This window comes from Agelaius tricolor, unplaced genomic scaffold (genome assembly GCF_023055355.1).
Source record: "Agelaius tricolor isolate 1412-34295 unplaced genomic scaffold, bAgeTri1.0.p SCAF_17, whole genome shotgun sequence".
Classification (NCBI taxonomy): domain Eukaryota; kingdom Metazoa; phylum Chordata; class Aves; order Passeriformes; family Icteridae; genus Agelaius; species Agelaius tricolor.
Window position 1 is genome coordinate 6,679,641 of NW_027269277.1, and position 133,537 is coordinate 6,813,177.

The 133,537-nt window shown below is 46.2% G+C and overlaps 4 protein-coding genes across 8 annotated transcripts; 2 read left to right on the forward strand and 2 right to left on the reverse strand.

Moving 5' to 3' along the window:
• The first annotated feature begins 8,621 nt into the window (after positions 1–8,621).
• On the forward strand, positions 8,622–51,469 carry MAP7D3 (MAP7 domain containing 3). Its single transcript, XM_071442277.1, has 20 exons — positions 8,622–8,827; positions 21,641–21,736; positions 22,538–22,618; positions 24,037–24,200; positions 26,219–26,333; positions 27,286–27,318; positions 31,698–31,802; positions 33,502–33,600; positions 33,981–34,079; positions 35,147–35,269; positions 37,137–37,282; positions 37,674–37,804; positions 38,457–38,701; positions 42,977–43,112; positions 44,187–44,367; positions 45,480–45,584; positions 45,820–45,873; positions 46,644–46,737; positions 47,137–47,335; positions 48,437–51,469. The coding sequence occupies exons 1-20, from the start codon at positions 8,749–8,751 to the stop codon at positions 48,744–48,746; spliced, it is 2,595 nt and encodes an 864-aa protein (XP_071298378.1). The 5' UTR covers positions 8,622–8,748; the 3' UTR covers positions 48,747–51,469.
• Positions 51,470–52,196: 727 nt separating this feature from the next.
• FHL1 (four and a half LIM domains 1) lies at positions 52,197–81,663 on the reverse strand. 5 transcript variants are annotated; one of them, XM_071442282.1, is made up of 6 exons: positions 81,505–81,663; positions 56,520–56,701; positions 55,379–55,556; positions 54,726–54,895; positions 53,939–54,125; positions 52,197–53,177 (listed from the first exon to the last, which is right to left on the reverse strand). In XM_071442282.1, exons 2-6 carry the CDS (start codon positions 56,673–56,675, stop codon positions 53,020–53,022), a joined length of 849 nt encoding a protein of 282 aa, XP_071298383.1. In that variant the 5' UTR covers positions 56,676–56,701; positions 81,505–81,663; the 3' UTR covers positions 52,197–53,019. The 5 variants fall into 5 exon arrangements, with proteins under 5 accessions (XP_071298383.1, XP_071298382.1, XP_071298379.1 ...); XM_071442281.1 differs by having other exon boundaries at positions 52,197–53,174; positions 81,505–81,627; XM_071442278.1 differs by lacking the exon at positions 81,505–81,663 and adding an exon at positions 81,359–81,464.
• A 13,581-nt stretch (positions 81,664–95,244) lies between these two features.
• On the reverse strand, positions 95,245–118,462 carry SLC9A6 (solute carrier family 9 member A6). The gene is made up of 16 exons (XM_071442284.1): positions 118,186–118,462; positions 112,158–112,357; positions 111,721–111,798; positions 111,000–111,076; positions 109,976–110,088; positions 108,304–108,409; positions 105,377–105,518; positions 105,044–105,149; positions 104,729–104,817; positions 104,399–104,512; positions 102,716–102,827; positions 101,657–101,810; positions 100,998–101,028; positions 99,747–99,826; positions 99,035–99,140; positions 95,245–98,553 (listed from the first exon to the last, which is right to left on the reverse strand). Exons 1-16 carry the CDS (start codon positions 118,445–118,447, stop codon positions 98,278–98,280), a joined length of 2,046 nt encoding a protein of 681 aa, XP_071298385.1. The 5' UTR covers positions 118,448–118,462; the 3' UTR covers positions 95,245–98,277.
• A 1,027-nt stretch (positions 118,463–119,489) lies between these two features.
• Positions 119,490–124,299, forward strand: MMGT1 (membrane magnesium transporter 1). The gene is made up of 4 exons (XM_071442285.1): positions 119,490–119,631; positions 120,225–120,277; positions 121,076–121,179; positions 122,155–124,299. Exons 1-4 carry the CDS (start codon positions 119,550–119,552, stop codon positions 122,315–122,317), a joined length of 402 nt encoding a protein of 133 aa, XP_071298386.1. The 5' UTR covers positions 119,490–119,549; the 3' UTR covers positions 122,318–124,299.
• The last annotated feature ends 9,238 nt before the right edge of the window (positions 124,300–133,537 follow it).

Here is a 133,537-nt window from a genome sequence, read left to right on the forward strand (position 1 = left end):
TTGGAGGGGCTGGGTAACAATTGGCTCTGCAGGCAGAGTGCCACTGCCAGACTGTTAGCATCTGCAGGATTTGTGTCTCTGACTTCCAAAACTCCAGATACCACAGAAAGGACTCACACAGACAAACAGACAGACAGCCTCACATCAATCACCTTCACACAGTCCATGCAGGGACCCCTTGTTACCTGCCCATTAAAAGCTGATAATTTTATAATGGTAATTTTAAATTAACTAATTTTCTTTTTCTTAAATGTAAAACATGTCTTTTTTCTCTGGTGTAAAGCCTAATTCTTTTGCACAGCCACATTTTGAAATGTGTTCTGCTAGAAAAGCTAGAAAATGCTTTCTTAGGTTTTATTCTTGAAGACTTCAAAACTGATATTAAATAAAAACATGAAGCCAAAGGAACCATGGAATGGCTAACTTCTGAGGAAGACACAATCAGAAAATGCTCAAGGAGAAACATCTGGCCTTTCTCTTTCTGCTCCATGCCACCAGTCAAAGCTTTTTATGAAGAGTAACCCAAATGGAAAACCTGCTTGTTGCAGACACAAGCAATTTATTAGGGCTGTCCCTGCAATGCAACCCACAGTGTCAAGAATAAATGGCACTGCTGTGATTCTGGAGTAACAACTTCACAAAACAGCCCCACCAGGCAGGGAAACGGGCCACAGATGGGCTGGTGCTTGTGTTTAAGGCTCTCAGCTCCAAATCTGGCCAGTTATCTCTCCTCCTGGAGTCTGAGGTCCTCAGTAGCACAGCTCTTGTTGGGCTAGTGTTTACAAGGAGCTGCCTAGTGCGTCCCAAATTGGTTTGTGGGTGAAATTCAGAAAATAAAAAAGTGAAAAAAGAGAGTTTTGTGTGTGTAAAATGAGCAGAAGTCTGCTCAGAATCTGACCCTGCATCTCTCACTGTGTGTGCATGGATGTGTAGGAGCAGGAAGGCAGAGGAAATATGTGAGAGAAGCCATAAAAGCTCCCAGATAATGCCTCCAAAGTATTTCTAAGCCATTGCACAAGGAACAATATACAGAGACTTAAATTCACACAATTTAATTTAGACACAAGGGATCTATTTACGTGGCTAGAAGAATCCTCATGTGGAATACGCTTACAAAGAACCTTCTTTAGGCAAAACAAACAAACAAACACTGCAGTCATTTATCTCCTTGCCCTCTTCCTGTGCTGGAATACAGGAGCTTCACAGTGCTACAGTCCCAAAGCATGGCAGGGGCCTCCCCCTGTCCCTGCAGAATCCCACTTCAGTTCATTCAGCTGGGCAGGAGCAGAGGGCCCATTTCATGGGAGGACAAGGTAGGGTCTATGGTGAAGCAGCCTGTGAGACCAGGGTCTTTCCAAGCCATGTAAGCAGCCAGTGGGAGTTGCCAAGGCAGCAAAGTCCAAGCCAAAACAGGAAGGAACACCATAGAGTTCAGTAGCAACCACATTGCTAAAGCTCTTCTCCAAATACATTTTCTTACAGAAAGAAACATTGCTGTTTGCCTAAAGATTGTTTCAGTATGAAATTGGTCTTCTAAAACTGATTAAGTAATCCAAGAGCTGAAATTTTTTTCTTGATGCTGCTGAATAAGACCTATAGACTTTACTCCATATTGAACTTGGTAATTGAAGGGGGAAGAGGCAAATTCAGCAGCAGAATTAACAGGTTGTTACTTCCAGAAAGAAATGGAGAAATGGAACCACAGCTTCTCAGCAGGGTGAATGCAGCCAGCACTTCCCTGTGCCAGATTCACAAATGGGCATTTATGGTGCAGCCCCAACAGCATCCATCCCACACCAAGAGCATCTTTGACCCTGGGGAGAGAGGAAAGCAAACTGGAGGAAGTCATCCTAAAACACAGCTTGTTAGTGCCCACTCCCCTTACAAGCTGCTTTGAACAGCAGCTAGAAGGTATTGGGATAAAGGAGGGATTTTCAGGTAGGTAAATGCCAAAATACTGCAGAAAGTTAAAATTTGGATTAAATTAGCTCCAAATATCAAGTGTGGTCATGAAATCAATATTAGATTTTTGGTGAATTTTTGCTGCTGCTGCTGAAAAGCCATTTCTTTGTTCTCTCTAACTTTGTGAGTGGGACAGTGTAACCATCATTTGCAGGATTCTCCTTGGAGTTCCCTCTCCTTCAGAATGGGAATGGCTGGCCAAAGGCAGCACACTGCCTGCACCAAACCTCTGCAGGGAATCCAGACAATGCAACAGGGCTGTTAAATCCAGGCCTGCCAGGAAATGTGGGGAGAGCAGGTGGCAGTCTGAGCAAAAAGTCTGCACAGAGTCTGGGAAATGGGAACTATTCCTCACAAATCTTGTTTTTACTGCAGGGAGAGCCACTCTTCAAACCCCAAGCAAATATCTTACATCACCTTAGGGAAGCAAATCCTTCAGACCAAGTTTCTGTCCTTGCACTAAGAATCTTCCCCATCATCTCTACAACCTGCTCTTTATTCTTGCTTTTTCCAAAGGCAGTGAGGCAGTTACCAGGGACTCTCCTCTTCTCTGCCAAGGAGCTCTGCACAGAATAAAATTTGCATGACTGGCTTTTCTTCTTTTTGTCCAAGAAGACTTCCTGGACAACTGATCTTTCAAAAGCAGTGACCTTCAAACTGTTACAAAGAAAAAACATCTAAGCAGTGCTAAGTTACTTAGAAATATTTTCATGCTCAAACAACTGAAAAATTATTCTGTATTTTCATAGTTCCCATAAGTGCTCACTTCTAGGCAGGGATCAATCAGTCAGAGTTTTAGATCATTACATAGATTTGAGAAGTCTTTTAAGAGTCTTCAAAAAATGTCCTTTCAGTCAGATGCACAGCACTGCTAACAAAATACTGTAACTCACATCAGTGATTTATCTCAACACCACTTGGAATAATCAAATATTCATAAAAAGCCCTACTGAAATATATTATCTCATTAGCACATGGTGATAAGATTAAATTGTTTGGCATTAGAAGTGATAAGGATTACCATATCAGTGTTTAGCTTGTTGAAATCATATTACCTAGTGCCATTGATGGTAATCACATTGAAATTCTGGATAATTTCAAATGATTCAGTAATAATTACCACACTGTGCTGTAGGCAAAGGGAGATGCTGGAATTTGCACAGCCAGTGCTGAACATTGTACAATGACTCAGTGTGATGGGATTTATACCTTAAGAAAACTGACTGAGCTGATTCCCCTTAGTCTTTCCTTTGGGGAATGCCCTGCTCCAAATCAGAGCAGGGCAGGAGGGAAACAGTATGGAAATTATTTTAAAAACTATCCAGCTGCTCTACAGCTCCTTAGGAAATTCAGGGCAAGGTTTGGGCTCTTTGGGGTAGGGAGCAGCCTACTGTGGTCTGTGTTTATGCATTATTCTTGCAGGCTCCCAGACCATGTGGCAACACAAGTAAATAGCCAGTGATGACACATGCAGTGAGAACTTGAGCACAGAGCATCTCAGTTTGGCTGAACAGATGCAGCTTTGACACACACTGTTAGGCAGCCACTGTCACAAGAAGTGGCCTAAGAGCTTAACTTTTATAACCTACTATTATTTTTTTACTGTCTTCAGTGTGCTCAACCTCCCAGACACACCCATACACAATACAGCAACTGCCAGCCTCAGAGAGAGCTTATGCTTGATGGAAAGCTACAGAATAAATAAGTAGGTACATAAACACTGAAAAGATGAGAGATGGTGAGAACAGACTTACTTCTCCCATTTTTGACCCCTGCAAGCACTTAAGTTTGTATGGGAATATGTTTTCTAAGACAACACATAAGTATAATTCTATGAAGTGAGAACTGGTGGGCAGGCACAGGATGGCACATAGGAAAGGAGAGGATCTGTTTCCATATGTTACATGTGCATGTTCTTTCTCAATTCCTTCATGTGTAAATTGCTCTCCTGCCCTTACTAAACTATTATACAGAAAGGCTGATCTTAGAGACAGAATTGGTGTCAGGCACTGAAGCATCAAACCCTTTCAGCCAGCCAACCAAGCAGCCACATGACTACCATGTCTTCCCTTGAACTCATTTATCTTTTGTCACTGCTTAGAACACTGTCTAATTTTAGAAGGCAGTTCTGCAACCCTTGCAGTGAATAATACTTGTTCTGGCCAATAGTCCCAAAAGGCACAAGTAGGAATGCCAGAATCACAGAAACACAGAGCTGAGACAGCGCTCAAGAGGTCATGGGGTCCCTCTGATCAGACCTGTCTTTCTGGGCTGACACTCACCCAGACACAGATACCCCATGCTGGAGCTTTACAGCTCCCCCAGCAATCCATCCCACTACTATTTTCCCACCCCTACCTGATAATATTTTCCTTGAAATCAAATAATCTTCCCTGATTAAAATAATTTCAATCATATTTTACTATCTCTGTTTCAAAGAAAGCAGATTATCACCCTTCATTTACCTCTTCATTAGACTGGAAAAAAAATTCGAATTCTTTAACTTTCCTCTCGTTATTTCTTCTCACTTGCTCTAGATGTTCCCCAGCTGGCTTGCATCTTGCTGGGCACACCCCCAGAGTGGTCCTGCTGCTCCCCAGTAGTGCTGATGAGCAGAGGGGGGCTGTGTGTCCCAGAGTCTCTGTCCCTGCTCTGGGCCACTTCCCTTTTCACAACACCAGGCCACTGTTGACTCATGCTCAGCTTGTGACACCCCAGATTATTTTCTGCTCTATCTGCTATTAGCAAGCTCTCCTCTGTCATGCCTTTCCACACTGAATTGTTCTTGCCTAAATGTTTTCTTTTGCATCACTCCCTATTTACCCTCATCTTACCTTCCTGGACTGTATCTCTAACTTTCAGGATCATTCTGAATTCTATGCTTGTACTCTACCATATCAGCAGTGCATACAAATGATATAGAAATGCTTCCCCTTCTGTCATCCAGGTAACTAATAAACATACTGGGACAAGGGAAAACTAACAGCTGAATTCTGTATCTCTTCTACTAAGCAATACTGCCTAATAACTTCACATCTAAGGAATTATTCACCCAGATAAATACAAGTGAACTTGAGCCAGAGCTGAGAAATGAGGTCCTAAGCATACAGATGTATTAGTAACACCAAGGTTTGCAGGTATTTATCCCAGCAGGAGAGCAATAAACAAGAATGTGCAGTTAAAACCCATTTGGAAAGAATATTGGGCAGCTACAGTAATTTTCATGCCATCAATTTTCTTTCCATCAGCTACGACAGTTACATTCACCACAGGAAACCCACTCTAATCTGTCACAATACAGGCCTTACACTTTTGGACTTAAAACATTTTGAAATACTTGTTCACAATTTTTCAAAATCCTACACATGGATATAAAGATACATTTATTTTCCCTGGTTTCTTTTTTTAGCTCTTACTCAGCAAGACTCTGACACAAATAAAGTTGAATACACACGAACATTTTAGTGTTGGATACTTCAATGACCAAAGGAATGAAGAGCTGCAGTCTCAAAGAAAATAAAATCTGGGGGCTGTTTGTTTTAACCATTATATCAGATTTCAGACTGAGTCCAGACAAGCACAACATATAATACTGTGTAACAATGGATACTTTGGGAAACAGGGTAAGGAATAAATTAATAGGTGGGTGCTTCTTCCCCTGGCACCCTCCCCAGATCTATCAGTGGCTTAGGTATTTTCTGAGCATTTCTTTTTGCATCTGGGTCATCACATGTGGAAGCTTCTACCTGACTAATTTCAGCCACTATTATTCCAACAACTTTCAGTATTCCTTAAACTGAAAACAATACTATAACTCCCTGGAATCTCACATTGCACGCAGTGCCAGGGCTCTATTGATTCTGAGCTCACAATGCCAATATGCACCCATCAGTGATTTGGCCTGAAACAGCTTTGAAGATTTGTCAGAAACTATCACATGAAAACTAAAAGGATGGAAAAAGTTATTGTAAAATTAAATTATTCATTTTTCCACAGGGACATGGAAAAAAGGACAGTCTTTCAAGGATTAGGATAAATCAGCTCCTATAATCAAATCTGCAAATGCTGCAAAATTGAAAGGCAATTGAAAGTCCCGCTGAAGCCATGTGAGGTCAAAATTTTAATGAAGTTCCACCAAAAATGCAAAAGCAGTAATTGCATAACTGAACTGAAAATCTGAGAAACAAGGTCTAACAGGAAATAACATTATTATAACAAATGTTACATGTACAATTGCTGCAACATTAGCTCAAACATTCCTAAACTGCTCATCAAAGACAAAGATAACACATTTTCCGCATTGGGGCAGATTTTCTCAGCTCAGTTCCTGTGTGCTTAAAGATAAAAGATATGCTTGTCAAGCAGTTTGTAGATACATGGAGAGCAGGGAGGGACAATGCCCCATTTCTACCTCAAGAGTCCTTTTATCTCTCATGAATTTATATGTGCTTCGCCTTTATATTTTAACTTTACAGCCTCCACTGCACCACCACAAACATCCTGAGTGTGCAACACTTGGTTTATTTCCTTTCCTGTAATTCATACCTTCTACTCTGAGGCTTTGCACGTGCAGAATATCAGGCGTGGCAAATTGCAAGCAGTGAGACCACTCGTGTGTGTTGGTTGAAATGGAAAGAAAAGAAAATGCCATCTCATTTGAAAGTGAATTTTAGTTGCCCATTCTGTTTGCAAGCATCCCCTTCAGTGTGATTGCTCCCATGCCAGTTGTCTCATCTTTCTCAGAGGAACAAAAATGTATAAATAGACTCTGACCCCTTTTATTGCACAGTGTGTTAAATGGGAAAGTTAAGGAAAATAACTGTAACCTAATAAAAATTCAGAGACACCTCAAAACATTAATGAACACTTTATTATTACAGATATGGAAAGTGCAGTCCCATAACTACACATTGTTTTTGGGGCTTGCAAAACATAAAAATTACATTCTCTCAGGTAGTTTGACCATTTTTTCATACCACACCTATTGTACTTTATGCTGTTGAGAACGAATACAAGCCATTTTGGTGATATTTTCTGATAGTTGCTGTTTAAAGGAAGATGGAAAAATACATGGACACAGAACAAGGAATCAAGAAACCTGGGCTGGGCTTTTTTGCTGTGCTCCTTTGTTCATGACATAACCAGAGACTTTGATTTCAATGACTCAGTCTTCTCATCTGTAAAATGAGGATAACATCTGAATGTCTCTCAGTGGAATGGTGAAATTTGATTTCAGCATGTGTAAAAAGGACATGGAGACTGCTAAGTGGCAAGGTGTTATTACCATATATTATAAATATAAACCTAGCAAATTTGGCATTGAATGTGTAGGGGTTTTTTCCCATTTAGCTGCCCTTTAGTTTTAAATATTACTAGTAATAATTGAAATTCTATTAACACTGAGAGGAAACAACAGACAAAGGATTCTGTGCACACACATATAGCCAACATTAAAAAAAGAAACAAAGAACAGGGCAAGTCTGTGGTCTGAATATTCAAGCTAAAATGGAGCTCTACTTGGGAATATTTAAAAGGTTCCTTTTTCATTCTCTTGAAATACCACCTGATCTTACTGCTACTTCTTCTGCATTCATCACAATTAGAGGTTGATTTTTTGATCCACTGGCAGGCAAACTTTCTGTTCATGATTGCAAAGGAAGTTTCCTGCACAAGGCCCAAAGAGCCTGCCCTTTGGAATGGCCATGGATGCTGCTTTACCTTCACTCTTCTCAGAGTGCAAACTCAGAGGCAAAACAAGATTATTCCCAAATTTATTGATAACCGACTAGAGCAGCATCTCTCTTTGAGAGCTCTCTAATGGGAGGCAACTCATCATGGTTAATAACACATTAGTTTAGGTTGGAAGGCACCTTAAAGACCATCCAGTTCTAAGTTCCTTGCAGTGTTGGGATGACACAGTTTTGCAGTTGTTGTGGGGACACAAACTGCCCCTGCCCTGTGGGGTACCTGGGGAGCTGTGCCGTGCCCTGCCAGGTTCCCCTCAGCACCGGCCACCGGGGACCACGATGGCTCCCGTGGGGCGGCCAATGCCACTGGCCCCTTTGGCAGATATTCACAGAATATTCACAATATTCAACTCCTAAACCATTAAACCAAAGGCGTATTTAAGAGGTTTCTGGATCTGGCACTGGGTGATGTGGTTTTGGGGTTGCAGTGCCAGCGCTGAGCGGACTTGATGATCGTGAAGGTCTCTTCCAGCCTTGACAATTCCATGATCCTAAACCACATCACTCAGCGCCCAGATCCACACACCCCTTAAACACCTCCAGGGACGGTGACTCCATCTCCTCCTTGTGCAGCCTATTCCAACACCTGACCACTGGATTCCTTTTTTCTAATCTGCATCTCTGCTGTCGCCGTTTGAGGCCGTTTCCTCTGCTCCTCTCCGTGCAGAGCCGGCAGACGGGACCGGCCCCAGCTCACTGCACGCTCCCGTCAAGGGTGATGAGCTCCCCCCGGAGCCTCCTGGAGCCCCCAGCTCCCTCAGCCGCTGCCCATCAGACTCCCAGTCCTTCCCAGTTCCCCAGTTTTGGTCTCTCTCAGTTCCCCAGTCCTTGCAGGAGGTTCCTTGCCCACGGCCGGACCCTCTCCAGCAGCCCCGTCCCTGAGGAAGCGCAGCCCGAGGCAGCGCCCGGCGCTCGCCGCGGCCGCCCCGGATGGACGCGGGAGCGCTCCCGGTGCCGGCGGGGCGGGAGCGGGCGGAGCCTGCGCACTGCGCCCCGCGCCCCGCGGCCCGCCCGGCACTCCCGCGGCCCGGCGCTGAAGATGGCGGAGGGCGGTGCGGCGCCTCCGTCCTGCGCTTCCTCCTCCTCCTCCTCCTTGAAGGGGCTGCGGGAGCAGATGGGTGAGAGCGGGCAGGGAGGGGTAGCACGGGGGGTGCGTGGGGGGTCCGGCGGCCCAAGGGCGCGGCTGGCGCCGGCCGCCCCCCCGCCGGCCGCCCCGCTGGACGTCCGGCCCCGTCCCGGGGCGGGGAAGGGGCACCGCGAGCGGAGGCCGCCGGGGCTGGCCGGGCCCGGCCCGCTGCCCGCCCGGTCCGTGCTTCCCGCAGCTCCGGGCGGTGATTGCTGGCTCGGGACCTCCCGCAGCTGGTGGGCTCAGCACAGGCGGTGCGGGGAGGCTGCGTTACACGAGCCGCCCGTTTTTCACCGGTTCTCCAACTCGGCGGTGTCTGTGCTGGCTCTTGGCTTTCAGAGGGTTTGCCCCAGCGATGTGTTCGGTCCCGAGTGCAGAAGGCAGAGACAGCCCCTGGCATTGATTTCTAATCAAAGATTGAATAGTTCCCGATTTTACTTTTCACTTTTTTTTTTTTTAACTGGTGTTATAAGAGGGCTGAAGAAGCTCTGCTTTTGTCTTTGGCTGTGCTTATGTGCCTATTTATTCTTAAGGTCCTTAATAATATACTCTGCAACGAGTATTGTGCATGCACGATATGTGTTTGCAGCAACGTTTCGTGGTACATCTCCATGCGAAAGCTTTGTGGGTGAGCAATAGAAAAGATAAACATTTACTTATCCCAGTCACAAAAACAAGTAAAGAGACTTGTGGTTTGATCTAAACTAACTAGGACTAGGTGCAGCAACTACTCTTGAGAGCCTATTGCATTGTTTTCAGTGTATCTGTGTAATTACATAAAGAGGAGTGCTGGCAAAGGGTCTTGAATGCACAATTCTCATCTGGCATTCTTCTTCAGTGTGTTGGGTGTTGGAAATACTATTTAATTACTTTTTGTTTCTGTTTCAAAATTAAGACAGTTTAGTGCTCCAGAAGGATAAAGATCTACCAAAAGATAGCACTTCTCACCTGCAAAGGCTATGTCTGTTTGAACCTTATTCTTCCTGCTAGAACTGCTGAATTTTACTTTGCATATGGGATGCACTTACATGGTGGCTGCTAGGTTTTTCCAAGGATGGGCACCCATATTTGGTTACAGCTGTCATGACCTAGATTTAGTCCCAAAATCACAGAGGAAATGCTCCATGGGCCAGGCAGCTCCGTCTCCTTTCAGATATGCACATGTTGTAATATGCACATCATGTTGAAAAAACAACCCCCCTCCCTAGATCCTGGAAAGGCTAGACCTTGATTTTTTTTCCCTGAGGGGGTAGAAGTCACTGAACCAGAATCTGAACTTCAGTGTACATAGAATGCATTTGTAGCAGTTATGTGCTCAAAGATAAACTCGGTGCTAATGTGCAGTGAATCAATGCTGTCTGTGAGCTCTCAGGCTGCTGCAGCTCTGCTCCCGACTTCTACTCAGTAGCACTCCCTGGAGAGAGCAAATGATGTTTAGAAATCATCCTTGCAATCCAGTGGTTGACGGTGGAATTTGCAGGATGATTTGCCACAGTATTTGCTGCTCTTTGGAGAAGTTGTGAGCAGCAGCCAAGTCTGATATCGCAGCTGTTTGGAGAAGATGTACAAAAAAAAAGAAAAAAAGACACCCGTTCAGTCCCACGCTCCCCTTGGGCGTGTTTGGGGAGGGATAGAACTTCCTGCCTGTCTGAGCTCACTTGGCTGCGTGGGGGGACTCCTCACTTCCAAAATACCTGCTAACAAGAATGCTTGGAGCCACATTCTGCTGCTCTGGGGGCAGTTGTGTACTTTGCCGTCTTAATCAGTGTGGAGAACAAACATCTATGCAAAATAAATACAGTGTTGTGTGCCTTCAGAAGTTTGTCAGTGAACTTGTGTCTGGGAATCTCACGTTTAAAGACAATAAATAAAGAGAATCTTGCTGAGAAGCCACAGCTCTTTGTGGCAGCCTGGCTAAGAGGTGTGTGCACATACTGTTTGTATAGTCACCTTCTGCATAGGTACCTTTGTGGGTCCTTATTAAAGGACACTTCTGGGTTCTTGTTCTGTTCACTTCTGCTCTCTCTGACCAGCCTCTTGATGGTGCTTGTTGATTTTTAGGCCTTGCACACGTAGAATCCCACGCTGCCACTTGTAACTAACTTCCAATTTGGTATGTTTAGCAAGAAAAATATTCTCTCTAATTCAGTCTGGTGTTGAGGTAAGGAAAAGGTGTTTCTCCTTCTTTGAGAGAGTATCAACTGTGATTAAGATTCTGCAGGCCAACTCATGCCTGCAGTGCCAGTTCTGCAGTTCCTTTGTAATAATTTTCTGCCCTGACACACTTGTCCAATCTTATTTCCTTTATGTGGATGACAAAAAGCAGAATCTGCTACCACAACTAGAAGGCAGTTAAGGTTTCTGAACATCACTTAACATTAGAAATGAATTGTAGTTGTACACTGAACCAGCAGTGCATAGATGGCAGTTGCTTACCCCATTTTTGTTATCCATGCTTGCTGCTGTCATCCCTCAGGGATGAAGAGGAATTTTTGATCCTATTCTAATGCCATAAGTACTGCTGAGCTTGTTAAGATGTGAGAAGAGGGGAATAGTCAGGTACTTGTGGTTTATCCAGTAAGTGAGGTTTTCCTTGAGTAGTGTGGGTAATCAGAGGAAAAATACCTGTAATTTATGCTGCTGTAGCCTACATTTATTGTCTTCATTTTCACTGGAATACTGAAAAGTCCTGTCTTTCACAGTATGGGTGGTAGAGAATGTTTGGATTTTTTTACTAGAGCTTGGTATTCCTGTGCTGTTGCCAGGATTTCCACTCACATATTGAATTGCTGTTGCAAAGGTTGTTCAAAACAGTATATTTAAATGCTGTTCATACGTATTTTCCTTTCCAGGACTTGCATCATCTTTTGGGAAACCTGTCTCAGGTTTGGGGAAAAAAATAAAGTGCCTTTTTCAACAAATCTAGCTGCAGGCATAAATTCCATGACCTGCAGGTCCCTGTTTGGTTGGAAGTTTTCTAATAAAACAACAACTTCATTCCATGTAATCAGTTTTTTGTCCCTATGCAAGTGGCACTGTCTGGCTCTGTCCATTTTGCCCAGACCACAGTTCTTAGCAACAGCTTTATCAAGTGCATGTACACAGAATTGGCATGAAAAGGATGGATGGGTAACTAATAGTGCATCTTCATTGCTCAGGCAAGGAGTCAGGAACATGCACAGATTTTTCTGGTCTCTAGATAACACTTATAAAACATAAGAACACAAGGTTGCACCAACACCTGTAGGAGTACTGGAGAGCTCTTGGGTACAGTCTTGGTCCCATAACAGAAGATGGTCAGAGGAAATTATTTGGGATCCAGAAGGATCTGTCAGACAATTGATGAGTTCACCTGTGTGTCAGAGCTGCTTGCTGGAAGATGGAAAGAATGAATTTACTTAGGAATTTGGATCCTTTAAAGCCTCTGGGATTTGCACTGTGGCTGTCAGTAGAGGTGGGCTTCAGGTCTTGCCTGGGAAGCAGCAAGACAAGGAAACCATTTCTTTGCCAGGTTTCTCACAATGTGGGAGTGCTGCATGAAAAGCATCTTGAGCATTCAGTTGTTGTCTTATTTGGTGATGTTTGAATGAGTGACTGGTACAGGTCCCATCTGCAGAGCAAAGGCAGCTCATCACTGGGGCATTCAGCTCGTGATCACTGGGGCTGGCTTCAATTTCTTGATTTGTCAAACTCCTCAGAACTTTGGACAAAGTTCTAAGGGGTTTTTGTGCTTCATCCTTTTTCCCTGCATGAAAGTAGTAAGACTGCTTTGCAGAGTGCCAAGGCAATAAGTGCAAAGAACTGCACAGAAATTGGATTTCATGTAGATCTCAGTGGTGAGAGAACATTCCCAAATCAGGCTGAGAACTTAATGTAATTGTGATGGCTATGAGCTCTAATTTCATTTTCTTTTTGTTCAGGGAAATACAATCATCTAGGGTAGGGATAATTTCATGCTGATTCAGAAAGATGAATGCTATGTATTGAGGTGCTTAGCATTCTGAAGATTACTTACAGTTGTAAGTGGTTTATAAAAGGTTTTATTAGAATTTAAAACTTTAAATTCTTGAGATTTCTCCAAATATATTCAGGAGAGATATGCTCCTTGCTGTAAGGAGAAAAAGGCAAACAAACAAAAAAACCACCCAAACCATGTGCATATACAGCATTTTTCTTTTCAGTTTCTTGTGTTGAGTGTTCCATTCTCTACATATTTCTTCATGTGTTGAAATTGCAGAATATAAATTTGGCTTCCATGCTTCAATTCAGATGAAACTATTTAGCAAATAATTACTTGCAAGGGTCATAACTCCAGTGGTGAGAGCCCAGAGATGCTGTGGCTTACACTCTCCCCAACTGTGCATAGTCTTAATATGTGACTGCAATTAAGGACTGCTGCTTCTTCATACAGTTGTGTTTTTTAAAAAGAAAATGGGAATACTGATATGCTATTATTAATTTTCAGTTCTTAAAGGTGATAAGAGAATAAAGAAGGGTTACTATGGGTTACTGTAAGATAAATGTAAAAAATAATCTAGGTTAGTCATAATAATAGGGGTATCAAAAGCTGCTGATTGTCTTTAAATTTGATTAAATAATTGGAGATGCTTGCAGTCCTCTTGTGAAAGGACACCCTGACAAATAAAATTCTGAGCATGCAATTTTAATGACTTCTGTGAATATGACTTATCGGATTACTTGTGGTACTTGAAAATCCAACTGGGACTGCAAATTTCTTGTCTGCCACAAATAAATTAGTGCCATTTAGCTTCCAATTATGCAGCTTACAACCAGGTTAATCTTAATTGATGATATGCTTTCAGTGTGTTTGCATATGTCTGTCCAATAATCAAAACCTTTCTACATGCTGGTGATTTAAGTTTTTTGGAGGGTGGCATTTGTGGAAGAAAAAAGTGTTGCTCAGAGTTGGTTTTGTTTGAAAGAGACAGAAACCTCCACTGTGCTGCATAATGCTGTGCATAAAGGGACACAAGCCTTTGCTTTTAAGGAAGGCTGACATGGTTGCTTGACATTTGTTTTCATCTAAATTATTTTTATATTCCAGTCAGTTTGGAAGTTCTGCTTTCTAGGTGAAGGATCCCCAGCTGATGTTGCCTTTGAGGAAAGCAGTTACCACTGGCCATGCTCAGAATACCTCTGTCTTTTCTCATAGTGGTTTTTTTCCCTTCATAATTCACAGGGAACTTCTAAAATACTCCTTTATGAGTACTTAACTGACTCTTAATTTACAGACACTCTCTGTTGTTTAAATGCACTGACCTGAATCTTGGGAGGGAGAATAGATATTGTAGTGCCTTGTTCTCTGGGCAAGTGTTTCAAAGCTTCCAAGTGTTAGAATTCCTCTCCCAAGCCGAAGAGGGCTTGGCTACAAGAATATGGAAATACAGTAGGGATCTTTGTACTTAAAGAACATAATTTAATAGAATTTATTAAGTTGTTAATTTCAGACCTTATCCTCTGTTTAATTTTGCCAAGAGAACTTCTTGGAGGAACATTTTTGCAGCACAGAGTTGATCAATATTATTGTATGTTGTGTTCTGGATATTAAAACCAAGGACACTCATCTCCAGACCAGGTCAGTGAGTGTCACCTTACATTCAGATTTCTTTAAAAGACTTTGTGCCACTGGGTAATGAATTTAGAAAGAAACATGGTCTCTTTATTTTCTCTTTAGCTCTTTTTTCCTGCTTGCTTTTTTTACACCCATTTGCCACTTTTCACTTATCCTTCATGCTCTTTGGGGCTGGGACTGATTCATGGTTACTTTGCTGGGGTCTTACATTGCATGTATTGGAGTGTCCCAGAGCCTTCATTTTTTAATTAGCTGGGTGAACTGTACAGCTTTAAGAAAATTTGCAGTTTATTTCCTTTTACGTTTTGCATTCCCCTTTTCTGCTTTAGACAGAGGGTTTGCTGCATTAAACACACTGTGGACCTGTCAGTGTCCTGCAGCACTTTCTGTACTGAGTGATTTGATTTGAGCTTGGCCTCTTGGGGGTAAATGCCAACACCAGTCTCTCCTTCTGAAACACACAGGCAGTGTTTGAATGAGCTCTAAATTTTCCATGAGAAATTCATCGAGTGTAAAAAGCAAAAGCAGTAGTTTTCACTGCTGTCTTGGAAAGGAACTGCTGTCCTTGCACCTAAAGAAAGCTCAAAATGGAGTTTTCCCAGGGTTTGTCTGAGTCTGTTGTGACTTGCAGTGCTAGGCTGTGGTGTGGGCTGGCATTGTTTGGCCTGGGTGAATTAAACAATAGGGACAGCCTGCAAACAAGAGCACAAAAGCGTTTTCAAGGCCATGCTTCTAGCAAGCAAAAAAACCCCAGAGTGTTCAGGAAAGAGGGAAGTCATGGAGAGAAGTTAGTTATTGCCAGTGTTAGGGATAGTGCACGGCGGGGGAAGAAACAATACAATGAAAAAAACAGATGTGAAATAAGAGAAGAGAGCAAGGGCTTGTCTTGAAGTTACTTTTTGCCATGGCTTGCAGGAGTGTGAAGAGGAGTCAGTGTTAGGCAGCCCAAAGCAGAGAGCTGATTTCTGTCTGTAGCTTTTGTCAATGCTTGAGCTGGAATTCCAGTGGGAACTGAGCTGTGCAGAGGAGGTTAAAGGGACTGCTCTGGCATCTGTGAAGCCACTTCAGCATTGAGGGACAATGTATGTACTCCTGAGGCACTGGGCAGTGCTATTAAATAGAGAAAATTATTCGTACAGCAGACTGGTTATTGATAATCTTCCATTTTACCTTTTGGGTCCTTCTGTAGCTGTTAAACCTGTATCTAATTCTGTCCAGTTGAGAGTGTTAAATCTGTTTACCCCTATATATAAACATTGATGTCACATAACTAGTAAATTTCACAATGAATCTGCTTGAAATTATCTATGGGCATGTTAATCGTGTAGACTGCTTTCATTTTAGTCCTGTGTATTAGGATACTTTGGAATTTCCAGTATGCAGAAATAGGTAAATATTTCAGCTAAACTTGAGAAGGTTCACAAGGGTCTTTGTGAGAGTGGAGTTTCTGCTGTCATTCCACTTAATTGCTTTCAGGAGGTGAATAATAATACACCTCACTAATAAAGAACCCCAAATTGTGGAAGCCAGGTGTCTTTTCCAGAGAAGGAGATAGATTTAGCTTGTCAGCTCTGTGTGCAAAACACAGACAGTGCTTCTTACTAACCTTATGATGGCTTCTGCAAGAGTTGGTGACATGTCTTTGTCCTTTCTAAGCATTGTGCTGGCAGTTGCTTTTTCCATTAAGTAGCAAGAAGCATAACTCATGGCTGAGCAGTATAAAGTGAGGTTAAAATAAGAGAATAAGTGACAGTGGGAGTCAGTGGGACTCCACAGGTGTGTTTTCAGTAGCGTTCAGACAACTGAAGGTAGTGAGGATGGTGTGGCTGTTGAGCAATGGTGTAACATCTCTGACTGTAGAAAGTTTCTGGAGATGGCTGCTAATTCTGTTGAGGACAAATTTCAATGCCTTTGTCTGTGCTTATATTACAGTCAAGTTTGGTTTAGATTTTGTGCTTCCTTCCCCTAGGGCAAAGTGTGCAGAGATCAATGCAAAAATTAACTAGCAACCTTCCTGGTCCCTTTCTGGTCATGCCCTAGGCTGAGTACATAGTAAGAGTATCATACATCTTTGAGATTGCTTCAGCTGTATCTTTGCAGGTTTCCTTATAAGAAATAGGTAATTTTGTTAGTTATGTGATTTAAAAAATATTTCTAGGTCTTAATCTCAATATGAATGTTTGAAGATAAGTAAAAAATTAGATTCTTGCAAGTATGTCTCAAATACTTACTTGTGGAGCTGCTAATTCATATACTGCAAAGGAATGCTTGTGTCAGTGGGTTCAAAACTTGTGATGAACTCAAGAAATCACCCTTAACTGCCTTGAGCTTTGGGAGCAAAACCAGATTGTTGTACAGAATTAGCTGAGGAAATGGTCTTAAAGGGAGGAAAGCACATAAAGGTAGTAAAATAGGTATCCCATGTAAGGAATAAATATAGGACAAAGTTTGCAAATGGAGTCTGGGATAGGGATAAGACAACAGGAAGCTCTTGTAGCCTGCTGAAGCTGAGAGTGTGCACTGCTTTCTGGAGATCTCTGTGCTTCCCATCTGGTGGCTGCCCAGACAAAACAGGAGAACCATCTGCCTCCCAGCTGGTCCCTCAGAAGGTGCCTACAGGGAAGCTCACGTGTTTGTTTGTTTGTGGAGCTGTCAGTCCTTGCAGCCCCAAGATGGGATGTGAGGATCAATGGGGAAAACAGGGAAGAGAGGAATGCACACAGAGAGGGCTTTCCCTTCATCATTAGAAACTTTCTGTGTTGTCCACCTGTTTGTGTGAAGGTGCATCCTTCCTCTGGTGTCATCTGAACAAGGAGTAGTGGTGTAAAAACCAATACCTAATTTTTCTTAAAGCTTCAAACTTATGATCTTGCATCTGTTTCTTAACCTATGTTAATTAATGATTGGAAATCATCTTAAAAGGCAGTGCATGGAAATCTCAAGCTTGAATGCTGACTTTCCTCATCTTTCCTGAAAGTATGTAGAAAACTTTTAAAGGATCTGAACACTTACTGGCAAACAGCATCTCCCTGTAGTGGAACAAGACAAGAACGAAGGCTTGCAGATTTGGCACAGTTTGCTATAAAATCAGAGATGTTTTGCTGGAAGGTTCACTTTTGATTCATGGGTTGCTTATTGGCTTCTTGTTACCTGCTTTAAACTTTTATGAGCACACTTAGAATCATAACAATGCTTAACATTCAGGAGCCCTCCTAACACCCCCCGTTTCAGAAGCTTAGCCTGTGATTTTTTTGTTTGCTTTGCATAGCAAGTCATTAAATCATAAGAAGCAGAAGGGTTGCTGTGAAAGTCAGCACATTCTGCTCTCCTCTGTAGTTCAACAAGGGAAGGGAAGGGAAGGGAAGGGAAGGGAAGGGAAGGGAAGGGAAGGGAAGGGAAGGGAAGGGAAGGGAAGGGAAGGGAAGGGAAGGGAAGGGAAGGGAAGGGAAGGGAGAGTGGGGCAGGGGATGGGATGGAAGGCCTGGAGCTCGCTGGGTGAAGGGATGGAGCTGCTTCAGTCCCTAATGAGGTTTACTAAGAACAGCAGTGGGTTCTTTGCCATCTTGGCAGGGGCCAAGGGTATTAGCCGTGTGCAGGGGTTGAAATAGAAATCAAGGTTTATTTTTAGCGCCGGTCCCTTCAGGGCATATTGGAAACCTGATCAGGGAAGGGAAGTGCTGTCATGCTCAGTGTGAGGGAGGCACCTCAGCACCTGCACTGTCAGGGGATCGTGAGCTGGAAGTGGAATTGGGAGAGTTGGATTTATTTAGAATGTCACCTCCTGGTGCTTCTGTGGGTTTGGTTTTTCTCCGATTTGCTTGGCCAGACCTGGGGTGCTAAATGGTGATGAGGGCACAGAAGGAAAACTGCTTCCCAAATGACCTAATCATTTCATGATTCAAATAGCTCTATTTTATTATGCATGAATGCAGATATTATTATTAGCCTCATGCATGGCTTATATTTTTATTGATTTTACCTGGAGCACTTAAAGGTAGACTACTGTAAAATAAACACACAAATTATGATGATCACAAAATATTGTTGTGAAAGACTACTGTGGGAGGGCAAGCTCAGAATAGAAATGAGATATAATTTGACTCTAAGAGAATTTTTCCTCTCCAGGGAGTTTGCTGAATATGTCCATGTAGGCACCCCCCCCATTAATGCAACATGTGACACAGATTCTAGTGAAATGGTTGTTAACTGGTTTCCTGTTCTGGGGTATTCTGATTCATTACACAGATATTAGGCTCTGTATTTTACAGAGATATATTTTGTGGAAAATTCTTTTCCATGAAGCTTCACTCCATAGCAGACTGCTACATTCATTATGGAAAACTAGGCAGAGAAATTATAGGTATTTGTGCAAAAAACATTAAAATATATTAATTATTAATGTTTCTTTTATAATATCAAAGCAAAATAAGATAGGTATTTCTTAAAGATTGCATAGTGCAACAATATGCAATGCATTTTCTTTTGCTGTAGTAAAATGTGGACTTTGAAAATCACAGTTTTGTATTGTAAATTTACCATGAAATTGTCAAGGGCCATAAAACCTGTCTGTTGACTAGGAACTTGGTGAAATTGAGCTCACATATCTCAGGAATGTATCTAATGTGATGTCTGTTCCCCTTTTATCAATCTTCTGTTCGGATCCCCAGTTCACATTTGATTCTGGCTTTCTGTTGGTGAAATGAATCACATCCGTGTGACAGGAAGGTGCACACCTTGTACCTTAAATCTGCTACTTTCAAATGTGGAAGCACATTGTTTCTATGCAAATAATGAAGCATTAAAGGAGTGAACATAACATATTTTATCTGACATACATACAAAAAACCTTGATGTGCAGAGTCCTCTGGCTGGGTATTTCTAGAGTTTTTTCACCTCTGTGTCCTCTGCAAGCTGAACTGTTTTTGTAACCCACTTTCCTGCCTTACAGAATCTCAAGCAATCTTTTGCAACCTGAATTAATTAAAGTAAACTGACTAATTGCTTTGCAAATGTAACACATTTTTAAATCAGTGCCTTCTAATCATGAACATTATTCCAACTGTGCGTTTATTTTTGATTGAGTAAATAAATACATAATCCCCCATATCCATTATGGCTGCTTTATTCAGCAAGATTTCTAATAGTAAAATACTTCTGTAAGTAAAATAAAGTTAATATTGTACCTGTTTAATTGCAGGTTGCTTCTTACTATAACTTTGTTATGGAAATTTGGATGTTTAAACTTTGAGAATTGAGGCAAAATTCCAGTGTTGGTCTTAACTGAAGCTGGTTTAGGTGGAGAGTGACTTTGTTCTGTTGGGATAATTTCCTACCTGAGTTAGCTCAGGCTTCCTGGGCACCTCTGTCTCCTCCCTTGAGGAAAGATGTACCTGGATTTCTGGATTTGTCTGAAATCTAAGTGGTATTTCAAGAAGCTTATGTTCCTTCAGCCTTTGTGATGTACAGAGGTGTCATTGGATATGAATGCCCTGGTTGTACATTTCTGCTCTCAGAACACCTGCAGTGGGCTGCTTTTCCTCTGGCTGTTTTCACTTCTATTTATGTTAGAATAGATAATTCTGTTGTTGTCACTTGGTGTTTTTTTGGGCTGGATTCCCATCCATGTGACATGCAACAGTGTACAAAAATCAGAATTTTGTCTGACTTGTCTGATCTAGAGAGTGAAAAAAACAGTGAGCCTTTTTTAAGCTATTTTTTTTGCTAGTTGGTAATCTCATCATGTTGTAGTATATCTGGTCTGTGACTTGTGTGAAAAGAGCCTCAGAGATGTATAGGATGGCCTTGAGGAAGACTTTTGTTTGCTGCTGCAATGAGAAATTAATTCAAGACATGGCAACAGCTGCGGGTGACAATTTAGAGTTGCTGAATAAGTATTGTAATCAGCATTTATCACTGAAATCACATGGGATTAAACACTTTGAGGTGATTGTTCTTGGGCACAGCCTTAGGGAGGGTTATTACCATGACACAACTAGTTGTCATGGCAATGCATGGAGAAGAGGGAGACTCTTCCTTCCTCTTTTGCATTTTGCACTCCTCTTATTAAAGGGAAGTCAGATCATTGGCAAAGTTGTAGTGTCCATTCTTAAAATATAACAGCAATTTGTACTATTGGTCCTTCACCTTCTGGGTGAGATCACAGCACGTTACGCGTTCCTTTTGTGGATTTGCCTTTTCTGTGTAAAACTGGCCTCAACTTTCCCATGTGTGGGTGTGTTCCCTTCTTCCCCTGAAGCTGGGTTTTCCCATGGAAGCCAGCTGAGCTCCCAGTGCCTGTCAGGCAAGGTGACAGCAGGGTGGCAGTGTGTGGGGACACTTCTGTGGAGCTGTGCAGGGCGCTGGGGTAATGCTGCCTTACAGGTTGCCCTGCCTGCTTTCCCTGTAACTCTTCACGCCCTGCAAAGTGATTAGTGAAGGTTGATATCAAAACAAAGAAAATCTGGGGAGAGTGATACAGTAAATTAGTCTCCCAGACTTGTTAATGGTTTTTTTATTTAGCAAAATTAATATTGGTAGCATTTCCTTTCTCTGTGTTTATCTGTGAGTTGTAGCCCTGCATTTTGCTGAAGTTACTTTGGTGAAACTCAGATAAGGTGAATGGGTCTCTGCACAAATGCTCAATTTACTGTTTTGGAGTCTAATTTATAATTTAAATTTATTTTTTAAGCTCTTGTTTCAGAAGTATGTTGTAAGCATCCTTCAGTGGTTTACTTTATGCAGCTAATCCCCTTTCTCTTTCATGTAATGAAGTAATGACAGGTCTTCATAGACCTCTCCCTGCTTGGGTCTCATCAGAATATGATTCTAGCAGTGCTAATGGGTTATTACATACATGTGTGCAGCCCACAATTGCTCATGTGGTAGCAAAGAGTTTCTTTTATTAAGTGTAAGTCACATATAACTTTGCAAAATAATGGAGTTTGTTTTAGAAGTGTTATTAAATAAATTTCATCTTTGAAACTCTGTAGTCTTAAAACATAAGGTTTGATAAATGTTTTTATAACAAAATGCTCTGCCAGGTCTCAAGTCTCATATGACAAGTTTTTCCTTACAAGTTGAGCAGCCCCCAGTTAGTTAATTAATAAAAGCATCAGCGACCTCAAGTGGAATTTTATGTATTTATGTTGGATATTTATTTCATGAGTTTCAGTTGTAGAGCTGTTCTTAATGTGGATTGATTTTTTCTCACAGTTGCTGCAGCCCAAGCCATAGCAGAAGAAAGAAGAAGCCAAAGTGGCATTAGCCCTCTTACAGTCCAGACCTCAATAAAGACAGTGACTAAACCAGGTATAATTACAGGTCATTGCTCTTAATGAAGTGCTGGGCTCACAAGGGAGGGTTAGTAGGGGTTGAAAAGAACATATTTAGAGGAAAGTTTGGTGCTCTTTCTTCAGGAGGCATCAGAGCACGTGGTAGATGGTTTGTAGGTCTGGTTTTGATGACAGATTTCTGGTTTTGACTGACTCAGAGTTCAGTTGCCTGTCATGTAAGCAGGGCGTGAGAGCAAAGATAAATGATGGTAACTGGGCAAGTTACCAGCTCACTTCCTGCTGAAATTCAAGCTTTTATACCTGCAAAGACTGCTTAAGTCTTGATTCTGCTTAGTCTGCAAATGAGCTGGTAATTTCCTACCTGAGTTAGCACTGTCCTACAGTGCTCTGAATTTGTAATGACAGGTGAACTATCTGGTCCCAGATGACACTTTCCTAAATTCCTGTCATTCTTGTTCATGGGAGTCAATATGTACCAGAATGAGGATCAGGGCTGAATTTGCAATAGGGGATGTTCTCACACGTCTTCCTTTGACTGTACTTATTGAGCCTTTAATGTAATGTTTGCTTTCTCTTGCACCTGTTAAAAATAGTGTTGTGAGGGAATGGAGAAGGGGAAGAGGAGGATGTTCAGCTTTCTATGAATTTTTCAGATGGTGTCTTTACTCTCGCTATAGAGTGTGCACTGATTTGGTGGTATGTGCATCTCTCAGGAAGTTTCATTCTCCTTTTGATAGTAAAGACTTTTGACATTTTATTTAAATTTGAATGTTCAAAGTCACTGACAATTATGTGTCTTCAATTTTTGTTTTGACAGTGATAGATGGTTCCATGCTAAGAACAGAAGAAAGGCAAAGACTGGCCAGGGAGCGTAGAGAAGAGCGAGAAAAGCAACATGGTATTTTCATGTTTCACTTAAAATATCATTTTCTAAAATGTTTCTCTTAAAGGAATTACTGTCCCCCTTAGTCCATGTTTTGTCACTTTTTGTCAGCTTGCTGGGGACAAGAGACAAGGTCTGCTCTTGGTCTTGCATCAGTGTCCATCTTTGAATCTGAAAGAAGAAGGTTTTGATTTGAGAGGAAAACACTGTAGAGAGTTGTAGCTTGTTGAAGCTCTGTGTCACTTCTGACCTTCCATTTCTTAGTGACCACCCAGCAAATTTAGCTAATCCCTTACTGAAAGCCTTAACAAAAACACTTTGGAAAATAGAACTTTTAGCTTAGAAGTCCTTCCTATAGCCCTGAAGACTGACGTTTGGAGAATGCTGATTCAGAGAAAACCAAAAAAGATTTAGCTACTTGAATGGCTTGTTTGCCTTGAACACTGCTTCCCTTGTTTCCCAGCACACTGAAATGATTTCTGCATTGAAGTGTCAGCAGTATAGACTTTATCTTAGCAGGGAATCTGAACTAGATAACAGCAGAAAACTCTTACCCAGCTTTATGCTGTTTGTGATGTGAATCAGTGCATGTGTGTGTAGCAGGAGATGAAAGGGTCCCAGTGTGCCCTGCAGTGCTGGGTCTTGGGCTCCTAGCTTGTGAGAAGAGATGTCTCTCTGAGCTGTGTGTTTGTTTCTCAACATAAAAGCAAACACTCACAACAACAGGAATTACTGTGTTATCCTAATATGGGAACAGGGTAGTATTATGATGCGTATAAAACTCAGAAATATTTTGGAGGCCCTATGTGTAGATGCTCCCTGTGCATTGTTGGTGTGATTATCTGGTCTCTTGGTTCATTTCATCTGTCTGGCCATGGAAAATACTCTGTGCATTCTAGCTTTGTGTCACAGGACCTGAGGCTTCCTGTTGAACTGCACACAGCTGTTCCTTGCTGGAGGCTGCAGAGAATGGTGATAGAACTATTTTGAACTCTGATGCAGGAACTGTAGGGTCTTCCCATCTTGTCATTCAGTGCTTTAAATATTACTATATTTTGTTCTTAAAAAAAAAAAAAAGCTACAGCATTGAAAATTCTACTTTTTGATTTTTAATTTACAGCTTCCTTACAGAGACATCACTATTATGTTGATAAGAAAAGTGTATGCTTAATTTAGGGAATATACATATCCTGATATTCCTGTCTAGACAGTAAAGCCTAGTAGCAGGCAAAGTTCTAATTCCACTTCCAGCCTGGGGACAGAATTAAAGATGAGTCTGTTGTTTGTTGTCACCTCTGCAAGCTCATCTTCCTGTACATTTTCACTTCAGGTAGTAAGAATTCTGCTTGAATATCTCTTGCTTATAAGTTGTATTGCAATATCAATGAATGGCTAAGTTTGATTTTAATTTTTTCTTTAAAATATTCTTACAGCTGCCAAAGAGACACAAATCCTTGAAAAGGAGAGAAAAGCAAAACTCCAGTATGAAAAACAGTTAGAAGAAAGGCAGAGAAAGCTGAAAGAAATGAAGCAAAAAGAGGAACAACGGAGGGCAGCAGTAGAAGAAAAGAGGAAACAAAAAATAGAGGAGGAAAAGGTAACACACATCAAAGTTCCATAGTTTAAAAGAACTATGTTGTTTTCCTACATTACCATGCAGTTTAAAAGGACTACATTGTTTTCCTACATTACCATGCTCTGAAGTGCTGTGAAGGAGAAACTTAGGAAAATGATGAATGTGTTAGAACATAAAAGTATTTTCCACATCTACAGTGGGCTACGTAGGCACATGTCCACCTTCCCCATAGAGCTTTGGCTGTAGCTGAGGCACTCAGGACTTCAGGAGCTGTGGCTGTTTGACCACTGGCTTTTTCTCACATGAGCAAAACCCCCACCCCATATTCCCAGATTTCCAGATACCTTCAGAGCACCTTCAGAGTCTGTCTGTAAATCAGTGTGGGTGACAGGTCTTAGACTTCTCTAATTTCTGTGTCTTGTTTCGTTGGAGCCCTGCTGTGGCCTGAGACTCACATTCTCTTAATTCTTCTAAACCAGAATTCATTCCTGTATGATGAAAGGTGCTGATGTTATCTGTGTATTTTTCATTTGCTGCTTTGAACTGTGTGGTGTCTGTTCTCACTGGCCTTTTCTCTGACTGCACATGGACAGGCAGAGCAGAGTTTGAGTTTGGGACTCACTCAATGGGTAGAAGCTGACAGCAGAAAGAAATACATGAAGTTATTCCATCCTTTTGACAAGTAGCTCTGTTACTGCATATTAAATGTGCAAGTTCTTATTGTTAACTTATTATTACCTTTTTCAGACAGGTCTCGTTTAGTTAATCTTCTAATAAGAGAGGAGCAGTAGCACAGTAGCAAATACTGTGGAAAAGGGAGTGGTTCTAAAAATCTTGAAGACCACTAGCTGTGGTGAGGATTCACATACCTGTCTCCCCCCTGCTCCTCAGGTATTCTGCATATCTCTGAGCTCACTATATTGAGGTCTTGAGCTCATTTCTGTCTTTTGTAAAGTGAAGCCTATATCTTTAACTCTGACTGAAGAATTGCTGCACTGCAGATACCTCCATGGAAATACAATCTACAGATTACATAATGTCTGGGTACTTTGGCACCTTAGGTAAACTCTAGTTCAGGTTTCTCCAACAGAGGGGAAACTAAGCTCTATATTTCAAACAAAAACTTCTGGTTTTATCTTTTGTTAGTGAGCAGAATCCTCCCTTCCAGGTTTACATTGTGTGTTTTGCACGGTGACTTCTTTAGTTTGTGTTGTGAAATGGTGTTGAAAGGAGGTGAAAGTCTAGTGTCCCCAAGTGGGAGAAATGACTGTATAATGAGTTCCCTTGACATCTTACTGCAGTGTATCTGCAGAAAATACTGCTTCAAAAGATCACTTGGGATATAACTAATCCAGAAGAGAAATGTGTTGTTGACATGTGTGGAAACCTGGCTGGCAAGAGAGTCCAGCATGGTTCATCTTTATGCACAAGAGCTAAAGCTCCCCTGCTGGCAGTTACTGGTTCTGGAGACAGCAGCAAAAGCTTCTTTCAGCCCCCTTTGTCCTGTCAGCAATGGTTGCTGAGGCCTGAAGTTGATTGGTCTTCTTTTGTAGCTTTGCCTTTATGTCTTGCTCTTCCTGGTTTCATCACATCTCTCATTCTGTCAGTGTCTGTTAAGACCTGGGTCATTATTTTTACAGTTCCTTGAAAATACAAATAACTTTATACTTGGTATTTTATAATGGAGAATTTTTATCACCTTTAGAAATAACTTGGTGATATAAATAATTTCAATTGCTCAGTTTGGGGTTCATCCCTATTTAGAAAATAAGTAGTGCTGTTTACTGAATAGGAAATCTGTTTGGTGGCTATTTTAAGTAAAGAGTAGAATAGATTATCTGTGCTTTAGCTCAACCTAATCATGTTTGCAGTGTTTTGAAGCCATTAATTACCTCCAGCATTCTTTGCATGATAATTTTTGTAACAACAGCCTGGTAAAACAGATTATAAATCATACTGAGGGGGGTGGGGTGTCTGTATTTTGTTTCCTGGCATGGCTGTGGTGAACAGTTAAGCTTCACGGAGGTGTTGTTTGGTAGGAGCGCTATGAAGCAGTTCTGCATCGCACCTTGGAGCGGAGTCAGCGCCTGGAAACACGACAGAAGAGATGGTCATGGGGGGGGTCTGTGACTCCAGACTCAGAAGGCAAAACAGGTAAGCAGCACTGGTTTTAGTAGGGCTGAATCATGGAATGTTCTGTGTGAACACTGGCAGATGGAGCACTATTCATAGGGACCTGGGCATCATTTCCTATCTGGGATCTTAAAGCAGGATCTGTGGGTAGCTCCTGGGAAAATGTCATATCTGTGCTTGCCCTGAAATGCTGCTCACACTCAGAGCTATTTCTGACCTTGGGAAGAGCTGGAGAGAAGCTCCATGGGAAATATAGCATGTGACAGCACTGCCAGCCCTTAAACATCAGCTAAGGGGAATCATGATCTGTAATATTAAGATAATTCAGAGTCCTTTAAATGCAGTTCATGTAATGGAGTGCTAAGACTAGCACTCCATTACATGAACCAAACTCCATTTTGGTGATGAAAATCAAAAGTACCCAGTTGTACTCTAATATCACATCTAAAATGTTTTAAACACACCCTTGGAGTTATGGAATGCTGACTGATTATTTGAATGCCCAGTAGTGGGTAAGGAGATGCAGTGGACACTCCAAGCTTCTTGGATCATGGATTCTATTCTGGATTAGGTGATGCATTTTAACAGTCTTTAATTTGAACTCAGATAATTTCCTGTTTCACAGTTAACTGTTTCTGCTTGTAAACATTCTGAAATCAGACTAGCAAATAAAGATTGCAGTAGAAGGGATCTTTTCATGCACTACCTAACCACCAATAAATAACATAAATTATTGGCCAGGAATGAAATAAATCAAAAAATGCTTCAGTTCAGCCTATCCTCTGTATTGGTGGAATTGTACTGAATGTGATACTGTCATTTTCTGTCAGCTTGAGTGTGTGTTTGTAACATGTTTGAAAGTGCTTTGATATTAGTTGTCATTATGATATGCAGCATCCCATTTTTTGGTTAACTTGCATTTTTTTTGCTATTTGACCTCATGACTTAGCTTACAAACCTTCTTCTTCTACAGAACAACACAGCACTGATGAAGGTGGAACTGGTGGTACAGATTTCTAAAATTTTCTTTTTCTGTTATTTTACATTCACTACTAACCTTTTAAGCTTGAGTTCTTCTCACACTAAGGAAAACCATCTTCTTTAGATCTTTTCCTGGATCTTGGCCAGCTGTGCAACAAATGTGATCCCTAAGTAGAAAGCAGCCCCCCTCATTTTGGCTATCCCTCCCAGCTAATTCAACTACAGCTTAAGTCATGGCATGCTGAGGGAATTTTCAGGGAAAGGCTATGTGCATTTGGGTTTTTAAAGAGGTCTGGATACAGCACAGGGAGAAGAGAAATTTCTATGGGCAAGTATTTGAATAAGGTTTGGAGGGTTTAAGGGCAGTTTCAGACTCTTTCATTGCTTTGCAAAAAGTACATGGTTGGTCTTGGTTTGTTTCCTTCTTGCTTTGGTTTACCAGCAGTTGAAGTAACGTTTGCAAAATCAAGGATATTTTAGTGAAACTTTGTGAAAGGGAATGGGTCTCTTGAGCAGTTTGATACTTTTTTCATGAAGGGTATTGCAAAATCAGAGCTGTCCCAATTACCTAAAGATAATTCTATACATGAAATATATTTTCATTGGATTTCTGGCACTTTCCAGTGCACAGACTGAGCCATTCATGGAAATGCTTTGGACCACTGATACAAATGTTTAATAAGCAAAATTATTTCCTGTAGCTAGATTGAGGTGAAAACTCTCAGCTGAGACCCAGCTGAGTCTGAATCCTGGCAGCCTGTGCGTGCCCACAACATTACTAATGCAGTGCAGCTGTCTGTGACACACACAAGTGAGACTTGAAAATGCAGTGAGGTCTGACTGAGTATGGTTTAACTATTCTGACAATACAGCAGAAGCATGTGTATTTTAGTTAACTTTTCTCCTCCCTTGCCCTGCACATCATGAGCCCCTAATTTTCTCCAAAATCAGCCAGTTTGGCTGGGTTGGTTTATCTGCTTTACATGTGTTCCTTGGATACATAGATAAATCCATTCACTGTATCTCACACTACCAAATATCATTTAACCTTGAAACTGGGAAATCACATTTGCCTCACATGTTTAAGAAAGCACTGGGTTTTATTCTACTAACAAACACAAAACAATGCTCTTTGCTCTCTCCTGATTTGTGTGAGGAAATGAGCCCTGTCTGTCCTTTCCGTTGTGGAGGAAGATCTTCAGTGCTGTTGAAGTACATTTAAGATAAAATATCTTCCAACACAAATGCTCCTGATATAATAATAAGTGCTTAAACTGTGATTTATGCATCATAAAATAACTATGCAGATAGTTCACTGGCAGTAGATCAATTTGGTAACTTGGCACCAATCTGGAAAAAAAATTGCTATGGACATAAGCAGGTAATGCAATGTCCTAGTCAAACCCTTGTGCACCCACATTGTTTTAAAATTGTGTTTGATTTTATGTTAATGTTTCAAACATGAAGCTATGATGTGTGGGGTGGATAATGTGGAACCATGACTGGTTTTACATTTCTCATATTTATTCCTGTTTCAGAGTAGTTCTTTTTATCTTTGAGAACTCATTACTTTATTATTAGAAATCTACCTAAGCCATGTGGGATATTTCAGTCCGGCTGGCTTTCTAAAAAATCCTTATATGGTCCATTTTGCTTTATATTTGTATATTTTCTGGAAGGACAACAATTACCTTTTCTTTTTACTCTGAAAAATGACACCATATGAGCTTTCGTCCATGACATCATTGTGGCTGAATAGTGCATCTTCTCTAACTGCATATCGGGAGGAGTTTCAATGCAATATTATATTTCCACATTATATTTCAAATTCTGTGGCAGATTTGGGATTAAAGCCCCATTTCTTGAAATGAGAACCGTTTGGGGAACTGATTTCAAATATTCTTTAAATATTTTAGGACAAAAGGCATTCTTGTCTATTGTAGTGCTATGCAAAAAAAATGCAGAATCAGATATGTCTTCCATGAACAGGGTGTGTCAACAGTAATATTTCGGAACATTGAGTGGCAGAGCAGAGGTTTTGGGTGATAGTGTGCTCTGGAAAGTGAAGCCCATGTAATGGAACATTTCCCCAGCCATCAGCAGTTCTGTGGGATGCTGAGTGTGATTCATGAGACCACAGCAGGGATCCCGCTGATGGAGAAATGTAAAAATGGATGAAAGCCCCAGAGTCAAGTGTTACATTAATGGCATTGCTGTCAGTGCTGAGATGAAGCAGGCAGGGTGTGGGTCTGCCAGGAGAAATGGCCAGGCTGTGCAATAAAGCATCCTTGATGACAGTCCTGCTAAAGGGGGTGTTTTAGTGGTGCCTGCTGAGCAGAACAAGAGGTTCAGGTGCATCAGGACTGGAGACATGCAATTAGAATAGAAATGGGGCTGCCAGAGCCTCTCCTTGCTAAATAAAGAGCTTCCTTGTCCTAGTAGAAATTTGGAAGGAAGTGAGAGAGAGCTGATCTTATTTCATGTAGCCTAATGTTATCCAGCCTCAGGCAATGCTGCAGCACCCTCTCTCAGTGAAATCCTGTGAGGATTGAAAGCTCCTCACTCTGAGTGATTTTCTTAAGATCCCATGTTTCCCAGCTCCTTGCCCAGTTCCAAGTCCTGCTGCGTGGCAGACATGTGCTTTCTTAGCTGTGCTGCTGCAGTTTGCTTTCCCCCTTCCATTAGAAAAATAGAGAAGTTGGTGTCACGTGGGCTCTGTGCTTCCTGCATTTCAAACCCTTTGATTGAGGCAGGAATATCCTGCCTGTCTTCTAAAGCTTTTTTTTTTCCTAGAGAAAGGAACTTTTAAGTCTTCAGAATTTGTTCTGTGAATGAGGTAGGGAAGAAGTTGAGGCCATCTGATCATGCAAATGTATTGGTTGAAAAAGCATTAACCTCTGTACCTGGGTCCCAGTAGGTGATAGACCAAATCTCAGATTTCATACAAATGCTGAAGTGCTAAATTGAACCAAGAGAGATTTGTGTGAAGTGTCTCTGTGATGTTTGGAGGCCTTGGACTCAGTTGAGTTCAGTCAGGAGCCAGGATTTCCTTTAAAGAGCAGACACTAGAGGGAAGCCTTTCCCTTCAAAAGCACCCGAATACATGAATTATGAGCTTCCTCATTTTCGTATATAAAACCTCTTAAGGCTGTTTAGTTATCCCACTTCTCAGACTCCATTCATTAAATGGCCCCCTTTTTTTCTTTCTTCTTCTTTTTATTATGTTGGGGAAGCATGCACTAAGTTCAGATCTTAATTTCTAAACTAGATTCAGTAGATCTCCCTCTTACCCCATGGGGACTTTGCTCTTGTTCACTGTCCCAAGAGCTTCCCATAGGGCTGTCCATAGGAATCCTCATGTCCTGGCTCTGGCTATAAGGGGCTGTTGTAGCATGCTGGCAAAGGGAAAAGATGTTGCCTCTGTGGTGAGTAGTGCTGCTGTGTCCTTTGGTATTTATGCACTAATGAGTTCAGATTAATCACCTTTGCTGTGCAGTGTGTCAGTAATCAATTTTACTGACACATCAATGTATTAGATGTTTAGAATTTTGTCTGTTTGTTGTGATGGTCTGCACCACTCTGTGTACATTAATGTTTTCTGCTTACTGAGTTTCTGTGGCAACAGGTACATGCTTTTTCCAAGGCTTTCACACTCTGGAGTAGTGTTCATCCTGAAAGTACATTATTTGAAATTAAAAAGCAGGTATTTATCTGCCTTGTAATAAACTTTCAGTTCTGCCACACGAGATGTCATTTTTATCCATGTATATGTATCTGTATACACATACAAAAAAATATTAATGCCTCATGTGGCAGGTTTTTTTCTGAAAAATTGCAGCTTTGATAGGAAACATTAACTGAAGAGTAACTTTTAGAGAAAAAATGGCAGTTTCTAAAATACAGCAACCTTTGTGAAGCAGTCAGAAATAGGAATGCTTTCTTGCCTTTCCTTAGGACTTGGTTTTATTCCTCCAAAATAATTTGTTTTGGTTTGGATTTATTAATAGTGATTAAAAAACTGTTTTGACATACCCATGTGGCAGGAATGAAGAAAGAAAATAACAACAAAATCTGGAAAATTTCTGGGTCTTGCGAGTCTGATAACAGCAGACAACCTCAGTAACTTTTGTCTTTACATGTTAGGGGCACAGGGTTTAAAAATCCCTCTTTTGCACACAAATGCATAAATGCTGGCATGACTCCACTAAACTTTACCTGCTCTGTGCCTGTCCCGGCTGGTGCTAATGGTATCAAACCTGTTCAAAGGAAAACAAAATTTTGTGTTTGTCATCAAACAAAAGCAGAAATAGCTTTCAGGATGTAATACTTGGAGAGTGAGCTCTCAGCAAGGTGTGAAAGGCTCAGAATGAGGGCAGGTTCTGAAGTTTTCACTTCTCTCCGCAGCCAGCAAACGCTCACCCTCCACAGCCAACCTCAAACAGGCAGAGGCTGCCGTGAGCAAGGGCCTGTCCTCGTCATCTGCAGCTCTGTTAAATGCCTCAGATCGAGGTAAGTGGGGGTGTGGGGCTGCTCAGAGCAGGGCACTGCTCAGCTGTGCCTGGGGAGGAGACAGGAGGTGGAATAAAAACTCCTCCCTCCTCCCCTGCTGTGTGACTCACTTCGTATTTTGATCTCAGATGCATTTCATGCAATTTGTTAATCCAGCCTGACTGGTCAGGGCTTTGACCCAGTTGGTGTGATCTCTGTTAGAGGAGAAGAGCAATGGTAAACATGGTAAAAACTGCTGGGTTTTTTATTTTTTATTTCTGTAATTCTGTTACTAAAGTCAAATCTTGGTGAATGATTCACAGATAATTTCCCATCATCTCTATGGATTTGCATGCCTTAATTTACACCCATAAATTTCAGCAAAATAGAAACAGTATGAAAATAAAGTTTGCCTTGTTCTGTTAGACAGCTTCATTCATTTGATTGCCAATGGGACAGAAAAAATCAATTTTGACAAGGAATTGTCCTAATATACTTGTTAAGATTAATAAAAACTATTTGTAGGAGCACATATTTTGGCTTGTTTTAGCATGAGATTTTGTTATTTGGAATCTTCCCAGAGTTTCATATGAACCTGCCTATATCGCAAAAAATGGAAGATTCTGGTTTTGCTTTTTTGTTTGTCTAAAATGATGAATAAGCTAAAAGCTGTTTAATACAAAAGCAGATTCAGCTAGGTCTGTGCTGCAGTGTTCTGCCAATCTGCAGTCTCTGATCAAGCAAACTGAGCTAAAAGAATCCCTGACACAGACACAGCTAAAGGTGATTTTGCTGGTTCGTGTTGGAAGGTGATGCAGCAGAAAAATTTGTGCTCATCCATTCTTTGCCTGGTGGGGAAATCAGTGACTATATTTATACTGGCAGGGGCTCTGAGTCACTGGAGGCTGCTTGTGATTTTAAATTATATTTATATATTATGTGTCTGCAGGGTTCAGCTCTGGATATGAGTCAGAAGCAGGGTTGTAAAGTACAAATTAAACCTCTTACAAAGGAAGTCACTAATTATCAACTAATTAGGATTGCTTTCAAACTGTTGTCATACTCTGAAATCCTTTGTGAATCCTTAGTCACTTTGGAGAAAATATTCTCAGGTGGCCTAAAATACAACAGATTTGGACTCCAAGTGATCTGTGTGGTCAGGATGTAGGGGGTGACTTAGAGTGATCCTGTGCTCTCAATCTGACACTCAGGGAGAACTGTCAGTTTGATAAAAAATGGTAAATTCACAGGACATTAAATACAGCCACAAAATGAACCAGATTGCTGCTGTTGTGCATGTGTGCCTGGGAGGGTGAAGGAGCAGAATGTGGAAATGAGAAAATGATGCTTGTCCTGGATCAGTGGAGTATCTCCACGTACCACTGTGTTCTGTGTTAATTCTAGGCTCACTCACAGAGAATGTGAACAATTGTCTTTTAAAATTCTCATGTATTCTAAAGGTGTACAAAGATGGCCTCAGTAGGTCAAACAAGAATCTATTGTGGATGACATCCTGCTGCTGTGATTGGAAACATGCAGAAATAAAATAAGTAATGCTTCACATAAAGTGGTTCTTCCCTGATCCAGTTTTTCTGCTTCTGAAGAATTCAATATCATAAAGCAACTGAATCATTCCTTTCTCTCTTAGGGAAGTGGGGCAGGTGTTGGAGGGGACCTCTGGGCTTTTCAGCATAATTAATCCATGCACTTTCACTTCCAGGTACCACAAAGAGAAGTGCCTCATTAAACAGACTGAGTAACAAAGTCCCTCCACATTCCCAGCAGTCAGCACCCAAAGGTTCACAGGTGGAACAGAAAGGTGCTAGAAACCAGTTTGTTTTGAGAACTGGGAGGCAGTAAATGGGATATTCAAAGATGACTTTAAACCATGTCCCAGTTCCTTTATAAATGTTTTCACTCAGGCATTGATGCAGTCTGTGCACTGTGGCATAAATATCATTATGCACATTGCAGTGCCAGATATTGGGTAACTGTCTCTAAACCAGCCTTATTCCTCTGAAAAGTGGAAGGGTGGGGGGAAAGTAGACAAATGGTAGCCAAACCATTTAACTAATGAGAAAATAGTGCTTCATAATGATACATTGATGATTTTAGCTGATTAGTGAAAGCAAAGCATGGGATGGCAATTTAGAAAATCATATCTTGTTAAAAATAATCTTCCTTACGCTTGGTCTCTAGGAGGAACAGAAAAGAAGAGGAGCACATCTTTGAGTAGAATCAGTAGTAAACCCCAATCTTCTCCAGAGCTAGAAAAAGTGAAAAAGGAAGAAAAACCAGGTGGTTGTTTCATAAAACTGAATATTTCTTTAAAGCCTTTAAAGTTTGGATAGGCTTGATTTCACTAATTTCCTAGGTTCTTAAATTTCTAGGATTTTTAATGGCTTTTTTGTTACCCAGTGTTAGAGATAAAATGGTAAAAGTTAAGTTAAATTTTTATTTCTGGACAGAAAAAAAAATCCTCTAAGAAGGCCTTTCTCTTTATTAAATGGCAGTGCAAGCAGATAGCAACATGTGTCTGCTTAAGAAAGCAATCTATTTGAGATCTGGTAGATTGAAAGGTCAGAAATTCTAAAAATGCCATTGATCTGTTCACTTCTTAGTTAAATCTTACTTTTGCTTTTTAAAGTTCCGTTTCATTATTCAGTTTAAAAGCAACTTCTCTGTTCCTGCTGCTGGAGTAAACCATGTGCATGCAGAAGGAAGAAAGCTGTTCTCACTTCAGTCTCTTTTGATCCATGTATTTCCCACTAGGTTACAAATAACCTCTTTCCTGGGAACTCCTCCTAAACCTGAGGAATAGCACCTTGTCTAACATGTTTTTCCCTCTGAGTTAACAATTCTGAAACTTTCCTTTATAGCAGCTGTTACCAACAGTTGAAATTATTTCTGCTTCAGAATCTTTCCTGTATGAGAGAATGTTGGGTGCTGTCCATGTGAATCTGTGTGCAGGCAATGCTTGACCATAACTGCTGGCTTTGACTCGCAAGCCTTCTGTTTATTACGCCAAAACAGCCTTTCCTGCAATCTAGAGAATGTAGCTCTGAAGAGCTCAGTCAAAAACATCTCATACTTTGACTGGATTCAGCATTCATCTCTGTTGTACATGTGCCAGTCTCTGCACATTAAAATGACTTGTACTAAGCAAGGCAAGAAGTGCAACATAAGAGATTGCAGTGTTTAACCCTTCTGTGCTTTTCCTTTGGAATTCCCCCTCCATGACTTCAGTATTGATCTTCCAAAAACTGTGATTTGCAACAATGCTCAGTCTTCCTTTGCTTTGTACTGCTTGTTTTCCATGATATGATTTCATGTTGGATCCTTTTTGGTTTGTTCCTGTCATCCAGCTCGCCGCTCCCAGCTCAGTCCCCTGGACAGTGGCGTAATCAGCCGCCTCCTCGCCCCCACACAGGCCTCCCTAGCTAGGAGTAAAAGTGCTGCTACCTTGGCTGATGGACAGGACCCCTCAGGTAACAGGAGGGCACCAAAGCCTCAAAGTCTTACACAGTTGCTCTTCAAGCAAGAGCTTAGATGGTAGCTGCTAACTGTGCTACTCTGGATCAGACAGTTAAACGTGGTTGTGTGTAATTTTACTTACCCAGTATTTTCTGTGGTCATTAATACCCAATTCATATGCTATGTTGCATGTTTACTTTACAAAACCATATAATATTGGCTTTTAAACTCCAGTGCTGGTTTACTTGCTTTGCAGAGAACCAGATGCTGGTGTTCATTTTGGGGCTTTTGTGTGTGGCTTTTTTAACTGACAGAGATCTGCATTTGTACCTCAACTCAGTCTGAGACATTCTGGTTAGAACAGTACTAGGTAATGAAAGGAAAAAGGAACTAAAACAAGCAAACCTGTAATTTCAAAGTGCAAAATTAAATTTCCTTAGGGGAAGAAACTCTTGCAGGAACATGACAGTAGGGTTACCTGGAGATAAGTACAGGGGACCCTGAGCTGGCTTTGTTCAGCTGATAGGAGAAGTCAAGGTATAATAGAAGAGAGAAACCCTGGCTAACTCAAGCAGTTTTGTGTTGATCCAGACTGACCTGATATGTCCACACCAGGGCTCAGTTTACTAGAGCAGGAATTTGCAGGAATTAACCCCCCTAGCTGCATCCCACATGTCCTGGAATTGTTACTGGTTAATTAATAATTCCCCAGTAAATGCATCTGTGGAACCAATGTGGAGTCCTTTCTCTTCTTTTACCTTACAACTTGTGTTCCCAGTTTTGCTTGTTTCTTCTTTAGTATGAAATCACATCTTTATTTTTTATCTTACACCATTTCACTTGGTCCTTGTCAGTAACGGTGACATTTCCACACTGTTCCCCTTGTCTAATAATCAGTATTTATTTTTTGGCTTGTAGTCAGTAGTCATATTTTTACACACCTGTTGTATGTGCTGCTTTTATTTTACCATGAATATTTCAGTTCATGTCATGTGGGGAAATGCCATCTTTTTTTCTGTTACTGTTAGCACATGACACTCCCTTATTGCTGAATTAAAGATACATTTTTATAAGTTGATTTAGAGGTACTTTTTTCATTTCAGTAGAAAAGTACCTGTGCTTTAACACAACCTATGCACAAACAGAATGCAGGTCTCCATTTACAAATGCTGTAAATACAAAAATAAAATGTATTTTCCATAAAGTTACAAAAGTAAGTGCTGCATTTGTCACAATGTATTTGAATTATAGAAGAATCCAATATCTAGCTTTAGAATATTTTTGCATCTATATGTGCTTATCTGTCTGTGATCATGTTAGTAAAAAAATAATAAGATAAAATTTCTTCCAATATCTTATGTGTGAAGAGATTGACACTTGAGGTAGGAAAGGTATCATAGTTAAATAGTTGACCTATTTCTCTTGATAGATTTCTTTTACACCACCTTTGAAAGAAAGTAGGTTTCCTCCTTGAGTATAGAGGAAACATGTTTAAAATCTGAACCTCTCATGAAAAAATTGTCAGGAAAGATGCTAAGTCATTAAAACTGAAGTGTTTGTGATCGAATGCAACTTGACTAAAATTAAAGTAATGCTGGTGTACTGCAAATTTGGTTCATTTTTGGAAAAGCATTTTATTTTTATCTACTCCAGACTGCTGCTTTCAGAGTGTTTATTCTTGGTGCTGTTGCTTCCCAAGTACTAATTGTGTGGTGGTGTCTGTCTGTGACCCGTTGCACTGTGCACTGCCTGCGGTGTTTCCCTGTATGGTTTCTAACACACACAATCTCTCTTTCTCTTTTTCTCCCTCTTCCTTCTCTCCTGTTCTTATGCTGTGCACTTGGTTCTTGTTTTGTCTTGTCAAATTCCTAACTTTTATAGAATCTCACCTCTGTCCTCGTTCAGCTTCAGCCAGTTCCATCAGTTCCCCAGTCCCAGCTCCCAAAGTGCCGGTGCGCAGCCGTAGCATCGACAGGTTGAAGTCCTCTGTGTCTTCATCTGATGCGAGTTCACCTGATTCAACCCAGGTTTGTTGAAAACCCACAGGAATTAAGTTTCTATTAATCTGGGGGGTTGGAACAGCTCAGGATGAGATCCTGTTTCCCTTCTTTGCTGCTGCTTTCAGTAAGCATTAATGAAATGTACAATAGCATTTTCCTAAAAAATAGAGGATTAAAATCAAATTGGAATTTTATGGTACTTGATCTCTCTTGTATCTTGAATGCGTACTGTTTGCTGCTTATGGTTCCCAAAGTTTAACTTACGTAAAAATTAAGCACAGACCAGGTCTGTGTTCTGGAACATAGAGGAAATTCAAAGTGTGTCATGTTGACCACTTGCTTGTTTGTTGAAATAGCAGTTCTTCTGTCTGCAATGTATTCTAGAGTCAGCAATATTTTGGTTTTGTTTATCTTCTAGAAATCAGAGACAGAAAAACCATCCCCAGGCTCTGGCTTGAGGCGCCCTCCCTCACCATCCGTGTCTGCCCGTAGAAGATCCCCCTCTCCTGCTAATTTGGTGAAGCGTCCTCCATCCCCTTCTGCAGTCAGGTACGTGCCCAGGCTCAACCCTTTCTGCAGTCAGGTATGTGTAAATACCTTTTATTCAGCACAAAATGAAGACTTCTTCCTCTCTCAAGACAGCTGAGCTGTTAGAGTTTGGATGACCTATGCTATGCCATGTTTGTACAGAAATGTCTTCATTTTGGGTCCAATTTCCCTTTCCCAAAGTAGGGATGCAGCTTTTCTTCAACCTTTGTTGTGCAGACAAAACACACCCTAATCTTCTGTGCAGTCTGTGCACTAAAACCAGCGAAAGTCTGCAAGCTTTTGAATAAAGTGTTCCACCTGTATTAGCACAGGAAGTTTCTTGGGTTGGAATCATGAGGTTCATCCTAGATGTGAATTAAATGGAGATCTGGGCCAGCAATCCTGTTCTGATGTTAGCCCCAGGTAGCAAGGCCGGGTGCCCAAGGTGTCTTGGAATCCTGGTTTGAGTTTTATAGGGAAGGCACCAGTAATTTGTGGGTGGATTTACTTTTAAAAGTGAGGTATGTAATATAAACTAAACAAAGGAGACTGCTCTTCTGAGGTGCGTGGTTGAGGTTTTCATTGTTAGCTCTGAAAAGTACTCTTTATTTCAACAGGCAGAATACTCTTTATTTCAACAGGCAGCTCTGAAAAATACTCTTTATTTCAACAGGCAGAAGACTCGCCCACCTTCACCTGGTGTGTCTAAACAAAGGCCACCATCTCCTACTCCAGTCTCTAAACCAGCACCCATCCAGCGTCCATCTCTCACACCAAGTGTTATAAACATTACCAAAAAGAAAACTGAAGCAGAGAGCAAACCAAAGGATAAGAGCACAGAAGGAATAGGACAAGAGCAAGGTGCTTCCCTAGCCTTGGAGAGGGATGCAGGAGCAGCTAGCACAAAGACCAAAGAAGGTGGGTGTTCCTCAGTGTCTGACTCACTCCTGCTCCAGGCCTCTCCAGTGTGTGCTAGGAGTGGGGAAACAACTGGCTGGTGAGGCAGAGCCCTGGAGGGTAGGATGCTCTAAGACAGAACATGTTCATTGCTCATTATATATTAGTTTTTATGTTATGACTTTGGGATGTGAATTTTAATGCAGTAGTTGGTTTATTTGACTAGGAGATTTAAGTCAGGAGCTTTCAATATTACTACTTGTATTGTAATTTTAAGAAAAGCAGAAATCCTCTTTGCCTTTTGGGTTTCAGCTGCTCTAGCTGAGGGATCTGCTAGCTTAGGTTTATAAAGTCAGTAGTTAAACTACACAAAGGTCTTTCAGTTCAGTTGGTGGTTCTTAAAGTGCTCCTGTAGAGACCTTCTTGGAGGACAAAATCAGCTCCTGTTCGTCACAGGATGAGAGAAAGTTTTCACAATGCTTGAAGGCTGCCTTGGCCTAAGTTCCAGTGAGTGTGCAGTCATTGCTGCCTTGTGATCAGTTCACAAGTCACACTGAGAAGTTTTCCTGGTAGATTCAGGAAAGTCATGTACCACATAAGTAATTAGTGTTCTAGTGCTCTTCATTGTGCCCAGGGCCTCTGTCCCTGGGGAAAATGCCAGCTGCCATCTCCAGCAGAATCTGGGAGAGCCTTCTGATAAGGTCTGGCAGGCAAGTTCACTGTGCAGAAGGACTTAGGGGACCCTTGACAGGAAAAGGAGGGATCTTTAGAATGTAAGTTAGAGCCAGTGGGCAGTGCTGGGGGTGAGTCCCTCACACAGCAGGTAAGTGGGAACATGTGCTTGCTGCACGTTACTGCATGTTCCTGTGTGCTTCCCTGGGCTGCTCCTACTCTCTGCCACTTCTGAGGCTCCTCCTGACATGGCTTCTGTTGGATGTGAAGAAGTGTCATTCACCTGAAGAACTCGTGGTAGAGCTCTCTGGGCATGTGTTCCTGTGCAAGGAAGCCTGGCTGTCAGAGGTGGATGTTTGTACAAAGTCCCACATCCGAATTGCTGTCACATCCTTTGTCTTTGCAGTCAGAATGTCCATCCCTGAGTGTGCTGCCATACTGTGGATAAATGTCTTGTGTGCCTCAGAGCATCATCACTTCTGGTCAATGTCATCAGCTGGTTGAAGCCTCCATAATGATGTGTCCTAGTCCTGTATCTTCCAGTTGTTCTGGAACAAGAAGCTCTGTCCTTGTTCCTTGGATGCCTGATCTGTCTCCTCTCTATACTGACTTCTGAAACTGTACTAACCCAGTTTATCTGTTTTCCTATTAGTTTATTTCTAATCTCAAAATAGTCATCTTTGTTGTGATTCCTACTGGGGCTGGGCAAAGCTCTTCTTTGTTTGACACATAGAACAAAAGGAAATAGTGGGCATGTTCTTCAAAATAAGAGATTATTTCATTTCTCTCTTTGAATGTTTAGGTACACTGCAATATTGCTATATGAGGCAAAAATATTTTTTCTTAAGAAGTTCCTTTCAGTTTTCAAGGCAATTTTCATTTTACAGGTCTGTGTTAGCAGTTCACCCATGGGTTGGTGCAATTCCCTGTCCCAGACAGCTTCTGAAGTCAGAGCACACCAGTGAATGGCATGTGGCAAATCAGTCTCTAGGTCTTGTAGGTTTAGCCTACTTTCAGCTTTGTGCAATTGTATCTTCATATCCCATCTCTTCTCCTTCAAACTGAACTTGTTTGCCTGTTGCCGACAGCAATCAAGTTTTTGTCTTGTTTTTTGTCTTCCTCCTGCAATATACTGTTCCACAGTAAAACACTTTTTATTTTTCAGTGACTGGAGCAGTTGTCATTTCTGGCAGCAGCCTCTCGCAGCTTCTCTGAGAATTAAAAGGCTTGTTCAACTTAAAGCATAAGAAGTGCTCCTTCATGAGCTCTCACCTTATGCATGATGATAGGTAATAAACTATCATGGAGCCTCACATTTTGTGTATCTGGGTATTGAAGGCTTTGAAATATGATTCCTAGATTAATTGTGAATTAACTACTTACCTTGAAATCTGTTGGAATCTTCCCTCCATCCAGCTAGTACTACATTTTGCAAGTGTTCAGAGATTGTTTCTCTTGCATCTTTCTCTCTTTCCCCTTTCCTTACAAAGAGGGAAGTCCTTTGATAAAAAGAATGACTAGGAGTACAAGGAAAAGGAAGCTGAGTGCAAAAGACAGTCAGAATTTTCTTATGGCATGTTAGCAATCATGTTGGAAAATCTCATGTCCTGCCCTATGGAAACAGGCTGTACAGGGATACATGGAGATGAAAACAGTATTGAAGTACCCATATGGAAATCATCAGTAAAACTGCAGAAGTGAGAATGCAGTGGGAAGGTCCCCAACCCTTTCTTCTTTTTTCCGCCTGTTCTTTCCATATCTGCAGTGTTCTGAACTGTTGTGACTAATTTTCTTCTGTCAATACCAGATATCATTCTTAAACTGTCGTCATGCTGTAACCCTAGAACTTAAGTCTAAAACCTTTAGGCTTCTTGCTGAGCATTAGGTTGTCTTATTTAGGTTCAGTTTTGAGGGGAAATAGGTTAAACCTGACATTAAGTGTCAACCAAATTTGATACAACTGGGACAGATGGCAAACCTGCAACAAAAAAAATGGCCTCTGCTGTGAAAAGTGAGTAGTCTGAACAGAAAGTACACTCATATGGCAGAGGAAGAGAGAGACATTCTTCATGGCTGTACACTGGCAACAGTAAATGAAACCTAGGAAGTTTCAGAATATTGGAAAAAAAGCATCTGCCTGTCTTGAATAGGCAGATCTGCTAATGGTTTTGTAAATGCAAAATGGTCTTTCTTGCTCAGAAGGAGGAGGACCCCTTTTGACTGAGTTCAAATTTGGAACACTCATGGCTGATTTTTGTTAGTACCAACATGACTGCAACTTTTCCCACATCAGAAGCAGTGTGTTGTCTGGGGAGGTGGTGTTTTCTCAGCTTTGGGTAAATCTAAATGTTAGAACACTGTCTATGCCTGCACTACATCAGTGCTGAAATGCTTTTCTTAGGACTGCAAGGACAATTTTTATGCACAAAAGACAGCCATGATTCAGCTGCTGAGAGTTTGCTGTGTGTAATTATATCCTGCAGCTGCAGGTAGTGATTGTGTGTCCGTGGGGCCTAAGCAGCTTTTCAGGTATTAAAGTTCCTAATGATGACATTGTGTTTTGAATGATTTGTCTTCAGGTCAGAAGTAAAACAAGTGGTCAAACCCTGATGTCATAGTTCATTAAAAGTACCTTGACTTTAATGCTTTATAAATGTTAAGCAAACATACATGTGCTGATTTGTGAAATGTTAGGAGAAAGGCAGGTCCTCACCAACATTATGATGCTGCTGCTCTACTGACATCAGGAACTGATTCTCTGAATATTCAGATGATGAGCTCTTAAATCTCATTCAAACCAAAATACTTCTAGGGAATACCTGATAGAAATCAGAGTTCTTTCAGTTTAAATATTGAGAGCAGCTGGATGGCAAGATGGTTCTGTTTTGACTTTTTTCCTGATGTTAATTTGTAATAGCGCCTCTGATGTTCAGACACCTGAACACCAGGCAGGTCATGAAGAAGCATAAACAGCAGGACCTGCAAAGATTTACTCACCTGGTGATGAAGCTGTTTTGATCTCCATGTAAATTGGAAATTGATTGGTTGCTGATGTATAGAAATATGGTATTACTGAAGTCATTAGTATGTGCCTTCAGGGCCAGATAAAATGATGAGCATTTGCACACCAAGATACTCAGTAAATATAAATGAATGTTAATGTTATGAAACAAGAAAAATAGAAGAACGATAATTTCTTCTTTAGGGTCCCGTGTGTTCAGTTTTATTAGAAGGAAGTGAAAGGTATTTCCTAAAGCAGATTTTTTCCAGTTTTCTTATCAGTGTTCAAACATTACAGAAATGAGAGTGTCTTGTCAGAGACATGTTTTTAAATGCTGTGATAAATGGAGAGTATCTTGAAGTGTATGATCTGGAATATGGCTGGATCAGTGTTGAAATGAGCTGTTACTATTTCAGTGTCAGATATCGTGGCTCTGCATCTCCAGGGCTCCCCTCTGGCTCTTGCAGGCCTGTTACAGATAAGGATGCAATCACTGTGTGATGAGCACTGATGGAAAAGATACTGAATCAGTTGGCCATAAGATCTCACCTCACAGAGATAACATCTTTCATAGTTTTAAGTTCCTGGAACTTTCTAACAGCAGATTCTTTTAACCTTTGCAGAATCAGGTAGCAAAACAGTAGCAGGGACCACCACAGCTGAAGAAGCTGCTAAAATCCTGACAGAGAAGCGACGTCTGGCACGGGAGCAAAGAGAGCGTGAAGACCAAGAAAGAATTCAGAGGCAAGAAGAGGAAAGGTAACAATTGAGGGGAAGAAAGGGATGCTCTCAGTGGTGGGGTGTGGTTGGAAAGGACACTCCAGCTGTATATGTTTTCTTAGTTTTAATTTAACTTCCTGCATATGTTAATACAGTTCCTGAAGCTGAGAGGCACTGGCACCAACCTGGGACAAGTTATTGTGTGTAACATCAGTTTATTTCTCAGTACATATGTAATGCACAGTCCCTGTGAAATCACTGCTTTTTCCTTCCAGATACCAGTGGGGCTTTTGTTTCACAACTAGAATATGCTCTTTGTAGCGCTTGTGTTTGGTTTGAAAGAGTCAAACTCTCTGTATTAAACTTTCCTTTCATCAACTTAGGCAGTGGTTTGATGGTACATTAAATCTCACTTTAGTGATATGAAATATGAATCAGAAATGTTGCAGGCAAGTAATTAAAAGTGTTAAATCAGTGTGCATTTGGTTCACTGCATAGAAGTTGTTGAATTAAATGGCTAAGTTAGTGCTGACTAAACTTGTTCCAGATCAGGGGTCACCTGTCTGCTTCTATAAACAGGGTGGAGTGTCAGATTTTGTCGCTTTCCCAGTTGTGGTTATGAAGCTGTCAGAAATTTGCATATAATCTGCTCTAGAAATATGTCATCAGATCTGCTCTGTATGTCTGCAAGAGCTGGCAGTGTACACCTTCAGAGTATCTCTGAATTCAGGGTATAGAAGAAACAGTCTTTTAGGGAATCCCACTAAATTTATGTTTGACAGTGATGATAAGCTTCATTCATGTCATGGTTGCAGATGGTTTTTATTAGATGGTCATTGCTTAATCCAGTTCTCAATCAAACATTCCATTATTGGAGCAACCTGCCTTGACTTAATCAGCAAAGAGCATTTATTCACAGATAATTTCTTCCAAGTTATTCCAATTTTCACTTTGACAAGTCTGGATAGTGGCTTTCGTAAATCCACACCAGAAAGTGTCTTTATCCAGTTGTTTCTGACTGCCTAGAACTTTCTTGCTTTCCTACTCTGTCTCTTGTGCATGCACACTTTTAAAGAAATAAATACCCAGTAATCTGTACCTTGGAAATTGTAGAATCAGAGAAGAAGAAGTGGCCAGGAGAGCAGCTGAGGAGAAGGCGCGGCGGGAGGAGGAGCTGCGGAAGCAGGAGGAGGAAAGGAGGCAGACTCAGGAGGAGCAGCAGAGACAGGCTGAGGAGGAGAGGCTCCGCCGGGAGCAGGAGGAGCAGGAGAAACTTGCAGAGCTTCAACAGCAGGTCTGTGCCTCCAGCTGGGTTCCTGGAAGAAGCTGCTGCTGTGGTTTCAAGAGGGTTGTCTTTGATTTTTCTTTCACAGAATGGTTTTGACAAATCTGTCAGGCATGATGTGAGGCTGAGTTCATCCTGTCTGAGATGGATTTGAGACTGTCTGTAGGTCTTTTCCTTGCCCTGGTCTCTGTGATTTTTAATTTTTTCCCCTAGCATTTAGTAAATTCAAGTGTGGGCAGAAGCAGCTATTTTGGAATATTTTTTTTTAGTCATCAGGGATGCTGTTTTGCATATGTAAAATATTTGTACTGAGCCCACTTTACAAGCAGACAGCTATGAGTTACAAGAAGATGGTCTGTCTGGAAAGTAATCTGGTTTATTCTGATTCCTCTCAAAGAAAGATTGGTAGTGTTTCCAAGTCTGCTTTTCCTGTTGCTGAATAGTCTTCCACAGCAAGTACCTTTACAAAGGCATCCTTTGAACTGAAGGGAGCAGTTCTGCAGAAAGCAGGCTTTCCTTAAGTTAGATTAATTCTGAAAACTAAAACAGTTTTACATTGAAATTCTTCGTGTTCAAAGAGCTGTGAATGGTTTTGCCATGTGTCTGGATATTTCTTTAAATGTTTGTTAACAGCAATTACTCAGAGTGTTAACTATGTTTCTGTCTTCTTGGCAGTTATACTGGAAAAGATTTTCCAGTGTAGAAGGAGTAGAAGATGTTCAGCACCAAGTGTCTTGGTGGCAATACCCAACTGCCAAGATTTTTAAGTTAACCTTGACACATTCAGAATTTAATGGCTGTCTTGTTACTTTATAGATTGTCCTCATTAGCCAAATGTTCATCCCAAAGCATAGTCTGAACAGCAACATTCAGTATCTCAGCAACATTCAGAACATTTGCATTACCTCAATATAGTTGGTTTCAGTTTTTTAATATCATAGTAATATATATTTCATGTCAGTAACTAGGTAATTGACATTTAATTGTAGTGTGTGGTCATATTGAATAGTGATTGTCTGATGTTCCTGTCTGTGTTGAACTAGATTCTATAACTCCTTTTGCTTTTTACTGTTGGAATAAGTTATGCACTGGGTGCTCTCTTCTTTTTGTTTTATTTTCAGAAAGAAGAAGCTGAAGCAAAAGCTCAAGAAGAGGCTGAAAGACAGCGACTGGAAAGGGAGAGGATTATGCAGCAAAATATGCAGGAAAGGCTTGAAAGGAAAAAGGTAGCCTGTTTTGAATTCTCAGCCTAAAATGAACAGGCAAATGGTCACAGATGCAATTAAATAGAAGTGTGGTTTTTTTTCAAGGCTGCCAGCTCTGATTTGTGAGATTTAAAAACAGTGATGAAAATAGTACACTCATGAAATATGAAAATATATTATGATTGATGAATTTTAACCAGAATGCTGAAATATAAAGTTCTGTAAGTCATTGTAAATGTTCTCCATGTTTTAACAGAGAATCGAAGAAATAATGAAAAGAACACGGAAATCGGATCAAAACGAGTCCAAGGTACTTTGATCTGTATAATGACAGAAAAGGACTTTTTGCCTTGTATCCTGTCTTCCTCTGTTATCTTTACACAAAATGGCTTCCACAGGAAGTGCAGAGTTCTGGTGCACCAGAATAATTTCCAGTAGCTTGCCATTGCACACATTCTTCTGCTTTGCTTGCTGTGTGAAGAGTCTTTGTTACATTTTTGTTCTAGGCCTGTAGACACAATGTTATCTGGTGTTATCACTTCCAGACTGGTTTTTAAAACACTGTTTTAACCAAACACTCCTTAGTAATGGATTTTTTTTTCAGCTGTATGCATTCTGCCAGAAAACTTAGAATTCTGGCATCATTTGTTTGCTTAAAGCAAAAGAATTGTTTAGAGCAGTTCTCTTTGGATTGATATTGCTACAGTAAACTGGATGTATTTTTGTTAATGCAGTGACCTAAGTTTTTTGGAAAATTGTACATATTGAGGAATAGTTGTTCCTCTTTGAACATTCAAATATTCAAGTCTTCCAGTCGCTGAAAATCAATAAAAATTTAGCACACACCTTGGAGAAATGAGGGGAAAAGGATCTCATGAATAATAGGTGGGAGGTGGAAGTGGGTCCCACAGGCTCTGGCTCTGCAGAGCACATGTTCCTGGGTGACCTGGTTGTCTGTGAGCCTTTGAATTCATGTGGCCTCACTTCTGGACCCAGAATGGTCTTGTGTGGGAGCTGTGACTGAATATGTGAAACTGTGGAGGACAGGGAGTTGTTCCAAATAACACTGTGGCAATTCAGTTGCAGAATGAAGGGAAGTCTGTCTCGGAGGTGATGGAGGGAGAGGATATTGAAGAGGAGGAGGAGTTGGGTCTTGAGAAGACTGGTCAGCCAGGTAAGGAAGCTGAGGGAGTCAGGCCTGGGTGGCAGTGAGTTCCAGTGATGTTTAAGCTCTGTTGCAGTCCTAACAGCACTGGGATGGCCTGAGACACCAGTCCCAGAGATGCCGGGGGACTCCCTTGAACAGAGAATCAGTCAAAATTATTTGAGAGTGAAATTCAGGCAGCATGCTTTCATTTTACAAGTGGATTTTTGAAGATGAAAAACAAATTTCATGTTGATATAGGCAGCTTGTCTGTAGACAAATCTATTGAAGCCAAGTGCCTCGGGGTTTGGCTGGAAATATTATTTTGGCACTTGTATTTTATTCATCTAGAATAACAATTCTGCTACTCACGTTCTTTTCTCTCTTGCATTTAATTTTCTCTCCTCCCCCCCTCCCCACAATGTGCAGGAAAGCTAAATGGTGTTGACTTGCTCCAGGACATCAAGGGGGAGGCAGAAGATTGTTTAGAGACTGCACAAAGCATGATCTCTGCAGAATCTGAGGCACAAGATGAGTCAGAGTTGAAGGCCAGTGAAGTGTTCATGAATGGAAGTGACTTGAAAAGTGACGAGGGGTCTCTGTGTGTTTCTGAGCTAAAGGATTCCAGGTGAGTCTGCTGTACTGTGGGAGCACTGAGCTCTCCCACAAGAGAGTTCTTGTCTGTGTTTAAATGAATCAGTGCTGTCTGCAGCACCTTGCTGGCTCCGTGGGGTCTGTGTGCCTTTCTCCAGCCATGTGGTGTGTGCTGTCAGCTCACAGCCTCACACAGGGCAGGTAGCTCAGCATCATTGTTTGTTTAGATGGCACCTTGTTAACAGTGCTGCCTTTGCTGAGGAGTGAGACACACAGCCAGCAACATGGCAATGTTGATTATAAAAACTGAAATTGCCTTGAAACCTTTTTCATTTAAATGCCTTGCAGTTCTTCTCATTAACAAAACATGAAACAAGAGGGAGGAAGATAACACTGAAAAGGAAGAATAACCTGCAGAAAGCTCTAGAACACTGTCAGTTGTGCCAAAGCACAAGATACAATGCAGAAGCCTCCCTTAGTGAAGAATTTGGGTTTTTTACTGTTTCAATTTTTTTTTTTTTTAACATAAAGCTTTTTCATCTACTACTGGAAAATTTGTCCTCTGATGCTTGTTCCATTTGCTCATCTAAATGCTAATGATTTAGAAATGACATTATGAACACTTTTTTAAAGTGATGATAAATTAATGTCATTCCTCCAGTGATGGAATATAAAGACATTTCCATGATTTTCTAAGAATGAGTGAAAATTCATCCATAATTTGGGTTTAGCTTTTGAATCTGTTTTAAATATTGCTGGTCTTCTGAGACTAAGTTTTGTGTTCAAAAAATCTTAGCTGGAGAAAAAAAATTAAAAATGCACCCTACAAAAATCAAGACTTTATAATCAAAGCTTTAAACTTGTTACTTTCTTATATCAAATTTCTAGAGGCAGAAACCTTACCTGAGGGCTGTCAGTATAGTAAAAAATGAGTATATATTGCTGAGTTCTTCCCCATTGGCTCTTGGAGGGGAGACTCTGTGGCAGCTGAAGCTTGTCAGGGAACCCTGTGGGATATTCAGTGCTTTGCAGAGTATGCAGACTGTTAATTATCTGTCCTGGAATCAATGTAAAGGTTAAACATGTGGAAACTGCAACACAAGCTTTTTATTTTTCCATTCTCTGTTTTTTGTAGTCATCCTGCAAAAGAAGCGGTTATTGATGACTCGGGGAAGTTGGGTGTTCATGGAGCTGATCATACAATTGGACTTATTCAGAATCTTAATGGAAAATCTGGGTCCTGGACTTTTGAGGAGTTCATTGATGTTGGAGTACATTCCAAGTCAACCAAACTGAGCTCGGACAGCATCTCTGCTGGTAACTGTAATCAAAACTTGAATGATGCTGCTACACTACCTTCTAGTCCCAAATTGGCTTTTGAGGAAGATGGTGCAGTGAATTCATTGACCAAACCTATAGATGCTTCATCAGGTAATCCAAGCTGACTTCCCTGTCTTTCTCTTCCCCTGGCTAGGCAATTCACCTCCTTGTGTTTTGCTCTCCTTGCCTTAACTACAGCTTCTTATTTTCAAGGCACTTTTTCCAGTGTGTAGACTGGAGGGAAGGCTCTTTCTTTAGTGCTTTTAACTTGAATTCTGTCAAAAGGAGTCACCAACTGATGCCTTTTTAGGGACTTGATAAGGCCCAACATTAAGGCTCTTCCAAAGACACAGCTGAGCCCATGTGAAGTTCCAAACAGCATTGAAGCTCATATGTTGTATTTAAGGTTTTTCTAAGACATGTTAAATGGCACATGTTACTTTTGAAGATACAAAATAGTTTAAAAGGTGTCTGATGTAACTCTACACACCAGATCTTTTCACTCCTAGGCATGTTCTGTTTTTGATGCTGACCTGTGTGGTCTTACAGGGTCTCCTCAGTCTCTTAGCAGTGTATTAGCTGTCCTCTCTACTTATTGTAGAACAGTCTTTCACTACACTGAGGCAGGTAACACCAACCTGAAATTCCACAGATGGTTGTGTTACGTTTTGGGAGGAGTAGTAAAGCTGTACACAAAATATTCTGAATTTTCTGCAAGAGGCAGGGCTGCATCTCAAGCCTCATGTACTTGAGAAGCCAAGCCCTGATGCAGTACAGTGCATAGTGTGTCAGAGAAGCTTCAGAAAGCCAGTTTATGTAAGAATGGACTTCTCTGGTGTTGGAGCCAAACCCCAAAGGGCTGTTTTCACAGGAGATCTCTTTCCATGGGATAAATGACTGTGTGATCAGTTGAAGTGAATGCTAGTGGAAGAACAAGCCTTGCTATCCACATTTCCTTCCAGTGATGTGTAGCACTTTCCTTGATTAAAGTGTAGCACTTTCCTAGACTGAGCTGTTTCCTGAGTCTCCTCTGTCACTCTGCGTCCGGTGAATTTGAGTTCCATGGGCACACCCTGATGAGGGCATCCCTTGAGGCCACACCAAACAGGGCCATGGGACAGACACATTTATTGTGGTTCTGCTGTTCACTTTTTCTTGTGAGCAGACTCATTACCTTTTTAGTGAAGGAAGTGTGGCCTTTTAATTTTGAGCTTGAAAATTTTTAAATGTAATACAGTTTAAGAATTCTGTACATAACTTTGAAATTCCTGTAATATTCCTAATATTCCTGTAAAAAGAAAGAAAGTCTACTGTGCTGGTTTTGGACTGTAAGTGACCAAGTGGTTCTGTGCTCACTCCTGGATGTAGACTGACAGTGATGATGGATGCATGTGGCATACACACAGTTATGATGGTTAAATGTTTTCTTTTCTTTGCTCTTTGGACAGAACTGTGAACACTAGAGACCTGGAAATAATCTGATTGCACTTCAGTAATCCAGTGTTTTCTCAAGTACCGAAGGCCTTGTTTTGAAAAGCTGCTTGTTTACCTTTATCCATCTTCAAGTTTGCAAAAAACAACAGGGGAGGGATGACAAACTTCTAATTTGCACCTTGAAACATTTCAGGGAAACTGTTGTGCTAATGTTCTTTTTTTGTTCGTTTAGCTAATTGTTAGATAAAGTTTCCAAGTTCAAGTTATTCCTTGTTTCCCCTTTACAGACTTTACAGTAACCTGATTGAGTCTTTTTTTTTTATTATTATTTTCATATCAGTATCATGTAGAACATGCCACTGGAGGCTCCCCACTTAGCTGCAGACTTTGCATATTTCTAAAATGATCTTGATGAAATAAAAGACTCACTCAGTGTATGTTAAAGCTGAACTCCCTTTTTAATGTCTAGAAAAATGTTGTTGCTTGTTGGTTCATGTGCTATTTAAAAATGCAAAATTGAGTATTTTCAATTTTGAATGGAGAAGAAAAATTCCTTATCTAATGTGAAAATATTGGCAGTTTCAAAATGCAAGTGTTGTACCATCACTAATATGTTTTAATCTATTGGCAAACATCAAAACATTTTTCAGCATGTGCTCTAATACATTGCAAAAATGTTGAGTCCCTAGATTTGTCTGTTGATGCAGTTTAAGGTGTTAGCTTTTAAAAAATGTTTTCCTTTTGAATTACTTATTTATCTACACTTATGGAAGTATTATTTTATTGTGTACATAACAGTATTAGACCATTGAAGTCATGTTTTGTTCATGTTAATTATTCCAAGTGTTCCAGTTCCAGCTCTATAACAGTGGCTGCAAACTGCATATATATTTCCCTTCCCCTAAAGCCTGCATTAAATAATCTATTTAACCTGAATTTGCCTGCTTTTTTCAGCATGAAGAGTTTAACGAAGCATCTTCTGAAAATTGCTACTAAAAGTAATAATGCAGCCTTGTTGTCTCCTGTAACAGATAGACTGGATAGGTCATTACTTTAAAAGTAGCTGTCTCAAAACCTGCTCCAAGCCACTGGCTGCTCCCTCGGTGGCAGTGGTGCAGGCCAGCAGCAGCTGTGTGTGCACTGGGGTTGCTGGAAGCACACCTGTGCTGCAACAGGAGCCCTCAGCCTTCCCCTCTTGCTGTTCAGAGATCCTGTAGAACTGTTTTAGACTTTAGAGCAGTGCCTTAGGTGAAAGGAGAACTGTATTTTTGTATGATAGCTGTTTGTTCTGGCAGAGACAATCATTCTAACAAAGATGCCGATATTTTTTCTGTGCTGAGATTTGTTGGCTGGCCTGCTCCAGCCCTGTGTAAATACGTGTGCACAGTTAAATAAACTTTGCAGTTGAACAATGCTTTATTTCTGTAATGTTAAATGTGACCTTACTAGGCCTCTCCACCCCTTGCCATGCTGACCTGCCTTGGGATGCACTCTGGTGCTGCTCTAACTGCTCCAGATTGCCACAGTAGCTGCCTGTGTGGTTGGGAGGGGATTTGCACTAACACCTTCAGCTCTTGCTGTGTTTGTCCGTGCTGATGGCGTGTTCTGAACTGAGGGATTCTTTAACCTGCTCTTCCCTGCCAGCTTTGCCTTTCCCCTGCAGCAGCAGCATCTCTGTGTTGTGAGGGTGAGTCCAGCAGTGGAGCAGTGACCAGCAAGATGCTGCCTTTCATTTTCTTGCAAGGGTTCTTTATCAGTTGTTGAAAGGGAATGGCTGGAGCAGATCCAGTTGATAAAGTATTTCACTACTGTGGAACAAAACTTCCTTAAACCAGCATTCAGGTTGCTGAAGCGTGGTGGATCTGTGCATGAATGGTGGCTGTACATATGCTCTCCAAAGGGCTTTTTCACACAGGCTGTTTCTGGCAGATGGTCCAGTGTCAGTTATATATTAAAAAAAAATAATTAGTTTATGGAAATTGTTGCTTTAGTCCTCAGATACTTAAGGGTTCAATGACAGCACAGCTGACTCTTACTTTGCCAGTATCAATGTAGTAGACTTGGTTTCAGTAGCTTAGCCCTAAGACATGTCAATCAGATAAGATGTGCAAAATGAAAAAAAATAATTTCCAGACTATGGATTCCAAGCAGGCACTAGTCTCACTTTTATTCAGTCACTAAACATACACTGACATGATAGGAGAGCTAGCCTTGAATGAGCTATTTTTAAGGCACTTGTAAATGCATGTGCATGTTGTAGGTGAAAGATTTACTACTTGTTAATGGATTAATAATTATACATAGACAGCCTTGTTTAAACAATAATATAAAAAAAGCTGATGAGGAAAACTTGCAGGCAAACCACACGGAAATCAAGACTAAAACAAGGTTATGGAAACTTAACTAAGCTAAATGTCACTGCCAAAACATTGCTATCTGTAAGATGAAGCCATTCCTTACATGTGCTGCAATGTGGTGTTGTAGAGTAAGCTAAGGTATTTATTACTTATTAATGGTGCAGTGTTTGTTGTGTATCTGTACTTGTAGAAGCATAATAATGGATCCCTCTGATCCCACATGCAATCTTTGCATCTCTTTGTTGGAGGTGCATGCCTTGTCAAACCCACTTCAGTTAAGTGCCAAGCTTAATCATATACCAGATAAGTTTAAAACTAGATTTGTTTTAGTTTAAGCCACACACAGATGATGCAGTGTGTGGATCTCTAAATCTAACAGCATTTCAAGCCTTTATACTAGGAGTTACTTGGAAACAGGGTTAGATTTTTGCAAGGCTACATGCTTTTGTACTGCACGATCTTCAAAAGTCAAACCCAGTATATTGAGGCTAATTTAGTTCTTACACTAAAATGGAAAAAGTTAAAACTCTCAGCATGCAAAAACCTGCTCTTTTACCAGGGCTGTTTGGGAAAGCAGGGCTTTAAAATCCATCTTACATCTGCTCATTTACAGTCGTTTGGGACACTCAGCACAATAAATTTTTCCATTATGGCAAACAAAGCGCTTGTTGGCCAGCCCACGGGCACACTTTGTGCATTTGAAACAGTAATCGTGCCAGGACTCATCTTCATAGTTAACCACACTGGTTCCTCTTCCAAATCCTGCTAGGAGAGAACACAATTATAGGACGGCGATAGTAGCGGTGCCTTGGCTGGGCTGTCCCAACCAGCCCTGCCTGGTGCTGCCCCCCCAGAGCTGCCCCAGGCTTGCAGGCCACGGGGGCTGCCTGAAACACCCAAGTGGCAGCTGAGCCATGGTTTTGTTCCATCTTCTGATGTTTCTTGAAGAAGAAACACAAGCATAAGGCTTGCATGGCTTGTTTCTGCAATAAGCTTTTTCCCTTGGCTCCTTTCTCCAGCAATCAAGGAGAGATGTGGAGCAAGGACAGGTTGGGATAAACACTTGAGGGCTCAGATCTGGGCTCTAAAATGCAGGATGGAATGTGAGCCTCGTGGGACTGGCAGGACAGTGCCCACATTTCAGACCTGAGATCTGTCATCCAGTCAGTTTTAAGTGTAAAATACAGCAGAAGGGCTGCAAATGTCCCTTTGGGACAATAAAACACCACTCGTTTTAGACTTAAGGATCCCAGTCTAAGATATGGGTGGGAATAGTTCTGGTTGGGGGAGTTTTGAAGGAGGTAAATTTGAGACATGCAGAGGCTGCAGAGCTCAGTTACCAGCTCAGCCTCCATCCAACACAAGCACGTGGCTCAAGAGTCAGATCACATGTAAAATGCTGGGATTGGGCTTGGGTTACCAGACCTGCTTCTGATGTTACCCATCCCTGGGCTCCCTGTCTTTGGGGGATCACTGTCCTGACCTTCAGCACCCACTGCCCTGGAGCTGCATTTAAGCCAACATACCTGTAATAGGATTCTTGCATCCAGCACACTTCTTGGCAACACACTCCTTGTAGCACTCAACACAGTAAAACTGATCCTCCACAGCTGTGAAGCGCTTCCCTCCCAGTTGCTTCTTGCAGTTGGAGCAAATGAAACACTCGGAATGCCAAGGCTGCTCCTGGTAAGTGAGGCCTCCAGAAGTGATGGGCTGGGAGAGGAGGAGCAGAGGTGTGGTTAAGAATCAGCAGGGGACAAGAGAGGTGACACAGGCAAGGGGTGTTGGGTAGGAAAGCTTTGTCGTGGAGAGGATCTTTGCAAAGTTTGCATCAAAATTTAATTGACCAGTGCAGTTGAGTCCCTCTAACCTGAAATCCCACATAACTGGCACTGTCATAATACTTTCTTTTACCTGCAGTAACTGAAATTCCACACTAATCAGTTGCAGAAGTTGTAAAACAGCTACTGTTTCACTTCTTGAATATTCAGTACCACTGCAGAGTTTAAACTACCCCAAGGCAAGTGCCAGACTGGTATCACTTGATTTCTGCAGTGTTGCCATCAGCTAACCCAACCACCCCTGCCCAGATCCTGTAATGCACAGGAACCATCAGCTCTCCCACCATTGCACCAGCTGCTGGCACTGGTATCTCAGAGGAAGAACATCAGTATTGTAAACCAGGTGAACCAATGTACCAATGGTAAACCAGGTGAACCATGGTTTGTCTGCTGGTTCACCCTCCCAGCTCCCAAAAGGCACACGAGGGCTGGTTCTGGCACCTGCCTCTGCAGAGGGGAAGGACTCACTTACATTCTTGCACTTAGCACAGGTCTTGGCAAACTTGTGCTCATGGCAGGAGACACAGTAGAAGTCATCACCCTTGGGGAAGAAGCTCCCAGATCCAATCACTTGCTTGCACTGGCTGCAGGTGAAGCAGTCCTTGTGCCACACCATCTTCTTGTACTCAACGTTTTGGTCTCCTACAACAGATAAAAATAAGTTGTCCTGTGAGATTTCAGGCCTGTGGCAAACCATTCTCCCTGTGCAGTGTTACATCTGTGGCAGGACCTGTCCATAGCTATGCCCAGGATTCCAGGAATGCAGACTAGGGATGAGCTGGTAATTTCTGTATCTGATTCTAGCCAGGGCTTGCTAGATTTTCTTAAAATAGTTATCAGCTGCCTGAGCCTTTTAGGACCTTGATTTACTGAGCAAAGCTTTTGGTAGAAATAGTTTAAGACATGAGAGTTAATTATCCACATGAGGGTTAACTGCAAAGCAGCCTTTCAACACTTGAATAAAATGGACAGGTGAGAGCAGCAGTCAAAACTTACTATTCTGAGGTGCTCCAGCCTTCCACTGTGATGCCCAAACCTCTAACTGCAGCCTCCACAGCCTGATAAACCCCCCTGGTTATGCCCTGGAGCAGAACATGGCCCTCAGACCCATCACTGGCACAGTACCTGCAATAATGGGCTTGAAGCAGCCCTTACACCTGGGTGCATCCTCAGTAGCAGTGCAGTTGCTGCACCAGACCTTGTTGTTCTCCCTCAGCATGAAGGGCTCGTTGACCAGGGACGTGTAGCACTTGAAGCAGCGGAAGCAGCTGTCGTGCCAGTAGCGGTTCTTGAAATGCAGCTCCTGCAATGAACAGAAAGGGAGGGAGGGATGGAGTGAGAAGCTTTTCTCTCCCCCTGAGCAGCCCTAAAGCCAAGCTCCTGTCTCACCAGCCTGGGCAGTAAAAGATGGATTTGTTGTTTCTAAGTTTGTCTGATTCAGTGGGTAGGGCTACAGTTCCTCTTCAAGCACTCAAGGGAAGGACATTTAACCAAACTCACTGACACAATCACATTCACTTTGGGCTTCCAGGGGGGCAGAACGTGCTTCAAACCAACAGCTTGGAGATTTGAGATTCTGCAAGTTCTCGGGTTCTTACATTCCCTCTAGTTCAGGTGTACATTATTATTGCCATAAATATTTGTCTGGCCCTGAAGGTATATGCTAATGACTTCAGTAATATATTTCTATAGATAAGCAACAAACCAATTTCCAGTTTTTATGGAGATCAAAATAATTTCAACCACCAGGTTTGCAGATATTTGCTGGTCCTGCAGTTTGTGTTTCTTCATGTCCTGCCTGGTGTTAGAGTGTCTGAACATCAGAGATAGTATTATAAATTAACATAAGGAAAAATACCCAGCAGAACCATCTTGCCATCCAACTGCTGTCAAAATATATATACAGAAAGAACTCTTGATTTCCATCACGAAGCAATAAGCATCTAACAAACTGAAAAAAATCAGACCTCAGTGCTTTGCCCAGCAGATGAGTTTTGCAGACCCTATTCAGGCCAGCTCCCTGCAGCTCTCTCTGCAGGGCAATTCAGCATTTGCAGCAGGCCATGTGGCTGGATCTAGATGGTGGAATAAGATCTTGTGCCCAAGCAGCCCACCATGAACACACCCCAGCACCGCTCTTTGCCCGATGAGCACACGGCTGGCAGCCAGAGGACTCCAAAGAGCTGCTCAGAGCCTGAGCAGAGCAAACAGGAGAGTGACCAGCCTCTGCCTCTCCTCCTCACCCACCAAGGAGCTCAGCACTGACCTTGGAGTCGGCCCCGATGGGTTTCTTGCACTCGATGCAGGTGTTGGCGCAGAACTTGTCGAAGCACTTGACGCAGCAGTGCCGCCCCTCCTTCTGCACGTACTTCTTGCCCTGCAGGGGGTCCCGGCAGTAGTGGCAGTCGAAGCGCTCCGACATGGTGCCCACGGTGTAGCTGCCAGGCCCTGCAAGAGCACAGCCATGAGGGGACAGCTCTGAGGGGACAGCCCTGAGGCCCTGACTGAAGCACTCTGACATGGTGCCCACGGTGTAGCTGCCAGGCCCTGCAAGAGCACAGCCATGAGGGGACAGCCCTGAGGCCCTGACTGAAGCACTCTGACATGGTGCCCACGGTGTAGCTGCCAGGCCCTGCAAGAGCACAGCCATGAGGGGACAGCCCTGAGGCCCTGACTGAAGTGCTCTGACATGGTGCCCACGGTGTAGCTGCCAGGCCCTGCAAGAGCACAGCCATGAAGGGACAGCCCCGAGGCCCTGGCAGCTGCTCCAGCCTCCTGGGGCTGTGCAGATCACTGGAAGAAACGTGGCTCAGGAATGAGCATGTGGTGGCTCCTTGATAGGTAAAGGAGCTCCAATCGAGGAGAGCAGAATCCCAAACCAGACTTTTCCCCATCCCCTTGTGAAGTGGAAGGACACTAGGCTGGTTTATTTACACACTGCACATCAAGCAAGGGTAATGACACTGATCACTCCCTGGGAGTCCCTTAGTTGATTACTGCACGCCTCAGTGAGGTCCTGGCTGAGGCACTACATCACTTGTGTGCAGAAATCACCCACAAACACGAGCACAGTGTGACTGTTTCCATGTTTTCAGCCTGAACCCACAGCCAGCTGCAGCCCTCCAAGGCCTTTTATGCTGGATAGTTGTGCAGCTTCCAGCTGCCTCTTTTCACCAGGCTTTCACATATAAAACCATAAGGGAAAAAAAAAATTAAAAAAACAAGAAAAAAATCTGCCTCCATGGAGAGATATTTTTCAGTTCACACCATCAAGGCTCTGCCAAGGTCTGATGTTCCACCACGGCCAGGGAGCTGTCAGGGGGTGTGGGGAATCATGACTGGAGGATTTTCCACTTTGGCTCACACTTTCTCCCCAGACACCTGTCCCTTCCTGCACTCCCAGTCTCCTGCTAATGGCTCCCTCCTTTCCATGCACCCTTCCTCAGCAGAAGCCACCAACACTCTTGCAAGGGGATCCAAGGGCTCTGTCAGGATTTAGAGAATCCTGGACTGGTTTGGGTTTGAAGGAACCTTAAAGATCATGTTGTGCCAAACCCCCTGCTAAGGACAGGGGTGCCAGCCACTACATCAGGTTGCTTAAAGCTGAATCCAGCTTGGCCTGGAGCACTTCCAGGGAGAGAATTCAAGAGTTACAGAAGCCCATGGAGTCCCACAGAGGCAGCTCCATCCCTGCCCTGCCCCTGGTGCCCCTAGAGCCCCAGCACTGCAGAGCCCATTTCCCTGCACAGCCAACACACAGGGACACAGCCTTGAACCTTCTACATCATCACCAACCCGATGGGAAATGTGGCTGTGGTCTGGCAGCAGGGACTGCCAAGAGGAAATGTTCTCTCTTCCTGACAGAGGAAGGGAGGGAAAGGACAGAGTCAGGCCATACAAATTGCTGCTGCCTCCATCACGTGGCCTCACCTTGGACCACCCCACCCAGCCCTGGGGCTACCCTGGAGCCTGTTCCTTACAGAGTTCAGGGGTACCACAGTGCTCATTGCAGCCGTGCTGCTCCCAGCCCAGCACAATCTGCCTTTATACACCAAAGCTGTAGGGGTTCTGGGGTGCAGAGAAGGTGTGTCACTCCTGGCTGTGCCCTCACAACAAGTCAGGGTCAGTGGGACCCTGTTGGGCTCACCCTTGGCTACAGGATGCTCTTGGTCTGCCCTGTTATGGCCTAAGGCTCACAGGATTTTCATGGACACTTGCCCACCCCAGTAATTCCAGATGTACCATCAGCTACAGGGCCCAGCCTCACCAGAGCCCTGCAGCACACCAGGACCAGCCCAACCCTGCAGGGTACAAAGCCAGAGGAGCCTGTACATGAACACTTTGCCATCACAGCACAGCATCTGCCTCATCTGGGCCCAGGAAGAGTGGGACTCACACTGTTACCTTGCAGGCTTTAAAATCCAAGAGTCTTCACACTATCTCCTCTTTGTCGCCCTCTCAATAACATAGATGTATGTTAAGCTGAAGGATTGCTATTTCAGAGAGCAGGACAGAGAGCCATAAAGAAAAGTTTCACATTGGGAGGCTGCAGCAGAGATGGAGGCTCTGTTCACACCCTATTCCTACCCTTAAAACTGACAGAGGCAGGCTGGAGACTGAACTGGTAGGAATTGTACTTTGTGGAGGGATCAAGGTCTGGAAATAATCCCTTGGCAAGGCCAGGGGATGTCATGTCCTGCTGACAAGCACACCAGGGACTTTGAGGTACCTGTTCAAGCAAATGAAACAGATAAACAGCTGGGAAACATGGAAACTATGTGAGCCACCACCAGCTCTGCAGAGCTCTAGCAAGCAAGTGGGTTTTATTTGGAAGAAATACAGTTGCAGAGCCCAGGGCAAATGGTATTGAAATGTCCCTGATCTCAGGTTTAGGGTTGCTTTCAGCCTGATCACATAATCTTGAAAGCATGGCTCAGGGAGCAGCACAACCCCGTGTTCCCATGTAACACATCACCTGCTAATGTGAGACACATTTATCACAGCAGCTCTGCAGCTCCACAGGCAAATTAACACCAGGCTGGAGCCCCCAACTGGGCTGTGCCAGCAGCTTCTGCCTGCCTTATGCCATCTCACACAGCAGAAAGCCCCTCTTGTGCACAGGCAGGAGCATGAATTTGCTTCCAGCTTTTCCAGAGGCTTCCTGCCCTCAGCACTATCATCCCTGAATTCCTGATCTGGAGCCAGGAGAGGCACCTCTGTCCCCTTGCCTGCAGTGAAGATGCAGGGTCCCATTGCCCCTGCAAATGTGCTGGCTGCTGCTGGGCTCTGCTCACCTGTGCCATGTCCAGGGCCCACAGCAGCCACAGAAGCAGGACCAGCCCACCCAGGGTAGGGTGCACAAGAGCCCTGGAAGCCACCAGTGTGTGGCAAAGTGAAGCTCCAGGCCACTAGCAGCTGTGTTGGGACCACCAGATTATTTTCCCCAAATGGAGCAAACATCTGTGGACACTTCAGAGCTCAGGTTCATTTGGTGTCCTACAGATGGTCCCCTCAGCAGCCCTGTCCCCTCTCATGGAAGGTAAACAGAGCAGATATTTCTTGTGCTCTGTATAAAAATAAATGTATTTCTAAAGCCTGCTTGGCAGCAGGTCATGGGTTTGGAGTTGTTTATCTCCTAAATAACCTGCTCACCCTCCAGCTGCACCAGGTCCCCACAGCACAACTTTCCAGAGCTTCCAAGTATATTAACTCTGGCCTGTCTTTACCATCTGGAAAGCAGACAAGTTATGAAACTCAGGGTACACTGGGTATATGGAAAAATCATCACTTCCTTGGGTCTTTTTTCAGTGCCCTCATCATCCCTTCCCATGCAGCAGATGCTGAGCAGAGGGTAGGAATCCACACAGGGGTACAACAGAGCTACAGCAGCCCAAAACCAGGGAGAGCACTCACCAAACCACCACTAAAACCCAGAGCACTGAACCTCTGTGCTTCTTTTCACACTGCTGTGCTGAAAATGAGAGTGGTACATGCAGATGTTTTTGCTGGGAAGTTGCTTGAGCACGAGTTTCTGTGGCTGTACCTTTACACCAGACTATAGCATCTCTGAGGTGACAGCCTGGTCTCTTTTTCAGCCCCAGGAGAATCTCATACCCTGAGGACATGCACTGATCCAAACCCCATGTCAGTCTGACACTGAGGCCATAAAATGGGATTTAGAAAGCAGAGGAAGAGCATGGACAGGCTGGAACTATTCCTCCTCCCAGGCATGTGCAGAAGATTGTTCTGCTGGAGAGAAGCAGGTGAAAACAGCAAGCACAGGCAGCTGGGGGGAGAGGAAAATGCAGAATGTGCCCATCCTTAAATAGTCTAGAGGACCCTCAATAAGATGGAGAAAAATGCAGCCATACTTCCAGAAATGAATCTCACTCTAAGCAAGGGATCCCAGTCCCGCCAGCCCTGGCAGGGTGGTCTCTAAATGTAGCTCCCTGATGGATTTGGCTACAGCTGGAGGGCAGAAGGCCAGGCCAGTGGCCTTCTCAGATATCAGGGTATTTGGCACAAAGACCCACTGGAATACAACCCTAACATTTACCTGACCACAGAGGTGCCAGTTTGCCACTTGTCCCCTGAAAGCATCTTCTACTCCACAAAAACAGCCCTTGGACAGCCACACCTTCCATCCTTCAGAGACCTCAAACACTTGGGCCCCAAGGGCCACCAACACCAAGCAGACACAGGGCTGCCTGAGGGTCAGGGCCACCTCTGCACCCTGCAGCACAGCCAGCTTTGGGATGGAAAGGATACAGACCTAAGCAGTGCCACCCCACAAAAACTGCTGCACCCACACAACCCCTGCGTCCTGCTGGGCTCCTGCACCACCCTGGGCTGGTTCATCCCAGTTCAGCCAAAAACCCAAAGCAGCATCACAGTGGTTTGCACAATAAATGGAACCAAAGCACTCAGGGAAGGAAGCTGAAGCACAGCTGATAAGCAAAGCACTTAGCACAGGCTATGTGTTAATGTCTCTGGGGAATATGTTTAAATGTGATAAACCACCAAGGAAGAACTTGAAGTGTAGTCTCTATACACAACCAGAGAGATGTGTACTTACGCTTCACAGATTATTCTGCCACTTAAGAAAGAAGATGAAGCTGAAGTTGTTAACCCTCTGCCCTACACACAGTTGCATATGGAAGAAAAAGAGCTTTTTGATTCTACATTAGTTTTGTTTTTTCTCAGCAGACTGAGTACACAGCCCCACTCTGCCAGGCACTGGCTACACCTGCCTGTTTCAGATCAGTGCTGGCAGCCCTGCTCTGTCACCTGAGTTACTATTCTCAGCATTCCTCTATGCAAGGTCGCATGCTTTGCTATAAATACCTGGGGAACCCTTAAAAGAAGGGTCCTGTTAATCCCAAATGCAAAGTGACACTCAGGACTGCACTGGCACAATGCCCTGGGCAACAAACATTTGCAAAGCCCAAGAAAAGAAAGAAAAGAAATCTCTTGTAGGTCCTTTTTGCTGGGAGGGTTGAAAATACCAGAGCTGTGCTCTCCCACTGCCAGGCTGGGGCACGTGCAAGTCTCATACTCTATAATTCAAAAATTAATCTGTTGATAAAAGGAAAGCTTCTTTATTTAGAGCAAGAACAGCTCCAAGTTCCTCAGGCACTTGCCAAAAACATTCCCTACGGTCCTATTGCCACCATGTGTGAGCACATCCCAGTCATTACTAAATCCTCACAGTTCCCCAGGGAAGCAGGGACATGCCATTTATTAAAAATCACTGGCCCAGCCCTGCAAACACTTTCCCCAGGGATTGCTTTGGCATTCAGTGAAGGCTAACGAGACACCACTGCCTCAAGTAAGGCTGAGCACTTCAGGCAGAGTTTAAGCAACAAAGCCCAAACCTTTCAAAACAAAACAAATCCTGGTCAGTAACTAACTCTGTGGCTGCATTAAGCTTTGCCCTTTGAGACTCCCCTGTTGTGTTCCCAGCTAAGCACTGGTCTGCCCCACCTCAGCAGCTGGATGCTCTTCTTACACCCAGGTGCTCCCAGGTGCCAAAATGAGATTTCCTCCTGCTCTGGAGGACCCAGCCTCACCCTGAGCAGGCACTGTGATACCCCCACAGCTGCCCTGGGGTTCCCAGTGGTCTGCAGGATCAGACACTGTGCTGTGACTCTTTGGCAGAGCAGTCCAACCTCATCATCTGCTCAGAACACCCTGCAGCATTTTATATCACAGCACAGCATCAAATCTGGGGTGAGTTCTTGCTCCAGGGGACGTCCCCTGAGGAAGATGAGAAAGAAAAAATTATATAGCTGGGAGTGTAATGGAAGGATGCTACAAGCATTGCTCAGTCTTGTGGGGTGAAGTTAAACATCTTCTTACATCAAATGATACCACAGAAGTCAGATTTTACTCACAGTGATGCCCTGCATAACATGTATGTGCATCCCACCAGCAAATCCTGAGCAGTTACGTGCTGTGCAAGCAGCCTCAGGTGTGTGCCTCAGCCTGGGAAGGTGAGCAGGGAGCTGAGCAGCAAACTGTGCCTCTTCTGCCCAGCTTTGAGGAGGCTCTCTGTGCCCAAGTCTCAGGAGCACCCCTGGCTCCTGGTGTGCAGCAGCTGAGTTTGGTGCCCACAGGAGCTGTGCCCACCCTGTCCCCAGCACATCCACCCTCGGGGCTGTGTCTCACCAAGAGACACAATGGCACTGCCTCTGTGCTGTGGGGCTGTGAATGCACCCTGGATATGCACAAAAACAGCTGCTAAGAGGGAGATGGGCTTTCAAAATTCCCAAAGAGCTTCTGATTGTCTTCAGCTGCAGGGCTAGAGGAATGAGTCAGGATGGGAAGACACCCATCCTGACATGTAAAATATGATCTCAAGATTCCTGTCAGTGTTAATGGAAAAATTAACATTTTCCTATCACTGGTAAGGGTCAGCCCATCTGAACTAAAAGATAAACAGAGAAGAGGGACTAACCACAAACTTCTCACCAGAGCAGAGCAAACCATCTGGGTTTACACTCTGGTCTCCCCTCTGCCCTGGGTTTCTCTGCTTACTGCAATAAACTTGCAGCAAGGAGGAGCATTGTTCCCCATTTTCACCACATCTTGATCAAATATCAGCTGAGCCCCAGCCTTCCCACAGCAGCAGATAGAAAAACATTTAAAATCCAATGCATTTTACAAAACAAACAAGGCCAGCACCAGCCCTGTGCTCCAGCACCAGTCTCCCACTGTTATCAGCCCATTTGCCATCAGGAGTTACAGCTGCAGATTGCTGAGGTTTCAGTCTGCATTCTGAGTTATTTCTCTGGCACAGGAGCCTTTTGGCAAAACCTTCCTCCCCATTCACCAGGTGTGCTCCCCCAACACCTGGCAGCACAGCCACTTTACCTGTGTGCCTGTGGAAAGCCATGGTCAGCAGCCCAAAGTCACCAGCAGCCCCTCAGGTAATGGAGTTCACAGGCTGATAAGGAGCTGCCCCATTTGATAACATATATTTAAATGGAGGCTATTAATATGGACAGGACTCCTACCAGATGTCCACTCCCCTCCCCAGAGATCTCAACCTTAATCCCCCTTGGAAATTCTTACCATTTTAGGTGATCTGAGGGAGAAGAATAGGATCCTGAGACCTCTAGGTCTCTGCAGGCAACAGTCAAATACCTGCCCAGCTACTCAGCACCCAAATTAGTCCCAAAGGCAGAATGAACTCATGAACTTGACCCCATGCTGGTACTATTTGGCCTTGGCTTTAGAGTGAGATTGTGTCTCGTCGCAGTCCTGAGCTAAATTCCAGACCCAACACGAACGCTGCTCTGCCATGGCTGAAGGGAAGAGGTGATCACAGCCCTGTGGGGGCCAGAGGGGCTGCAGCCCCAAGAGCCAGCAAAGGGCTGTCTTCTGGCCCAGGAAGGATGTGGCTGTACCCCAGAGGACTCAGCTGACTGCCCACAGAAATACCAGCACATACATTCACGGGTGGGTTGGATTTACTCTCAACATGGAGGTCATGCTGAAGTTTCACTGCCAGTAAAACTGCCATTCCTGGTCCTTCCCCAGCTTTTTCCTTAAGGAAGCTCACAGCATTAACTGCTCACAGGGAGCAAATCCCTGAAGAGCAGCACTGAGAAAGATGGGTGTGATGATATGGGGCTTCTCTAGCATCTAGCATGGCTTTAGAGGCACTGGCTCATGCCTCTGTCCTCTGGACTCAGGTGTCCCCAAAGCTCTCAGGAAGATCCCAGCTCCATGGCTCCAGCTGACCTGTTTCCACCCAAATCACATCAGGAGGAAAGGGAGCTGTGGCTCAGGTCACTCCTGTGGGGACCCCCAGGCTGCAGCAGCCCCCCAGCCCTGCACTCACCCTGGGTTATGCAACTGCTGGGGACGCTCAGGGCTGGGGGCCAGGGAGGCCCAGCTGCTAATCCTGCCTCCCACTGACGCACTGCACAGCCGTGGGAAAGTCACTGAACCTCCCTGACAGCCACTGGGAAGAGCCAATGTTTATCATTCCTTCCAGGGAGCCCATGGTGGTGGTGTCTGGCCTCTGAAGAGCAGCCCTGCTACAGCCAGGAACATCTCTGCTTCCCAGGAGCTCCTCAGTCACACATGCACAGTCTCCAGCCTCAGCACTGGCCTTGGTGAGCCCCTGAGCCTCCACACCCATCTTAGCCACCCAGGTAGCACAACCACAAGCTCAGCATCTCACCAGCATCCTGACATCTCCAAGTTTCCACCATGGCCTGGAAAAGGCCACTCTTGACAGCATGGCATTCCAAAAGAGCTCAGCATGGATCCACTGGTGCAGCAGATTGAGGCTGGGACGTGCTAAAATACTGATGCACTGAAACACTTTGGCAAGGAAAAACCCAATGTTATTCTGCCCCAGCTCATCTATAAACTGCAGCAAATTGTTTGCATAATTCAGATGGCAACAGGAACCCTAACAACTGGTATTTTCCTGTTCTAATCTTGCTGTGCACAGTGTAATATTTACAGACATGAGTTCATTTTTGGCAATGCACGTAGAGTTTGCACCATTAACCATTCTCATTCCTTTCCAGCTTCCTACACAAAGCCCTGGCACCTTCCCACCCAGCTGTCATTTCCTGCTTTCCCCAGAATGCCCAGGTATTCCCAGCAGAAGCCTTGGCTCCCATCCTGGCTGATGGGCAGAGTCTCTGTGATGCCAGCCCTGCCACGCCCCGAGCGGAGGTGGCTGCAGCCAGCAGCACTTTGGAGCTGCAGAGGGCTCTGGAGAGCAGGGACAGACACTTGGGTGGCATTTCATGTGCACAAACACACGTGTGTCCACAGCACCACGACAGGCTTGGGCTGGAGGAGAGAAGAGAGGGAGAAAGTTTGGCCAAGAAACAGGAGGAAGACCCAGAAGCGTGGATGCCTATGGAGCTCCCTGGCACAGCTCACTCTGCAAAGCCCCAGAGCAGACTTTAATTAAAGGCCATTCTGTTTGAATCTCTGGCCTCCTGGTCCAGCAGCAGGAATGGAACAACCTTACTGCTGCTCTTAGGTTCTTGCCTGGTTATTGCCAGATAACTTTGGACAATTAATTCCTTTTTCCTTCCCAAGACTCTCCTCATCCACACAAACCCAGGTGATTAAACACAGAGGCGCTGCAGGTGTAGCACAAGTGCCAAGGAGAGACATCAATGCCCCATGAAACCTGTCAAGGAGCAGACACCTCCAGGAGATAGAGGGTGCCCCAGAATGGAGCTGTGCCAGTCCTGCCTGAGCCCTTGTCTGTGCACCAGGCACTCACAGGACCCAGAGGAAAGAGTGCTACAAATACACCAGTGAGGGCACAGCAGGGCACAGCAGGCTTGGGATGTCATGTTTTTAACATTAAACCTGCCCTGTAGGTTTTCCAGGTAGCTGCCCTGGACACACTGATCCCACCCAGCAGGTCTGACTGCAGAGCAGCATGGCTGGGCCATAGTGTCATCCACTGGGATAAACAAATGATTCACGTTGTGATTTCCAGAGTATTTTCTTGCCCTAAGAATCCCGCCAGAAAAGGTCTTGGTCTCTCAGCTTGCTCACACATCCTGCTGTCATTCAACAGGCAGAAACTCCTAAAGAGAGCTGTTCTAAGTCAGGCATTGGTGAACTATTAGTCACCATGATCAAAGAAAGCAGCAGTAAATACGAGCAGCAGAGCACCTGTGCACCTCCTAAAGTAATGCTGTGCCTCCTGCTTCCATACATGCTGTTGGCAATGCACAGTGCACCTGCACAGAAGAGCACACTGCCATTCACCAGGCTCCCCAGGAAATGAGAGTCCCACATTGCTCCCTACCCTTCCTGTCCTGAGGGCAGATCAATTCTTTTTTAATTTTTTTTTTTTTGTCTCAGATTACATGAGTGTGTCTTCCCACAGCAAAGCACTCCTGCCCAAGAGATCTCAGTTATAAACTTCCTTGGCTCTTCTGAGGCAGAAATAAAACAGTTTTTAAAAAACATTTCTTTGTTTTAGTATAAAGACAAAGTTTGCAGGAAGACCACCAATAAGAGAGTTTGGTTTGAGAGGAGAGAGGACATAGATACAGCTCTCTCCAAGGAAAAGACCTCTGCAGCTGTAGCTGATCCATCAGAGAGACATAAGAGACCCCAGTGACACCGAAATGCTGGACAGGTTTGGCACCAGGACTGGCACTGGGGGCTGATCCAGCTCTCCAAGCACTCAGTATCCAACACTGGCAGCAGGCACTGCAGGGCAGTGTTTGCACATCAGCCACAGAGCACTGCCAGGGGATGCTGGTCCCTGTCCCCCCAGCCAGAGACCCTGCCTGACACGCTCACATCTGAACCACAATGGGAATTTTCCACCTTGTCCTTTCAAATCTGAACAGTTTCTGTGTGAAGTATCCCAAAAATGCCCAAAAAGTCTCAAATCCAGCTCTGTGCTCAAAGATGTGCCTGAGCACCCCTGAAGCATCTCACAGGCACTTACAGGAACACAAGGCAGAGACATCTGGGATGTTCCCACATCCAGAGCAAAACCAGCAAGGACATCCCTGCAGGGACAGGGGAGTGAGCACCCCAGGCACCAGGTGAGCCCCTGGTGTTCCCAGGGAACAGCTCACAGGGACAGTAGAGAAGGAAAGTGGCAAGATGTGCAAAAAGCATGATTCTTCCAGGCTGAGCTGCAGCTCACAGCTGGGTCACAGCACTGAGCTGAGCCTTTCAGTGCCAAGGGAAGTCTTTTGGGTCAGCTCTGAAGGTAGGGGTAGAGGAATGTGGAATAGGTTTATAAGGAAGCAGATGCAGGGTGGGCAACATCCAGGAGCTCAGATAGAGTGTGAGTAGAAACAAAAGGCGGAAAAGAAGACAGGATAAGAAGAGGGGGGAAAAGGGATAAGGGCGTAGTAATAGGAAGGAATGGTCAGAGATAACAGAGCTGGAAATAAACTCATCTGAGAAAAAGCAAAACCAGGAAGAGATATAAACCAAGTCCTTCCCCATCTGCCTCCATCCACAGGCTGGACTCTTTCCAGGACTATTCCTGTGGCAGCTCCAAATTTATTTCCCTGCTGCCATCTGCTCTGTGGCTCCCCTCCACACACGCTCCTGACTGGCACTTCTTCCCTTCACCTGTTGCTGACATGGCAGACCTCTCACTGCTGCTGGGAGCCAAGTGACTCTGGGGCCTGGGGGAGTGTCTGTGCATAAATCAGGAGCTGCTTTGTAGTCCCAAGGCTTTGTTCAGCTCCTGCTCCCCATGCTGGCTATGGCAGTAGGGTTGGATACAGGCATCAAACAGCCCCATGGCAGCCCCAGGCTCCAGAGAAGACTGGGGAGAGGAGAGACTGCAGCAGGTGCTGGGCAGAGCTGGCTTTGGATCAGCTTCAAAATAAAGTAAATTTCCTCCTATCCCTGCTCCTCTTTCTTGCATTACAGATAAGATGCCAAGGCTGCATCTCCCAGCACCAAGGATGTTGAGTGCCTGCTGTAGTCCCAACAGTTAGATTTAGACCTTCAGTGCAAACTCAAAAAGGAACAGCCTCAAAAGGCTGAAGATTTTTTAAAAATCTCTTAGAAAGACAGATGTCTTAGTCTTTGAACGCCCTTGCTTAAACGTGAGCCATGTTTCTCTTCCCAGCTCTGTCTGCCAAGTCCCTCTGCTGTGAGTGTCAGGCACTGGGCTGGAGGCTCAGCAGGCTGCCCACAGCCCCCTTCATGGACTGCAAGGTGAAGACCACAGGTGTGAACACGGCCATGAAGGTCACACAACCCTGAGGGGAGACAAAGACTTCCTCTACCCCCCTTGGGAGACAGGGCCACATGTACTGCCAAGACTGGTCTGATTCAGAAGCCTCCCAAGAGCAGCAGGCTCATAATTGGGCTAAAAATCTTCAAATACTGCACTTACCTCTTCCTCCCCAGCAGCCCTACAACTGTGTCATACACAGACCAACCCAGCAGTGCTGTGGTGACTCTCAGTCCCTTCTGCCAGGTGCTGTGTCCTGGGAGGAGCCATGGGGCCCACCAGCTGCACCACAACTCAGTTATTCCCCAGCCTATTACCCCAAAGCTTCACACCTGGGGCAGTGCAGCTCCTTAGGGCCATCTTGGCCAACTTTAGGTCTTTCTTTTTTCAAGTTCAGTTGCACTCATGGGCAGGGGGAATGACCAGTGGAGCCAAATGTGAGGCAGATATTTGCCTGTCACAGCTTTCCCCCTGTGGCTTATCCCTGGCTTCAGAGCTGAGAAAAATAACTCAAGTCCCTGTCAAATAAATACTACAGTGACCCAGCCAGGCAGCACAGCAATCTTTCCCAGGACAGATGAGGTGTGAGGAACAGGCACAGCAATATAATCCTGCCATACCCACACAATAAATGCTCATGTCAGGGCTTCACCAAGCAGTGAGTGAGCCATCACTGAAATAATATTTCACAGTGTCCAGCAGGCACTCTGCACTTCCAGTAGCTCCCAGTTCCTTCTCATGGGCACAGCAGCTGGCTGGGCAGTGCTCTGCCTCAGTGAGGGTAAACAGCTCACTGTGGAGCTCATGGAAGGAAGTTCAGCCACTGGTTTGCTTCACTGTTTGAAAGCTGGGTCATTCCTTGGAAATCTACCCAGACATCAGCCACAACACACACAGTCTCCAGCATCCCCTACACCCTCCTATGCTCATCCAACAGGACCTGGCAGCAAGGAAGACTCACAAGGTGGGTGCTGCAGGCTCTGCCCAAGCTCTTCCTCCAAAGCCTGGAAATGCTTTCTGTGTGATGTTTTCTAGCAAAATACCACATCCCCAGGAAGCTGCTGGGCAGATAGCTCTGCAGACCTCCAACCTCTGCCCACACAGGACAGGGGCCAAGCCAAATCCCCACACCAGCAGTGCTCTGTGGCACCAAGGAGCATTGGTATTTCCCCTTACAGACCTTGATTTTCAGGGGAGAAGAAGAAAGGGCTGTTTGTGGGTGGACTGTGATTCTGGCAAAACATTCTCCAGAAATTCAGCACGTGAGAGACACTGAGGATAGAAAACATCAGCTCAGGTGGTCAGAGAAGGGCAAAGCAAAAGCCCTCAGGAAAGGGCTGCCTGGCCAAGGGTGAAGACAGGCCACCTCTTTGATGAGGACGTGCCCTTCCAAGCATTGGCATGCCAGTTGGGAAGACTCCCTGGCATCCAGCACACCATCAAAGCACTGCCCAAACTTGGCACAGGCCACAGGGCCATGCCCTCAGCACTGATTTAGAGCTGCAGAGCCAGCACTGGCACATGCTTTAGCAGGAGAAGCAGCCCAACACCCTGGGCAGGACAGTCCCCTCGAGCAAGATCAACACTTGGCTGTCTGCACCCTCAGTTGTTAGCCAGAGCTGGTGGCTGAAAGGACCAGATCACACTTGTTATGTGGCCATTTTAAAAATAACCTTTCCCAAAGCCCCACAGTGCATAACCCTGTGTCTGTCTCAGCTCCAGGAGCTGAAGGGATCAGCTTGCAGGGCTGATGGGTATTTTTGGGCACTCTGACTAATTGTCAGGACATATGCTGAGCATTCTTTACAAGGAAAAAACAAAGCTGCAAAGTCTCCTCCAGCAAGGCCTAAGGGGTTGGATTAGTCACAAGAGTTATTTTCATAAACCTCTACTTTAGGAAGTTTGATTTAACTTCCAGCTTCAGATGAGTGCAGTTTAAAATGGAAGAAGAAGTCAACTTCCTGGCACCCCAACACCCACCACAAAAGCCAGGCCAGGCTGGGCCACATTGCACAAGAAGGGCAGGAGAAGTGGAAACTCTTCACTTTGGAGTGGCTTCAGATTCACAACTGCTTCTTTGGCACCATATTGAATATTTTGCCAGTTGTGTATTGTGCCAGTGTCCCCCTTCCTCCCTTCACTCTCAGGAGCTCCCAGCTCAGAGGCTGCAGAGATTTGATGTCAAAGGCCACATCCCCTGAGAGGAGCAGACATCAGCCAGTTCTTGCAAGTTTATTCACCATTAAAAAGACTTGGTTCTAAAAGCAGCCTCTTTGGAGTGGGTTTCCTTTTTGCAGTTCCTTGCTGCTTCTGTCACCAACCTGAGCACCTCAGCAGACTTCACTCAGTGCCACTTTCAGGTACCACTCATCTGTTCACTTTCTCTACACTTACTAAGACAGCAAATAAAGCACCTGTGTGCAACATCTCCACAACACCCTGCACACACAGGCCGGAGCAGCCCATGTTTCCCCAGCACTTTGCTCTCCCTTTCAGCCCAGAAGATCTTTGGGATGTTTGAAGCCCCACTGCTGTCTCAGTCCCTGAACTTGTGCTTACCCCTTTTCCTGGTAAATATCAAACCTTGCTCTTCTCATTCAGCAGACACACTGCACCAGCAGCACACACATCTCAAGATGACAAGAGCTCTCTGAAGTCTCCACCAGTGCTCTCTGTACATTTTCCCCTGAGCTGCAGAGCAATTTCCACTGAGGATAAGTGTTGTCAATTCAATTTCTAATAACGACATTAAAATGTATGAGCCATTTATCTGGAGTCAGGGATAATATTTTCAAAGTGCCTGTGTGATACAGGAATGTAAATCTCATTTTTCATAAAGTGACAGGAGCCTGGGTCTCTCTGGAAATATGTCAGATCAGAGCTGGGCAAGGACTGCACAGGAAAGCTTTACCTGTGGGGCTGGTTAGAAAACACAGGCTCAAATGTTAAAAGAAAAAAAAAAAAGGAACAAATAGCTTTAAATCTTTCATCAGGGTTAGGTTTCAATTTCAGCCAAAACCAGAGTCCCAGCCCAGAATGGTTTTCAGAGCCCTGCCCTGGTTTGTGGTATCCCAGCTGAGTGTCATTATCTTCAGGATAGAGAGGGATCTGCTGTTTTGGAGAGGGAAGCAGGGGAATTCTCCTCCCCAATATACTCCCACTCCAGTTTTTTGGTAACCTAGCAAAATTTGAGTTCCTTTAGTGTCTTGGAAACATTAAGATCAGTACTCGGTAGGAGACAGCTCGGGCCAAAGGAGGGTGGGGGGTGAGGTTACTGAAACTGCTAAATTTAATACCTTCATTTCCCCCCTGCACCAGGCCAGGACATTCAGAGCCAAGGGAAGGGCTCCTCTCCTCTGCCAAGTGTCTCACAGCAGCTCTCATGCTACTGCATTTCTACCAGTGCTGACTCTTGGAGCAATGGGCAGAGCCTGTGAGTGGGTACATTCACTAAACACAAACTTCAGAAAAAGAAAAGTGAGATACTTAAAAGAATGTTTGATTTTAAACATTGAAATAAACCAACTGGAGCTGGTAAAAGTGCTTGTGTGTTTGATTAAGCCATCCCCTGCTCTGGGATGGATTCAGGCCCAAAAATTATTTTGTTTTCTTTCTCAAGTAGCAGAGAGACAATAAATTCAGGGACAATGAGCAACACAGTCTGCAAAGAGAAACAGCCCTTCTCAACACAATCACTGCAAGCTCTGCAACTACTGCCCACATCCAGCCATTAGAGATGGGCTCCATGTGAGAAAAGCAGTGCTAATTGCATACAAATGCCAGAGAAAACTGTCAAAAAGCTAAACCAGATGTGAAACAGTGGTTTGCCTTCTTTGAAAACCAGCTTGTGCAACTGCATTTCACGAGAGCCCACAAGCACCACTTCCCTCTGGGAATGCTGCAGGACAATGGGGAAAGGGTGAGGTTTCCAAATCATGTAGGGTTTTCCTGCAACAGCAAGGACTCTGCTGTCCCTTTGGTAAAGTTTTACCCCTTGAGACACTCCCAGCTGTGCTAGAAGGAAGCCTGGTAGGAGCCTTGCCTGCTTTGTGCTGGGGCTGAGCAAGGTTAGGCTTGGTCCTGGATCTGCAAAGAACAGCAGTGGGTTGAGTCACCCAGAGACAGCCAAAAGGCAAACACACCTTGGTACCAAGAAGGTGAAGCACTGGGGGAGGACACAGGGTAGACCTGCAGGGATGCCTGTCCTGCTCCCAAATGTTAACATCCAGTGCTGCACCCCACAGAAAAGAGGTGACACAAAGGAACATCAGACAAGCAGTGTCTCATCTCCAAAGAGATGCTGAAAGCAGAAGATAAAATGCTGCATGTGGCATTTGCAGGTTTTAAAGTTTTTCAGCATCCTGCCCAGCTCAGGTCTGGGCAGTTTGGGGTCCTGGTGGCTGGGGCACAGGGCTGTGCCATGCAGCAGGGGGACATGGACTCAAGGCCAGCCCCTGGGACAGCCCAGGCACACCAGAGCACTGCCCACCCTGCAGCTGTACAAGGTGAATTCATGTCTGTCTCACCCAGATCTCACTCAGCTCTAAGTCCCCACATGAAAATCACCTTCTTTCAAATGCCAGACTGCTCCAAGCACCAGGCTCTCCTGAAGCCTCTGCCTGAAGCTGATGGCTGAATGCACTGGTGGCACTGAGAGCTGCAGGTCATGCTGAGGGGCTTGGTCATGTCACCAAAGCATTTCCCACATGGCTCCAGAAAGGAGCTGGAAAAATCCACCCACAGCCCTTGAAGGGACTTGCAAGAACACATAATTTACAGATCTCTCATGACTGTAAAATTATAATAAAAGACTTCCAAAATACAAAATACCCCTGCTGAAACCAATCTCTTTGTATAGATGCAACCTCCATCCCTTGTTTCAGAAAGCTATGATGTTAATCCAAAAAAAGGATCATGTTTTTTCATCATGTGAGTAGGTTCACAGATCATTTTTCACGGGCTCAGCTTTTGTTTGCATTTGTGCTGTTGATAATTGTTCCCTGTTTTCACGCACTGGTAATTATGTCTTTAAAGATTTGCTGAAATCCATCAGTGGGCCTCTGGTAAGGAGCTGATGCATTGCTTCATCAAGACAGGTGATATTCTCAGGTATTTCTACACAACTTCATGTATTTGATAATTCAGCAGTGGGAAGCAAAACCCATGCAGAGACCACTGCCACAGCTTTGTCAGCCTCCTCCTGCAGCACCATGTGCAGAGGGACAGGCAGTGCTTCCTCCTACAGACAGAGCTTTTCAGTTCAGAGTTGTACTTCTTCAGAAAATTCGAGTCTGTTGAATGGAGTGCATCTGGAAACGTCTCTGTCCTAGCAGAGAAAGGTGCAGGGTGATACAGGAGCCCTTCCAGGGCTGCCAAGGGACTGAGAGCAGCACAGCCTCCTTATCCTGCCTCTCTCAGGCACCGCTGGCACTCCACCAGAGCCCCCTCCATCATCCCAGAAATGCCATCTCTGCTCCCACAGTGCCCTGGCAGCAGGGGACTCCAAAACTCCGGTCCTGACCTGCTTAAACTGGGGACATTTCGGGGCAAAATATTGCCAGAGCCCAAATGTTCCATCTCCTGCCCCAGGTGCATTGCAGAAGAGGATGAGGTTTTTCCAAGCCCTTGCTCCAGCCCCTGGGGCAGCAGCAGGGAGAGGCCTGGCCTGTCAGTGCTCCTGCCTAAGCAGCTGCTGAGAACCAGCCCTCACCTACAGGTCAAGGATCTCAGTTTCCCCACAATCCTTTCCCAGGGAGAAGTTTGCAGGACAGGGGAGATGGCAGAGAAGCCACCTTTGCAGCACCTGAACCCAGCCCCGAGGCTCTCCAGCCCACAGTCCCCGAGGAATGTCACTGCCACGCTTCCAGGAATTGTGAAAGCCCTGTCTCAGCAGCCAGCCTCACGCAGCATCCCCTGCAGGATCTCACTGACAAGGCAAAAGCTTTTTGGCAGAGCAGCTCCCAGAGCATCCAAATGTCCCCGGAGCCGCCGGCATTCCTGGCGCTGCCCCCCCTTCCCTTCCCTTCCCCCGGCTGCTCCAGGGATGAGCTCATCGCTATTTCAGGTTGAATTTGCACTTGGCAATCTCCCTGGTAACCAAAACAACTTACTCCCGGTTTATGGGAGATTTATTGGTTGTTTGGTTCGGTGTCTAGAGGAGCGCACGGAGGTTTCCCGCACCGGAGAGGGGCTGGGGGAGGGCAGGGAGGGCAGGGGATGCTCCCAGCCGTGCCCCTGAGATGGTGCTGGGAGCCCTGCAGGGCAGGGAAAGCTGCCTTCAGCTCACCCCAGCCACATGGAACCGAGGAAAGGAGCCGTGGGGCACGGCTTTCACCCACACACACCACAGGTGAGCCCTTAGGGCAGCCCCTGCCAACCCAAAGCAGTGTTACAGCCTCTGCTGCACATCAGAGTCACCACAGGGATGCTGTTTGCAATCCTCTCCAGCCAAAAATCAGCAAATCTTTCCCTAAACAGGAATGGTGAGTCCCCCACCCACTGCAAGAAGCCCATCCTACCACAGGGACAGATCCAGAGTGGAAGTTTCCACCTTTGGTTGTAAATCATAAGAGAGAAAGGAATATTATGGCAAGGGGTGGATGACATATTCTGGCATCCACTAAAGCAAATCCAGACAGAATTTAACAGATTTGCATCCCCAGTGGGTGCCCTTGTGCTGCTGTGAGGTGAACGTGGGCTGCTCTCCCATCCTGATCCCATCCTGGCCCTTTCCAGAGGCAGCACTGAAATCAATTTATACACAAAGAGCATTCACCTGGCAGGCTGTGCCCTGGGGAGCATGGCTGCCTCTCAATGGGCAGAGCAAGGGCAGGCAGGAAACTGTATTTGCTTGTGTTGAGTGAAATACACAGCTCTGTGCATTTTTAATGTGAGATGAAACGAGAGGGAGAGGGAGGGAAATCCTTGCACCCTGGGCTGTCCATCAGTGCTTCTCACAGTACTGTCAGAAGCAGGAGCACATCAGGACAATGCTCAGACATCACCAGGGAATTTGTAAGTGGAAGCAAAGCCACTCAGTCTCCTGATTACAATCTCAAATTACTCAATCCAGATGAGGACCACACACCTGTGTTCTGGACGTGCTGTCTGTGTTTGCATTCCCTGAAACCACAGGCTGCCCTGTGGTTAATGCTGTACTAAAGAGCAGCACACAGTGCCAGGCCCCTGGAATGCTCCTGGGATCCTGACACTGCCTCTGTGGGCTCGTGAACTGAGCAGGCATCAGTCAGAAACTCAAACTCATCTACTGGATGAGGTAAATCAAGCTAGAAAAATCTCTGTAGCACACAGCAAGAGCACTGTGAGTGCACACAGCTGTCCCCAGGCAGCAGTTTCCTGGGATGCTGCAGCCCTGGGGATGACACACCTCCCAGGAATTTTAAAGAGCTCTCTGCTATCTCAGTGCAACGAGATGAGGGGAAAACCAAGAGGCACAGAATGAAGTGCAAAAGGCTCAGGAGTCCAAAAACGAGAGGATAAGACAGGAGCTGGAAAGGGAGGCAGGCAGTGCCTCAGAAGTGACTAATTCCAAACCTTTGCTCCAGTGTTTATTATAGAAAAGAACAGATAAGAAAGGCTGATGGTAACAACTGCCAGGGGCAGCCAGTCCCAAGGTAAACAAGCAGCAAATGCCTTGGGAGCAGCCTGCCAAGTCCAGATGGTTCCCACATCTTGGGGCATTTCTTTAGAAGAAAGGACATCATTTTCTGCCACCCCAGCAACCTCCAGCAGTGGGGGGCTGTATTTAGGGTAGTGTCATAGTCAAGGGAATCTTTGGTCACAGACCACTGGAAGCACATGAGAACTGAATATTCCCTTATGAAGGCTCTGAGGAAGAGCTGGGAGCCAACTCCCTGCAGGAAAGTCAACTAACAACCACTGTGGGCTGGACCAGTCATGGCTTTAGTGTGATTAATCATTTCTATTTTTCTTAGCACAAGAAGAAAGGCATGTCCAGCACTCTGGTTCATATGAGAGAGATTTAAAGGATTGAGTGGATTTTTTGCTCTGTCCAAGCAAAACAGCAAGGGCAATTCTCACTCTGCCAGAAGCTCTGAGCTCCTCTGCAGCTGAGAGCTGGTGTAGCACAAGATCCCTCACACTGGGACAGCTGCTGCAGTGCTAAAGGGACCTTGAAGCAAAATAGGTGAATTATAGATCCCTGTACCAACTGTGCCTCCCTGCAGGAGTCCCTTGCCACATGCAGCACACACAGTCCCTTGTGAACAGGAGTCTTTTAAACCCATCATCTCAGCAGACTGACACCACTGGAGCCAGCCAGTATTTGATTTGAAGCTCCCTCATATGTCAAAGCATCATAAAGCATCATCAATCTGTGAGGCAGATTTCAGTCTCCTCTTTTCCACTCTGCTCATGTCCCCTTTCCAGGGGTGGAAAAGGATTAGTAACAAGAAAGCCAAAAAGCTGCCCTGCAGTGATTCTTCCCAGCAGGATTAGTTTTGCCCTGTTCTCCATTAGATGTCTGGGTGACAAGTGGCATTCTGTACCTGACCCCAACAGGTCACAAATGCAGCAGTGTCCCACCACCTTCAATCCTTCACAGCACAGCCAGCCCTGCAGGAGGGATGCATCCCAAACAACCCCAGCCACTGGGGTCACCTCAAGGGACACAAAAGAGATGAGGCACATCTGTGGAATGTCGAGTGGGTCTTCTGAAAACATCAGTCCAAAGTCAAGAGAGTTTGAATTTCTTATTTACAGAAATAATGCAACTCTGTGACAGCATCCAAACCAAAATTGTAACTCTGCCTGAAAGTTTCCAGCCAGGCACACAGCAAAACAGCTGCCCTTCCACCCTGGATTGCAGCTCCAGAGCTGCCAGGAACCCTGCCCTGGCTCTCCAGCTTCTTCCAGGGAACTCTAGTTCAACCTTTTTTTGAGAGAGTGCTTCCAACCTTGTCTATACCATTCCAGCATGGCTATAATGCAATCCTTGCCCTACTTCGTTATTCTCCAAAGTCTTAAATGTAATTTTAGCCCTGTCTTGCCATAGAACACAGACCCTGTTTCCCATCTATTCTGGTGGATATGAAAGAGCTGGAGAAGCAGAAGAGGGAGCATCTATCTATCTATCTATCTATCTATCTATCTATCTATCTATCTATCTATCTATCTATCTATCTATCCACTCCTTTGTCCCTCAGAGGAGGACTTTGCTCTGGCAGCATCCTTGGCACCACCCATGCCTGGATCACCCTGGAAGCAGCCAGGGCCAGCTCCTGCCCCAGTGAGAGCTGCAGGGAGGGCAAGCACTGCCCCTTCAAGGGCTTCTCTGTGGCTTTCAGCAGCAGCTCAGAGCACAGCAAAGCCCTTGCAGGAAGTGCTGAGAGCAGCCAAATGAGCCATTTCTGGTAGGAGAGTTTTACCTACAGGCCTGGGGAGGTTTCACAGAGAGAAATGCTCATCACACACCAGCCTCAGCCTCTTGGCTCCAATTCATTCCTGCAGAAGCCAGCTGGATGATATTCCCATGTATTCTCTGGGCTGCTCAGCTACAGAAAATCCCAGTTAAAGCACACTGGGGAGAGGAACAAGCTGGGCTCTGTCCTGTCTCTGAACCCCAGGGAAGCCTCAGTCCTTTGGTCCTACACCCATCCAAGGGGCTGTAAACAGGGTTTTAGTGGACCCAAGGACAAAAGGACTGAGGCCAGAATACATGACACAGTCCTTCCAAAACCACACTGCAGAAGTGGAAGCATGCATTTATCTAAATAACATTTAATTCTTTAGAGTCACAGAGTCTCAAGAGCCATCTGCTTAAAACTCCTCTCCAAACAGAGTATCTAAGTGAAATATGAGGTCTCTTTCTTCCTCCCACACTCCCTCTGCCAAAATCAGACACAAAATGACTGATCTCAGACATTTCTGCTTTGTTGCTTTCCCTGTCTGTATTTCTATAACACAGAAATGAAATAAAAAGCAATCCAAATGAATCAGGCTGTAGTATTTTGACTTACAATGTATTTTTTAAATGAAATCACAGGTCAGTTCTGGGAAGGTTTATTATATAGACATGATCTCTATTATCTTTTCAAGCAAAAGTGAGTCCACCCTGCTCAAGGTAAAGAATTTAATCTGAAATCTCAGCTTTGCCACCTTTGCTCTCCCACCAGCAGGGCACAAGGTGACAGTGCCTGGGGACCACGAGGGTGACAGGCAGGCATGGAGTGCTTGGCTCAGCTCCCCACACGTCTGCATCTCCGTGTGACCCCTGAGAGCTGGCACCAGAGCCTGCCCATGGCTCTCCAGGGAGCTGCTCTGATTTAGGAGCAATCAAACCAAAACCAATCAAAAGCCTGAGCAAACTTTGCACATTGCTGGTGGTGAAGCTTTTATTGCTTCATTTAATGCCCCTGGGACTTCAGCACTAAGCAGCACCACAAAAAGGGAAATGCAAAACACAAACTTGTGTTATCCTTGTCCCATCAGCCAAGATCAGGAGAATTTTCTACCTAAACCCCCCAATGCTTCCACTGGCTGGTGAATGAACTTAAAAGAACATAATTCACCCAGGCTGCTGCTGAGGGGACAGTATCATCCTGGCTCACCTCTGCCTCTCTGCTCCCTTTGTGAGAGCTCACCTGCAGAGCTGTGTGCAGCCCTGGGGCCCAGCACAGGAAGGACATGGAGCAAGTCCAGAGGGGACAAGGATGATGTGCTCTGAGGGATGGAGCATCTCTCCTTTGGAGACAGGCTGAGAGAGCTGGGATGGCTCAGCCTGGAGAGGGGAAGGCTCTGGGAAGGCTTTTTTGCCATATTGTATTTCAGTTCTTCAATGGGAAGATGAGAACAAACTTTTTATCAGGGCCTGCTGCAACAGGACAAGGGCAAAGGTTTAAACTGAAACAGGTTAGATCTAGACTAGATATACAGAAGGAAACTTTTACACTGGAAAAACCAGCAAAGTACTGGCACTGGTTGCCCAGAGAGGTGGTAGATGCCCCATCCCTGGAAGTGGTCAAGGCTAGGCTGGACAGGGTTCTGAGCAACCTGGCCTAGTTGAAGATGTCCCTGTGGACTAAACGGCCTTTAAAGGTCCCTTCCAACCAAACTATTCTGTGATACAAAAGGAAGTAAATTCCTTCTTGGGGGCAAGGAGGTCAGTTCCTTAAAGCTTTTGTTGCATCCTAGTGCAGTGGGTGTGGACTGCAAGCCACATTCACGTGATAAGGATTTAGATTACAGGTGAAGGGCATCCTACAGCATCACTCCCCAATCCTCAGACATGAACCTGGCTGGGCTCCCCAGCTGCTTCCCGCCACATATCTGGATTTTCCATTCACAGTACAGCTCGATGGAAAGGCTGCTTCCGAAGTAAAGGCCAGCCAAGACAGGCAGGAGAGTGTTTATTTTCAACTGTTTGAGTACCCTAAACATTGCCTCCTTTTGAACAGCTGCCATTGTTTACATCCAAGCAGAGAATTGTACCAGCATACAGGGAGACAAGCCATCTCTCACAGCAGGGAATAACTTCTGCTAGAATCAGCTCAAGGGCCCAATCTTCAAAACCTTCCCCAGCCAAAATTCCTCAGTGCATGTCAGAAACCAGCTGTAAAATCCCAGCCCTGAACTCCTTCCTCAGAGCCACAGTCCAAAATCACAGCCCAACTGCCTTTCTGCTGCACTGAGATCTGGAGGGGTTTGGGGTTTTTGCACTTGTGGTGCCAGCTCTGAAACACCTACCCACATTTTTCTTTTAGGTATTAGTCAAGAAGGAATTTTTATATACTGAGCTCCTTAAGGAAAAATTAGGAACTGGTTTGTATTCAAGAATGCTGTGTTTGGGAAAAAGAAGAAAAGGGTTTTGTCACTGAAGTATGTGGGTGCTTTTATCATTACAAAAGAAAGTTGAAGTTTCAAAGCCATATTTGGTTGCTTGATCAGCTATTTGCTTTGTACATCATGGCTTAAGAATTTAATCAGTTTCCTTTTGGAAGTTTTTTTGTTGTTGTTTTTAAAAAACACTCTTCCTCTCAAAACAGGGTAAAAGGCTATTTGGTAGGTGGATTGTTTTTACAGTTTTCCCCATTCCACATGCTAGATTTCAATGGTTTAAAAAATAGTCACATCCCATTCTCAACCACAGACAGGCTCCTGCTTACACAACACAAACTAGACCAGAGTCCCATACATTAACTTATCTTTTGACCAATTACTAAAGAAAAGATTAATGACAGAAACACCCACCTTGCAAACACATGGGCAAATAGAACTTCACTCATGCAAGTGACTTCCCAAATCTATCTCTATACAGGGGTGCAGCATTTGTACAAAGCTAAAGGTGTTTGCATTCACATGGGTGCAGCTGCAGGGACACTGCAACTGCCTGATACTCCATAACACACAAAGAGGAAAGTGTGATAATTATTAGGTAAAAGCTTGCATTCCCATACTCCCCAATTCTGGTACTGCCATCCTGCTCCCAGGATTGTTCCTCACATCACCTGAGAGCCCACCAAACAGTCTCTGCTTCAGTTATTTCTTCCCCAGCTCTCATTAAAGTCCTCAAAGAGGCACATCTGATCACCTGCCCAGGAAAGCACAGAGCTGACAGCTCTTACACAAATCAGCAGCACTGCAAATGCTCCCTAAGCACCAGTTCAACTTGGAAGCAAAGAGAAAAGTTGTATTTATACCCCAGTGTTCAAAGCAACCACCTTCCAGGAGGCAATATGCATATCAGAAAAAGAGGATGCAAGAGAAATCAGACACAAGAACGTAGATAAATCCCATTTCCAAAACAACCCATAAAACAAGCAGTTTCTGAGGTTAACTCAGCAAACTACGGAGGAATTGCCTGCTGAAGCGTTTTAGAAGTACATTTCACACCCACAGGCTTCCCACTCCCCACAAACCCTTCTCCGGCAGAGAAAAGACCAACACCAGCCCTGAAATCCAAAGATCTGCGAGGCGTGGGATGCCGGAGCGCGGCTGCCCTGCTCGGGGAGACGATGCTGAGCGGCACGGAGGGAGGGAGGGAGGGAGGGATGGATGTGCTTACAGGCTGCCGGGAAGCGGGGCTGCTGCGGGGATGGACCGAGCGCAGGGACGGACAGAGCGAGCGCTGCGGTCGGACACGGAGTGCGCTGGGCTGGCCAGCGGGAGAAACGCGGCTCCCAGCTTATAGCAGGGGAAAAAAAAAAAAAAAAAAAAAAAAAAAAAAAAAAAAAAAAAAATTTAGTCCAACCCAGAGCACTGATCCTGCCCCGGGGAGCTCCTCCCAGGGTCACCGCACCATCCCTGGGGGGGAAAGCCCGAGCAGCGCCGGCGCTTTGCCAGCAGAGCTGTCCCGAGCTCCCCACGGCAGCACAGCGCTGCCATGGGAACCACGGGATGCTGCCCCAAAAAGTGCCGGCAGATGCACTCCCCGACAAGGAAAATGAGGCACAAAATCTTTGCAGGAGGATGCCTCGCCTGTCCTGTCCAAACCCTCTCTCAGTGCTAAAGGCTTTCCTGGAAGCTCAGTTAGACAGCACCTTCAGGTTCACAGACAGAACTTGCAGCACACAAGATGAACAGTAGGGATGTATTTCAAGTGAGAAGTCTGAAGGGAAGGAAGAGACCTAGCTGAAGAGAGCACAGAAAAAATGCCAAAAGAGGAGCATTTTCTTCAAAACACATATTAAAAAAAGTACTGTCAGGTAGCAATTCATTCCTATTTTAATTAAATCCACCTGCCTGTGCTGCTGCACCACACCAGAAAAATCTCACAGCATTCACACCTCTTTTCTTTTCTCCCATTCTCCATCCCTTATTCTTTTTATATTCTTCTGAGTTTCTCCCACTTTACTTCCATTCTTCTGCTATTGGACACATGGCCCAGCAAGAAACTAAGTTTGTTTTTCAACGAGAGGTGCTTGTGCTGGAGCTCTTGCTCTACAAAGAGGCTTTTGTGGTGCTTTGGAGAGCCACCACAGAGCTCCTGACTAATGGCAGGAGAGGCTGGTAGGTGTGCTGGACACAGCACCAGTATCCCTGGAAAGCAGATCATTGTACTTGGGCCAAGGAACTTCTCTTTGTTAGTAAAACAAGAACATTGTGCAAGAGCAAACACACTCTCTTTATAAAAACATTCATATTTTTCTGTGTCTCTGTTCATTCAACAGGTAAGCCCTACAGATTCCTCCAACACTGCATCATCCACATCAACAACACCCCTAGCAGGGACAGGAACACTGGGCTGCCCTGAGGTTCAAGGCTCAGACTGCCACCACTTGCCAAGAACAACTTCAGGCATGCATAAAACACAGATGTGAAACACCAACATCATTTATCACTGTGGACTGGAGTTTACACTTGATTTTCAAAGGAATCCAAATACCCATTTCCAGCTCATTTTTCCAACAGCTCTCCCAGCAAGCATGAAACTTACCATTATGAGATATTTTCTCTAGTGGTTGTAACCAACCATCAGAGTTACAAGAACATTAGCAGAGCTCCCCTGCCCCTCAGGTGTGAGATTTGTAACGTGTTTGCAGCTGCAGGGCTCCAGGATTCATGAGAAATTGTGGAGGTGAGCCCCATCAAGCATGGGACATTCAGACAGAGCATTCCCAGTTAGATAAACAAAGGCAAGAGCTCCAGGAGAAACCAGAGGTGCAGAGTGTGAGGATGCAAAGACAAGCCAGGTGTTGCATAACTGTAGGAGAACATCACCAGGGAAAATTACCCTGCAGGCAGCTCCTGGGGGGTTTCTTCTTTAAAAGAAGGAGTTCTCCTGCCTCTGGCATGAACAGAAATTGGAGGAGAGAGGAGTGGGAAGGGCACTTCTCCAGGGGTGTCTGTACCAATGGATTCCCTTCTCCAGGACCAGGCATTGCCCCTGTCCCCACAGGCGTATTTGGGACTAATCCTGCACCTCTGCAGCTGCATCTTGGAAGATCCCAACCAGAGGATGCATCCTGGAGAAGCACAAGTGCTCTGATAAGTGCCTGACAACAGGCACTGCAGCCCACCAGCAGTGTAACAAGCATCCCCTATCTGCAGGGAATGTCATCAGGAGCCTCTTATTTAATACTTATTTAAAGTATTAGATACTTTATAATAATCTTTTGAAGTATTAGATGCTTTCCACATACAACACAAACTAGAGATTTCATGTCCAAATCCTAAATACCATCAAAAGCAACTCCTAGGCAGCATGTCTGCCAGTTTAATAGAGTAGCAGCTAAATAATAAATTCATCTATTTAATGTGGCTCTCACTGGTTACAGCAGAGCAGGCTGTTATTTGAGTCATTCATTGCTCTCATCGGATTGCAGCTCAAGGCCTCATCCTGCAATTGCTGCATCCCTTAGATCCCTGTTGGATTCACTATCCAGTCCCATGTGCACGATGCCACATCCAGAAAAAAAAAGCAGAATAAAGGTCTGCAAAGGCACGTGGCACAGAGCAAGTGCTTTACCCCATCTTCAGTATGGTACTCCTGCCAGAAAGTGAGTGTGTGCAGGACCAGACCTTAAATCAGGCCTTAAAATGACCAGTACACCTGACAGAGAAGAATTTAAGCCCTCCAAAGCCTGCACTCATCACAGCAGCAGCTTCATTCTGTTTGGAAAAGAGCACTGGATGATTTAGAGAGCAAGGACAGCGCACAACCAGAGTCAAGGAGCAGGCACTGGGGCACTGCCACATTACAGATGCAGTAGAGCACTATAAAAATCTCTGCCAAAGCATCACATTAAACAAGAATAAAGTGCAAGAATGACACAACTCATTGCAAAGGACTGAGTCAACTCTGAGTCAATCCCCTGCTACCACCAGTGCTTGCTAAGGAAGATAATCAATTACCCTGCAAATTGATTTTTGGCAAACACAGGAAATAAATCTAAAAAGAAGGACTCCAATGATCCAATACGTCCTTGACTAGTTATCCAAACAAAATGAATTATAAGCAGAAGCACTTAAAACTGAGTTGGTTGAATTACTCACTCAGACCTATCTGCTAGGAAACTTTATTTGGAGATGGCAGAGTTTGCAGAAGGTGTGGGGAGGCTGCTCCACAGCCAAGTGCTCTGCAAGAAACCCTGAGAGCAGGACACCCCCAGAGCCAAGGGCTCACCCCAGAGCAGGGATCATGTGCACCAGTGGAGAAAAAGAAGTGTTTTGATTCATCCTTTGGGTCTCTGTCAGATTCCATTAAATCCCTTTGCAGGCACAGAGGGGGGAACCCTCCCACACCTGGGGGCTGGTTTTGGCAGGGGAGGGAGGCCAGGGCACCTTGGGGTGAACCCCTGCAGGATGCCCTTCACATTCCCCATGGGTGGGTTTGGCTGTCCTGCCTCCCACGTGCCAGGCTGGGGCTGGGTGTGACACATCCCACCCATGGTGTCCCCTAGGCAGGGCTGGCAGTGGTGACAATCACCCCGTGCGAGATGGAGCTGCCCCACTCACCTGCCCAAGGTGGGAGCCCATGGCCACACAGAGCCACAGCAGCTCTTCACTCCAGCAGAGACAATTTCCACACACAAACCCTCAGAGCCCTCCTCTCCCAGGGAGCCACTCAGGCCTTCCCTCAGCTCCAGGTGAAAATGATCACCAATCTCCCTCGGTAAAGTCATTACCATCATTATCTCCTCTCCCCTCTTTGTGCAAAACAGCTGGGAAAGGTTCTTTTCCCCTCCCAACAGTCCAAAACAGCTGGGAAGGGCTCTTTCCCCCTTCCAAGTTGCAGTCTGAGGGATGCAGCTATTTTGGCTTAAGGTACCATCACAAACCCTCTTGACTCCCTGTCCACACTGCCTCCCCAGGGTCACTGCCCTGTTAATTCCCTAATGGACAGGCTCCATCCTCATTTCAGCACACAGCCACCTGCTGTCACCAGCCCTGAGAGCAGGGAGCCTTCCCAGCAGGGGCAGCCCCCAGGCTGGCTGCTCCTGTGACATCCACGTCCCTGGCTGGGTAGAAGTCACCCATCCTGTTTTGGATGGGTTCATTTTCTACTGGAATATAAAGCACCCATGGCTCACATGGGGCCTCCCAGCTGAAAGAAGAACTATCATGTTGGAAAGCTGATCCCCTGAGGATCAGGGAGTGGTGGCTCCCTCCTCTGCGTGTCCTCTGACTTTTCCAAAGTCTGTGTTCAGCCCCAGGTGCACACCTTGCCCTGCAGTGAGTCATTTCAAGAGAGGAAAAAGAGGAAAAGAAATAGGAAAAGAGATCCATCAGCCTCCACACCCTCAGCCATCCCACCATTCTGCTGCCCTGGGGGATAACTGGTGGCCAGATGGAGCCTCAGCCCTGCAGGCAGCTGGAACTCACCTGACACCAGCAAATTACCTCACAGCAGCAGCACAAAGTCTCCAGGCAGGCAAAGTAATGGAAAAGCTGAAACACTTCAGAGTCATTCCTCTCTGGGAGTAAGTAAGGAAGGGCTTATGGAAGGTGTGGTTAAAACATCAGTGATGCAAAGCTTTTTCCACAGAGTTTGAACACATAACACACTGCTTTGCAAACTGAGGCACAGGAGAGCATCACAGCCTGTTGGCCACACACCATGGGCTCTGATCCCCAGGGGGAGCAGCCAGGCTGCCAAAACACAGACATCTCTGTGCTCCTGCTGCACTGCTTCCTATCAGTGTGGGCTGGAAATCATACACATGCAAGGGAGTGAGGGTGAAATTCATGAGGGGCATCAGTGGACTCTTCTTCATGACTGGTTGAGCAAACCAGAAGAGGACCAAGTTGTCCTGGCCTCAAGTTGCACCACGAGAGGTTTAGGTTGGATATTAGGAAATATTTCTCCGCTCAAAGTGTGGTCAAACATTGGAACAGGCTGCCCAGGAAAGTGGTGGAACCACTGGCCCTGGGAGAGCTCAAAAATCATGTAGAGACCTGGTTTAGAGCTGGGATTGGCAGTGCTGGGTTAATGGTGGGACTTGAGATAAGCTTTTACCAGCCTTTATGATTCCGTGATTCTTTTAATTTAGTGGGTAAAACAGCAAGATTTACCTTGCTGTAAGGTCACAAAAAAGTCACAAAAAAAGGATTATGATTGTATTAGGTGACATGCACAAGACTACTCAGCTTTCCTCAATTTAGTGTCAAAGTATTTCTGTAGCATAGCCCCAAGATACCATCAGCAAACCTGGATCAAGAGATCAAAGGAGATTTCCAAAAGCTGGACAATCACTTGCTGGGAGCCTGCTGGTGAATAAGCCCATGAGTAATTACAGTGGCTGTGTTGTGACATCACTGCTACTCAGATTTTCCTGAGTGACACCAGAATCTGCACATGGAGAAGGGATCTAGCTAAAGATTGTTCCCACCTTTAAAAAGCAGCTGCAGGGATGGCTCAGCTATCAGATTAAGAGGAGCAGCCGTGTCAGCCCTCTTGGCGTCCTTTGGCAGAGTCCAAAATGCTTCTCCCAGAACAAGCTGCTCCTTCTGTGCATGGAAAATTACAAAGGTGACTCCCATTTATAAAAGATGATGCACCAGAGCCCTGCAGGAATGGACCCATCTGTTGACTGTAGCAAGGCTACATTTGGAAAAGGCAAGAGAAACTAAGGTTTCCAACTGTCTTTCCAGCAACAATTCAAGTTTTCAAGGAATGTTGGCAGCAGCCACAGCTATTTATCTGCAGCCTGCAAGGGGCTATTCAAACACACCAGGTTTTCTGCCAAGGGTAGGGCTTGAGGTTTTCTGCTCTGTGGTTGTTTGAACTTCAGCATTTCCATCCACATTCATGTGCTGGGTCCTGGTGTTTTTCCTGCTGGATCAGAAGCAGGGATGTGGGAGCAGCAGGCAGCTTGTGCCCACGGGCATGGCCCCACATCCCTGGGACAGGGCAGCTCTGGAGTGCCCAGCTCTGCCCCTGCAGCCCCACACACCAACCACAGGTCTGTGCAAACCTGAGCAGAGCCCACAAACTGGACTGTGGGGAGCAGCCTGGCCAAAAATCCAGCTCTGCTCCTGCACAGCTGCTGCTGTCTCCAGAACTTTTCAGCCACCCTCTGCTGAAGTCAAGTAAATTTCCATTGACTTCAACAACTGCTGGGGCAGTTTGTTTAAGTGTTTCCAGACTTTGGCCCTTTCAGCAAACACCTTGGCCAGGCATTAAACAATAACAGGAATCCATCAACTATTTGAGTATTTGCATATGTCAAACAGATAAAATTTCAGAGGAGTTTTGGTTCTCAGTCCTTATCAGTTATCAATGCCTGGGTGGATACCTACTGAGAGAGATTTAACAAAGGTTCCTAATAGCAATGAGGAAAGAAATAGCAATATAATGTAAGGTTTTCCTTCAAACAAAGCAAAGGGATTTGTGATGATATGTATTATAGACACATGTGTATCTTTATTTTACTGTACATAATTACCCTAACATTGGTCTTTTTCCTTGGTGTGAGACTCACCAGGAGTTTCATGTTCCAGATTTAAAAAGATGACTTCCAGGCATCAGACCAAACTTAAGCTTCTTTATTAATTTTAGCTTTAGATTTTAGTCTAAGAAAAAATTCATTCAAGGTACCCACAGACTAACATAAGTAAAATACACATTTTAACAGCAGAGGAAATTTTCAAAGCATGACAAATTTCATTTTGCCTGAGTCTGCAGCTAAAATCAAATAAATTAAAAAGCTGAGAACCGTGAAGAAACACATACAATTGGATTAGATCATTCCATGAAGATGAGAGACAACAGGCACAGGATGAGCTGGGGCTCACAGTGTTTGCTGCAGCTCAGGGCACCAAAATTAAATTCTCCATGATGGTACAAAGTGTTTCCTTGGCTTGGGCAGGGTGACAATTTCAGCCCCTCAGGCAACACCTGCCTGGCTCCATGGGAGTGGTTGGGCACACTCCAGAAAGGAGCAGAGGTGCTCAGTGCTGCAGCCCCTGATTGTTCACCTGCCAGCCTGACCACCATGAGGGATGTGCTCAGTGCCCCTCAGGGTCCTGGGTGCACACAAAGTCATATCAGCATTTTTTGCTCCTCTCCTGGGGAGGCAAAGACATGTGAAGGTTTTGCAACAGCAGACAGGTGGTAAGAGGACAAGCTTTCAGACTCAAAAGTACCCCATGGAGAAGATTCTGGTTCCATAGCAGAGCTGGAGAGGTGGAACCACAGCAATGGACTCAGCCAAAGCTGCTGTGCTGCCACAGCACCCTGCAGTCCATGGGATGGGGGCAGAGTCACCCCCAGCCCCTCCAGCAGCGTGTCCTTCTCTCTCTGGGTGCAAGGCCTGGAGCTGGGGAGTCTCAACAAATGCTCTGCTGGCTCCTGCAAAGTGATTTTCTGTGGCTCACAATTAATGCCAGTGAAAATCAAATTTAGTGTCACAGTTAATGGCATCTGAATCTGCAGCGGGTAAATTGGGTGTGCTCCAAGGTACCAACCTCAACACCCCTGTGGTGCCCAGGGTTACACCAGGAGCAAAGTGGAGAAAGCAGCCACTTGTCCAAGGCTCTGGATGAGCTCTGTCCCAGGGCTGGGACCAAAACCAGCCCAGCTCACCACACCCAGGTGCCTCTGCAGAAATCAAAGTCATTTTTCTTTAACATAAAGGCACTGGGAATTGTGCTCAGACCTGCACTGATAGTGATGTGGAAAAGCCAGGTCACACCTTTCCACTTTTTCTGCTTTCCCCTTGTGTCCAACAGCACTGGCCAGATGAGCATTTTGAATTTCTGTATCAGATCAATTTTCCCTTTGCTGAAAAAACAGATTATATTAAAATTATAAGACTATTGATGGAAAACTTAGTCACAAACGAGGTTGGGGTTCTTATTCTCTATGCCAAACAAATCAAGGGAGTGGTATCCCATTAAACTATCTACTTCATGTTAGCTTCATACTTAGGCAAAAAGTAAATTTGTGCAAGATTTCCAGAGGCTTTGTTTCACAAACAAAAAAAGAAATAGTCATGGGAAAATTACAAACAATTTGGCACAAAGGAAATTATGAATGCAATTTCCTGAGCTCAGTGTGCTGAAGGAGCTGCAGTAAATAGCTGTCAGGCAGCTTTCTCCAACAAAAGATTTTAGATTTGATACCCAGCTGTGAAGTAGATTTGTCCATGCTGGACTTTTGTTCTCCTTCCAGTCAGATGAGATTTTCAACTGGCTTAGCTTAGCTGGCACAAAGAGAGCATGGGTGTGTTGCCTTTGGTTTAACCAAATTTTCTGGGAATCATCTCTTAAGTAAAAATGACAGAACTCACTTCTTTGCTGAGTTCTGCTGAAGAAAATTGATTTAACGATGATTTGAAGTCAAACTGAGAGACCCAAGAGAAAGATCTCAGACATATGCATGGCTACAGAGAAGCTGTCTTCCTGCCACTTCCAAACTGAAATAAATCTCTTCAGTAAAAGCAGATTGGGATTTTTTTTTCCCCCTCAGCAGCTCAAGTGAGAGTTGGGACCAGAAGAAGAAACTGAACCAACACCAGGGAAAAATATTCGGCATTAGGCATTCTGGATCTGAGGAAGAACATGAAAATTGTGCACAGACTAGTTAGATTTTGATGAAACAGCCCCTCAGGAGAGCAGCTCCCTGCCAGGAGGGGTGACAGAGGCAAAAAGGGCTCTGGGTGCTGCACATTCCCTTTGCACCTCCCCGAAGCAAACCTGAGCTGGTCAGTGAAAAGTGCTCCCATTTGGGGGCTGGCCAGGCCCTTTTGGGGGCTGGTTTGGGAGGGGCTGGACCCTCCCCACAGCTGCAGGTGCAGGGGGTGCTGCAGCAGAGGCAGGAGCAGCTCTGGCTGCAGGAAGGGTCACTCCGAGCCCCTGGCTCCCTGCAGGGAGGATCCTGCCCTGCCAGTGTCCTTGGCAACCCTGAGCCACAAACACCCAGGGGCAGGAGCCAGGAGGGACAGAGGGCTTGGCCAAATATGAAACCTGGTAACTGGCTATAAATATTTACACTCTGGCCTCAGCTTTACTCGTTCTGCTGCATCAGAGGCTGGGCGGCCACGGAGCGCAGGTATTAACTGTGCTGCTCCAGGACTTCAGCAGCACCATCAGCTCCACTCTGTGTCCTGAGCCAGATCCACTCCTGGGGAGAACACTGGATGCTCCTTTTCCCAGCCTGAGGAGCCAGTGCATGCCTCTCTGCTGGGGGTGTATCCACAGCAGAAGTTCTGCCCCTGCTCCTGTGCCAGCCCTGCCAGCTCTGCACCCAGAACTGCTCCAGCACCAGCCTGGCCCCGCTGGACTCTTCTCCCTGGAGCCATGGAATTCAGTCTGGCCAGCACTGCTGAGGCCAAATGCCAGCTATGGAATCTCAAACTGAATATCTGTAAAGCCAGGATGATCCATTTTTTCCAGGGAGTTTTTTCTCTCAACCCTTGTCACGAGCACCATCAGTCTATTATCAGCTCTGTCATCAGAGCACAGAGTGCAGCTGAAGCAACAAGTCCCTGATGGAGCTGAGTTTAGGAATGTCACAGTGCCACAGGCCTGGCTTCTCTCTAGCAGGACAATAGCCCTGAACCCTCTTAGGCATCTCACCAGAACTGAGGTATAATACAGCAAATATCTCAGCAGCAGAGCTCCAGCCCAGAAAGCAGAGCAGAAAGCAATCACAAGGGAAATTTGTTGGCCTTTTGTAAAAATTTGGACGTTTTTGTGTGAGCAGCAGACACAGGTCTGGGGTCCCAGCCTGTGCAGTTTCAGAACTGTCACCTGAGCTGGCCCATCAGAGGAATCCTTGATTTTGCACTTTGAGAAATGGACACCAGTGCAAATAGTGACCTCAGACATCATTTAGCTAAACAGCTTTAGGATGGTCAGGGCTATTTCAAAGCTACAAAATTAATGGCAGAGTACATGGAGAAGGGAAGAAATTTGCATTAAACCTGGCCCATCTGTCACTGAGATACACAGACATTTCCAATTCTCTCTTATTGCAGATGTCAAAAGCTTCAGAACCTGTGAGAATTCACATAACATATCCAAAGCACCAGTGATTAATATTAACTACCTGAAAAAAGGGAAAAACAACCAATGCTGCACCTCTTGTTCTCTTTTCTCTTGTACCTGTGGGAATTCTAAGAGTGAGCTGTATCACAGAAGAGCAGATTCAGCCATTCATCATCAAAGGGTGCAGAGGAGACACTTCAAGGCACTGCAGGGACTGAGGATGCTGTGAGGATGTGGAGACCTGCTGTCCTTAGCTGGTTTTAAGGTCATTCCCCTGGAGCTACTCCCCAGAAAAGGTACCTTTTGGTTCAGACCAGTACTGAGAGCAGGAAGGGCATGAGAAAAATCTTCACTGCTGTCTCAGCTTAGGCACATTCACATTGCCAAGTGTTTCCATGCTCAGCCAGTTGGGGTTTTCCTGTTCTCAAGCATCCTTTGCCCTGCAGTGCCTGCCCTGCCCAACACGCACGGGTAGGCTGGCATAACTGCCCTGCCTGCTGCAGGTGGAAGGGCTGGCATGCTGTACAGAACTGACAGCTTTAATTTATGCACATTTTTAATCTTTTTCCTCATTCTTGGGAGCTTATGCACACAGGAAAGGGAGTAATGTTCACACATATCCTTAAAAGTAGCCATGACCACACCATTGTGGAACATGCAGGCTTAGAGATTGCAGCCATATATGGGCTCCTTGGGGCTGGAGCATCCCTGGCACCCCTGGGGGGAGCACAGCTGGTGGAATTTCCTACTAAAGGACAATTAATAAAGACCCAATCCTTTTGTGTATACACATGTCTAAATATTGGACAACAGATCCAAGGCTTTGCTACCCCAGGATCCTGAACCTTTCAGGACTCCTGCACTCATTATCAGATTTGTAGCCTCTGACCCAGGTTCCAAGAGCAGGGACTGTGAGGGCTGCAGATAGGAAAAGCACCAAGAGGGGCTGTTTAAGGACTGCAAGTCCCAAAGGAACGTGCTCCAGAGCCCCAGGTCCCCAAACCCTGTTCTGAGAACAGACCTCCAGCAGCACTGAGTGGTGACAGGCTGGAATTCTGCTTTCCCTGGCTGAGCTCTCCAGTCACAGCCTCATCCCCACACCTCACCTCTCCAGCACCCTGAGGCTTTGCTTTTCTTCTTCTCTGAGGTCCAGGAGCTTTCAGGGACATCAGAGCCACTGTGCTGCTGTGGCACTCCCTGCTTGGCCATGGCAGGGACAGGGCACCAGGAGCCAGGGTGTCCCCAGGGCTGCCTCTGCCAGCAGGGTACAAATCAGCCCCTGGGGCTAAGGAGGCTGCAGGCACCAGGTGTGCTGGAAATGCCCTTGGGATGAATGAGACCCACATTGCTCCCAGCTGGGCGGGGAGGTGGGGAGCAGGGGGCACACACAGGATTGGTGCTGGGCACAGAGAGCACACAAACACTCCCAGTCCCTGGGTTCCCTCACTGGCCAGGCAGATTTTGTCAGGGTTGTCAGCAAGGACACCATTTCTCCATTTCCATATTACTTGCCTCATCTTTCAATTATTCTCCAATTACAGACACATGTGGCCAAAAGAGGTTTTGGGGTTTTTTTAATTTACTGCTGTGAGATTATATTTGGGCTCACTGGCATCTGAGAGGCCATCTCAGATGGCATCTCCACCTCACCAAGAAGTTCCCTCCACAAAACTCCCCACATCTGGTGAGAAACACTTTCGTGGAGTTGTGGCAAGAGAAAGTCCTCCTGCAGCAGTGCAAGCAGCCATGATGACCACAGATTGGCTGCAGATGTCAGCAAAGCCCAGGGCTGGGAATGGCCTGGAGCCCAGGTGATGTGAGACATGGGGAGCTCCAGCAAGGGCTGCAGCTCATCTCTGACCAAAACTGCAGTCAGCTTGTGGCCTCTGGCCTTAAACTCCTCATTCTGAAAGCTTAGTAGGGAAAAAAAATGGCCAAGAAGCATTTGGGCTTAAAGGGGAAAACAAGGCACAGGGGAGATGTCCGTGAGCACCTCCATACTGCAGCCACCATTGTGAAGGTGGTGGCTCCTGCCAGGGGCTCAGGGTGTCAGAGCAGTGGTGCTGCAGCAGGGTCTCCTCTCCTTTGTGCTGACAAGGACTCAGCTGGATGGGGCCTGAGGGGTGGTGAGCCCACAGGGCATGGGAGGGTCCCTGGAGCTGGCTGGGCTGGGCTCTGCTGGCCCCGATCTGCAGGGACACGGCGGGGATGGACAATTGCTGTCCTTTCCAATATTGCCATCTAGAGGGCCCGGCAAGGACCAGAGCTCCTTGCAGACCATGATGAGATAGGGAAGAATCAAAACCTTGCTTTTAAAAAAAATTTTTCCTCATATAAATGCTGCCCTAGCATGATGTGGAGATGCAGAGCCAAGGGTGCAGAACTGTTTGTGGCTTTACACACAGCAATTCAGGATTGCTCTAACACAGCTCTGTGATTTTTCTGAGGCTGTAGATACCAGTGCTGGCCCATTTCCCAGCTCTTTACTGATCCCCACATGAAGATGGACAGATGGTACTGACTGAAAGCTGCCCCTCATCAGCTCAAACTGATGCTCCCCCTAATAAAACAGGGGCTCATCAGCAAATGGCAGCTCTGTGACAGCCCTGCACCAGCCTGCAGGGGACATCCCCCATCCCAGACCATGCAGGAACTGCCTTGTCCCTGCTTGCTGTGCCCCTGAGCAGCACCTGTCCAAAACATGGCTGATGGGAGATGCCAGCTCCTGGCACAGTGAGCCCATCCAGGGGGTGCCCAGCTGCAGCTGCCTGTGCTGGGGGGGCTGGACACAGTCCAGATGATCCCAGCTACATTTTGGGTGCTAGGGATGCTGCTCAGCAATGGTGAGGGGCCTGAATTGCACCTTGTTTCAAGGAAACATTTGAAGGGGTCTGCTGCACTGCTTGGGAGGGTTTGGGAAGGTGAAGGGCTGCCAAAAGGCATTTGTTCAACTGCTAAATTCTATCCTTGTTTGCTTCAGTTACATGCCTGAGCTCAACCCCAGCTGGGCTGGACAGCACGGATCCAGGGGGATTAGTGGTGTTTATTCCAGCTGCCAGGATGTTGAGGTGGGAGTGCACAGCAGAATTAGCATCACTTCAGAGCAAGAAAATAATATAACACCTTTGTCTCCTGTGCCAGTGCTGTGACATCCAGGAGCACAGGCCATGCCAGGCATTCCTCTCTCACTCACAGCTTGTGTGAGCTGCAGGCTCAGTTTTGGGACTGCCCAGCAGGACAGCTCAGGATCCACCACCCCACACAAAGGCCACAGTCCCTTTGGAAAGCAGCACAAAGTGTGGTAAATAATTATCAGTTTATCTGCCTGGTAAATAGGTGTACAGGCAGAGCTGTGGCAATGTGGTTTTGCACCATCCAAGGGATGAAAGCTGTCCTTTGCAAACCAAAGCCCTCAGAAAGAGGTTCCTGAAATTTCTGAGGTGCCCTCCATACTGAAGGGTTGTAAAGCATTTGAACAACTTGCCAAATGGTGCAGGTGGGAGTCAGAGGGCATGGATGAGCCAGGATCCCAAGAGCCAGGATCCCAAGTGCAAATTCAGCAGTCCCAGGGATATAAAAGCCTGGGAAAGCTCAGGGACTTTGATTTTGCAAACACCCCAAGGTGATGCCTCTGTGCAGGTCACTCCCTGCCCCAGGGCTGGGAGTGAGCAGCACAATCCCAGCTGGATTTGCTGCTCCTGGAGGAGCTTTTGGCAACCAGCACGGCTCTGCTCCCCAGCACTGCTCCTGCAGGAGTGTCCCAGGAGCTGGGCTGAAGGCTCAGGGCGCACCCTCCAGTCCTCGGGGTGCAGCATCCCTGGCTGCTGCCAAAGGCCATGAACAAACTGCTCTCAGAAGCTCAAGTGGCACGTGGTCACTTTGCTACAGATTTATTTCTGTGTGAATTAATGAAACAGTACACACAATTCCAAAAAAAAAATAATCATCTTTTATAGGCCCATAATCCTTCTTTCACAGTACAATGCAACAGTAAAGGATTTAGTCAGTGTAAACTGAAGGTCCAATAGTGATCATCAGCTATCACAGATCAGCTGCACAAACACCATAGCTACGGGGTTAATGCCATTACCACACAAACTGACAGTACCAGTACAAATCATAACTTTACCTACAATGCTTTTTCATGTGCAAAAACCATGGAAATTCAATTTACAGAAGAAGGGCACCTTCTCTAAATCCTCGTGGGGGCTGTGAAGTGCCTCCTCAGGGCTGTCTTAGCTATTTGGCAAAGGTCTCAGGCCCTGATTTTCCAAGGTACCCTTAGCTCCATCTGCAGCACAAAGCATCAGGGCTCTGCCTCTGCACACCAGGCATTCCTGTGTGCTCTGCTGCAGCCCAGCACAGGAAATAATCACCTGAGGATGAATCCCATTCATTTACGAAATCACTCATTATTTTAAACCTAAATTCATTCATTGACTAAGGCTATTCAAAACAGTCCTGGTTATATTATATATGGATCATAATGTAACCCACACAATCACCATTGCTTAACTTTTTTTCCTTTCATGTAACTGAACTGTTACTGGTGTCAAAAACTGAGGCTTATGGGTAATGTGTTCACAAGTTTACAGTGAGTGGATAAATTACTGAAGTCAAAGGGTCAGAGGAAGAGAGGAATGCCACCACAGCCATGGGAAAACATCAGCCTGTGGCCACCTCGCAGCAAATTTGCACCTCAGCTGGGAATGCCTGGGAGGGAGCCCTGGGGCAGCAGAACTGTCCTGCACCTCCAGCTGCACCAACTCTGTAAATTGAATTCATAGTCAGGCTATACAGGAAAAAACAAGAGGTAGTTATTTATCATACCTCTTCAAAAAGGCAGAACGAACAAAAAACAGGATGTAGAAGTGATGCAGTAAACCTAAAATCAACAGGTTTCTACTTTTTTTTTTTTCTCTTTTTTTGTTTTTTTAAACACATGAAGTTAAGTTACAGACCTCATATAAAATGCACACTCACTTTATGGAATTCCTGCATAGTAGGAAACAAAGGCCAGTGCTAATCCAACAGCTTTGTTAACAGCGGGATGCCATTTACAGGTGCAAGGAAGATGCCCCAAATATATCCAAATATAAACAGAGCATTACCTCCCTTCTAGAGAAGTCCTATGGCAACACTTACACATTTTGTTCAGAAGGAAAAAGAAAGCATTTTCTTGGGGATAAACTGCCAAAATAATTATAGTTTCACATCCATAAATTTAAGGCAATGTTACTTAGACCTGAGAAAATGAAAAAAAAAAATAAACAAATTGTGTAGATTTATTTTCTCAACTATACATATACACTGGAAACTTCAGGATTTTCTGTCTCCTCCAACTCTCAGGTGGTGCTGGGGAAAACAGCTGTGGGGACAATGCTCTGAGGTCCCAGGGTCAGATCCTGAGAGATGCAGAGTTTGTTCCAAAGACAGCTAACGGGAGCTGTGAGTGCTCGGACTCACCTGGCTCTCTTTCATGTATTTTCATTTTAAATACCTCTGTTTAAGCCCTCTGGAGAGGGTTAACTCCAGAATGGACCTGTAGTGCACCAGTAACCCTGAAAGGTTCGTATAGAAAAACTGTAGATAAAATAGACAATAAAATTACATACAGTAAATTTCCATGATTCCCCCTTTCCAGGATAAAAAAGATGTCAGGGTTAGCAGTTTGACTGCACCTTTAGCCATTCCCATAACTACAGAATAAATCCTTTAACACTAGTGTGAAATCGCAAATTGTTCTGTGCTCTTCCTTGAAAAATAAAAAATGTAAATTAAAACCAAAAATCAACTCACAAACATTTCTTATTAAATGATCCGAGACACAAGAAAGGTCGGGTGGGGACTGCAGACACACAGCATGCTAAGGAGTTACCAAACAAAGTGCAATGGTTTCTGACTCCGCGGGAGGACGGACAGACGGACGGCTCCCCTTCAGGACCAGCTGGATGCCTCTGGAGAGCTCCGGAGGTACCGTGTGGATCTGCAGCCTTAAAGCTGGAGTTTGAGGTTGGCTGTGCTGCTCCACAGCCCCACGTGCAGCTCTGCACACCTTGGCTACATCTGTGACCGCAGGACAGGGACTCGCCCGCACAGCGACACAGCCGCTCCCTAAGGTGAAATTTAGTTGCCAAAAGAGGATTTGATGGTTGGTTTGAGAAAGCTGCTTGAGCCACAGCTGAAAGATGGACTGAGACCTAAAATCTGTGCACGCCTGGTGTAGTTTCTGTGGGATCGCCTCCTTCTCCTGAACACAACTACAGACACCAACCATCCCTCTCTCCTGCTCCCATTCCCGCAGCCCTTGCTGCCAGCTTTGGCCGGGGTCTGCCGTGAGCCCACTAAAGCAGGGCTTGGGCAGAGGGTCACTGAGGAGCAGAAAGTCTCCAGGTTCCCACAGTGAAACAAGTTTATCACCATCCACTGCCTGGCGAGAGGGTCTGTGAGCAGATTTTTTGCTGATATTTCAAACGTGACTATCCAAAGATCAGAGACCAAAAGAAACTCAACAATCCTCATCAGACTAGAAAGCAATTTCCACTGCTCACCAGCAACTCCCTCCTCTCCTCTCCCAGGTTCAAAGGATGAACAGGGAGTCACAGCTCCTTTACTCACCCGCTGGGAACTAAACCCTTCATCAAACCACACATTAACGAAGCTCACTGTGTGCAAAAGACTCTGACGCTAAAACAGTTCCACCCTACATAGTGCAGTCAACACAGTTTTTAACTTAAATTTGCAGCTTGTTCTTTACAAGTGCTTGGCAGAGAATATTTATATTCTTTTGACACCATATAAATAATATTTATACAGCTTAGACATTTTGAGACATGCATTAGACTTTAGGTAGTACATACTTCTTGATCATATATGCAGATATTACTGTCAATGAAACCGAGCGACCTTAGGCCGGACCATGCCTGGCGTTATCCAGGACGTTTGAGGGCGGCTCCGAATCGTCCATGGGCAGCACCAGGCGTGTCCCCCGGATCACCAGCTCGTGGTCCCCAAAGGCCAGCTCCCTGTCCAGGGCGTCCTCCGAGCTGTTGCCCACGAAGCGCCGGGAGGCGCCGCTGGACGCCACCGAGTCGGTGTTGACCGCGGAGTCGCCGTAGGTCAGGCTGATGTCGCCGTCGTTGAGGATGAGGTCGGAGTCATCGTCCTTCAGCTGCTCTTGGTTCTGGGGAGCAAACAGGAGGGTCACAGACGTGTTTTATGAAAAATCCTCTCATTAGGATCTTTTCTCCTGAGAAGCTGAGAGGCTGTAGAATTCTGCAGGCAGCCCCGACACGGGAAGAGATGAGAATCTGACTCCATGTTTCAGAAGGTTTATTTATTATTTTATTATATATATTATATTAAAACTGTACTAAGAGAATAGGAAAAAGGATTTCATCAGAAGGCTAACAAGGAAAGAAAAGGAATGATAATAAAATCTTGTGACTGACCAGAGTGTCCGAGACAGCTGGACTGTGATTGGCCATTAATTAAAAACAACCACACAAGACCAATTAAAGATGCGCCTGTTGCATTCCACAGCAGCAGATAATTATTGTTTACATTTTGTTTCTGAGGCCTCTCAACTTCTCAGGAGGAAAAATCCTAGCAAAGGGATTTTTCAGAAAATATCATGGCTACAAGAGGACTACTAAAGGACTCACCTCGTACGCCTGTGGGCTCGTCAGACACCGGGCAACAGGCCCACAGCACCCTGGGAGTGTAGTGGTCAGAGGGGGACCACTGTGTGTCAGGAGAGGCTTTAGGTAGCTACAGAGAGGGTTAAGGAAAAAAGAGGAATGGGGCTGTGCTGGTGAGTAAAGGGCTGGGAGGGCAGCACTGAAGGACTTGGCATTGTGAGGAAATCACAGAAAGAAAAGGAACACAAATGTGTGGAAGCACAGAAGTTGTACTGGTGTGCAATGAGAATGCAACCAAAGACAGCAGGACACAGTCCTGGGAAGATGCTCAGCAGCACTGCTTGTCCACCACCCTGTGCCCCTCTGCCTCACATCACTCCTCCACTGATGCACAGCACATCTGGAAGGGAGGACAGGCATGGATCTAACAAGGGGAACTGCAAGTATGAAACCCCCCACCCCTTCCTGCCCACCTGCCCCTGGGATTAAGGACCCCCAGGATGCCAATCTTAGAGAGCCCAACTTTGAACAGAACTGCTGCTGCCTTCTCACTGACACAGGGTGGAAATTGTCATTTCTTGCAGCCCCAGACACGAGTAGGTGCAATCCAAACACAGCAATGTCACGGGAAAGCAAACACTGGCTCCTCTGCTAAGCAGGGAGGAACTGATGGTCCCAGTGAGAGGTGTCTGGCAGTGGGATCTGAGAGCACACAGCCACTGCTGCCCAAGGATACTTGTGGTCGAAGTTGTACCACATGCGGAACAGCCAAGCGCTTTCAGCCTTCGTGCTCCTCCTCTCACTCTCTGGGACACCCTGTGGGAGAGCAAAACAGTAAAGAGGGGCAGGACAACATGCCACGAGCTGGATCAGGGCCAGGAGAACCCATGGGAAACTGGATTATCCCCAGGGGACACAGAGACATAGACTTTCCCACTGCCTCTTGAGAAGAAGCCTTTGGCCGGGTGTGTAAGGATGCTCACACCACAACAGGCTGCATTTAGCAGCATTCAACTGCCTCAGGGAGGTGGTAACAAAGCACAGAGTGACCATTTTGCAGCTAGAGCCTTCCAGTGTCTGGCCCCAAGGTTTAAAGTGCCTCAGAACCAGCAGCTGCACACATCACATTTAATAGTGACTGACAGATCCAACCTCCATCAGATCTCGCCTGATATTGCTGCATGCAAATAATTGTATGTTATGGGAACTCCAGGCTTCCTTTTAGTCAGAGAAAAAATATATAAAACTGTTTGCAGGGGACTGTGAATTACAATTACATATTCCATAGAAATCTGGCTTACAGATTTATGGCCCTGGGCTGCCTGTCACATTTGATGCTTTCTCTTCAGGAGGTCAACAGCCCAATAAATGGCTCTGAATAAAATGAATCTCCAAGGTGCAGAATCCACACTGAAACCAAGGAGAGCCACAGCCACAGCACAGCCAGCTGCAGACACATGAATGAGACAGCTGGAACTACCAGGCAGAAAAACTCCGAGGGCTATGGGGCTCCAGCATTGATCTCAGTGTGGTCAGTGGATCTGGGGCTGCCACAGAACTATCCACAGAAAAAGGGGTAAGAAGAGGCTGAGGGTACCTATGGCTAAAAGTGGGGCAGATGCTACAAAAAATGAGTCAGTAAATGGTGTTCCTGTACTGCCCTGGACACTGGGATGAGGCAGCCTCCATGTCATGCTCACTTCAGGATTTATTTCATACCCAGCAAGGGAGAGACCAAATCTACTGCAGCAGCAACATGAACTGACTAAACAGTCCAGCATTGCTTCTGTGCCCTTCTTCCCAGCTGAGTCAAAATAAGGCTCATGAAAACCAGAGAGCACAGAAAAGCTGTGACTGCAAACTCATTCACAGGGGGAGCTAAAACCTCCTGCAGCTGGAAGGAAGCAGAGCACAGACAAGGCATTCACAGGGTCAGAATGTAACCAACCCCTGCCCTGAGGGAGCTTCCCCAGCAGAGCACACTCACCACATTCTCCTGATCTGCATCCACACCAACCCTGTGAGGAGAGAACAGGCAGAGTCACACACCAGGGAGAACAAGCACAGTCACACACCATGGCAGGGACAACAGGCACAGAGTCACACACCAGGGAGAACAAGCACAGTCACACACCACAACAGGGAGAACAAGCACACAGTCACACACCAACAAGCACAGAGTCACACACCTTTGCTGGGAGAACAGGCACAGAGTCACACACCACACCACGGAGAACAGGCACAGTCACACACCATGGCAGGGACAACAGGCACAGAGTCACACACCAGGGAGAACAAGCACAGAGTCACACACCATGCCAGGGAGAACAGGCACAGTCACACACCATGGCAGGGACAACAGGCACAGAGTCACACACCACACCAGGGAGAACAGGCACAGTCACACACCATGCCAGGGAGAACAGGCACAGTCACACAGCACGCCAGGGAGAACAAGCACAGTCACACAGCACGCCAGGGAGAACAGGCACAGAGTCACACACCAACAAGCACAGTCACACAGCATGCCAGGGCAGGACTGAGGGAAGGACAATGCAGGATCTGCCTCTGCTCTCTGCAAGCCGAGCAGCTGAGCAGGGAGCAGGCTGGGGGAGGCTGTGCAGAGCCAGGGCAGCCCACACTGACCGGATGTTGAGGCAGGACAGCATGGCCGTGGTGCCCCCGCCGAACACCCAGACGGTGAAGAAGACGATGAGCAGGGTGGTGCTGAACATCATCTGCCGCGCGTAGGTGGCCGTGTCACGGATGGCCAGCGCGAAGGCCATGGCCCCACGCAGCCCTGCAGGAGGGGACAGCACACAGCTGGGTCAGCACAGCTCCCCATGACCCCCACAGCCAGCTGCCCACCTGCGGTTTGCACCCTGCTGCCCCCTGTGCTGGGACATCACCACAGGGATGGTTTTATCACCCCTCTTTCTGAGCCCAGAAAGGCAAACCCTCCTCCTGCCCCGTGCCAGGTACTTGAAGCAGGACAGGAGGAGCTCTGTCACCCTGATTTTTTAAGTTTTTCTAAAAACTTAAGAATCATCCTCATATCCCCATACAGAAACAACCAATGGCCCTCAACCTTCGTAAAAACCACCAAATCCTGAAAATCATCAACGATGCCCTAATCAACCTCCCAGCACCATCAAATATCTCAACTTGATGAAACTTCTGATGTTTACAGTTTTGTAATGAACTTTCTCACACACTTTATGTAAATAACCTATTGTTTTGCATTCTTTTATGGAGGAGGAGAAATTTGATGGACTGTTCGTTTGTCCAGTGTCATTGGAGAGGTGGCACTGTCACCCTCCAATCCACTGTCATTTTTGGAAATCTTTGAATGTTGGAGTCAGAAATTAAAATTCTCTTTTTACCTTGAGAGAGCTGCATGTCCACATTGTGTTATTTTGTGTCCTATAGTAACAGAACTCATTCCTACATCTTGGACCACTGAGTCCCTTTCTGCCCAGCCTCCCCTCCAGACATTGCCCATAAGAGATTTAGAGTTGAATAAGGAATTTTCCAGCTTCTCACCATAAGAAACCACCATGAATACACCACAAACCCCTTCATTATCTAACAGCAGGCTGGGAAAGCAAAAAGCTCTTGGGAATCAGCTCATCCATCAGCCCCAACACCTGATTTCCCTCATGCTCCCACCTTGACATGGTCAAGAGGAAGGATGCAGTAACATACCAGCAAACATCATCATGTGCTGCAAATTCGTTCCAATCTTATTTCTTCTCCCAAGATTCAGTAAAAACGACAATGGGTAAATATTGGCAGCTCTTCCTAGGAAGATAGCAAGCTGCATTTGCACATGTTAAGGAAATTGCTCTTCCTGTGTGTCCCATCACATTCCACCTGCACACAGAGCCAGTCTCTACTGCCCAAAGGGAACTGGGACCTGCACAAACGCCACTGCTCTGGCTGCAAAGAAAAGAATCCAGCCCTGAGTGTTACAGCACTGTGGGAAGAGCAGGCTACTGCCTCGCTGAAACACAGCACAGACTGCAATTCAGAATATCACACAGAGACAAGCACAAATAAACACAGGTAATGATGAAAGGGCATGTTGGACAAGTGAGAGGAGAGAAAAAACACCATTCCCCACAGTATGCTCTCTGCTGCCAGGTCCATTTTGCACCCCAAGAATTATTCGTCTTCTGGGAAGCTCAAGTTACCACAGCTATGACAACCCCTCTGACATTCCCCAGCATGCCACACTTCACAGCTGGGTTTGAAGCTTTAAGCCAAGTCTCATTCCCAAAGATTATTCAGCAAAATGAAAGCAGCAGCAGTTGAGAAGGAAAAAAAAAAATCTAATACTCTTTCTGTTTTCATAGCCTGCGAGATACAAGAATCACCAGCCCCTTCCTATTGCTTTTTATCTTTGAAGCTGTATCTTTTAATACCAGCACCCAGATGGCAAAAATAATCTTGGAGCCAGTATTCAGCACAGCCTTGAATAATATGGAAAATGCTTCTAGCTTTTATGTTCTTTCCTGAACACCACAATTTGCATAAGAGACGTATTTCATGATCTCTCTCATGAATGAGCTATTTCATCAGCGAGTTAGCCAGTTCCCACTGAAGAGGCACAGCACAAAATTTCAATATAACAGCCCAAATGGCATTTCTCTGCTATCCACCTCTTCTGCCCCACTGTAACCCCATAAAAGCTGATCAGGGAAATTCAGCTGAGCCTGCTGAAAACTCACGGACCAGCACTGGCAAAAATGTTTTGTTTACCAGTATAAACTTGCACCAGTGCTGACAAAGGGTGAAAATAATTCTGCACATTTAACTGGCTTCCCTGTGATATGAAAAAAATTCCTTCAAAATTCTTGTTTTTCTGAGACATACCAGGGCCCTTGTTCCCATTAGCATCAGCCTGCAGAACAGGAAATCCTTTCTCATGACATCATTCAGAGGCATCCACTGTGGCTGTAACTGTGCTGTTTGACCAAAAAAAGGCTTTTTTTCAGGGTTAACCAAGTGCACTAGCAGAGAAAAGAGGAAATAAATGGCTAAACCAGGCAGCCCCCCTTTGCAAAGCCCCTCCTGGTGGCACATGACAAAGCCTGGCACTGGCATCACAGTCACACTGAATGATGAGTCCCTGCAGCAGCTGATTCGGATGCCCACAAGAGGAGAGAAGACAGGGGAAAAAAAACCAACAGAAAAGCTGGAAAAAGAATCTCCATCTTCTTAAAATAACCAGCAAAGGCACCACTACATGGCAGAAATCCCCTTTTAAAAATAAAGCTAGACTGACTGAAAAAAAACCAAACCCACTCATTTGAAAGAAAAACAGAAATTGGGAATGAGGCGCCTCTCCCTTTCTTTCTGTCTTATAAATTGGGCTCCAAAGGATACAAAGGCCCCCACCACAAAGGTAGGGTTGAAGACATGGTTCTGGAAGGTGAACAGTGCAAGTCCCATGTAGGAGAAGATGAAGTTTTCTGCCAAGAAATTCAGAAGCTCAAACAACTGAAAGAGAAAAACAAATTAAAAGTGAATTAGACATAATATAGATTTAACAAGAAAAGCATGTTAGCCCATCCATCATGCAATAAATGCTTCTGCAGAAGCAATCCTAGTGAAATGCAGCTGAAAGAAGACAGATGCACCTAATTCTGGGTAGAGGGAAGGAAAAAAAATTAATTTTAAATTCAGAGAGGCTGAAAGGGTCTGAGGAGTTCTCACCTGCTTAGTTCTGTGTTGTGACTCTGTAGATAAGTTGTTATAGGTATAATGGGCCTGTGTGATCCCACAGAAGAGCACAGCCACCACACCTGGGGAGCAGAGCATCACATTAGAGTCCTGGTCAGGAAAAGGGAGCTGAGCTGCACCCCAGGCCTGGAGGGAATTCAATGAGGTAACCCCAGAACCCAGAACCATTGAACTTCTGCAGGCAGAGGGAGAGCCCTGGCTACAATCAATACTGAGAGAAGCAGAACTCAGTGGCCCCAGCATCCCTGCAGATCTCCATGCCAGAGGCAGGGCTGTGCTGGAGCTTGCCTGTAAAGCCACACGCTTCAGCCAGCAGGAACGTGCTCCAGGACATCAGGAAGAACAAGCCAGTCTCCAGCAAGGGGAACTCCCGAAGTTTGGTGAACTTGGTGACGTTGCAGCTGGTTAAGGACAATTTGGAGAGACACTGCAGGCTAAGAGCAAATCAAACTCCAATTGTGTATCACAGCTACACAGTCTGCCCCTAAAAAGGCTATGGCACTGTCTTTCATTAGTTTAGGGGGAAAAAAATTAAACATCTGGGTGAAATGCAGTGCAGCAAAAAATAAATAAGCTGTTATGCAAACACTTGTGAAAAAAACCAAACAGTGAAAAGGATATTAAAGCTGTCACAACTCCAGTAGCTGCTCCCATTGCAAAAGATCCACTGAATATCCCCAGGAAGATGCCGATGGACTTGAACATGGCTGTGACATCAAACGTGTGGCTGTTGTCACCCGCTGGCTGATACGCAACTATTGAGCTGCAAGAGGAGGGAAAGCACAAGAACAAATCTGCTTAGTCTGGAGGCAGAGGCACCTCACGGTGCTACACAGGCCTTGCAAAGTGCTACAGCTGCTGCAAACACTGAGCCTGAGCAGCCAGGGAGGCACAACACCCTGCAAACCCCTGGGATCACAGCGTGCAGTGGCCGCACACCCTCCCTGTCCTGGGGAGTTTGGGATCAGCCACCCCCCAGCCTGGATGTGCAGTTACTCCTGGACATCAGAGAGCAGGGGACCAAAGCCCGTGCCTTGTGTGACATGTGGTGTTTATGGTGGTATCTGGGGGGTTTGGCACCAGCTCTCTGTAATGCCAGGTGCTGTGGGACCACGAAGCATTCAAGTGGGAAATCTCCATTTCTCCAGAGAGGCAGCTGCTGTGAACATCCCTGGAGAGCTGTAACTGCTGCTGTTCTGCCACATTTAACATGCACTGCATTTAGTCTGCACTGCTCTGAGCTCTAAAGTGCAATATCACAGGGCAGCCAAGGCAGACACTGCCATGCACAGCAGCAGCACCATTCCCTGCACCCACCAGACCTCAACAGACCTTTGTGGTGAGATGGCAAATAGGTCTGCAGTGCTCCCAGTCTGCTCCCTCCTAACTCCTGATGAGCTGAGCCTTGCATTAGTCATTGTTCTACCTGGAAAGGCTGAGATACAGGGGGGCCTTATCCAGCTCCTAAATCCCATTTATCAACTCCTTACATCACTTTCCTTGATGTAAACTTCTTGGAAACATTAACTTCCTAGTTAGCAATCCCTTGGCTCACTCTGGTAAAACTCCTGGATGTGAACTTTAAACGTTTGCTGTTTAAACTGCTGAGAACAGACACTTACTGCCTGTTACTGCCAGACACACACATCTTGCAGCTTTCTCCCCTAACTATACACCAACATTTTTCTGCAACAGAAATTACAAACCTCCCCTTTCCAAAACAGGTAATTTCCCTTGCTAAACTTCCCTGCTTTTAATACAGCTCATTTTTCTGCAATGCCTTTTATACAGCAAGCTGCAGATTTCTCTGTGCTTTAATTCCTTTCATCAATTCCATCTTATACTCCTCATTCACCAACATGTTTTTATTCTGGGTTTTCAGGTTTTATTTTTTTTTAAATCCAGTCTGGTTTCACTTCCCCTCCATAACTAACTCCTTGAATGTTGGTTTTGCATTTTAACCTCTTACAGTTCTACTTCTGGTTTTGTTTTTGCATTGCCAATAAGACACTATTGCCAGCTGCCCTTTATTTCCTCTTGCTGCCCATGGGGCTTCCTGTGGTGTTTAATCCCTGCAAATCCTCCCTTTGGAAGAAGCAGGTTGGGATCCTGCAGCTGCTTTTACCCCTCTGCTCCCAAACTGCAGCTCTGGCACCTCACTGCCCACCAGCTTTCAGTTTTGGGTTCAATTCCTCTTCATCCTGCAACAAGCTCCTGCTGCCAAGCCACACCAGGCCAAGACAGGAACAGAAAGGCACAGATCCTGCTCCTTAAGCACAGGAACAAACATTTGCCCAGGGCTTAAAGCAGGAGAGGAGCCTTGGAGCACCCAGACGGGGCAAAAGCCCCTGAAGAGCCCAGCTCCCCATCCTCCCCTGCCTGCAGTGCTGAGGCAAAATAAAATAACTGCTGAGTGAACTCAGAGCTGCTGCCTTGGTGCAAATTATCCTGTTTTGGGAAGGGGGTGGCCTGAGCTCAGCTCAGGAGAGAGGAAATCAGGAAATCAGAGCAACAGCTCCAGAGCAAGAGGCAAATCTGTGTGGGTGGTGCCGCACTTGTGCCGAGATCCACCAGGAATTCCACTCCTCTGAAGCTGAATCCACCCACTCCTACCCAGAACCAGCACGGGCTGGAAGACCCCATCCCCTCCTCACTCATGACCACTTCTGAAACACAGTCTGGCTGTGCAGCTTTTCCTCTCACACCAGCAGTGACACATCCAGCAGAAAAGCCAGAGTGAGCAATACAAAGAGTTCCAGAAACCTCAGCAGAAACACTCGATTCAGTAAATACAACACACAGCTCACAGTGTGTTACTTGCTGCCTCCAGTGAAACCCACACAACCAGCACACTGGAGTGACAAGTATTCCAGAAATATTTTCTCCATTAGTCTCAGCTATATGTTAAGCTGTCACCATTGCAGGTATTATATATTACTGAACAAATTGCCGTGATGACAACACAGTGAAAATGCAAATAAAATATGTCCTGCATGCAAAGGACATAAAATATTAAAGAATATAAAACATTCCTTAGAAAGGCAGCAAGTTTCCCATGTGTTCAGGCAAGGGCATTAACTCCAGCTGTAAGAATATTAACTCCTCAAAGTGGGGAGAGAAAGGAAACAGCTGCTTCACCAGCTATTTCCACCTAAACAAAAGAGGGGTTTGCAGGTGGGAAGCAATGCAGGTAGGAGCAAAGCCATCAGCAAGGGGTTTCAGTGGGATCTTGTGGCTGAAAAGGAGACTTGGTGCTTTTCCTGTTTCAGAGGGATATAAAAACTTCTCTGTGGATGGGTCAACTGACCACAAAAGCAAAACAAAGCCATCCCTCACGCAGGGGGAAGTTGTAAGGACAGTCTGTAATCCCAAGCAGCGGTAAGCAACAAGGACGTGCATCAGGATGTCACCACAGCTTTTTGGGACACTTAAGATGCTCTTGCAAACACCCATTGTTCCTATTTTACAGGGGCGAGGCCAAGAGAGTCCCCCCAGCTGCTGACATGTAACACAGGTAACAATTGTAAATAAAACCAGGGGACACTTACGAAGACAGCACTATGGCAACGGCATCGTTGAGGACGCTTTCACCAAAGAGAAGGGCATAGAGCTCCACATCCACCTGCAGCTCATGGAATATGGCAAGGACAGTCACTGACAAATAGAAAAATAGAGAGACATTCAAAAAGGTGCTGTTATCTCGATGTAATCAAAGACTAAATGTCCTTTTTAGAAAGCTGCCTTCCTGCACATCTGTGCCACTGCTGCAATGGTGCCAGCTGCCCCTCGTGCTCTCTTGGATCGTCTTCCTTCTGCTCTTTCAGATTTGGATTTGATTCATCATTTCCCTCCTCCTTTCACTAAAACACATCTTGGCCTATTGAATCTTCTGCAGGCAGACACAAACAAACTCTGCTCTGAGCTTCTCAGGGTCTGAGCTCATGGGCTGGGCCACAGTACCAGGCTGGCATGAGCCACCCAGCTGTAGGGATGCTCTCAGCTCAGAGCATCAGGGAGAGCCTTCCTGCACCTGCAGAAGGCCAGAAGGATCAGGCTTGTCCAGGATGATGACTGCTTTTTCTTTCCGTTCCTGATACTCTGAGAGAAATCCTTGGATTCAACACATTCTAAGTGCCAGAACAGATAGACAACATTTCAGATCTGACTGGAAATAGCCAGGCACCAGCTCAAATCCCATGTGGGGGTTTCTGTGATTTAGGACCACATGGCAGAGATCAGAGTTCCCTCAAGCTCTTCTGTGATCCAGCAGCTCCAAGAAGATAATGGAAAGCAGCAGGTTTTGCATATCAGCCTCACAGAAACATGACAACATCCAAAGCAAGCAAGATGTAACACATGGTGCATCAGGCACAGTTCAGGCTGAGGGCTGAGCCAATGCCAAACAACTTCTGTGAGTCTTTTCAAACAGCACTCAGGGCACACTGAGGGGAGTTAAACCCATTTATGCACAGGGAAATCCCATTTCTACCTGTGAATTCTTCTTGTTCCTATTTCAAGCCCAAAGAAGGGACATGACACTGACAGCTCATCTGCAGCATTTCTAAGCATTAGAAGATTTGCAGCCCTGCTCAGCAAAGGGCAGGAGCAAACAAAGCCATTTTTATGGCCCTGTGTTTTTACATGAAATGAGAGCATGCAAGTGAACAGCTACCACAGCCAAGCTATCATGAACTAACTTCAATTATTTGGACAAAGCATGTTTTTCACAGTTTTGATTTATAAAGTACATCAGTAAACCAAGGTGTCACTACCCCTCAGTACTGCTCATTAAGGTGTCTCATTAATCTAATTTCAATTAGATTAGCCCTTGTCAAAATCCAACCAAACTGGAAGCAAGAGAAAATAGCTAAACTAACTAAAACTATCAACTGAACCCTCCTCACATTACACATCTTGTTCTGCAACAGCTGCTGGCATCACAGGGTGGCAGAGACACAATGCCAAACCCCAGCAAAGTCAAGAGAGGTTGCCTAGGATTTCACTGCAAACAAGGATTCAGGAAAGCAGAGGTTTGGAAACTGTATTGCACATAACTGAAGAAAATGAAAAAGCACAGAGACAAATCTGACCTCTAAGAATGTCACAAATAAATTAAGCCCAAAAATTCAGAAGGAGGGAACGCGCAGGGGTTTCAGACTTTCTTCCCCTCTGCCCCACAGCTCAAACCAGGCCTAAAGGTAGGGAAAGCCTGTAACCCACCTGGGTCAGTGGCTGACACGATGGCCCCAAACAGGAGGCAGTCAGTGAAGTAGAAATCTCCCCCGAGCTGCCCGGTGACTTTCATCAGCGCCACGCAGCCGTACACCACGGAGCTGGGGATCACAAGAGGCAGTCACACATCTCTGCAGTGCACTAAAACAACACTCATATGGGCTTGCTTTCCCTGCATTTACCAGATTGAAGCTATCCAAGTGCCAGAACAACAAAGAGCTGCATGGGATGCACAGAGCCTGGTGAAACCCCAGGGCAATGAGCTCAGAGGTGAATGCTGGACCACACACACCAAAGCACCCTCTGAACTGGAGCACAAACATGGTGCCAGGAGGGAACTGGGACCAGAACTCCTCCAGGAGCACATCATGCCTAAAGAAAAGCAGCAGCCAGGCTTACCACTTTGCAGTGCTGCACATTAACACAATTCAGTGAAGTCACTTGGACTGACTCTGAAATGCCCAAAATTTTCAGTGAGGAGCAGATAATGCAGATGCTGAGTTTGCTTGAATCCACTGGACTCCAGTGGAGAACACCCTGTGTCAGCCTGTGTGCTACTATCCAGAGTGGGAACCATCCAGCAGCCTCTGCACTGAGGGATAAACAATTTGAAACACATCTATGCTCACCAGACACCCACCTCTATGATCCTGCCCTCCACTCTTGTGCCTCAAGTTTAGGACGCCTTATGCTTCCAATAATTTGAAGTTGCTGATTTATCAAGACAATTTTCTCTGAAGTGTGAAACTTTCCTTGCCATGAACAACTATTCTCATGGGATGCTCAGATGCTGAGAGAGCACTTCACAATTAGCACTTCACAGCAACCACCCTGCCCACGCAGCAGAAGTTTGCACAGTAAATAGTATTATTTGCTGCTGCTGAGCAGCAGTAGCAGAGCCTGTGTGACCTTTCAGGTCTGGGATTAGCAGCTTCAGCTCCAGGCTTAGAGCACTTCTCCCAAGCACAGCTGAAACCCCTGTGGAAGAACCAGACCAGCTCCATCTACTCACCCAATCACCAGGCAGGAAATGGCGGTGCCAAGGAAAGCATATGCCAGGATGGAGCCCAAGTTTCTGAAGAAGTGCCTCTAGCAGGAGAAAAAAAAAATCAAAAACTGAATTATATTTTGCTAACAATTTATTTCAAGCCTGCACAGGCACCCACAGTGTCCACAGCAACTTGGACCCAGCTCAGACACCATGAGCTGGACAGGCACAGGGTGCCCAGCACAGCCCATGCCAGACCAGGAGTTAATGAAGCATTAATAAACATGAATGTTCCATGTTCTCATAGCTGGGTGTTTAATAAGGTGCTATTCCAAGTCCTGGGAACTGATTTCCTAACCCAGCAGCATTCCTCCTTCCTTCTCCCGCGAGCTAAACTGCATCATTCTCCTCTCCTTCCAAGTCAGCATTTCAGAGAGCTGCTGCTTTCTAAAACCTTCCCACACTCCCATGTGCTTGGAAAGCTGGGATGGCTGAAATGGCCTGGCTGACCCCAAAAACCCCTGCTGGAAACAGCTGAAGTCACTGACCCTTCCCGGGGCAGAGGGGCAGACAAGAATGACAGGGGCACTCTCAGCTCTGCTTCCCACAATCCCACATTTGCTGGGTAAAACCACACCAGCCCCCACAGCCTCAGCCTGCTGAGCAAGCATTAAAGCACTCACAAGTATTAAAAATTCTCTGGAGGCAGAGGAACTAAAAACATCAGCACTGTAAAGGCACGTACCCTTTTCAAGCTGTAGCCTGCATAAAATATAATGGGGGGAAGCAAAATGTTGAAGAATACTTCAGGATCAAAAGTCACCTGTTAAGAAAGAAAGAAAAAAAAACCCAACAGTAGAATGATTTGTTGAAATTTTGCAAGACAAAACACAAGAAAGTAATATATGGAGGAAGCCTGTGCCCCACCATGTGAAACCTGCTAGGTCGATGCTGAGGATGTGTCTGGGATCTTCTGGAGACAAATCCCAGAGTCTAAACAGCTTAAATGAAGATGAGCTAAAACTAGAGTTTCATTACATTGTGTTCAACATATAAATTACTGTTCATCACAATCAGAAGTTAAAAAACCAAAATAAAAACATTTAATGTAGCAGATGCAGGACCTGTCCCCATGGAGGGCGTGGGAAGCACCGCTCACTTCCCCAGTCACTCCTCCCTTACCTTCCTCAGCATCTCATTGTCCTGGACATTGTTGAGCTCCTGGGCACTGATCTCCCCCTTCAGGGTGTACTCATAGAACTTGCCACTGACGTTCACCAGCAGCGTGGCAGGGCTGCTCTGCACCTGGCAGCTCAGGGTGACGTTGTTGACGTCGCTGGGGACGTGGATGCCGTAGCGCAGGACCACGCCGACCAGGACACCTGGGGAGGGACACAGCTCTGTGAGACAAACCACAGCAAACCCCAGAGTGATCCCTCTGAGCATGGGTGCAGCAGCAGGATCCTGACCCCCTGCTCAGCTGCTGAGCACAACCACAGCCCAATAACTGAACTGAACCATCCTTGGTTCAGTGCCAGGCGAATGCTCCATGCTCATGGGGAGTTCCTAACACAGCCATGGACAAGTCCTGAAGGATTTGAACCACCCAGCAATCACTCAGAGCCTCACTCCAGGGCAGCCCACATTGAGGGCACACTGGGTTTTTTAAGGTGAGCACCTTGCACTGCTGGGCCAGGTGCTGCTCACTGTGTGTGCCCAAACTGTGCCCCTTGCACAGCTTGAAACCTGACATTGATCCATTAAACTCTTCATTCTGGCAGGCATTAAAGATGATGCCCAGCAACCACCCTGATCACTCTGAGGCTGGCAAGCATCCTTCCTAAGGTGCTGCAGCACCATGCAGCCTCGTCCCAGCCCTCCCTGTCTTTATAAAACCACATTTTGAAATATAAACACATAAACCTGTTTCCCAATCCAGGTCGACCACCCAGATCTACTCCTTGCCCTACAAACTGCAGCTCTGCACCACAAACAGCAGCCCCAGGGCAGCCCCATGAGGCAGCTCTGCCTCCAGTTCAGCTAAGGAGGGGTATTTTGGGGTTAATTAGCAAGTCAGCAATTTATAAAGCATTTTTCTTTTGTTGTCTGAGGTCTCAAATCCAGATTCGAGCGTGTTGAGTGCTCTCCTGGCAGAGTGTTTTGACATCTGCAGGCTGGGGAAGAGGGGTGGCCCACAAGACACCTTTCCATGTAGCCCTCAGCACAAAAGGGTTTGGAAACTCCTTGATTGAGGCGGCCCCGAGCTGCCACAGAAATCCTGGATCCCAACCCCATCCCTGAACCACACATTTATGAAAAGCTTTCAGCCACGTGGGAACTAAACCCAGACCGCAACGCTCTGAAGGCTTCTCCATTTGCCTCCCAGGACACTCCTACTTCTGATTGCTGCCTTAATTAAAGCTTTGCTCTGCTTTCCTACAGGCAGAGCACAACCCTGACAGGAACACCCAACTCTTCCTGTGCCACCACTCTCAGAGCAGAGCTTGGCAGGACATTGTGGGGCCACAGCTCGTTCAGCACCTCCTGCAGCCAGTTCCTGATCCGCCACACACTTTGTGACTTCTCCTGCCTTGGCCACAGTTTTCCCAGGATAAGATTTGCCATTTTTCCTGATGGTGAAAGGAAAAGCCCCCACCTCCCATCTCAGGGGTGCCACACACAGCAGGGCCACCAGAGTACACACCCAGGCCATGAGCACAGGGAGAGGAGGTGGCTGCACACAGAGTCACCACTGCTGACCTAGAACAGCTCAGCTCAGGGACTGGGCAGACCCAAAGCCCTGGTCTAATACAGCACTTTGCACCACAGGTGAGCTAAAAGGCTACAGATGCTTTTAAGCCATGCATCATCAACCATGTGCTCACCACTTTGGGCTTTATCCTGCCCTGATCACCCCAAGAGCCACAGAACAGCTCCCTCTGGGCACTGCCAGCTCCAGCAAGGAGAGCTGAGGGCACATCACACCGTGCAGCTGAGGGCTGCTTTTACACCACCATCACTTAGAGGGTACACCATAACAAATTCTTTAGCTTACTTTTCTGCCAGCCTCTGCTCCTGTGATCTTCCAACGCCCCAGAAATAAAAGTATAGAATGAAAGCAAGTAAGTCAAGCACATCATGATGCCACAGCATGTATTCACAGGAGCATGTGGCAGTGGCTGCAAGGCAACACAGCAGTAGGACAAAACACTCCATTTTCCTTTCACACAGAAGATGACAGTCCTAGAGATACCAGGGGAAAAAACAAAAACCCTTCACTGGGACAAAAGGAGTTTCAAAGGGTTATTTACATCTGCTTATGGCTATTAAAGTACACCATATTTTGCAGCCCTTGAGAACTACCTGAGGTGACTTTTTAAAAGTTTTTTCTTAAAAGAAAAACAATTATTTCAGAAGTTCATGCAGGAATCAGAAACCAGCAGCTGCCTGCCCTTGCTCAGATGGAAGGAAACCTACCCAGGCTAAACACTGTGAGATGAGAGACCCCACAGGAGGAAGGAGGGACAGACAGAAGGAGTCACTGCTGTGAATTCAGAAGGGATCCTGAGTCACTGCCTCTCCACCCTTAATCCCTGTCCCAAAGCAGTTCTACATCTGATAGCACCCCTGCTCCTCTGCCATCTTCTTATCCAGGCACCTGTTCCTGGCCCCGTGTGCCAGCCAAGCTCTAGACAGGGCCAATTCCCACTCTGGCCAGGAATGGGTAAGGGAAAAGGGACAGATAAACCTACAACATCTGCCAAAGACCCCTTTTTGGGAGTCCCCAGATCATACTTTTTGTCTTGCTCAGGAACAGGCTGCCTGGGAGGCTGCCAGCTGGGGAAAGACACCCACATGCAAATGCACAAATTGCTCCTGGGCACTGAGTGCGACCCTGCCAGCAGCCCTGACACAGAGACACTGGCAGGGTTACCAGCAGGGAAAGCATCCTGCTGCTCTGCTGGACACCAATTATCCCACCAACATTAAATGTCCCCCCCAGCAGCCCCTCCTGCCCCATGGTGGTCTGATCAACCCTCCCTATCCAACGATGCTCACGGGAAGCACCTGGCACAAACCTGACGTGGTTTTCCAGGCACCAACCCAGTCCTGAGCTCAGGATACCTGGAGCAAGCCCAGGGGACCCTGTAGGTGCTCCTGGTTCTGACAGGCTCTCAGGAAATGGTTCAGACTCTCCTGGCACTCCCAGGGCTGCCCCAGCAGCAACCTGTGAGCCAGTATCGACATGCTCCTGCTGCCAGGAGTTTCACAAAACTGAGCCCTGGGAGGGAGCTGAGCTGAGCTGAGCAGAGGGAACCCAACACTGAGGAAGCTGCCAGCTGAAAGCTGCAAGGAGTTGAGAAGCTGAAGGCAAAGCCGGCAAATTAATTGAGTTCTTTTATGCAAAGTGCAAGAGATTATTTTCATTGCATTTCTCCCGACTTCATTAAAAAGAACAAAAGCCCATGGGCTTTTTTTTTTTAAGGTGCTGTTGAACATTTCCGAGGTAATGTTTTAAATGAAGACTAATATATTACCAACCCCAGCACTTAACAACAATGGAAGCAGACAGGATCCCCAGGGGAGCATTAATCTGGACACCAAAAGGGAAGAAAAATGTAACAACTGAAGACATCCTGACAACAAGCACTTTAGACACACAGAATCCACAGGTCAAGTGGGAACAAGCACAAGGAAACTAAACTTTTAGAGAAGCTCCTGCACATCCACCATCAGACTCTGAGAAGAACTGAAACAAAATTGTTCAATTAATCATCCTAAATGCTGAGCACCTCAGATGTGGGAACCTCATTTTAAACACTGAAATGAAGCTCAAGGGCTACTAAGCACCTATAGTCTACCATTGAAATTACTCCAGCCAGTGTCCAGCTCTTGAACATCAGCTCTGAGCTGACAGTGTGATGTGCATGACAGAAATCCACCTGGAGCAAGAGCTTATAACTTTCAGTAAAAGCAAAGATAACGAAGAAACTGATGTGTTTTGCCAAAAGAGATATATGCGAAAGTTTTGACTTAGTTATTGGGTTTTTTTAAAACAGAAAAAGACAAGCTTTTGCAAATTGCTTCTCTTGTTCAGATTTCAGGGTCTGTTTTGCAGCCCCTTCCACGTTTTCATTGAACTTCCTTGGGGCTAAAAGCATTGCAGGAGCCAGGGACAGGGATACCTGCTTTATTCCCTGCAGATTTCCAGTTGTCACAGTAAAACAACAGCATCTCACCACTCCTTGGGAATTACATCCCTTTTCCTATGGCACCTGCCACTACCTGAGAAGCAAATGCCAAAAGCCTTGACACTGAGAAAACTTGGGATTTTCTGCATGATCAGACAGGTGACATTACTGATTTCACCAGCAATTCCCTAAGCACAGTCTGCAGAAGAGCAGACAGAAAAGGTGCATTTTATAGATCAGCAGGAGACTGAAACAACCCAGGTTGTGCTCTGAGAATAAAGTGAGCACTCAGATACGTCAGGGTGAGAGGATAATCAAGAGGAAGAAATGTCCAAGAGAAGAAGAAGAACAAGGTTAAGGGCAAGTGTGAAAGCATGAAAGGAATAAAAGTCAGCAGCTCTGGGGCAGCAGGAGAGAGAAGACCTTTCATGCTGGAATCATGTCCTCCCACAGCACAGCTCCTGTCCCAGGAGGTGACCACCCCCACCCTGGGCAGGAGGCCAGAAACACCTGAACCCCCCTGAGCAGTGGCTGGAAGGAATATGAAAATGCAGAGCAGTATCTCATGCCCCTGAAAAAGCAGAGCAGGATTTTGTGCCCCTGGAAAAGCAGAGCAGGATTTTGTGTCCCTGGAAATGCAAAGCAGCATTTCGTGCCTGTGCAATGACACAAGTGCCTCCACCCCTTCATTTGGAAGGACACTTCCAATTAACTGAAACTTGGGATCACAAAAGCCAGTGGCCCAAACAGGTCAAGTCACAGCCTTTGGATCAAAGCTTTCTGCTGGGTGGGAGATTCAGCCACGTCTGACTCTGTGTGGTCACACATCACCCCCAGCCAGCAAGGGCCACACAGAGGACACACACTAACTACAGCACGCAGCAGGAGATGCCTTCTCAACCCTAAATTCAACAAATCATCCCTAGATACAGACCCATGGCCACGTTAATCATTCCCCAGCACACCTCTTAGTCCTGCTTTGGTTGACTTAAAGTCATGCCAGATAATCCAGGGAGAGCCATGCATGGCCCTGTCATACCCTGGTTCAGGCCACTTCATGAGGCCATGTCACCTGAGTAAATCACAGGCCACCTTAAAACCCAAATATCTACAGCCCCACTGCACTGACCCACAGCCTTGCTTCACTTCCAGTGGGAATATACACGGGGTTTCTCTCCAAGAGGTCCTGTCACAGCAGGAGGAGGAACTCTAAAGGTTGTGCACACAGGTCCCCAGGCAGCAGGGATAGAAGGCTGCTGGCTCTGCAAGCCCCTGAGCGTGGCAAAGCATGGGAGAATCCCCCAAATGGCCTCTCCGCTCTTCTTGGGCAGCTTCTGGAAATCTGGATGCTCTAAACACATGTTGGAAACACAGCATGTGGGATCACAGCATCACAGAATGGTCTGTGTCACAAGGGGACCTTGACGATCCTCCAGCTCCAACCCCCCGTGGGCAGGGACACTTTCCACTGGACCAGGTTGCTCAGAGCCCCATCCATCCCGGGATGCAAGGCTCCTGACCAGTGCAACAACAGCTGCTCTGTGCTGCCCCAAGTCCCCACTCTCAGCCCTGGGGCAGGTAAGTGTGACCTGCCAGTGCTTGGTTACGTGGTAGCCCATGACCCTGCCAGCTTCACCCCGTCAGGCCGTCTGGAAAAACCCAACCAGCGCCTCACTGCCAGAGATTTGGGAGTAACTCTGCCTTTGAGAGCCCTTCATATCCAGGGTTTGGAAAACAACCAACCCTCCCTCCAGCACCACCCAGATAAGGCTCAGCAGCACAGGGCTGCGCTGGTGACACAGCTGCACCCACAGAGGATGTGTCGTGTCCCCGCACAGCCCCAAACCAGCCCTGCGGGAGCCCCTCGGAGAGAACGGGAGGGCTCCCACTGGCCGGGAGAGCGATGCTGTGCTGGTCCCACTCGCCAGCCCCGCGCAGAGCCGGCACCGGCCGGGATGCGCCGCCAGCGCTCGGGGCAGCTCCGCTCCGGGATGCACGCGTGGGGAGGCGCCGCTCACCGTAGATCATGGCCAGCCCGGTCTCGTGGAGGAAGCGAGCGCGGCGGTGCTTGAAGAGCCAGATGGTGAGGATGGTGAGGGTGAGCAGCAGGATGAAAACCAGCAGGTTGGCGCTGTCCTGGCGGTGACTCTCCTCCGCCGCCTTCTCGGACACGATCTCCTCCTCCAGCGCCCCGGGACGCGCCGCCGCCACCTCGGCGCCCGCCGCCCCCCGCGCCCACAGCCCCGCGGCCGCCGCCAGCACCGGCCCCGGCCCCGCCATCGCCCCGGCACCGGCCCGGCCCCGCCGCCACCAGGAAGCGGCTCTGGGCGCAGGCGCCGGGGGCGGGAACAGCGCCGGGAGCCCGGATAGGGACGGGCCGGCAGCGACGGAGCGGGAGAGGGGCGGCGGGAGCGGGGAAGGGGCGAGGGCGGCGCTGGGAGCTCCTGAGGCGGGGTTCGGGAGGGAGAGGGGGCTCGGGGGCTGCCGTGAGCCCTGGGGAGGCTGGGATGAGTCCCAGGGAACGGGATGCGAGAAGGGGGAAGGTGATCAGAGCTCAAAGGGGTTCGCAAGAGGGAAGAGAACTCAAATCCCCAAATAGATTTGCTGCAGGGTGTTGTTTGTGCGCGGGGTGCGTGGGAGGGATGCCCTGCAGGACACACCCCGGCTCATGGGGACGCGAGCTGTCCCTTCCATACCTTCACACCGTGCCCAGGCGTATATTTGGTGCCAAGAGCCGCCGTCAGTCCCGAAGGGGGGGTCAGGGTAAACTTTCCACTTTTTTACCAAGAAATAGTGGAGTGATGCGTGGAGCCCGTGGGTCAAGGGTTGTAATAAATGCCAGTGATCAACTTAAAGGTGACTTGTAGGAAACGTTCTCGAAGAATTACCTTTGTGCCTTGAGGGTACGGAAGACCCAGGATGCTTGGCTGTGACCCTGGTGTTTCCTTGCTTTGCCCCAAGCCTGGCTCGGCCAGGGCCGTCCTACCTGCATGTGTTGTGTGCATCCCTTCGCACCGTTTTTGCTTGCACCGGTTTCTCAAGCTTTGAGGTTAAACATGTGGAAAGTGGGAAATAACTCGGGTACCACTGGCCCTACGCTCTGTTTTCGGCTGGAAGGGATCCGGTTAGAGGGAAGAAGCCTGTTAGGGGGGGGTCAATGGGCCCCTTTCCCTCAGCCACCAACCCTGACACCCGGGCCCCCCACGCCCCCCGGTATTTTATCAATGGCCCCGCGTGGAAAAGCGGCGGCCTGGCCCCGCCCCCTGCCGCCGAAGCCACGCCCCTTCTGCCCGCCCGCACACTTCGGGCGCGGCCTGGCCCCGCCCCCCCTCCGGTGACGCCATCATCGCGCGCCGGGGCGCCCTGGCGGCGGCGGGCGGCGATGGCGGCGGGGTCGGTGTGGAAGGGGCTGGTGGGGCTCGGCCTGTTCGCCCTGGCACACGCGGCCTTCTCGGCGGCGCAGCGTGAGTCACCGCCGGGGGGGCGCCCCGGGGCAGCGGCACCCCCGCGCGGCCCACGGGGAGCTCCCGGGGCGGGGGCCGGGCCGGGCCGGCATCATCATCGTCCTGAGGCGCGAGCCCGCCGGCGGGGGCGGCCCTGCCCTTGGGGCCGGGCTGCGGGGAGAGCGGAGCTCCGGGGGGAGCGCGGGGCTCGCTCCGTGCGGGCTGCGGGGAGAGCGGAGCCCCCGGGAAGAGCGCGGGGTTCGGCCCGGACCGGGCTGCGGGGAGAGCGGGGCCCCCGGGGGGAGCGCGGGCCTCGCTCCGCGGCAGCCGGGAAGGGAGGGAAAAACGAAGGGTGGGAAGGGGGAGCTGCCCCGGCTGGGTCGCGGCTTCAGCCTGGCCTCTGCCGTCCCGCTACCCCCTGCCCGCACCGCCCGCTCCCTCCCGGCTGCCTGCGGGGGGATCAGCCGCGCTCCGGAGCAGCGGCACCGGGGGCGGCCCGGGCAGGGTCAGGCTGCCCCGTGGCTCTGCAGCCGTTTCTCTGGGAGTTCGTGTGGCTGGACTGTTTATTTGCGTGCACAGAGTGTTTGATGCGTGCCTGTGTTTCTGTTTTGTAGATCGTTCTTACATGAGGTTGACAGAAAAGGAAGATGAAACGTTGCCCATAGATGTAAGTTTTTGCCATGTGTGAAAGGCAAAAGCCTCTCAATTGCTTTGTTTTAATGTGCTAGGCAAGCATAAAGAATAAAGTAGTTTTTAAGCTGCACTTTCAGTGGAGGTCCAACTGTCAGAAAGAACCACACCTTTCATCCCAACTTCTTGAGTGTGTTATAGTTGTCAGTGAAACCAAACCCCAGATCCAGAGCTCCCTCTCTTTTAAACACCCTGGAGTGTCCAGGATTCCCTGGATGTAACTCAGAGAGCTTTTGCATCCATCACCTCCTTTGCAGCATAAACATCCTGCACCCTCTGGCTCTGGGTGGCTGACACGTGTTTATCCAGTGTGGCTGTTTGATCCCAGCACAGCCTGCTTCAGGAAGGGGGCTCTTATTTACTTTATTTGCTTGCTTTTCAAATTTCCACTTCACTTATCTGTTCCCTCTCTGCTTAATCAGAAGGGGAGGGAGATCAGGTGCCCAGGAGAGCCAGGCACGTGTTCCTGGCAGGAATTTGGGTCCTGGAGAGCACAGAACACAGGGTTTGATCTCAGGCTCTTGCTGAGGAGCCATGTGAGTTGATTCAGTTGGTGCAACCCAGAGCCCTGCTGGAGCAGCTGGAGCTCTGCTGTGCAAATAGGAGGGAATTTTAATTCTTCTGTGCCTCAGTTTCCCCACAGCTGGATTGCTCACCTCTGTTTGCTGTCACTGGATGAAAAGCAGCAAAGATTGTGTGTGAAAGCTGAGGTTGTTTGGTAAATGTGCAGAACAGCTGGTGATGTGTGTGTTGCACTGTGCTCCCTCTGTTGCAGATAGTCCTGCAGACTCTGCTGGCCTTTGCAGTCACCTGCTATGGGATAGCACATATTGCAGGGGAGTTTAAAGACATGGATGCCACTTCAGAACTCAAAAATAAGTATGTTTTATTTCTTCTTTTTGTACAACTGGTATCTGCTTCTCTGTACAAACTGAAATCACTCATCTTTAGCTCAGCCCTTCAATGCATGCTGTAGGCAGTGACCCCAGGGGAACAGCCACACTTTAAAAAGCCAACAGTGTCTTGAGTTTTAGGGAGAGTTAGATAACAGGCAGAAATCACAATAAACTTCTTGCTTTTCCTCATCTGAAATCCTGCTGTGCAGACTTGGTAGAGGAATGAAATGTGCAAGTGGGAAGTAGAGCTCAGGAATCACCACCTGCTGTCATGAGATGGTCTCAGACTGCAAGTCTGAGTCACTGGAGTCTCACACAGTATATTCTAGGCAGGACATCTGAAAGACTTCAAGAAAATAAGGGATTTTGGGCCAAGATTTTGAAGAGGATAGTTGGTTAGAGCATGCCAAGGTCGTAGGTCCAGCTGCTTTATGAGCTGTTCACTTCAGAGTTGGACTCAATGATCCTTGTGGGTCCCTTCCAACTCAGAATATTCTGTGATTCTGACAGGAAATTGGATGTGCAGACATTGCCTCTCAGGCCATTTCCAAAACCACAGGGGAGTGTGGGAAGTGAAAAAGTTGACATAATTGTATTTCAGAGTGTTCACCTAAAGCTTTTAGCATGAGGCTCCCAGGGGGATGGAAAGCTGAGCATCATCAGGGTGGTGACACAAGTGACAGCTGAACCAAGGCTGGCACGTGGTGTGTCTGCAGCAGCACCCACAGGCTGCCCCTGGGCTCCAGAGAGGAAGGAGAAGTTTGTCACGTGGACACCTTGTGGTCTTTTCACAACTGTGTATTTCCTAATTGATTTAGTTTAGGAAACTTAAAAGAAAGCAAGAGTTTGGATTGAAAACTTGTATTTTTGTGTCTTAAGTCAATAGGCCCAGACTGTCTGTTCTTAACTCCGTGTTCTGAGAGAGTGTTAACCTTGGCTTTTTGCATTTATTTTGAAGGACTTTTGACACATTAAGGAACCATCCATCTTTTTATGTATTTAATCATCGTGGTAGAGTGTTGTTCCAGTCCCCAGACACAGTGAATTCTTCTTCAAACCAAGATGCTTTGTCATCCAGCTCGGCACTGAAATTTCGAAAACTTGAACCTCTGCGCCGCTAAGACTTTTACAGATGATACCAATAACCCAGGACACTGAGATGTAATATTCAAGTCGGGGATGTAAACACTTTTTTTAATTTCTGGAGCAGTATTTATATTGATCTTCCAGACTTTATAAAATATATATATATATAAATATATATATATAAACTAATGACCTTCTTTGTACACTGTTAATGAGAATGACTGAATTGTGGATTGGCAATGCAGTGTAAATTCTACAGTTATGCTGTGAAACACATCTTCAAAGTTTCAGATATTAAAACGAGTTGCAGCTAACTTAACTTCAGTTAAAACAAAAAGCAAGCTAGTTTTTCCTGCAATTAATGTTCTTTGACAGGAGGGAATGTTTGAGTGTATTTATTTTCTCAGTTTGCTTGCACTACAGTCTATGGATCCCCTCAGAAATGCTGTGTGCACTGCATCACTGAACAGCAGGAAAAGGGGCAGCACCTGATCCTAGAATGCCTGTGGGACACCAGCACGGTGTGGCAGGGGAACTCAAAGAGATTGCTTTCATTTTTATTTTTTTTTACAATGCTGAAAAACAGTTGTATGAAGGGTTATTCTTTTTTTTCCTGGTTTTTCACTACCATGTTATTTCCTCGTTGCCCTCCTTTGTTTCATGTGAGTTGCCCCAGGTTGCCCCAGGCTGCCTGGGCTGTGGCTGTGATTGGTGCTGGTGTGGGGAGGCAGCTCAGCTCATCTGCCACACTCCACGTTCTCCAGCTGTGAACTGGGGAATGCTGAACGTTGTGTATGTGCTGAACATGGCATTGGCACCAGGTACAACCTCCAAGTCATCTTCATATTTAAGTATCAGTAAGAGCTGTCCCTTCTGTGAGTGATCCAGCAGCTTGCTCTGTTTGCTGGCACTAATCCAGGACAGCCACCCCTTTTCTGCCAACAGCGCCTTCCACCTTGATTTTTCCAGCTGAGCCCCTCGTTGATTTAATATTACTGTCTTGATTTCATGTATTAGAACTGATCATACTGTCCTTAACTCTTACTTATGTCTAAATTCTTATCCCCCCTCAGGGGCTGAATCAATGCTAAAATCTCTCTTGGTCTGGCTTTTCACCTCCCTGATGCAGCAGAGGGAGGGTAGGTTGAGATACTGGTGGGGCCAGCAAGAATTTGGCCTGGTTGGAGGATGTTTCACTGACACAGTGGAAACTCAGCCTTTTGTCCTGGCATCTGTTGAGTTGTGTTTGGTATTTTTTTAAACTGTTAAAAACTGTCAAAGGCAAAAAGCTTGGCAAAAATACTGTGTAAACCCAAGTCCCTTTTTCTAGCTCTGCCCGTCCTATGGAGTGGGTGCCCCAGTGCTCGAGCAATATCCACGGCTGCTGCTCTACAATCACTCTAAAGCATCTGGGTTTGATTAGAAAGGGTTACTCTGCCAGCTGAAAGCATCTGAGCTGCAGGATGAGTTCCTAAAGTGTCCTGGTTCCCCTCTTGCTGGTGTCAACACCAAAGGCCTCGGAAATAGTATTGGGTCATCCCTCCATTGGGGACAGAGCTGTTCCCTTGGGGAGCAGGGCTGGCACTGAGGGGAGGCTGAACATGGGCCAGGTGACCTCGTGGGGCAGAGGAGAGGCAGAATTAGCAGAGGGAGGGAGAAGCAGGGCAGGAGCTCAGTAAGCACTGTCACAGATGGGTTCTGCAGCCGTGGTTGCACTGAGCCCTTTGCAGAGGGCCTTAGAGCAGAGCTGCTCACATGAAACATCTGAGAAGCCTCATTTGTGCTGCTGGAAGGCTACAGGACCTGCCTGAGGTGTGAGGTGCTGCTGGGACAGGGAGGTGGAGAACATCACCTGCTGCTCAGAGCAGGTCCTGCTGGGAGCACCCTGGGGCTGCCTCAGGGCCCTTCTGGTGAGGAGTAGCCTCACTCTGCAGCAGCAGCAGTTCTATCACAAAGCTGTACAAATTATTTTTTCTTATTGATCTCACAATGTCAAATAAAAATTGATATCCTTAAAGTGTTTGTTTGTTTGTTTATTTCTGACCATCCTGCAGCCTGCTGCAGCAAATCCCTGGTGAATGACTATTTAAAAGTGACTGCCCAGCACTGACATGAAGTGATTGCCTTAATTATGGCAGCTCTGTGTGAGAGTGCTGTCTGGCCTGGTGTTCATTATTGGGAGATAAGATCAGAAGGGGGAATCAAAATAGCTGCAAGTAGCTGAGAAAAATACTGAGGAGGGAAATATTACCAGCCTGGGGATCTGCTTGCCTTTGAGGCTCCTCGTCATCCTCTCTGGCAGAGCTGACATATTTTCTGTCTTCAGTTTAACCACAGTAAAGGCTTTTCTACCATGTGCTAATCTACCCTGCCAGCCCACAGGGACAGGCTCTTGCAAGGTCTGGTGTTGCAACAGTCACTGGGGGAAACACTGAGGCTGCTCCCAGGGCTGGTGATAGTTAAAATCCTGGACTTGAGCAAGATCACTTTTCACTCCTTGCTCTGCTTTTCCACTGGGGGAGGTTGAAAAGTTAGCAAAGCACTGGAGGAGTTTGCTCAACTACAACATCCATCAGGATTGCACCAGACTCACCCCTCATCTGCTTTCTGTGCTGCTGCAGTTCTGCGTCCAGCACAGCACACAAGGGAAAAACACCAATAAAACTGTTTGGGGAAGGGGCACCTTCACCAGCTCCCAAAGCCACCTCGAGCTTACCTTGCAGCATGGGCTTCTTCACAGATGAGCTTCTCTTCTTCAAAAGCAAAGCAAGAGTCAAGCCAAGAGTTTCTTGAATTAGACTGGAGAGTTTCCAGCCTCGCCCAATGCACATTTACAGCCGTCACATCTTGAATTGCTTTGGCTACAAGCCCTGATATTTCTACTACATTAAATAGTAAAATAAAAAAATATGTGCTGGTAATTTCAATTCATTGCTGAAGTAGCAGCTTTAATCTGCTTTAATTTTCCTGGGTTTTTGAACTATTGCAGTGAGAGCTCAGTGGGGAATTGCTAAGGAGGGCAGGAGTCATTTACACCCTTGCAGGTGGGGGCATGGGGACCACAGTTTGTTTTGGAGATTGGTCACTCGTGCAGCCCTTCCATGTGAGGCTGGAATGGGAGTGCAGCTGGCAGAAGCACTTATTCTAGAGGTCAGTGAGGGCTGAAATGCAGCACCACGTGTGGAAATCCCTCCCGGTCACACATCTGATGTGTCCCCTCTGTGTGTCCCTGACAGAGCCATTGCTGCAGTTGGCTCCCATGTGCTCCATGCCCCACTGCTGCCCAAAGTGGAGCAGAGCTTTCTTGGGAAAGCTGGCAGCTCATGGCCCCTTCCAGGTGCTCTGGAGCACCCACAGTCCCCCTTGCTGAAGAAAGCAGGGAATGACTATTATTTTCTAACCCTAGAACGATTTTTGGCTTCCTTATCACTCGCTTCCCACGGTTCAGGTTCCCTCACACTTCACCACACTGCAGCAGATCTGCCCTTCCCCACCTCTGACACCTTCAGCAAGGACATTACTGTGGGGACATCCTCCAGCTGGATACAGCCCCCCACCAAGAGTGGCACCATTTCTGCTCCCTTTTGCCACCTGCACCAACAGCAGCAGATTTCCACCAGACAATTTGGGAAGGCTGTGGCTCACCCCAGAGCATCCAGGGACACAGTGCTGCCCCCAGGCTCCCAGTGGGAAGCCCCCAGCCGGGCAGGGAAGCTGCAGCTCTGCAGTTCCCTGCTGTCCCAGCCATGCTGTGCCAGACTGGCAGGCTGCCTGCAGAGGGGAAGGGCAAAGCAAGGCTATTTTGAATGTTAAACAAGCAGAAAAGACTTTGGTACCAGCTTTCCACAGCCAGAACTAACAGCAAAGGCAAAACACTCCTTGGATTTGGCCTTGAGGTTCACCTTGAAGCCATAATCACCAGGGGCAGAACCCTGGCGGAAATAAATCTGATATTCCAGCAGGTAAAAGCCTTTTCATCAACCCCAGCTTGCTCTCAGTGACACAATGCCATTTCCAAACACTTCAGACTGCGACGAAAGCTACGTCCTTAAAATGGCAGCGAATTAATTTTCCTGTCCTGCTAACTTAATCCTTTTTCCAGCCAAGAAAGGCAAATGGGAGTTCACAGAGCAGCGAGGCAGCCGGGAGTCTGGCAGTGTGAGCAGGAACACAAGCCCCAGGGCTCCTTGGCAGGGACCCAGGCTGTGTGGTGTCACAGCTTCCCAGGCCATTCTAATAGGAAGGGAGATGGAAAAAAAATAAATAAAAGGTGACATTTGGATTATCAATGGCTCACCCCGTGCCAGTGGTCCTGGGGAACCCACAGCCCCCCAGACAGAGAGATGTGGATGTTTATTCCCAGTTCATACCCCAGTGCTGCCAGGCAGAGCACCCAGCACTGGCAGTGCCCTCTCTGCCCAGACTGGTGCTGGCTGAACCAGTTTCCCCAGGATCTGCCTGAGGCAGACCATGCTGCAGGGGCACTTCACTTTGCATTTCAGAAAAAAAAAATAATAGAAGGGAAAAAAATATTCCCTTCCTCCCCCCACAGTATTTCTGCTATGTATTTTAGAGCAGTTCAGTACCAGCCACAAAAGGCCAGTGCTGATGTCCCCAGAGCCACAGGCTGCTCCAGAATCCCTTGTCCCTGCCCCAGGAGGTCTCTGCTCCAGTGCAGGATGCAGGAGGAGCATCCCCTGTGCACAGCAAAAGCTGAAGCAGTGATTTATTCCCCATCCCAGATGCAGAAGTGCACAAAACAGGACGCAGCCCAAAGCAGTTTTGGAGAGGTCAGTTTGGCAGGCAGTCCAGAGAGGGACTCCACTCCTGTTCCCCACATCCACTCCAGGCTGTCACTCCCTGGACTGAAGCCTCCAAGGCCTGGGTGAGCCCCCAGTGAGGCACCACTTCCCCAGCACAATGCAAAGCACATGGAGGGGAGAGAAGGGGTCAGATAATGCCCCCTCCTTGCCCAAGGCCACCTTGCTGCTCTACAGCCTCCTGTCACACACAGATCCCTGCTGAGGGACCTTGGAGATGGTGGCACCATTTCAAAGTCACCACCACCACTCTGAAGCTGGAGCCAAGCTGCTCCTTCCATACCTGTTTAAATACAGCAGCTTCAGAACACAAAGGGAAATCCACAGCAGAGTGAGCCCCGTGTTCATCTCCCATGGGAGGGACCCACATATCCCACAGAATGCACCAGGGCTGGTTAAAAACCCTGCTCTGCTGGTGGCCAAGCACAGCTATGGCCACACTGCTGCCTTGGGCTGGCAGGGAGGACAAACAACCATGGGAACAGCCTGAGCTGTCTCCCAGCATGGCAGCACTGGGCAGGGGAGTCTCGAGGCACTTTCTTCTCTGCATTTGCTTCTTGTGCTCAGGCAGCAGCTGCAGAGCTTGAAAGGGGCAGACCTGAAGCTCAACCCCAGCACACTGAGGAGCAGAGCAATGGGATGCTCCACGGAGATGAAGTGCAAGTCAAAACAGGAGCAGTGAAATAAGAAGTGAGTGAGGACAGATGAGCTCCAGACAGAGCAGAGCACTCCATCAGCAGAAGCCCCCTCACAGGGCCCCACACCAGCCTCACACTGAGCACAGCCCTGACCTCCCAAACTCACCACTGCTCAGTCCCTCAGAGCTCCCACCTCGTGCCTGAACATAACAGGGACAGGTTTTCAACCTCCTTCTGCTTTCCTATCATAGCAAGAGCTGTCCCTTTCATCTCCTTACCTTCACAACTCCTCCCTACAACAGTGAGTACACCAGGGCCAGGGGTGCAAGGCATACCCTGGGAAGGAGAGCCTGTTGTATCTACATTTGCAAGAATTCACCTTTGACCACCTGGAACCCAGACAAAAAAACAACTTTCAGCTGCCCCACGAGGTCAGAGCCTCCTCAGGGTCCTGATGTGTGAAGAAAAGCCACCGCCATCGCTCAACCTATTATCCAGCAACCATTTCCCATCGCAGCCGGGGCCGTGACTCACCGGGAGCTGCCTTTCCTGCGGGAATTCACAGCCCGTTCCCAGGAGTCGCTGTGACCCCGTTTCACCTGCTGGAAGCCGCAGGCGCTGCCGCAGCAGCAGCAGCAGCTCGGTGAGAGCCCTCCCAGCTCACCGAGCCCCAGCACGCCCTGCCCACATCCAGCTCCTGGCATTCCTGTTCTCTGACACAACTCCTGCGGGAGGGGTGGATGGATGGGATACACTTAAAACAGCCTCTTCCAGAGCTCCCGAGTCCCCCACCGCCTCCTTTTCCACTAATGATCATTTTGGAGAGCAGCTTCTAAGTTCTGTGTGTAGGAAGAGGGAGGAGCCCTGAGCCCAGGGATGCCAGCGGAATTTCAAAATGTGCTTCCACCGAGCTGGGAAAGGAAAGGTGCTGGAGCAGCTCAGGTCAGAAGCCAAACTCTAACAAAGAGGCAGCGCCACCACAAGTGCCAAAAGGCTTGGGCAGCTTCTCTGCAGTCCTCCTACCTTCCTTTCCAAGCTCCTGCTTTTTTCCAGCTCCAGAAGCACACTTCCAGCCAAAAGGCACCCACTGCAGTCACCTCAGTGTGGAAGCAGCAGGGAGCCTGTCCTGCCTCCACCTCACACTGCTCCCATGCCAGACCCAGCTGGCAGGTGGGAGAGCACAGGGAAAAAGGAGCCCACTGACATGTACAAGAGCCCAGCAGCCAGTGTGCTGGTTTGTGGTGGGATTGTACACACCAGGGAAATAATTCAAGTGTGCAAGACCAAATTAGGGCACAGATTTTATAATCATCTTTGTTAGTGACACACTATATGACCTTGGGTAAGTCCCTCCACCCATCTTTAAAGGCACTCTCAGAGGAGAGCCACAAGACTTTAATTAGCAGCCCTAAAAGTGCTCAAGATAGCTTGTCTCTCTTCCAAAATAACCAACTGCAGATGAATTGGAACAATCTTATTTTCAAATTCTGCAAGCAACTGGGATCCAGGCTGCTCTCAGATCAGTCACTTCAACAACATAATCAAAGTTAAATGTGCCAGCTGTGCATGAAGGATTTTAATATGCTGTGCAGACTGGAAAACAGCTCAAAGAATCAATGTTATTTTTCCATGGCTGGGATGTCACTGTCGAACAGCTGCATTATAATCATCTGCAATCAGCAAAATGCCTTTTTTTTAATCACTTTCTAGTCTTGGGGAACAGGGCTCATTTTTATTTCTGTCCTACTTAGGAAAGCACCCTTGATCCCTGAGACACCCAGTGCCAAGGGATCAGGCAGCCAATACAGCAGCGTGCCCTGACCAGACCTGCGGCTGCTCAAACCCCCAGTACCCTGACAGCCTCCTCAGCTCTCAAAGCTGTGCCCAGACAGGAACTGCTCACACTCCTACCACCACCTCAAGGAACAGCAAGTGCATTCCCACAAACCCAGCAAAAATCAGCTCCATTTGCCTGCCTATTGCCACTGATCCAGGACCTGGGATGGTTCCAGAGCAGTCCCTCCCTGTGGAAAAGCTGAGCACAGCCAAGCATCCTCCTCTGCAAGGGCCATCTCTGCACAAGCACATGGGTAACAGCTGCAAGATGAAGCAAGGGGGGAGGTCTCCCAACTTCATCCTTTACAGAAGAAAGAACCTCTGATATATTCTACATATTAAATATTTACAAATACAATTTAACATTAAAATATACACCTGCTCTGGAGTAAATGACAAGAAATAGGCTGACCATGCAAAAAGAGCTTTGCCCTGACAACTACCAAAATGCTTTATAACCCTCTCCTCCTGCTCAGCATCCTGCAGGGCTCTGCTCTAAGTACTTTGTAAATGAGCACACACCACGGGGATCATTCCCAAAAAGCTCTGTTCCTCCTACCAGCTGCTCAGCAGTGGCAAGTGGAGCACTGGGATTCAGCAAATTGCCAAAGGTGTCCAATATTTGAAGGGACATTATGCAAGACTGTTTGCATTAGAGGAGTGACAGTGATGGAGATGACAGCAAGCACATCCAAGTGCCAAGGATCCAGCTACTTCCACTGCAGCTGGAGATGGTCCAGGACTAGGAAACAGCCATCAAATTCCCACTGCAGATGTAAAGATAAAACTTCCCCAAGCTCTCAAAAACATCGTATCTCAAGCAAAAATCTCATCTGAGGTTTCCATTCCACTACCTTTCCCAGGCCAAACTATTCTTCTGGACTTCAATATGAATTGTTTGAGAGCTTCATCCCGAGCTCAAAATCTGAAGAAATATGCAGCTGCTTTGAGCACTTCCCAGCCAGCTCCTGGTGAAGAGCAATTTTCCTTACATGGTACCAGCAATCCCCACTCCTGGCAAAGCTGTGTGGGTGAAGGCATGTGCAGCTCAGTTCTTCCACTGCCTATGGAAACATCCTCCACCATTTACCACAAGGCTGTACAAGTCTGTACAACAATTTAACTCCTTCCTTGGGACATCCATCCTCTGAACCCTGAGTAATCACCTGCTCAAGGCATCAGATCTGTGCTCCCAGGCCTGAAAAGCATCTTGTGCACTTTTAAAATGAAGGTTCTGATATGGAAGAGGTGAAGCTGAACCACCTCCCACAGCACACAAGCAGCACCTGCCTTTTCCACCAACTCTTCCCACAACCCCTGTCTCTGCATTTCCAGCTCCATGGACAACCACAGGGCTCTCCTGCCACGCTGCTTTAGCCACTACCAAGAAACACCACCACATCACAGACTGAGACAAGAAAAACACCAATGCCAAAACCAAGCCAGTCTTTCAGTGATGAAACAACAAGCCAGGCTGCAGCTCAACTGAATGGATAATTTCAGGGAAGTTCAACATTTTTTGTTTAGTCCATCCTCCTTGAAATGATCTCGAGATTCAGATTTAGAATACAGCTTAACAATTCCTGCAGGCCAGAAGATTTTTGCTAAATCCCAAGGCATTCTTCTTCTCCAGTTTCTTCCTTTTCCACTTAGGAGAGACTCCAACTTGTTTTTGCAGACCTGCAAGCAGCAGCTCCTTTTAATTCCAGTGACTAACATCCTTCCTTCAGATCTCTGCCAAACCTCCTGTCTGCCAGATCTGAAGTGTCTTTGGCCTTGTTTTCTGCTTAACTAGGTTGCACATTCTCAAGACAAGCACTCTCAAGTCCATTTGCTAAAGGTGTGATGTTGCCATGTTGCTGGTATGAAACACTGTAATTGAGCTTTACAGGTTTTTTCAACCGTTTGTTCCTGTTAGGTAATGCATTTCTTGTATTTTTCCATCCGAAGTTTCTTAGTAGATACTAAAGAACAGGCCAAAAGAAATGAAACTCAACAGCCTATGCTGCTGCCATTTCAGCCAGGCAGTTTAGAGGAAGAACCAGGAGAAAATTACCAGATGGAAGAAAAACCAAAAAAATAGGTTTGAGGGTTTTTTTTTTTCCCAGTTTCCTGCAAAAGGAGACATAAAATTGCTTGACCACAGCACAGTCAAGCACAGCACAGTAACAGCCTCTGCAGCTGCTATTTTGGAAGATGATAATCACTCTCTAATGCTGGTTAAACCTGGGCAAGAATACACATAAATAAAATAAATACACTGCACCCCCAAAGTGGGAACAGCAGCATCCAACAGACACCTGCCACAGTGACCAGCCTGGGAACTGCATGGCTTAGGAGGAAAAACCCTTGATGTCTACAAGGGAAAAAATAAAGATAACACACACTGAGGAGGCCTAGTTAAGAGAGGGTCAGAAAATGGATGCAGCAGAACTCGCACAGGTATCCAGGCTCCCAAGTACCTCACAACCCTTCCAACCCAAGGAAGGCAAATGCTAAATTTGTTAATTCAGATTGTTAAACAGTGCTCCTTACAGGAAACACAGAGCCACATTTCTTCCCTACTTCCCAACATTCAACTGTGCCACATTATTTCAACCTTACATAAACAAGGGCTCAAACATGTAAGTTTGAGCAAAGCTCAAATGGCTTCCAATTCCAGGATGCATCAATGGACCCCATCCTCTCTCCTGAGCCCTTGCTGAGGGACACTGCTGCTGTGAGAGGCTCAGCTGTCACCCAGGTCACAGTCCTGGGGACACAGCTCTTGCTGCTGGGCTGTGCTCTGTACCAGGCAAGGCCAGGCCTGGCACCAGCGTGGCTCTCCTGGCTGTCCCTGGAGTGCCAGCACAGCTTGGGACCGTGTTTGTCCAGGCATGTCCCACCCACATCCAGCACTGGGGTCTGGTCACAAGGAATTCTCTCCTTTAAGAATCTTCTTAAACCAGCTGTGCTGCTTCCTAAATGAAACATTTCCATGTGGAATTCAGGGCTGTGTGTGCTCTTCATCAACTGCCGCTGCTCCTTTCTCTTCATCTCTGCACTGACAAGCCCTGAGGACATCTTCCTTCCTTCTTATGGAGACTCATGTCCAGTTCACTGTATGATTTCTGCTGCTCTAATATTCTAACTCAAATTCAATCTATTCAGATAAAATAATGGTGAAATCAGGGAAAATTCCCACTGCTTGCACTTGACTATTTTGTAGCTTCTGAGGTGCAAGATTCCAAAGGAGTGCATGGAAGTTACCAGCTCTCTGCAGCTGATTTGGCAGCCAACTCCATCCCACCAAAAGAGCAGATTTACACACTGCCAAGGTCACTAGTGAAAAATATGGCCCCTGCTCAGACACACAATGATCAACTGAGTGTCTCTGGAATCAGTGCTGAAAACTAAAACAGCCATTAACTATATGGAAGAAATCTGTCTCCTCTTATCACCTACTATTTCAAGAATAGCACATTACATGCAACTTGATGCATTCAACCAGGCCATTTTACAACAAGGTATGCACAGTATATCTGACCCTCTGTAAATAAAATCCCTTAGAAGAGTCCAACACTTGGCATGGGATGTCCATCACAGTGACAAACAGCTGCTATATGAAATTTGAAGGAGTAAATCCTCCTTTGTATCATTTCAAGGTATTTGTGGGGTTTTAAAATACTCAATTTTATTCATCGGCACAGATGAATAAAAGTTACTTCTAAGAATCAGGGCAAATTTTAGTAATGCCTTCTCCTATGTCACTTCCTTCATATACACTGTGACAGATTTGCTGCTGCTGTATTTCATTTCCTTCTTGAATTCCATTTCCTTCTTGGATTTCACTGGTGCCATTCCAATGGTCAAACTGCATCTTCCAAGGAAACCAAGGCCACTGCTTGAGAGCGGATGGAAAAGATGTCTCACAGGCTGGCTTGCACTAAAAATACCAGCAGGAACAGAGAAGTACAGGCTC

Coding starts and splice junctions, on each gene's coding strand:
- MAP7D3 (XM_071442277.1), top strand. CDS start 8,749: ATGGCGGAGGGCGGTGCGGCGCCTCCGTCCTGCGCTTCCTCCTCCTCC. Junction 24,201..26,218: donor AAAAAATAGAGGAGGAAAAG/GTAACACACATC, acceptor GTTGTTTGGTAG/GAGCGCTATGAAGCAGTTCT. Junction 43,113..44,186: donor CAGAGGCAAGAAGAGGAAAG/GTAACAATTGAG, acceptor TGGAAATTGTAG/AATCAGAGAAGAAGAAGTGG.
- FHL1 (XM_071442282.1), bottom strand. CDS start 56,675: ATGTCGGAGCGCTTCGACTGCCACTACTGCCGGGACCCCCTGCAGGGC. Junction 55,557..56,519: donor CCATCGGGGCCGACTCCAAG/GTCAGTGCTGAG, acceptor TGTTCATTGCAG/GAGCTGCATTTCAAGAACCG. Junction 54,896..55,378: donor CTTCAAGCCCATTATTGCAG/GTACTGTGCCAG, acceptor TATCTGTTGTAG/GAGACCAAAACGTTGAGTAC.
- SLC9A6 (XM_071442284.1), bottom strand. CDS start 118,447: ATGGCGGGGCCGGGGCCGGTGCTGGCGGCGGCCGCGGGGCTGTGGGCG. Junction 104,513..104,728: donor CACAACACAGAACTAAGCAG/GTGAGAACTCCT, acceptor TTTCTCTTTCAG/TTGTTTGAGCTTCTGAATTT. Junction 101,811..102,715: donor GCACATGATGATGTTTGCTG/GTATGTTACTGC, acceptor CCCCTCCTGCAG/GGCTGCGTGGGGCCATGGCC.
- MMGT1 (XM_071442285.1), top strand. CDS start 119,550: ATGGCGGCGGGGTCGGTGTGGAAGGGGCTGGTGGGGCTCGGCCTGTTC. Junction 120,278..121,075: donor ATGAAACGTTGCCCATAGAT/GTAAGTTTTTGC, acceptor CCTCTGTTGCAG/ATAGTCCTGCAGACTCTGCT. Junction 121,180..122,154: donor ACTTCAGAACTCAAAAATAA/GTATGTTTTATT, acceptor TTTATTTTGAAG/GACTTTTGACACATTAAGGA.